General features: G+C 42.5%; 4 protein-coding genes across 8 annotated transcripts; 3 read left to right on the top strand and 1 right to left on the bottom strand.

Moving 5' to 3' along the window:
• Positions 1–23,980: 23,980 nt before the first annotated feature.
• N6AMT1 (N-6 adenine-specific DNA methyltransferase 1) lies at positions 23,981–32,801 on the top strand. Of its 3 annotated transcripts, XM_063419482.1 has the most exons (7): positions 23,986–24,494; positions 25,077–25,166; positions 25,568–25,658; positions 26,210–26,293; positions 26,400–26,541; positions 27,213–27,340; positions 27,966–32,801. In XM_063419482.1, exons 1-6 carry the CDS (start codon positions 24,349–24,351, stop codon positions 27,317–27,319), a joined length of 660 nt encoding a protein of 219 aa, XP_063275552.1. In that variant the 5' UTR covers positions 23,986–24,348; the 3' UTR covers positions 27,320–27,340; positions 27,966–32,801. The 3 variants fall into 3 exon arrangements, with proteins under 3 accessions (XP_063275553.1, XP_063275552.1, XP_063275550.1); XM_063419480.1 differs by having other exon boundaries at positions 23,987–24,494; positions 27,213–32,801; XM_063419483.1 differs by lacking the exon at positions 26,210–26,293 and having other exon boundaries at positions 23,981–24,494; positions 27,213–32,801.
• Positions 32,544–39,382, bottom strand: CGGBP1 (CGG triplet repeat binding protein 1). Of its 3 annotated transcripts, none has more exons than XM_063419484.1 (2): positions 39,257–39,382; positions 32,544–37,082 (listed from the first exon to the last, which is right to left on the bottom strand). In XM_063419484.1, exon 2 carries the CDS (start codon positions 37,058–37,060, stop codon positions 36,557–36,559), a length of 504 nt encoding a protein of 167 aa, XP_063275554.1. In that variant the 5' UTR covers positions 37,061–37,082; positions 39,257–39,382; the 3' UTR covers positions 32,544–36,556. The 3 variants fall into 3 exon arrangements, with proteins under 3 accessions (XP_063275554.1, XP_063275555.1, XP_063275557.1); XM_063419485.1 differs by lacking the exon at positions 39,257–39,382 and adding an exon at positions 38,983–39,239; XM_063419487.1 differs by lacking the exon at positions 39,257–39,382 and adding an exon at positions 38,412–38,435.
• A 406-nt stretch (positions 39,383–39,788) lies between these two features.
• On the top strand, positions 39,789–70,011 carry ZNF654 (zinc finger protein 654). Its single transcript, XM_063419331.1, has 9 exons — positions 39,789–39,958; positions 48,479–48,624; positions 51,576–51,657; positions 52,933–53,068; positions 56,783–56,985; positions 57,719–57,858; positions 61,951–62,092; positions 63,557–65,873; positions 66,202–70,011. The coding sequence occupies exons 1-9, from the start codon at positions 39,827–39,829 to the stop codon at positions 66,207–66,209; spliced, it is 3,306 nt and encodes a 1,101-aa protein (XP_063275401.1). The 5' UTR covers positions 39,789–39,826; the 3' UTR covers positions 66,210–70,011.
• A 3,553-nt stretch (positions 70,012–73,564) lies between these two features.
• On the top strand, positions 73,565–78,815 carry C25H3orf38 (chromosome 25 C3orf38 homolog). Its single transcript, XM_063419338.1, has 3 exons — positions 73,565–73,759; positions 75,014–75,213; positions 76,621–78,815. Exons 1-3 carry the CDS (start codon positions 73,627–73,629, stop codon positions 77,194–77,196), a joined length of 909 nt encoding a protein of 302 aa, XP_063275408.1. The 5' UTR covers positions 73,565–73,626; the 3' UTR covers positions 77,197–78,815.
• The last annotated feature ends 63,650 nt before the right edge of the window (positions 78,816–142,465 follow it).

Below are 142,465 nucleotides of genomic sequence, written 5' to 3'. Positions count from 1 at the left end.
GAGCTGCTCAATTGCAGGACCTGTTCTGTGGATAAACAGAGAACTTTGCCCTCACAACCTTGAAGTTTGGATCTTCTCACCTTCAGGCATTTGTTCAGCTGTGGCAGCCTGTGTCAGTATTTGAATTATTTTTACCATGTCTACCCAGCCATTCCCCATTATCTCTCATAGTGATCAGGGTGAGTTTAAAAGGACACTCACAACCCACCCACAGTACAGTCTCCAGTGCTATCCCAGTGCTGAGTGTAACTCTACCTTGGCTTCTGATTTAGATTAAAATAACCAAACAGGCACACAGTTTAACCTGTTCCCATTCTAAGGATATGGGAAACTTGGCTGCCCAGGGATTTCAACTGTGCAGAGGCTGACCAAAAACACCTTTGAGGTCTGGGGGTGAAGCCACCACTGTAACATCTGCACTGAAACTGGCCTGATGACAGCTTTTATCTCCTTCCTCTGCTCTCCTCCCAGGATCTGGTTGTTGGATCTTCACCTGGGCCCCAATCCCATGCCCCAGGGTCACAGAGCAGAAAGTGGAAGATCAAGGGACATAACCCTGACTCTCCTAAACCCCAGGCTGTTTTCCCTCTGTCAGAGGCAGCTGAGAAATCTACTGATCTGCTGCTAATCTCCAAAAAGCCTCTTCCAAACCACACGACCCTGGCTCTGACTTCACAAAAATCTCCTGGTCCAGCAGAAGTGAGGCTTCTCCAAGCACCAGTTCCAGTCACAAATTGTGGTTTCTCGTAGGTGGAGGCACCGCCAAAGGCTCGGCTGGGCCTGGTGCCTTCCTGGCCTTCCCAGCTCCCACGGGAAGCACTTTGGGAAAGGGAGAGCACCCGGCACCAGTGATGTCACTGCACTGGCTGAGGGGGACACACACAGAGCACAAAACCTTTCACAGCCTGTGTGGGGCTCTCCCTGCAGCTTTTTACCCTTTTGGGTCAAACGTGGCAGCTATGAGGCCTCTCCCTGCTTGCAGTGGCGAAACATCAGAGGTGACACACACAGATCCTCGGGCAGAAAGGGAATTTATCTCCCCTTGCCAGTCTCGTTAGAAACAAATAATCAGTACTCCAAATAATCAGTACTCCAAATAATCAGTACTCCAAATAATCAGTATTCCAGGCTGCAGGGACTCTCTCCAAGAGCCTTGCCTTCTGTTACACCTCACTGCCCTGCTCAAAGGTCACCGGAGGAAGTCTGCGAAAGAATTCAAATCCAGCTCTCTCACTCACCAAATTTATTACGATTCTATAATTAATTTATCCCATGAAACAAAAATGTTATGCATCTTATTTTATTATCTGGAAGCAGGGCCTTCTGGTTTTTGTATTCCATCATGGGCATCAGTTCCATAAATACTTTCTGCATGTGACTGATCCTACGCAGGGTCTGAAGTCAGACTGCTAAAACACATGGCTGCAAGATTGAGGCCTAGGTTTGTTTTCAGAAGTTCTTATAAGAAGATATTTATCTTGTGAACCCCTAAGCCACATCTCAAAAGGTTTTTAGGACGAAACCTAAAGGTGTGCCAAAGCTTGGGCAGATACCTGCCCTGTCCTCTTTTCAGTCTCCCAACATGCTCTGTTAAAACAACACCTTGTTACCCCCTGAGAAAATGAGTGAAAATAGTCAGAAATATGAATGTATGGATCAGTGGTAGCCACAATGAAAAATACATAAATTTCTTTTTACATCCTTTACCGAAGCCTATCACTCTTTTCAGCTGTTATCGTTTGTTATACTGTCCCACGAGGGAAAATCACCTGCAATCCCCTCAGCAGTGTGAGCAGCACCGGCAGCAGGCCTGGATCGGGGTTTCATCATAGTACCTAGGAGAAAGTTTAGCTACAAAACTGGACCAGCCCCAGCTCCCGAGGGCTGCCCTCTCTCCGTCCACGGTCCTGCACTGCCATCTGCAGGACTTCTCCACCAGCAGGCTCACATCGACATTGGCAGCAACATTCTCCCTGTAAACATTAGGAGTGTTCAGTGGCAGGCAGACTTTTTTTTTCCACAAATCTAGTCGTGCTAAAAGAACCAAAATAGTCCTCTTTTTCAAGATTGTGTTTGTTCTTTCTCCAGCTTCTTTTTTTAACTTTCTGCTTTATCTCACTACTCCACTGTCTTTGCCAATTGAAATTGAATGTCAAAGTTAAACATATTTATTAACCTAGAAGATTTGTAATACACTGAGAAATAAGACCCTTTATAAGTTGTGCAGGATGTCTTAACTACACATAGAAATTGTTTTAAATTCATTTAAATACAGTGTAACTTACAGCATTAAAACTGGGGTTTAATTGAATATATCCCCTAACATCCATCACCAAAGAAATATAAATAGGTTTGGTAGGATTTGGTCTGAAATAAAGAATGAGCCTAAAAAGATCCAAATTCCCAAGAAATCTATTCAGAGTGACTGTCATGTTCTGAAAGGTTTCTGTCTCATTAGCAGGACATGGGCCAGGTCCTGCCTTCAGCCCCGTGATGCAAAGGGGGAATGGCTTTACCCGAAGGGACAAAGGCTTCTCCCAGTGCATGGCCAAGGCAAATCTTACACAGGCACATGGCCAGGAAAGAATGTCACATGGAGGAAATCAACAAGGATTTCAAAATGAGGATCCAGCCCCATAGCTGATGAAGTTGACCACCCTGAACTGAGCATTTGCAGTTCTCCAGACATCAGTGACACAAAAACAAAAGAGGTGGGGAGGAAATCATAGAATGGTTTTAGTTGGATGGGACCTTAGAGATCATTTAGTTTCAACCCCCTGTCATCCATGGGACACCTTCCACTGTCCCAGGTTGCTTCAAGCCCCAGTGCCCAGCCTGGCCTTGGACATTTCCAGGATGCAGGGGCAACCACAGCATCTCTGGGCACCCTGTGCCAGAGCTTCACTACTCTCACAGGGAAAAATTTCTTCCTAATATTCCACTCAAACCTACTCTCTCTAAGTTTAGAGCCATTCCCCCTTGTCCTGTCCCTCCATCCCTTGACCCAAATCCCTCACCAGCTCTCCTGGAGCCCCTTCAGGCACTGGAAGGTGCTCCAATATGAGCTCCATCTCGTCTCCAGGCTGAACAATCCCAACTCAGTCTCAACTGATCTTCACTGGAGAGATGCTCCAGGCCTTGGATCATCTTTATGGCCTCCCTTGGACTTGCTGCATTTAATTGCCAGAGCAAAGGCCTGAGGGAATGCATGTGGGCATTTAAAGTGAAGCACAGGGATCAGTCAAATAGGGAAACATGGAGAGAAGGTGACCCGTGACTTGTTTAATACCTAAAGTGCTTTTTGCACAAAGTGCTTCAAGGAAATGGTTTGTAAGAGTACAACTAATCCCACCTGCCAATGTGTGTCCTTGCAAGTGTTAGCACAGCGAAACCAGAGCCAGAACATAAAGATCAAGGACACTTCAGTTTTAAAAAAGTATTTTTAACAAGAAGTAAATTACTTTCACCGACATCATTTTTTATCTTAAATATTTTGCCCTATGTGAAAGAGTCACTGCAAAGGAAAAGAAGATTTATGGCTATATGGCAGGACAAATTATAGTGGTAAATGAAGAGATTGTGTTACCAGAGATATTGGAGTTTAAAATACTGCTGGAACCTGGGCAGGACTGTGCTTGACTTTTCGTGTAGCCAGACTGCCATCTTGTGGTTTGTGCAGGACGTGCATCTGAGGTGAATTGTACTTTGTTAGAGCATTGTAAAGTTGCACACTTTTCTTTCACCGGAACAGTGAGACTCCTCACTGTATCATTGCTTGCAGCCAGGAAATTTGGAATTGTAGAATCACAGAATACCCTGAGTTGGAAGGGACCATCAAGGATCTCTGAGTCCAACTCCTGGCCCTGCACAGACACCCCAAGGGTCACATCCCGTGCCCTGAGGGCACTGCCTGTCTCCTGCACTTGCCGTGTGAATTCTTACAGAAATGGAGACAAACTGCGGCTCCTCCTATGAACAGGCCACAGTTGCCAATGCCATAAATGCTGTGCACGCTTCCAGAGAACCATTCTGAGCAAGAGCACACCTAAAGCTGGGAAGTGTCCAAAGTCATCATCTCTGCCTCTCTCCGTGGAGGATGAAGAAGGAGAGAGACCTGTCTCCTAACCCAGGACGCTTGGGCCGACCCAAGCCAAGGGGCAAATGTGCCAACAGTCCTTGAACACCTTGTAATCCTGATACCTGGGCAAATGTTGGTCCCAGGCACTGGGAGCTCAGTGTGGGCGTCGTCCCCCGAGGACAAGTGCCACAAGCAGAACACTCTGCCAATAGAAGCTGGATTTCTTCCCTCCTTATTTTTACCCCGAGAGAATAGAAAGGGAGGAATTAAGGTCACCATGCTGAGAGAGGTGTTTCTGAGGGCAGATTGGAGCCACATGCCCAAGCACATCAAATTACTCCGGCTGAAGTTACAGGGGATCAGCAGCTCGAGCTGGCCTGGAGCAATGAACTCAGCCAAGAGTCTCCCACACAGCTCCACTCCTGCACCTCCAGCACAGCCTGGATGAAATGTCCTTGCTGTCCCAGCTGGGATCTGCTCTTCATCAACACCTGGCATTCACACCAAACTGCAGTTTAATGTCTATCCCTAAACACATAAAACTTGCTGATTAAAGTGGACTGGGAGCTATTTAGTTACAGTTACTGAGGCACCCATAGGCAGGACTTGGTGTTCTCATCTCTGATCTCCAGGTTGTTCACATCCTTCCCAACTCTGCTCCCAAGCCATTTCTCAGCTTCTTTGCATTTTGAACAAACTGTGTCTACCAAACCTCCAGTCCTCGCACAGGAAGGGTGAAGGGGGGGAAAACACGTCCCTCAACATATTCCCTTCTTTTTCCCACCAGATAATTCAAAATTCTGGCTCCAAAAGGGGGCATATATTTAAAAGCAGAATATTTAAAGCAGAGTTGGAGGGCTGTGTGGGTGAGGGCGTACCTGCCTGCATGAGCTCTCCCAGCTCTGCCCTCTGTTCCCAAAGCACTCCTTTTTCCACAGCCATGAACAAGGGAGAGCACTAGCTCCATTTCTCATTTCCCATTTGTCTTTATAACAAGCCCTTAAAACACAAGCATTTTCTAAAGACTGAGAGATTCAGCTATCACTATTGTGAGGTAGTGGGCAGTGTTTGGAGATCTCGGAACTTTCTAAAACCCAGAGCAGCCACCCCAGCAGACTCACAGAACTTAATATCACATTGGGCATGGACAAGTGAAGAGGCAAAATGAGGATCTTCAGCTTCCTTCAACACCAAAACACTTTGTGTTATTGGAGAGATCCACCAGCAGTCAGCAGCTCTGTGCAGCTGAGGGAAATTCTTTCAGGGCTGAATTCTTTACAAGCAAAGCCTCAGGAGTCAGACCCAGCCTACTCTACACTCCCCAGGTAAGTGCTGCTGGTATTTATTTTACTTGGTTCCCAGCAGCTTTCACGTGGAGTTAATTATGCAGCCCACACTGCTGTTAGTTACAGTCAAACCTAATCCTCCACGTGCAGCACACCTCAAACATTACCCCATGAAACTGCAGCTTTGCAGTTATTGCACTTCATTTTGTGCAGTTTCCCTTATGCTACCCTGAATGCATTTTCACTCTCCGCCCAGGAGCTTTCCAATCCCTCCAGTAGCAAACAATAAATGAATCTTAGGAGGCTCTAGTGTACTTGGGAGGCTCTGGTGAACCTACAAAAAGAAGCAATTTATTTCTGAACTTGGCACTAGGCACAGCGTGCCTTGTAAATGTCAATTTGTGTATGTGTAACCATCTGACACTGCTCAGCAGCACATTGCTGGGGCCAAGAATTTGACTGACTCTGTCTGATTTGCAAGCCTAAAAATATTCTCTTTTATCAATATCCACCTTTTGTGCTGATTTGTATGCTAGCAAAACCCTATGCAGGCAGTGGTTTCATGGGCGTGTGGGATGGCCTGCCATAAACACTGTGATGACACAGTTTGCACCACTGCCTACTTTGATTATCCACTGTTTGTCTGTTCTAAATCTGCTGGAACCAGAGACATTTTATCTCTTATTGTTTTGTCTTCATTTAGATGCAGTGCCCAAAGGGCCACTGGCAAGCAGAGATACAGCTAAATAAGTCAAAAGTATTGTTTTTACTACTGTAGTTCTTACTGTGGGCCCAATTCTCCTCCCATTGACGTCAACAGTAAATCTTCCAATGGATTCAGTGAGAGCCAAAAATCTCTGGTCACACCCTGTTATGTTTTACACCAGCAGTACTGTGGGCTCCAGCTTCAAATTCTAGCTTTTGTTACAATATGGAAAATGCAGGGGACTTGAAAGGAGGGCTTGATGATAAATGTGTGCATTTATGTGGCAAGATGCTTCGTTTGTCATTGGAGCATGACAAAGGTTGAGTGCCAAAAGAAAATCTTCAGAAATACCAAGGAAAAATTCCAAGTGTCTAACTTTTCTCAGAACAATATGATAATATTGCACTATGGTAAACCAGTAGAACACTTAAATGACACCTTAAGTGTGCAGCTGGGACATACCACTTTTTTTTTTATTTCATCAGTCCTTTTCATCTGGTGACTCTCAAGTGCTGCCTTATCACTTTCAATTTCATCCACTGAACCTCTTAATTTCTCTCTTTAGTGTTTGTGTTGCTCCCTTTTCCTAGTTCTCTCGCCCTTTTTTCTTCATTTTTTTATCCTCTTGTGTCTGTCTGCTCACTGCTTTCCTTCTGTGCTTGCTGCCTCTCCGAGACCTCTCTGTTATGACCCCAGGCATTCAGAGCCACCCAGCTCTTCACACCTGCAAAGCTTTTTCTCTCTACTGCCAACTTTCGTACTTTTGCAAGTCCAAAATCCCATACTGCTTTCAGGACTGCTCTTTCTCCCTCCACTTTCTTGATTCAGCTTGGTTTCCCCTTCCTTAGCACTTTGCTATGCCCCCATAAATTGTTTTCACAGACACCTCTAACAGGAGAGTTCAGCCTGCCTTGTCTGAGGGACTCTGCAGGCCACAGACCTGCACTCACCAGACTCTTCCCTGTCTCCATTATTAAGTCAGGAGAAACCAGGGAAAAGGGAGACTGCATGAATTTTGAACAGTGATACCTCAGCACTTGTCACGCTTCAAACTCCTCAGCTTCAAGGGGTGACTCCAACAAGGAAACCAAGCCTACGAAAGTGTTGGTCGTATCAAGAGATTTCAGACACTGAGCAATGAGGAGCAAGATGATGTCACATTTTTTGTGGGGCTGCAAACTGCAGGGGACAGCCAGCAAGGTGACACTCAGCACATCCCATTTTCCTTACAGACTACTCTGTGACGCTGAGGAAAAAGTATGTCCCCCGACGAAAAGCTGCAGAATCCATCTCCATACATGTTAAATATTCCTGCAAATGCTGGCACAAGGTTTAAGGGCATCATTGTGGAAGTCAGCAGCCAGTGAAGGCAGACTCCTTTAGCAGAGAGGCTGGACTAGACGATTTTCAAAGGTCTTTTCCCACCTGTGATCCTGGGATTTGCAAAAGCCAGAGGAGGCAGGAAACATACACTTAAAATGCTGTGCAATGTCCCTTGCCTTCAATGGGCCAGCAAGTGGAACTTCCTGTACACAGACCAGAATAATCTCTGGGTTTTGAGGAGCAACATCCTGCAGGTCAAGAAAAACCCCAATATCTCACAGACCAACTTGCTGCCTGGAAGGGAACACTTCCAGGAAAACCACCTTTGAAACACGAGTTTTGCAATTTCTGCATGATCATCATCATGCTTTTAACAGCTCTTTTGGGAAACCCAACAGAATAAAGGTTATTTGGCATTATAGAGGTGTATAAAGAGATGAGCAAACTTAGTTATTGTGATCCCATTCTTTGGACCACCCAACCTTAGCCTCTAAATTACATGTGAGTGCAACTCTAACATGTGACAAGAGCAGCACTTGTGCTCTGGCAAGCAGATCAGAAAAAATCATATATTCCTGCTGATATTAAGGGTCATAACACTTTTTTCTTCCTGAAGTAGATATTTATTCTTATTTATGCCCCGTGTGAGTACTGCAAAGCCACATCCATTGAGGAACAATGAGTTCTGCTCTGCATCATGCTTCCATATGTTCTGCTCTTCTGCATTGTGAGTTAATGGATTTCTGTTCTGCATCACGTATCAATATGTTCTAAATCCAAGGCCATAATCCTGTCTCTCCAGACAGCCTCTGCAAGACAAGGAATGAAAAAGATTAACCAGAAACAGAATCTGAAGAATGTGTGCCTGCATAAATGCAATACAAGACACGGTTTGGCTGGTGGGAAGTTATCGTGACAAGAAGTCCAGGGGATTGCAGCTTGAATTTCGAGAAGATCTGAAACCTGCAGAGCTGGAAGATGGATAAATGTATCTTGTGGACTCAACAAAATGCCATAAAAACTGCTGTTACATAGGCATGAAACTGTATCACGCCATATTTTCTGTGCTGTTGTTCAGAGTATGAGTCAGTAATGTAGAAGGCCTTTCAGCACGTATTTTGTATTTATTTTGTTTTCCCTCCTGGTAAAAAAACTCTAGAGAAGAGAGGAAGAAAAATTCCGATTGTGCATCTAAATTTTTAATTGCTCCTTCAATGTAAGGGAAGAAATTTACACTTTCACAGTTGCAGGTCTTGGGGCAGAGATTTTTGTTCTGCATGGTTGAGCTTTTAGGACAGTAGCACATCTGAAAACCCACTGCAGATGGATACCAGCATGGAAAACTGCATTTGAATGGGTCATGTATAGCCTACAACTGGCACAACATCATCCCCATGAGAAAGTCAGAAAAATAAACCAGAGTGTTAATAAAAGATGCAAAAATAATAGAAGAGAGGTCAAGCATTATCCCAAAGACTGTATTGACTCTGAGGCCAGCTCCTCCATTAGGGACACTTCAGTTTTATTTCAGTGAGGGCAGGGGAGGGGTGAAAGAAATAAATATTTATTTGGATTATTTACATCCCTTTCTTTCTTTATGAAAACAGTAGGAAACCAGAATAGACACCCTTCAGCTTATGGCAACTGCAGGCAGACTATAAATGGCAATAAACATCGAGTTAGGGGCTTAGTCAGGAGATTTTATGGCAGATGCTCAGAGCAAGAGACATTTCAAATCCTTCTCAGTCCTGGAGATGTGGAGTTCTCAGCTCCCACCCTGAGAGTAAAGATCTGCTGTTTTTTACAAGCTAATCAAACCATGGTAATTTTTTAGAAAGATAGCACAGCAGCATGATAAATTATGTGGAGGTTTTCTTCTGCAAGTAACCACAAATTGCTACACACTACGAGTAACCACAAATTGTAAGAGCCATTTGCAAGTACTTACAGTACCAGGAGTTCCTTAGACTGAGGAACACTGAAATATTGAGTCACACACGCTCAAAAATCATCTTTTGCAAAAAAGGAAAAGTAGTTTTTGGACTCAGCCTACAGACACTTAATGTTTTATTATACTTTAATCAAAGCCCAATTAGTCATAAGATAAATTTAAACAGACTTCAGCAATAAAACGTCTGTCTCAGGCTTGTCTTACGCAACTCAAGAGCAAAAGAATAAGGGTTTTTTAAATGGAAAACAGTTTTGTTTGAGTTAAAGAACATTTATAAAATCAGCTGCCAAATCACAGTCTTTGCAAAGGAAAAATATTTTAATTGGCTTTCAAATTTTTCCTGATGAGGCGAATTTGTTATCTTTCCATCTGTGCACCCAAAAGCATCTTCTGGCTAGAAGGAGTTCTTCAGGTACTATGTTAGTGCTGTCATTCTCAGCATAATATCTGGACTATTGTGGTAGGTCCATAAAATGTTTTCCTGATGGCACACAAATCTTGTCAGCGAATGCACTCCAGTCTGCTCTCAGCTGGTGAGTAGTAAAGATAAATAACTAAAGAATTCTCCATGTGACTTCACGCAATATCCTTGGTAAACTATTTATTATGTCTGGGGCTATACAATGCCCTGTCTCCCACTCTCCACTTTGCACAATTTAGTGATTAATGGTTAAAAAAGGCAAAACCCCTGCCAGTTTGAACAAAAAGTCCTGGGGACTCGATACAGCTGGGCACAGTTCCAAATTGGAGGAGGCACCAGTAAAGCAGTGCAGAATGTTACTGATCTGCTCCAGCCACGAGAGATCAGGATTTCAGCTTGGACAAACTACACAGAGCCAAACACAGTCAGCAGCCAGCGCAGGAGTCCTCAGGATGTCCCTGGATGTTGGTGATCCAGGACTGGTCCAGTGTCACAGCTCGCTCCGAGGAAGCCCTGTGATGGTAGGGGGGATATTGTACGCACAGGGAACCCCAGCCCTGGGTGTCCCTTCTGTCCCTGGGTGTCCCTGAGTGTCCCTGGGTGTCCCTGGGTGTCCCTGGGTGTCCCTGTCTGTCCCTGGGTGTCCCTGGGTGTCCCTGGGTGTCCCTGGGTGCAGGGAGGGGCAGAGCAGGGCCAGGCTCTGTTCCAGGCCCCAGCAATGGCACCAGAGGAACAGGCAGGGGCTGATCCCAGCAATTCCCCCTCACAGGAGGCAGAGCTCCTGCCCTGGGCAGAGCCCAGAGAGGCTGTGGATCTCCTCCCTGGGAATATTCCAGAACGTCTGGACACTCTGCTGTGCCCTGGGATGGCCCTGCCTGAGCAGGGGGATGTCACCAGCTGCCCCTTCCAGCCTGAGCCATCCTGGGATTCCATAGGCAACATTTGCAAGACCCCAGCTGAGCAAAAAGACTTTTGCACGTGGTTAATATGAATTTGCTGAAGGTTTCTCTGTGCAACCCAAGGTAAAGCTGCTCAGTTTGGATGGGGAATAAGCTCTCTCTTCAGCAGGAGACAATAAACTGCAGGCAAGGTCTAGGACTCCACATCTGCAGTTTTCTTCAACCAGTGTGAGATGAACACTTCATTTGCAAAAACAAACGCTCTTCTTTTCGCACATATAAGTGAAATATGGAACTTTGCAGTGTTCCACATGCAAATGAGACATGGGCCAGAATTCTTGCAGAACAGAATCATAATTCAGAGGTACTGAGATTGGCCAGAAAAATCTTATGACTGGCACTTCCTAAACCAGGTGCTTAATTCTGCAACTTGATGCCTTAGGATTTTTATAAATGTCAGGAATTGCTTTAGGGAGCTTGTTCAGTTGATTTGGAATTTTTGCCATTTTCATAAGAAATGTGAAATATAAACTTCTTTCTTGTATCCCTGCAGAAATTCCTGCTTGTTCAGCAGCTCTTCATTCTAGACCCACCTAGATACATCCTGGTTTCAAATTTGTTTCTCTCACCAATCCTGAAACCATGTCTGGCCAAGAAAACCCTACACAACTTTGTCTTTTGTTATGAAGTATCCCACTCCAGCTCATGACAGTGCACAGATATCACAGCACTCTGAGAAAGCAGTGCAATGTATAGAAAGAAACAGGGAGAAAAGCAGTGTTGGAATGACGAGAAGAGCAGGCAGCTCTCCAAAGACAGGAAAAGGAATAACTGAAAAAACACAAATGCAAGTACAATCTTTCCCACAAGACAGAACTCAACCCCAGAACAAGTAAAAGCACTTTTTGTTGGAAAGTCCTATTCTGCAAATTCTGTTGTGATTTTATGGGCTGCTCTTCAGGGCTTGTCAATCTCTTGTCTTGCTTGACAAGAACAAAGGATGAAGCAGAGAGGGAAGAGCAGGGGTAAAAAATTAGGAGAAAGGTCACTCGGACAGGCTGGGTATGCACATGTGACTGCAGAAATCAGCAAGCAAAGCAACACAGGAGGCACAAATCACAGCCACCTATGCTGAGGCCCCCATTAGTGCCTGGATGAAAGGGAGGTGGCACCAGCACTGCCAACAGGTCCATCTCCACAAGTTCTACAAGCTGACTCCTTTGTTTCCATGGTTCCTACTAGAGGTGATCCAGGTAGGAACACTGTGCTGCAATTCTGCTGAAATTTCTACAAAAAAAACCTTCAGGGGCTTTTTCAGGTTGGAAAACAAACGACAGAACTTCATGTTCAATTCAACTCGAGCCATGCTGGCTTCTGAGTTTTCACTTTTTTACTGAACTGGACACTCCAGTACGATCCCTTTAGCCACGGAATGAACCTGGTAGAAAAAAGCCAGATCTCCTCTTTGTACAGCACTCAGGAGGCAAGTTCACACCCCACCTGAAACAAGCAGCATCAGTGCTCCCTCCTTGCCTCTGGAGACTGTGATTTGCCTCCTGGATGTCCATCTGCACACAAACATGTGTGGTTTGGCCCTGATAGATGCTGGAGAGAACCTTTTCCCTCAGCAAAAACCCAGATCAGCTCTACTTAAAAATATGTGGATGAACAACTCCAAAGGCTGAATAAACAAAAACATTCCTGCAAATTTGAGGCAGGATGACTTGGCAACATATTGTTGGAGGAATTTAAATCTTCAGTTACTCCTGGAATTCCTACAGCACTACCAATTAAATCTACAAGTCAATAAATAGCAAACTGTGCCTATTAATTAAAGACTACAGGTCACTCCCCTCACTTTAAAGCGTTGCACAAAACCATTTTGTTTTGGATATTTTTTTTAATCTTGTTTTCCAAGATATGCAATCAACTGTTAGCAAATCCAAACAGCATTTTAAAATAAAAATGAAGAAAAGCACAGATACTCTTTTGTTAAAAAGCAGAAGAAGGCCCAGTCATGGAGAAGAAAGTTCCTACTTTAAATAAATGCAGCAATTAAAATGGAATCATGGAGTGGGGTTCTGGGCTCCCAGAGCACACAGCCAGGGCATATCCAGCTTCTCATCCACCTGCAGATATTTTTAAGTTCCCCACTTTAAAACAGAGTGAACCCTTCATTTATTTTATATTAGCGTTGTTACTTTAGCTTCTCTTAAATTCTTGGGGGTTTTCTCCTGAGTTTAATGAGCTTAGCAGTGCTTTTACAGAGTAAGTGTTTAACATGTGCTGACCATACAACCAGCAGGATTATTTCCACTGGAGAAAATGATTTCAAGCTCCATAAATCAGAAGCGAATTTACAATGTTCTCCTCTAATTGCTGGGAATAGTTTGAACGCAAGAGGAGAACAAAAATATATTAAAATAAAAAGCATGTTTTAATATCTTGCACACAAAAGAATCTACTGTAATATTGTAGTGACATCAATTCACTCTCTGCTGGTACCAGGGGAGTCCTAAATTCAGATGTCACATGTGGTAATTACTGCAAGCTCACTGAGGCAATTGGGTAAAAAGGAATAGGAAAATAAGGAAGAGCCTCTTACAGCACACTTGCACAACCCAAATGTCCAGATCAGAAATAAAATTATCGGGCTTCTTACAGCCTGTCAGGAATTCTTTCCTATAAGAATGCATGTAAAAGCGCTATAAAGGTAAGGGCTGCTGGGATTTCAGGAGATTCATGATGAATGTCTCCTGTAAGGCCAAGACAAACTACAAAATAAATGTATGCATGAGAATTAAAAATCTGCTGAAGCAGCACAGCATCCCTGGAACAGATACAACCACCCATCTGAAAACAATAATTGCATCTGGAAGCTTAACTAGAAGTTAGACCTTAAACCCCAGATAAGCCTGATTGTAATACGTGCAAAATAAATCTTCAGGCCAGGAGCGTGGTGGAGAAATAAATCTCAATTTCTTACAGGTGTTAAAAATCAAAATAACATTCCGCATCCAAGGCTTTTGTTTGGAAATCCATCATGGGCCAAAGCTTTGCATTTTGTATGGATTAATTTATAACTCATTTTGCAATCACTTTCTGCATGCCACATGCAGCATTCTGTGAAATCAGCTAACTAATTACCAAGTGCTGAACTGGACATACCCAGACCCAGCACAACATAAAATCCCCACTGCTCTGCTCATTTGAAAGTCAAATTTGGAAAAAAGAAAGGGGAGACAGTAAACTTGCATTTCTGGGAGACATCAGGGGGCTTTCAAGCACAAATCTAGAGGCTCCAGAGGTGAAGATGCAAAGCCTGCCTGCTTTTTTGAGATATCTTAATGATGTAATCAATGCCTCAGAGGTCCCACTGCAAAAACACTGCCTGGTGGAGCACGGCTGGCAGCTTGTGTTGATAAGGAGGTGGAATATGAGGTCGAAGAGGGTGCTGGACATCAGGATCCATGACAGAAATGTGTGGGGTGTTTGCACAGTGCTTGCGTTCTCCTGGCTCCTGTCTGCCTCTGATCGGTGAGTTTACGTCTGCTCCTAAAAAACATCAAGTGTGGCTCAAAAAGGCCAATGAATCTTGCTGAAACTCCTCTGTCTGCTGCTAGGACAGGATGCACAACCACACTGGTTTCCCAGGCACCGGGATGATGAAAAGGAAGCACAAGGCTCAAATAGCAGCTGGCAAAGGTGACAGCGAGCAATGTGTCCCTAGGGAATGCAGCATCACGAAGTAGCTGCACCCAAATCTCTGTATCAGACAGAGCTGAGAGGAGCAAGATCAGGAAAACGCCTTGTGACTTGGCAACTGCAATGGATAACATTTGTGCTCAAAACTGTCTGCCCATTTGCCAAAAATCCATCTAAGAAAAAAACCCAGCCTGGCTCTTTTGCCTTGGTGAGGATCGGTTCTCTGACGGGATGTGGGGAGGGAGGTGGCTGGGGGAACATCAGAGCCATTTAAGGAGTGAATTGTGAGAGGAATACACACAGGGAAAAGCCAGTGGAAACTGCTGACTGTGGGGGCACACTGGTTCCTACTGGTCCTGCCTCTGAGGCAGCAGAGGCAGTGCCCTATCAGGGCAGTGCATCATTTCCACAAATTCTTGGTACTTTAAGCATCAACATAATCTACTGGAAGGCACCCCTGCCCATGGCAGAGGGGCTGGAAATAGATTATATTTAAGGTTTTTTCCAGCCCAGACCATCCTGTGATTTTATTGTATGATAACTTCAACCACCAGAAGATACAATTGCAGTGACTAGGCTTATAACAAGTGCCGTTGTGTTTTAAGAGACAGGGATGATTCTCTGGGTAATCCACCACTTTTACCTGTACCTTCTGTTCAAATGTTCTGCCAAACAAAGCATCAGGCTGTCTGGTGGTATAGTTCATAGAGGATGTGTGGGTCACTATGCCAGCTTAAAGGCCATAACTATTAAAGGGATAATCTCTATATATGGTGCAGGAGAACAGGACAGCTCCTTTAGGGAAGTACCTGTTGAATCTGGAAAACTGTGCCTTGCAACGCACCAATTTTTGCTTCAGAAACAACCAGCTAGGTCTGTGATCATGTAATTCTCCATTGCTTATTTTCTACTTTTTATTCTGAATTTCTTTATGGAAACTTGTTGGCACAGCTTTTCAGTCATCGCTAATGAGCATAACTGCAGTGGGCTGTAAATAAAGAATCACAGAATAAAAGAATACGTCTTTTATTTAAGACATAAAAGGAAACAAACTTGTTCTTGTGACCTCAAAACATCAGTTTCCTTTTTTCTTCTTAGTATTAACAAGTTCTTATGTATTAATCAATATGTGTGATGCTTGAGGCTTCTTTAGGCATGTACCCTTTTGGTTTCTCTCACTATTAATATTGTCATTAATCAGGAAACACTACTGTAAAAAATACCAAAGATAATTTCTTCCTTTAAATTTCAGGAAAAACCTCACTAGCACTTACTCTTCTTCAGACAGGGAATCACCATGAACTATAAAAATCCACAGAAGAGACTTATTTAAAGAATAATTCTAGTTGTATTGGTTTACTGATACTAAGATGTGAGTGAAAAGACACAGTCATTTCCAGGGCACAGTGAGAATTACAATATGCGTTCCTCTAGCAAGTAACAGCTGTAAGTTGTTTTATGTCTTGAAGGGACAAACTGAAATGCATCCATTAATGTCTAAAGAAAAATGTTAACATTTTTTTCAAATGTTCTAGCTGAGTTAACATGTGTTACTTATCTGTTTCCCTATGACAGACCTCATTCTGTGAGTGCTGAGATCCATGTCCCAACAGTGGGAACCAGAACCATCAGCAACTGTCCAGTCACGAGATCCTTTTTTACCATTTCATGCTCTGTTTTACCTGGGCATTTGAAAGGGCTTGGAAAGTGCTAGTTCTCTTGTAGGTGTGATGCTCAGATGAAAACAGACAGGAATGTTAGAACAACTGAAAAACTCTTGAGTTTTCTCCCATTCACCATTAACATCTGCTCTGGAAAAAGCCCAGCTCCCTTTCCTGAAGACTGCAGGAATAGGATTCCCAATATCGGACACTGTGAAGCAGTAAAATTTGTTTCACACTCACCTATGCTAATTGTTATGTAGGTAAACCATCTTTAGTAGAAATTGACTTTTCTCACCTATTTAATTAGAGGAATATTCTGCACCATCAGAGCTGTCAGAACTTCCAGGGGTGTGGGATAAGCCTGGTACTGTAGAGAGAGGGAACAAAAGCAAAGGGGTGAGTCCCTATATCATGAAGGAATTCTCTCTTTATCCACTTCAGTGTGGCTAAAGCCGGCCTTGCTTGATTAAAAACAATCAGGTTGTGCAATCCTCTGGCTCCGCGGCTTTTGGAACACAGGATGCACGAGGGGCAGGAGGATTGTGAGCTCTGGCTGGTCAATTCAAGCACCGCTGTTTGCTGTTACAAGAGCACCTTCTACTGCCTGCGCTGTGGCATTGTTAGGAGTGCTGCAGCTTAACACAGCTCCCTCTGAACTCATCGGTGCCCTCCTAGAAATGTTAAAGGATGATCTCATGTGTGGCCTGGCAAAGGAAATCATGCAGATTTCGGACTACTTGTGTTTTTAAAACTATTTTTCGGGCATCAATTCAAATCCTATATATTTCCATGCTTATACTCTGTGACCCATGCATATGTTATCCCTGCCCTTTCCCTGCACTTAAGTTGAATTTAGGTTTTATTTCAGTTAGAAATAACCACTTAGGTTTTATTTCAGTTCAGGCATAACTGTTAGGACTATTTCCAATTTGGTGGAGTGGAGGATCACATAGTTCACAAGCCACCCATTAATAAAGCAGCAATTTTAATTACAGTATGTTTCCAACACTGAGGCATTTGAATTCCATGTTCTCAAGGAACAACAGTGTCCTGCCAAATTATACACTACAGGAACTACAAGCTTTGTTTGGCAAAATGCTTCTACAACCATCAGATACAGTTTGTCATTACAGATCTATCTGCCAGGGAATACTGGAACTTCTCCTTCCTTTATTTTCCCTTCTCCTTTTTTTTTTCCTGTGGTCCTATACTCTGGATAAATCTGCCCAAATTAAGACTGAGTGTCCTCACTTAAATATCTCTTTCAGGGGAAAAATAGCCATGCATGGGTTTCTTGTTAACTATTACACGAATCAATTCAGTTGCAACATGATACCAAAAAGAAGCTCTGACCTTAGCAAACATTATGGACACTAAAAGGGATGACTCAGCAATTGAATGGAGAGAAATAGAAATCATCCATTAAATCATTTAGTGGTGACAATCTTTTTTGTCTTAGTGGCCTAGTTCTTCACTAATGGAACCAATGGAACCATTGCAACCAAAAATCCCAGTGTATTGTGGGTTCAAATCTCCTTCTCTGTCAGCTTATTTGTAAATAGCCTACTCCTTTTCTTTTCTTTTTTTTTAAAGATAAATCTAAGCAATCTTGAAAAATCTAACCCAGTACTCTGTTCCAAACAGTTCCTATTTCAGACGTGCTATGCAAAAAAACAGCCTCCAAAAAAACTCAGCTTAAAAATTAATGAGTGGCCACATGTAAACAGAGATTTCTGTTCTCTTAGAAAGACCCCCTTGGGACTGGCACTGCAATACATCTCAACAATTGTGGGTTTATTCCATCATCTCACAAGATAAGGCTTCCCTGAGCTGATCCATGAATTTCAGCTCTAACCACATGCATAAGCACTTGGAATTTTTCCTGTTGTCCAGCTAGGATGCAAGATGTGTACATACTGCTGTTATCCCCTTGCTTAGCGGTGTCCCACTCTAGAGAAGGCTAAAAAAATAATTTTCAGAGAATACTCAGCAGGAATCTTAGCACCTTGTTTTTGCATGTTTTCCCTAGCAAAAATTCAGCCCAGTTTAGCTTTTCTCCTTTTTCTAAGAGTGTCTGGATAACATCAAGTGCTTGCAGTTAGGCTAATTCTGTTCTTGTGTGAGTGGATCCATTTTGACATCATGCTAGACTTGGCCTCAGTTTTGGGTACATACCAGTGGGGACAGGTGGAATTTCAATAACTCTTGTCTCCTTGGCTGTGTTATAAAGCTAACCTTTAAGGAATCCAAGCAGATGAAGCAAAAGTGTGCTGAGGTAAACGGTATTTTATTTTGTACCATTGTATTTATACTGAACATTTTAATTGTTGAGTGTATATCTTAAATCTTGTAGACAACATTAGTTTTGACACTTTTCATGAATAGATGACAAAATAGTGATCTGCTTTTAGAACAGCTATTTTTTGTACCACTTTCTAAAATTAAGTTGTGGGAGCTCAGTCTGGTTTTGCCCCCGTGTGTTTGGGTATTGTGAGTTGATAACTGTAGCATGTTTGTACTGCAAACCGTGCTCTGAACAAGGGTTTAAATCTGTTCAAGTTTCCTCATGTGAAAGGAATGTTGGCAGGGCTAGAGAGAAAAAAAGAAACCCTTTGAAAAAAAAATGATCCTGCATGAAGAAAGGAACTTTTCCTGCACAGCAAATGTGATGTGAATAGAGAGAAGGACTGATTGTTTTCCTCTTGTTCTGGCACATATAGAGCGAATCAGGTGTGATTGTGTTTAATCTTGATCTATTCAAACAGGTCTCTGCTGCTGCTGTGCATTTCCTCACCCCATTGCTGTTTGCTTTCAGTAAATTATCTCAATCCTCAGTCTCTGCCTTTGTCCCTCTCTAACCAAAGGGAGCAAGGAGGAAGGGCAAGAGCTTATTTGGAATCCAATTTCCAGCCGGTGTTAAACACCACAGTGCCCGAAGTGGCAGTCATGACAACAATCTTTCAGTGCAGGACACACTGCAAGGAGTTATCTCTTTGGTGGAAACGAGGAGTCCCGGGCTTGAACTGAAAAGAGCTGTTAGGGATAGGACTTTTTGAAAAGCCCTTCCTAATTTTAAGAAAAGTATTGATGTGTAATAGAGACAGAGCTGGAATAGTGTAGAGTGATGAGCCATGCAAAATTTTTTACTCTTGGTTAAATCATTAATGTTTATTACCTGCACTGCTGTTTCTAAAACTATCACTCATATTCCAATGTCAGGGTGATACTAGAACAAATATTTGAAAATTAGAAAACTTCACGTTAGTGAAATGCTGTAAGATATTTGGAGAACAAAACATTTCGGTTCATGAAATGGATTGAACGAAACAATAAAGTTCTGTTGTTTTCATATTAAGTTCTTTCAGTCTCCCAGAACATCTTCCTTCTTCCTTCCCTGCACTGCAAGATACTAAATTTACACTAAAGTAGAGTTTTGAACAACTGCTGCACTTCTCATTTTATCTCAGTGAAATCTTCTCAGAACTAGAGAAACATCAAATTGTTTGTACTTTTGTGGTACGAAAATGTAGTATGGGAAACAATCCATAAAATGTTCACTTTGTAAAGACTTTACTGGATTTTTGGATGCAGCTTATGTTACATGCAAATAGTTCTGATGGAAGATTTACAAAGTCATATTTAGTGTGGGAAGAAAGATGACTCTACTTATTGTCATTAAAAAATGCCCAACAGTCTTCATGAAGTCCTTAAAAAGTATTTTGATTGTTTTTATTCTCTTGAGAAAACCATTCTTTCACTTGCTCCACATCTGCACAGAAATTGCCTTGGAAATCAAACATTTAGGAGATGTTTTATTCCTGCCCCTCAGGTATTTTGCCTCTCAGACTGGCAGACATGGGGATACTGGGAAGACATTGTGATTAATTGTTTGTGGGGGAAATAAATTCCTGACACTTTTCAGGGGTTATCTGAGCAGTTGGTTAAAATACAACACTTCCAAGGTTTTCATACAATTTCCCCTAGCCAGAACACTGATGGGAGGCAATGCAGAACCTAGGCTGGTAAAGAAATGGGACAAGAAAGTCACAAAAATGGAACAAGATGAATCTGTCAAGGCCTTTAAAGCCATTAATTTTCAAGGAAAAGTGTCTTTGCTTAAATAAATCCTACAGGCATTAACTGACATGGCTAAAGGATGTCTTTGTACTCAAACTTCTTGTTCGTTCATTTTCAGAAGGAAGAAGGAGTTTAGTTAGATCCAAATTTAACACTAAGACCTCTGATACAGTGAAGCATTTATGTCTGATTTCAGCCATGAAGTTTGTGTAATTTTTTTCCCCCCCAGAACTGCCAGTTCAAACAACTGTAGGAAGGAGGATCATATAACTTATCTTTCTTCCTATTTGTTTCTGTATCTGAGCTCTGATGAAATTCTTGGTGCTCGAAAAGGTAGCACCATCATTGGGTATATAAACATCACATCCTTAGCACAGAGAAGAAAAAAGGTCTTCAGGAATGAACACCAACATCAGTATTAACTAGAAACATCCCATTTTCGAATTATAACTCTACATATAGCTTTTTGTAAGGTCTTGTGCAAACCCTCTGCAAGCTGTAGCTAAGTGCAAGAATTAATTATGTGATGGGTGGGTGGTGAAAAAGGCTTGATGAGCCAAAGCCTTCCCATTTGTTTCATACCTTCATAAAAGCATTATTCTGATTTGCACCATTTCCAGCAAAAGGAGGATGGATGGTACTTGGAAGAATTGCATCGAGGCAAAATATTGTATTTGGCATTTAAATTCAAAGTTGATAGCAGTTTCAGAAATGACTGACTGATAGTTAATGCCAAGGGCTACATTGTTTGTATTCTGTAATACTCCTCAATAATTGCTCCAAGACTCATACAGAGAGAACAGTGCACAGCGAAGGCTGTTACTAATTCTTTGATCAAAATCAGATGATTTGCCTTTCTGATTTATTGAAGTTTCAAAGCTGTTCTTGCTTTGGTTTTTGCAGTAAGAGTTCTTGATGCAATGTAGAACTCACATGTTAGCCCCAGCTCCTGAGGCTTGTACATGTGTGAGCAATAACAAGGTGCAGTAAATTTCCTGAGGATAAATGCCTGGCTCGGAGGGGATGGAGGTCAGCAGCACAGCCAAGGATCTTTCACCCAAACTGGTCAATAATCTCAAGAAAATATTTCATGCCAAGGTCAGTATTGTTATTTTAAGCTGGCTGTAGGAATTTTTATTTGATAGGTTTTGTGGTAACATCTAGCATACTTTAAAAAAAATTGACTTGGGAGAATTACATTAACTAATTAGACCACCAGCCCATCTCCCAGTGATTGATTAGTTTTGCTTTCTTTAACATATGTCAGAAAGGATTCATAACATTTTTCTTCCATGGGCATTTGCTGTGGACCTATTAAAGACTGAACTTATTTGTGTATCTATTTACAGGTTTATATTCCTTTCCCAAATTCTAAATACCAGGGCTTACTTACATCTCTCTCTAAATATTTGTTTGACTGAATATCTGCTCAGGGTATTACATTTCAAAGAGATAGTTCAAAAGGCTTGTTACCTGCACAGTGAGGATACTTCAGATTTATTCCCTTTTACCTTAGTACTCCCTTTCCTTCAAAGCATCAGTAAGGCATTATCTGTAATGGTTTGTGCCAGTCACATTCAGGGGGAAGTCAGACTTGAATCCATATGCAGAAAGTCTAGAAGTGTGGTAAGAGAAATGAAAATAATGTGACAGGAAACTTTTAATAGTATGTTTTATTTAGAACAAGGGCTGATGAGAACTTCTCTTTGTCTACAAATACACCAAGAAAAACTGTGCAAAGAATTGCTTAAGTTTACATTCTTGCCGGAAGAGTGAGTATAAATCCTATCCCCTCAGTATTTAGACCAGGATCTACAAGGTTTCTAATTATTAGAGCACTGAAGTGTTATCTTTTAACTAGAAATACTGATGGAAAGAAAATTATCTACTTTTAGGAAGATACTTGTCCAGTTGAAGACAGAAATTATGAGGTTTTTTCCAGCCTTCTCTTAGCAGTTCTGCCTTTGCAGTTATCCTGGTGGCTCTGCTTCCTCAAATGCAGCAAAACAGGAGAACTCCCAGGTCCAGCCCAGGCCTAGGTCTCTTCCAGGAGATGCATCTGTGAAATGTTTGAGAATTTTACAGAGGAAGCCTTTGGGGGCTGACAGGAAATCATAGGTTAAGGAATCTGTGTGAGAGGCATGGCACTGAATTCCAGATGGGATGAAGCCATACAGCTTAGTGTAAACAAATGCTTATGATTCCTGTCAAGATCAATTTTTCATCTCCATAAAGCCCAGTTTAATAACATGGCACAAGCACCGCTGAAATATCAGCTTTCCAACAATTTCCCAAAATTGAAATAGAATCTGTTTTGGCAAAAACAGTACGGTTGTCTACCAAGAAAAACATTTTAGGTAGGTAGTTATATAAGCAGTAAAAATAAATGTTTTATAAAATTCACCCACAAGGACTTAGGAGTATTAAAAAAAAACCCCAATAATAATTAACCAGATTTCATGAAGTATGAAACAGCCAAAAATAATAACCAATACAGCTAAAGGAGGTGAAGTCACTTCTCCTACTGCACTCCAAAGCTTGACCACCTGGAGAGATTAAAAAAATACATCCAAAGAATTAATTTTCCTAATATGGGCACAGTGCAAAGTTCTGTCTCTTAGCATGACTTCATCTGGCCAAAGGAATGGAATTTCATGCAAACTTAATATGTTTTACAAGTGCTTGTTTCTCTGGCACAGCAGCAGATCTTTGGGAAGGCAGATGAAATGAAGGACCATCTACTACATTTCCTTTGGAGCCAAAAAAAGCTGTTATTGTCTCCTCAAGAGAAAGTAACATTTTAAATTAAAAGGTATTATTAGTACAAGATCAGGTCCATTAATAAATTTACTCTGGAAATTAAAATTTTCTGAACTTCTGAGATTCTAGAATGGCTTTGTTTAAAGGTACTGGAGCAAGAAGCCTATTTTAAGATAAAGCTTGGTGGTTTCATTTCCATGACAGGACAAAAACAATCCTTGAGTCAAAACCTCATCTTTGGATCTGTGACTATTAATCTCTGGATATCTGATTGCACTGACTTTGTTAACATCACCTTTTTCCTTCACTGACCTAGACAGTCGCCTCACTCAGAATTTGAGTGTTCAGGGTATTAATAATACAACATAGACATTTAATGGGAATTAGAATCTGTTCAGCTCTTTCTTCTGCTTTTCATTAGAATGTCTTTGGGTTTTGTTGAGTGGAGAAAATTATTAATCTGATCTGTGGCCTGAAAATTTTCCTCAATTCTTAATTTTGCAGAGCCTCATTTCTATTACAGTACAGGAAGGAGCTGGAGCTGTTGGAGAGAGTTCAGAGGAGGCACCAGCATGATGAGAAGGATGGAGCAGCTCTGCTGGGAGGAAAGGCTGAAAGAATTGGGATTGTTCAGCCAGGAAAAGGCTTCAGGATGATCTAATTGCAGCCTTCCAGTACCCGAAGGGAGCCTGCAAGGAAGATGGAGAGAGGCTATTTACAAGGGGCTGGAGTGACAGAACGGTGAGGAATGGCTTCAAATGGATAGGGAGTAAGTTTACAGTGAATATTAGGAAGAAATTCTTTTGCTGAGTGAGGGTGGGGAAGCCCTGGCACAGGGTGCCCAGAGAAGCCCCTGGATTCCTGGCAGTGCCCAAGGCCAGGCTGGATGGGCTTGGAGCAGCCTGGGACAGTGGGAGGTGTCCCTGCCATGGGGGCATGGAGTGAGATAAATTCTAAGGTCCCTTCCAACCCAACCCAATCTGTGTTTCTGTCACTCCCAAGTTCAGATGCTTGGTACATAAGGATGCTGTCTAGCGTTGCTGGTTAAGAATAACAGAAATATATCGCTTTTTTATTACTAAAAATAGAGGTTTTTTTGGATATATATATTAAAAAAAAATAAAAAAGAAAGGGTTTCGGTTTTCTCCATCCGTTTCAGAAACGTTCCTCAGCAGCCGTTTCCCTCGGGTTCGTGCTGACTCCCTGTGGTGGTTCTCGTGATGCGAACGCAGTTGGTGAAGCCGACCCGGAACGAGGAGCGGGAGGCGCAGCGCCCTCCCTGCCGGCCCTCAGGGCGGCGGCGGCGGGCGCGGCCTGCGCGCTGACACCGCGGGCGCTCCGCGTCGCAGCGGGCCCATCACACCGCGGAATACCGCTGGAATACCGCTGGAATACCGGGGCGAGGACACCCCGCCGCCACCGATCCATGCCCAGCGGGTCCCGCCCCGCTCCTCCCCTGGCCCCTCCCCTTCCCCCGGATGCGGGCCGGGATGGCGCTGCCCACGCCGCGCTACGAGCACCTGGGCCCGCGGGGCCGCTTTGGGGACGTGTACGAGCCGGCCGAGGACACCTTCCTGCTGCTCGATGCGCTGGAGCGGGACGCGGGCAGGCTGCGGGAGGCTCGGTACGGCGGGGCCGAGCCGAGGGGACATCGCGTGTTAAAGCCATCAGAGAGCGCCCAGGGGGGCTGCGGAGACGGGGAAGGACCCGCGGGGAAGCCGTGCCCGGAGGGGCTGAGCGCGCTTGGCTTCTTCAGCCTGGAGAAGAGGAAGCCTCGTCGCTGTGTGCGGCTTTCTCAGGAGAGGCAGAGCAGGGGCCAGCGCTGATCCTGCTCTCCGTGACCGGAGGGAATGGCCTGAAGCTGTGTCCGGAAGGGTTGGGGTGGATGTCAGGAAAAGGTTCTTCTCCCAGAGGCTGGCAGGGCACTGGAAAAGGCTCCCCAGGGAATGGTCACAGCCTGGCAGAGCTCAGAAAGTTTTTGGACAACGCTGCCAGGGATGCACAGGGTGGATTTGAGATTGTTGGGGTGTCTGTGCAGGGCCAGAGGTTGAACTGGATGATCCTTGTGAGTCCCTTCCAGCTCAGGATGTTCTGTGATTCTGAACTTCAATGTGTTTGGGAGGACAGCGTGTTCTATAACACTATCTTGACCAATTCTGTGTCTATAACAAGCAAAAGTCATCCAGAGTGTTTGCTCTCTCCTTAGAATCGAGATCTGCCTTGAAATAGGATCTGGATCTGGTGTGGTTTCAACATTTCTGGCTTCTTCCATCCTTGGACCCAGTGCACTGTACATGTAAGTGTAACAGCGCCTAAACTGTTGCATGCAATAATAAAGGATGCTTAGCCCAGGAGGCTTAGCCCTCTCATACTTCTCATTTTCACATTTTAAAAATTTTTTTTCCTCAATTCTACAGATATATAAGGCAAAGCAAAGAGCATTTCTGAGCTTATGGTGCAGGCTGAATTATTTACTTCAGGTTCTGTAACAAATGAGTAGTGCTGTGACCAGAAATCCATTTTCCCATTTCTCAGACAAATTGCTAAGCCTATGCTTGTGTTTGCTGGGTTTAATTCTTGTAGGGTCCTTTTTAACTCAGAATATTCTATGATTCTATAAACTAGCTTGTGGTTCATAGGGTTAAGCTTCCAGGTACAGCAGCCTATAACTTACACTTTGTAATATTTCCCTTTTAGATGCACAGATATCAACCCCATGGCAGCTTACTGTACCCAGGAGACAGCTCTGCTTAACAATGTTCACCTGCAGCCTGTCATTACTGACTTGGTAAGAGAGAGGTTTCAGTAGTATCTCCTTCATAGCTTGTGTAATTTTTTAATACTTACAGAAGATCATGGAGTCACACAACAGTTAGGGTTGGAAGGGACCTCTGGACATCACCCCCTGCCAAAAAAACCCCAACCAACTACTTAAGCTCTAAAATTCAAAATTAAGCTCTAAAAATTCATTTTATTAAAAAATAAAATCTGTAGATATAGTTTGGAAAGTGCTGGACAAGGAATTCTATAGTGGCCTGACACTGTCATAGCCCTTTTTCTAAAGTTATGCAGTTCTTGGTTTGCAGCCTTTTCTGATTTAATTAGAACTTGTGTCTGTTGTTACCATTAGTTTCTTACAAAATTTGATATGGAGAAAAGCTAATTTTTCTCATCTCTTTAACCCTTTTATATGTCTATAAAAGATGATGTTGGTAGGCCTCAATAAATGGGATTTAAAATGGCTGAACAACTGCACTGTGTAACTGTATTTTTAGAAAACATTTGCATTCTTCATGTTCCGAAAAAGAAACCCCACACAATCATCAACTTCACCTACAGGTCAAAGGATTGTCCCCAAGATTAAATGGGAAGGTTGATCTGCTGCTGTTTAACCCACCATATGTGGTAACACCTTCTGAAGAGGTAGGAAAATTTTGAAATACACAGTAAAAACAGTATTGCTACTGCCTGTTGTTGTGACCGTTCTGTCATTGTGTATTGTGACAATCTTTGCTTTCCTTCTTCCTAGGTGAAAAGCCACGGAATAGAGGCATCCTGGGCTGGGGGCAAACAGGGCAGAGAAGTAATGGATAGAGTTTTCCCATCAGTACCAGACCTGCTTTCACCAGGAGGATTATTCTACTTGGTCACAATTAAAGAAAATAATCCAGGTGATCACTGTCCTTGGACATCCAAATGTGCCAAACTGGGTTTAACGTGGTATAAATCAAAATGTTGATCACAGCTAGACCAAAAATGGAAGCAAATTTATCAAAACTAAGAACTCCCCAAGCTAATTTGGAAAGTGGAAGTATGTGGGACCTCAGGAGCTCTGCAGGAGTTCAGTTGCAAGTCTCAAAGGTGGATTAATGAAGTCTGAATTAATTAATGATGCCAGGCCAATTCTTGCTTATGGAAGAGAATAGTGGTGGTAACTTAAAAGGCTTAGTGGGAAATGTAATGTCTTTCATTTTACAGGTGTAGAGAAGAGATTTGGACTTGTTCCTTCTGATCTAATCCCTAATGGCCATAAATGATGATATAATGTCAAGATTATTCTTCACACATGATTTATTAGGCAGCTTTTGTGAGCAGGTGCTACAAATTTCACTCTCTTCTGCAGTTTAGCTTCCTACAGAATTCTATCAAAATACTGAACTTCAGTTTGTAAACTGTGAGCTTTATTTGTGCTTGGTGGGAGATTATTTTGCATAAAAATTCCTGTCTGAAAGAGTGGGAGGACAGAGTTTATAAACTTTGCTTTACAGCTGGACAGATACCTTAGAACTATCTTCTGTAACCAATTTCAACTCATTTGTAAACACTGCACTTTCCATTACAGATGAAATTGTGGAAACAATGAAGAGAAGTGGCTTGAAAGGCACACAAGTACTTTCCAGGCAAGCAGGACAAGAGATGCTGACAATCCTCAGATTTAGGAAGTCTTGATAACTTCTCTTCACCCACCAGGTAGTAGGATGAAGAAAATTGAACACAGAGTTGTCAGTTGGTAAACATTGAAGTGAATGCAATCTGCCCTCTGTTAATGGCAGGAACTTACTTACACAAGCAAAACATGAAGAAAGAAAAGAGCCCAAAAACTGAACTAATGAACAAAATATCAATGGGTTCATAATATCCTCTGGCATTACAGTGCCACACACCAGAGGGTCTCACTTCTACAAGCCATACACATGCATCACTTTCCATTTGTAGTCTTCAGTTGTCATTGGTCAGCAGCAGGATCATTTTACACCATCAGCATTCACAACAAACTGCAAGTTTACAAGCAGCAGTATTAAGATATCCTTCTGTTTGCTTAAAAAGTTCTTTCCCAGGATTAAGGACCTGAGTCTTCCCATGTCTCTTGACCTTCAGAGAAGAAGAAAGAGCCTGGTTGAAATTCACATGCTCAGAGTTCACCACAAAAGCATTTGGAGGAAGTTTGGATGAGTGCACAAGTGGAAATACAGTGGCACTTTATACAACGCAAAATGTGAAGGCAGAGTTAGGAGTTGTTTCACTTGTTCTCACACACCTGGTAAATGTTTTGCTGCTCTACTGCTCAGGGTACTGAGCTTCTCATCTCTTCCAGCATGTGAAGATGTTCCAGCAAAGATAAGGAGGATTCTCCAATTCTTCAATCCCTTGTAAAGAGCAGAACAGTTCTGCACCTCATCAAACACCTTCCCCAAGCTTCAGAGAAGGCTTCTCAGGGAATGATGGAAGATTTTATTTTAGTAATTGTACGTATTTATATTGCCATTGGGATTTTTTTTTGAGGAATGCAATTTTAAAAATACAAATTGAATTTTAGTCCTTCTCACTTTTTCCCCCCCCCCATTTTAAAGGAACACTAATGAGGTTTTTCTGGTGTACACTGGAGGGTTTGCTGGGGTTCTCATTGTTTTGTCTGTGGATAGTTTTGCAGCATACAACGCTTAAATAACTTGGCTTCGACTCCCAGCTTACTTTTGGTCAAAATAAAAACCAAGCAAGTTTAGAAGGGGTAAGATGGAAGTGCATTAAAAAAATATTTCCATCATGGTTCTATAGAGACTGACTTGCAAGACTTTTGTTTGTGTAATGCTCCAAAAGCATTATTTTGATACTTGTAGTAATTAGTGTCATTTTAGCTGTGCTTTATCACAGGAGGACACTGAGCACAGTGTAGTTCTCACATCAGTCCAAGTTAGCAGAGCCTGTTACTAAAAGCTGTGGCCATTCAAAGTGGGATGATAATTAAATGTGGTTACGTTAAATAATTACAGATAACACTGTCAAATTAAGGATAATTCGACTGCAGACTGGACCTAGAGGATTTCCAGATTTTAAGCTCAGGGTTGAATGCTACCGAAACCTTTGGCTGTGGTTCAAAAGTGCTTTGTCCTCAGGTGCTGGAGTTCTTACCTAGCCAGTTACTGAATATTTCTCAGTTATTATCATTATCATCCTTTTCAATTAACTTAGGAGGCTCTGCTGTGGTAGTAAAATAAGACTCATTATCTCCAGGGTGCACTGAGCACTGCTTTGGTTTCTGTTCTCCACCTGTAAAGTTTAACAGCTACAGACAGGTTTAATTATGAGGCCACATCTTATAGTAAACTTGATAAATGCTCTGAGCCAGCATTACCTGAAGAATGCACAGGAATATCCTTTTATCACCATGACTGGAGGAACCTTTATTGTCTGGGCATTGGAAAGAGAAGGTGATCCTGAGGGTCTAGAAACATGTCTCCTTCTCTGGCTCCTGGCTCCCCTCACAGACCAATGAACAAAGCTGCAGGTTTTTGGTTTTTTGAAAGATACTCCTGCAAGTGAGGCTTTGATTTTACAAGAAGTGATATGGCAGAGAGGAGGGATGCAAAGCAGGATTTTGGACTTGTTCAGTGCTTCTGCATGACTCTAATTCAACATCAGCCAAGAAGTTGACAAATTCACTATTCACACAACCATCTGCACTGTAAGGGATGATTGTTTCTTCTGCTTGTTCTCAGCATCTTCATAAGGACAAGTAGTTGGGATTTTGTGTGTTCCTTTCTCAGCATGTCTTTAAGATATTTTTCCCCCTAAGTGTCTTTAGGACATTGAAGCACTTAGCTGAACCTTCCCAGAAACTTCTGCCCATGCAAAGTTTCTTCATTAAGTTAGAACCAAATTGAAGGTAAACAGGAATTTTGTATATGGCAATTGTTACCTCTGCTTATGATGGAAATGCATACCAAAGTCTAAATTACCAGGATTTTCTTCCCAGAGTAATATTTTGGAGAAAATAATGGAACAACTTTGTGAACAATTATGTTTGGATTTTGTGTTTGGATGGAGTGTGTGATGATTAGGAGAATCCTGCTGATAAGTTTGTGAGGAACTGAAAAAGCCTGACAAAAACTCCAATCCAGCCTAAATGGAAAGTATTTATGGAAGAAAACTCCTTGAGTGTAAGTGCACACACAGCAGGGCTTCACTTGAGCCAAAACACTCCTACCACAAATTGTGTTTTTGTGCACTGAAGACACCTTGTGGTTCTGCAGTGGCTGCATCCATAGCCAGCTCTGAGAGAAAAATTGGTTATTCAGGGAAGTTTTTTTCTTGTTGAGACTTAATTGCCATCTTGAGCCATTCTATTTTTATGATATCATTAAGATATAAATGAGATCTTTTCGATCTCTAAATGGTAATTTAATTTTTTTAATTCCCTCCATGGATTTGAGACACTGCAAGAGTCCCGTTGTTCTTTAAAAGCATGTTTCAAGGGATAGTAAATGCTAAACAAATATAAAGTAAGTATTTGTTAAAGTAAGGAATAAGAGTCCTAATCCTAAACTGTATAATTAGGAAAGGGAGATGGCAAAAAAAGATGTCACCAGCAGTGTCTGTATTAACTTCTTTGCTGAATCATAGCAGACGTCAGGTATTTAAAGACCTTCATTCAGTGCAATTGAATTCAAAGAACTAATTCAATTTAAACACAGCTAGCACAGTTCTCTGTGCTGGATACGATTATTTTGGGGGAAGAGGCTCCAAAAATGTGGGGTGAAATTCAGACCTGAGGATTGCTGTAAATAGAAACTTTACCTTAGTCAGGGCTGTAGCTGCTTTACTGAATGCAAGTGAAAAGAAAAACCCAGCCATAATCTATGCAATGTTCTTTCTGTCCCACCTCAGTTTTAGTTCTGACAAGACCAACGTTCTATTTTGGGGCTGCATTTTTCCTGTTTGCAGGAAACCACAGAGTGGGACACAGCACTCTGAGAGTGGGCTCCAGGAAGTCTGCTGAAAATTACCTTTTACCATTGCCTGAAGGAGGTTTCAGTGCCTTAAAGGAACAGCAATGTTCCATTGTCCCATCAGCTCCTAGCCTGGCACTGGTGATCACAGAGCTCAGGGTTTGCTGCTGCCCCAGCCAGGGTGGGCCCTGCAGCTTCACTCCTGTGATTCCCTGTTAAAGGAGGGATCAGCTCCTTCATTTTGATGGAAGTCCTTCACAACATGAGACTCCTTGCATCTCTCCACTTTTCCCTGAGGAATTTCAGTTTCAGGAGATGAGGTGAGCCTTGTTAAACCAAACCACACATCTTGAGCCAGGTTCTCAATTGTAGGCTGAGCTTGGGTGCTCTAACAAGGGGCCTCAGTTCATTCAGTCCAGAGCTGGTTCAAGCTCCACTCGGGGGTTTGCTGTCTGTAAAACATTTCCCTAAGTGCAGCCGTGGGTATTGTAGCTGTTGGATTTGTCTTGAGGTAATGACAGGCTTCAGAAATAAGGGAAGGCAGGAAGCAATTTAAAGCTAATTATAGAAGAATTAAGGTGAGAAGGTGTCAATTACTGCAGCGAAATCCAATGCTGAATTTGAGCTATTTTGTACACTGGAGGATTAAAAAAACCACTTGAGGCAAACCAATATACAAACCCCTCCTGAGAACCTCTAAGGTCCCTAAATACTTTTCTTCCAGCTCTGAACACAACTACGGAACAATCTCTTCAACTGAGCTGCAGTAGCTCTCTGTATCCCAACTCTCATCCTGCACTTTCTGCTTCTGCCTGAGATGTGCTTTTGGATATGAAAGAGGTGGCTTCTACCACCACATGAGCCACAAATTCCAAACCCCTTGTAAAAAAAGTTGTGGGATGGGAAAGAAAAAAAAAAAAAGGCAGAACTGCCACTGATTGTCTCTCCTCCAGCCTATGCAAGTAACAAATGTCAAACCTAATTATCACTATCACTGTGGCCTGAAAGTTGTGTGTACTTGATCCTGCTGCATCCTGAATATGGATTGAACTGCCTCGATTCAGTTCAAAAGGTAAAATGTCACCCACCATCAGAATTCTGCATGGCCTAATTACTAAACTTTAAATATTTGCTTCACCTGGTTCTGCATCAGCTTCCACACAAATCCTGGCTGATACATTGATTTTGGAAGTGTGCAGGTGCTGTTTCACACACTAATTGTCCACACAAGAAAATTTTACAAAGAGTATGTTTATTTCTGTTTCTGCTTTTCCATTTCACAACAAAAAGCACTTGATCTTAATGTGCTGTGACCTGGAAATGACTGAAAATGAGAAAACAATGGTTCATAAATTCATCAGTCAAGAGATTGCCTGAATTTATCATTGATCCATCCTGAGATGTCAAGACAGGTCAGAATTCAGGAAAAGAAATGTGTAAACAATCAAACCCACAGTTGATAGTTTTTGATAGGTTGATGTTATTTGCTCAATTGTCATTAAGTCCCCAAGGGAGGGGGGTCAAACTGTGACCTTTTTGGATTCTTCCACATTGCAGAAGCCCTTCCTGAAAAGATCTGAGGCCTTGGACAGCTGCAAGATGCTGTAACTACAAATCATTTACTGCAGTGTCAAAATGCACAACCATCATTCCACCCCGTATTCACTTGGAGCAGAAGGCATCATGAGGGAATTTCTGTCACCATGAAGAAAATCAGGAACTGACAGGAAGCAGAGGGTTTGTATAACCACTCCTGAGACAGACTTCAGTGTCACTGCACAGATAAATCAACCAACTGCTTCCATATCTGATGTTACCTTAAGCTACAGCAGCAGCTCCTTAATTTTTCCTGGCCCCATCCATTTCTTCTGTCTTACATTACACCACCCTATGAGAACTACCACGTGTTCTTAATCCACTCCATTGGTAAAATAAGAGATCATGCATAAGTTCTATAAAAAAGGAATACCTTTATTTTTCTTTTTAAAGAGACCGTTTTTTCATTACCAAGTGAAAACTTTACAATGTAAAGTATTTCTCTTCAGTATTGTTTTAATATAAAAACTTAAATCACTTACTCTGGTCTTACTGTTCCTACAGGAAGTCTTGTGGCACTGCAGGACCCAGGTATCTTCAGCCTCACTCTAGTATTTCATCATAAGTTTATGACTTTTTTTTTTTAAATAAAACCATTTCTGTGGCCACTCACCATCAACAAAACATCCCTACCACCAAACCAAAATAAAGCATCTTCATTAGACCAAAAGAGACTAAACTGTAACAGCACTATTACAGTGAGAAGCTTTGTTAAAATAAAAATACTTTGAAAGTTAGACACGACTTTAAAATTGTACAAAGACAACGAGCACTCACACAAAGTAGCAATGAGTACAATGTGAATGCAACAACAGTGAGCCTTGCCTCTGTTTATATGTAAATAGAAATAGAGATTATCCTTGCTAAACTTCCAGCTTTTTTTTTTTTTTTTCCTGAAAACCAGCTCATCATGCTGCAAAACCTAACAGGGAGCATCTCACTCTTCAGTTCCACAGAATTGCTAAAAGGGGCTCTGGCTAAACCCAGCCTTTCTATCATGAGAACATCCCATACTTTGCAGAACAAGTTTCTCTCTCTGCTGAAAAACAAATTTCCCTTTCATTGTGCTGAATGCTTCACCTTCCCATGGGACCTGCCAAATTTCAGGCTTCAAAATGATTAACAGTTTTGAAGCTTGCTCATATTTTTTCAAGAACATGCAAGCTGAGACTGTCATTGTGTGTCCATGTAAGGAGTCACACAACAGAGAATGCTCCTGTTTGTATTTTATTCTTTGCAAGTATTGTTTTAAGACAAACACTTGGGAGTAATTTTAGCTAATTTGGCTAAATTAGTTGAAGTATTGGTCAGAGAAAAAAATATTTCTTCTTTTAATTATTTTTCTATTACATTTAGGGTTCAGATCTATTCCTAAGACCACCAAGCAGAAAGTATCCCTTAGAGCTTATCCCTCCATTTGGATGTAAAGTGAAAAGCTGACATTGCTACCATCCTCCCTTTACTTTTGAGTTTTCTTCTTTACAGGAAATACATTCTTGCATAAGAAATTAAACTTCCATGGTGCTGTTCAAACAATTTCATCACAGCCTCAAAACTAGGATTTACTTACTCCTTAGGTTTAGATAGATTAGAAAACTTCTGCTGTAAATCTTCCCTGAGATCAACAGCAATTAAAAGAAAGTTATGTTTTATCCAACTGCAGCCATACTGGCAAAATTATGTTCTGAACTTGAGTGTTTGCAGGACTCTGTTCCATGACAGACTGCAACCATTTATTCATGTATTCTCTAAAAATGTCTTGATGATTTGGGTTATGTTCATGATTCTAAACTTATTCATTCTTTCTAGATTACCTGGAAGTGCTTTATTTCTCATAGTTTTATTCCATTGTTAATGCTTCTAGCAATGGATCGATGTCTTGATTTTCAAAAAGCTTGGAAAGTATTGTGGCTTTATTTTTAAACAAAAATATCTTATTATTAAGACAGCAGTGTCCTGCAAATTAAATTCATTACACTTGCCAAGTTTTTAATTTTTATGTAAAACAGTAACTTTGAAAGCAACTTGTTTTTTTCTTTTTTTTTTCCAGTTATGCAAGAGCCTATTTAATGTTCCCATGAAGCATTTCAAAGTGTCTGTCAGTCTGTCAGTCAAGGGAAGCACATACAGCACCTAATCCTATGTAAAACTGTTATGGGGTGCAGCCTGGGAAATCCCATTTTAGCAAAAACTGAGTGAACTAGCCCAAATTCCTACCTTTTGACTATCCCATTTCTCTAGCTGCTTTTGTTTTCTCTATATCCCATTAGTCTCCATTTGCTTCAATCCTAATGCAGCATTGCTGAGGTTTCAGAAAAAATTAAAAATTAAAGCAAGGATGTTGTTTCACTGTAAGGAAACAGCAGCTATGAGAAAATACTTTCAATTCTTGTCAGGACAGAAAAGGCTATTGGTGGTTTACCTTTCACTTGGCTTCAGAAGATTTATTTAACAGTTCTAGCCCAAGGCAGTTAAGGATTTTAAGCTAAACCCAAGCTTGTGCAATAAAAAATGGTATTTAGGAAGGCATCTCTTGATCTCTAGGATTAGATTAAAAAGTTGCTACTGTTATTTCTGTCTGAAGCCCTAGACCAGCAGTGGGCTGAGCACCCCTGGACTGATGCACACGGGTAAGAAACCTTCTGCTTTTTAGCTTTGTCCATTGATTCCAGCAGGTTTCATGGCATGACACGGAACACAACTGCATTTCTGCAGGCTAACTGCACAAAACCCCAGCTGTTAGTAAGTATGTAAGTGAGTCTCAGCCCAGCAAAGGAGACTGCTCTAGATACAGCTGGGGAAATAGCTCCAAACCCAAAATAATCTGGTTATTTTATCTTTTTTCAGCAATTCCTTGATATTGCTGTAAATAAACTGCTGTGAAACTCTGCTGGGGAAAGGAAGCTGGACAACTGGCTCCACCCTTGGGAGTTAAAGCATCCTTATGCCCCTGTACCCACGGAGAGGGAGGATTCCTGTGCTTCCAGGAGATGCTTGGCACCTCTGAACCCAGAGCATCTCGAGGAGATCTAGAGCAGGCAGAGGTCAGTTGTATTTCAGCACTTTGCAAGTACTCCCTCATTTCCTTTAAAACCTTTATAGAATACTTGTGAACTATTTGGCATTATCATTTGGAACAGCTTAGTAACAGATTAGATTTTGAAGAGAGTAACATTATTGAAATTTTTCCATTTCCCATTTTGCTTTTTGCCAGTCCAACAGATGCGGCCATGGCACAGAGTAAGAAACACAGCCCAGGTCTGTAATTCCAGTATAAGTTCAGAGTGTTTGTGCCTTCCTACTTGGGTTTACAAGTACTGAAGAGCCTTTGCAGTAACTGCTCTAACAACTATTTGAATCACTTCACCTCCCTTGACTGAAAGGCTGATGACAAGGCCAGAGGTGTAAAGGACCTTCAGGGAAAGACTGAGCAGCCTCTTCTGTGCACAATGAAAAAACCTTCCCCACTGCCCAGTTTCGTGCCTCTGCCATCCCCAATCTAGATTTAACTTAGTCCTGCTAGTAGCAAAAAGGCATTAATCTTCTCTGCTAAAAACTTGGTCCAGCACAAGTTCCACTTGACAGTAGCTGCACTGCAAACCACACTCGGTTACTGGTTTGTCTACTCAGCTTTCAAATATTGGCACTCAAATGGAAGGGGGCATGTGAAACCAAGGCAAAGGAACTGATTTTAGAAAAGCAGATATGGCAAACCTGCAGAACTCCCAGCCTTGTGAGAGTAGTGGAGTTCAGAGGTCAGTACAAGAGACTGGCAGGTTAAGCTGGATAATGAATACATCCACAGTTGCACCAAACAGCATAAGAGAGAGTTCTAGAAGAAAAATGTTTCCTGTTTCAAAACGTAAACCAAGCTTGAATAGAAAGTTGCAGTAGTCCTCCCCCAACAGAGCAGTGATATTTTAACTAACCATCCTAGAGCTTCTTGCATTTCAAAGGTGCAGCACCTCTTCTTGGTCACTCAGGGACAGGACACTGGACAAAGCAATCCACTGCCATGAGTAGCAGTCCCTACCACACCATCTTCTTAGATGGTGTGGAGCGCAGTCCTCCAATCAAGTGCCTTTTTCTCAGCCTCAGTGGCAGCTGGACTGAACAGAGATCAGGTGTACGCCAGGGATGCTCCCTACATTCCTCATGAGCTCTCCATCAGCGTAGCTCTGAAATCCACAGCAGGGTTAGCAACAATCTGTGGCACACCACTAAGGTCGGGAGTAGATTGTCATTTCTACCAGAATACAAAATAGCTTGTAAAATCAATATGTAACACTGTATATATGCATGAATATAAAAATAAACCACACCATCAATATGTAGAACTTCACAACGAGGACGCAAACAGTTCTCAGCGGTCTTCAGTGTTGATGAGCTGGTTCTCATTGTCATAGCCATCGGGCAGATAGGCTTTCCTCAGCTGCTCCGACTTGGGTATGGAGCTGCCGTTCTTAACGTAGCGGGACAGGAAGGCTCGCACAGAGGGGTGGTCAGCCTTCTCCAGGGGGATGTTGGCCTCCAGGCACATTTTCACAAAGTCCTGGATCACGCTGCTTTTCTCTGTCTGGGCAGCGCTGTTGCACTGCAGGGAGGCAGTCAGAGTCCTCTGCTTCTTCCTGACGTTCTGCTCCTCGAACTCCGCCTTCCTCTTGGTGTGCGTTTTGGACTTGAGGTGGTCGTTGATGGCGGACTTGCGCACGTGGTTGAGCACCACGTTGCAGGAGGTGCAGAAGAGCTTCCCGCCGTCCTCGTGCAGCTCGCTGCCGAACTCGGTCACGCGGTCCTGGGGCGTCACGTACAGCGCCGTCTTGGAGCGGTTCCGCGACGGCGCCGACTTCACCCCGAAGCGCTCCATCGCTGCCCGCGGCCCGGCACAGCTGGGGAACCAAACAAGAGGGCAGTCAGTACCCGGCCTGGCAGCAGAATAAACCCCCCTGCAGCCCCTCCAGTGTTCCAGGCTAGCTCAGACCTTAGAGGGCTTCGGAGGAATATTTCAGGGACAGGACAAAGGACCCAAAAGAGGCTCTGACCCCCAGCTGCAGTTCAAGACGTTTATTCCGGGTGGTTACCAGAGGGGAAAGAGGGCGAGTGCGGAAGAAGAGGGTCTTATCTAGCTTCTGCCAAGGAGGGGTAATTGGGACACGGCCAGTAGGGTCAGAAAGGGGAGGAAGGGTCAAACTACACGGTTACAGGCTCTAGGGGTCTCTGAGGGGGGACAAACCATTCCCCAGGGGAATGCAACAACTAGCTACACACAGGACACGTTTGTGACACTACTATTGAAAGACTCTTCATCTGCAAGTCCAAAGATTTCAGGAGAATGAAGGTCCTTGTGGAGCAGAGTAAAACACTTCTTAGTTTCACAACACAACCCTCAAAACCCAATCTGTTAATCACCTAAAGTCAATCAAAAACACTTGTTGCGTTTCTTGAAGACTCTTTTCTATCCTTTACACTTTAGGACAAAGGGTACTTTCCTCTCAGCAATACGTTTTCAATGTATTTGACAGTTTCTTAATTATGCAGAGCAAGTAATTTTTCTGTGTACTTTGTCCATCGCAAGCAAGAAAACCATTAGTGTCACTTTTAAAAGCCAGTAACCCCCAACAAAAAACAACCCCAAACCAGAACCAAACCAAAGGTTTGGCAGCAGTTTGGAAACAGCCCTGGTTTTTAAACCACAGCTGTTAGATTGAACCTGAACTTGGAGCTTAGAGCAAGTAATTTTGTCACTGCAACGGCTGCTGGAACAGCCTAATGGGAACATAGAATTGCATATATTGCAATGCAGAATAAGAAGCTGTATTTTCAAAGAGGTTTAACACCAGTCTAAACTGGACCATGTCACCAAAGCAGGCAGTAACCCAGTTAAGTGCTCTGAAATCAAACAGGACCTGTGTCCTTTTTGTTGTTGAGGTACGGAATAGCTACTGCAAATCTCAACTAAAGATGGTTTAACTCCTTTTTAAAGTAAAGTTGAAGTCAAGTAATAGCTCTGCTCAGGGTGGAGGTTTTCTGAGCAAAATTAATGGTCTACCCATTAACTACCCATTTCCTCAAACCACCCAAACAAAAAACCCCAAAAGGCAACAATGTTTCTTCTAAGCATCCAGACGCCTCCAGATGCACTTCTCTGTACTTGTTTTCATTTGTTACTCAGTTTGCTGTTGTGACATTAAAAAAAAAAAAAAAAAAAGGTTGAATACCGTTTCTGCTCTCCAGAATGGTTTTTGCCTGCCCTGGAACAAAAGGAATAGACAATTCTGTCTTCAACATTGTCTTTTTATCTTAAGCCATTGCTACCTGAAGAGATTACAGATGAAGGAAACAAAGATATTGGTATTAGCTACTTTCCTAGTGACTTTATTTTGCTCTCACTGCGGCTTTGCAGAACTGTCAGTCTTAAACTGATACAAAGATAAACAATCTTTATCTTTCATCAATGTAAACTTTTTCATTGTTTTTGCTGCTTTATAGACGAGTTTCCTAAGAAACTATTTCCTGAAATCAAGCAGAAAGCAAGTCCTAACTCAACACAAACTTGTTGCTTTGGCTTCTGGAAGACCAAAAAAAAAAAAAAAAAAAAAAAAAAAAAAAAAAAAAAAAAAAAAAAAAAAAAAAAAAAAAAAAAAAATCCCCACCAAACGAATTGTTTAAAATCTCTCGGGATTGTGAGAGCAGCAGAACACGGGAATTTCGGTAAGCCTGTTTTTTTGGGCGGGGTGCGAATGTCGAGTTTTGGTGTGATTTCCTCGCCGAGAGCTGCTGCCTCCCCACCTCGGGGTGCCCGGCGCACACGGATCCGCTCTCCGGCGAGGCGGCGGCCGCGGCTGCGACCGCTGTCACCGCACCCGGACCCGCTGCCAGCCCCGGAGCCGCTGGGGCGAGGAGTACAGCGAGTCTGGGTCCCCAAGCACCGGGCGGGTTCGCAGGCCGCACCCCAGGCCCCGCGGCTGCGGCCCTTCCCCGCAGCGCGGCTGTTTCCCCGCCCGGACCCGCGGCCTCCTCCCCACGCGCCGATCCGCGCCGGCCCCGAGCCGGGCACCGTTACCCGCAGCGGCCGCGCCGCCCGCCCGCGCCCGGGGCCGCCCCGGGGCTCCGCCGCCGCCGCTCCGCGCTGGGCCCCGCCGGGCCGGGCCGGACGCGCCGCTCCGCCGCAGCCGCTCGGCCACGCCCACGCCGCCGGCCCGCCCCGCCGCCGGAAGTCGCTCGTTGATTGGTTCGCCGGTGAGATGGGCGTGACTTGCGCCCAATTAAGAACGGGGGGCAGGGGTGGGCGCGTTGATAGAGGCGTGCGCCGGCCAGTCAGAGCGCGGGTGGCGGCGCGCGGCGGACGGGGGCTCGGGCAGGCGGCGGCGGAGAGGGGCGTGACAGGCGGGGCGGGCGGCCAATGGAAAGGCGGGGCTGAAGTAAGGCCGAGACTTTCCATCAATCGCAGCGCGCTCCGGGGAAGGGGCGGAGCTAGAGGTGAGCGGCGCGCTGATGGGCAGGGCGGGCGGACCAATGGGAGCGCGGCGCGGCGGGGGCGTGGCCGGACGCTCGGCGGCGCGGCGGGGGCGGCTCTTCCGGCGCGGCGGGGCGGGGCGGGGGCGCTCGGTACGCGCGGGGCGGCGGGGCCGCCATGGCGGAAGACGAGAGCGACCAGGAGTCGGAGCGGCTCAGCGAGGAGCTGGAGGCGCTGGCGGCGCCGGGGCTCCCGGCCGGGCTGCCCGCGCTCCTCCGCAGCCAGTACTACTGCCGCCGCTTCTGCCAGGTGAGCGACGCGGGGGTCAGCGGCGGAGGGAGCCGCGCCGGGCCCGCCGCGCTGCCGGGCCGTGAGGAGCGGGGTGCGGGGCGCGGCCCGGGGAGCGGGGGCCGGGCCGGGCGTGAGAGAGGCTCCTGCGGGGAGGAAGGGAAGGGAAGGGAAGGGAAGGCGGCTCCCGGTGCGGGGCCGGAGCGGGAGCGGGCAGGGAGAGCCGGGGGCGGCTGCGGGGACACGCGTGGTGCTGCCGGTGCTGCGGACAGAGCGATCCCGGGTGGCCTCGCCTGCGTGGCGGAGGGAGGCAGAGAGGCAAGAAGGGCCTCCGGAACATCTCTCGTCTCGCTGACCGAATTAGACCAGGGGGTTTTATGATTTTTAGGGTTTTGTCCTTTGAAAAGCAGCGTTTTCTTGATGAGGGCCCGGAATTCTCGCAAGCCCTTTAGGTGTGCCTTGCAAAGTAACAAGCGCCAACAGGTTGCTTCTCCTGGTCGCTTTCATCAGCAGGTGTGGACGGAACATGAGTTACTTTGGTGTATTCCAGCCACACCGTTTCTTGCTTCCCCAAACTCAGCCCAGAGGTCATTTTATATAGGATTGCTTCATTTTATCAACTTTTTGGCCTGCCTCACCATTACAATCGTCTTCTGCCATCTGAAGAAATGTGCTGCCATGTTGTCACTTTGTTCTTGTTTCATCGTTCAGTGAAACATCCTGTCTGAAATATTATTTACTGTTCTACGTGCTTACGATGATTTTGGGGGACATTCTGCTCACAAAGCCCATCGGGTGCTCTTTGGGGCTCTTGATCCTTTCATTTTCTCTTCTGTTTCATGACCTCTCATAAATTGTGGAGCCAGTAAAAGGAGAAGCATGTTTTTGAAAGTGGCATTTTCTGCAACTGTAAGGAATGACAACCATATTTGATTATGTTAGGTGGATAGAAGGACATTGCCTTTTTCTCAACCCCTGAGAGTTTTATCTTAAATTTTTCTCTCTCTGCTTACTGTTGATTTTATTGTGTTGAGGAAGTGCAGACAGTGGCATCACAAGTATTTTATGTATTATGTATCTAGTGTTGACTTCTGCTGCAAGTTTTTTTTTGTGTAGGGAGGTTGTCAAACCCTCTCCCCTGCTTTGAGTTGATGAACTCTTCAGAAAGAAAAGCAGCCAGTGCTTTCTGAGTATGTAAAGGGCTCTTCTCCTTTTCTCTTAAACTTTCTTTTTAACAATGCACAGTTTAAATAATCCTTAAATCCTTTAAATAATCCTGATGAGAGTAAGTTAATATATTAACAGTTTGTCCTCAGGGTTTCTTTTTTTTTTTTCCTTGTTTTGTGTAAATTTGGCCTGGTGTGAACAGCAGTCATGTGCTCTCTCAAGGTAATCAGTGTTTTGTTTAAGCATGTTTTTTAGTAATGGGTTTTTCTACTGATTTAACTACTCAAACACAAGATCCTAGGGGTGTGCTGGTGTGAAAAGCCTGTAGCTGTGTGACATTCATGGATTGACAACAGATCAAGTTGTATGTGCTCCACATGAGCTCGTTTTCCCTCACGGGATTGAGAGTGTGTATTATACATGTAATACATATTTGTACTTTTCTGTCCAGGTCTTCTGAAGGACCTATTTGGCTGCAGTGCAGACTGAGCCTTTCCACCTCACTCCCCTTTGCACTGATAACACAGTTTTGCTGTCTTAATACTCATTTGGCCCTTCTGAAGGTCCTGCTTTGCCTCCTGTGCTCCTGGGTTTGTGTCAGAGGTGGAAGAGGAGTTGTAGAAATAAGTGCTTAGTGATGGTGCAGTGAGTTTGGACTCCCCAAAAGAATCATTGTTATTTTCAGGATAATGACCTATCAAAACATGAGGCTGTGCTTCAGACACGGTGCTGAAGCTTGCTGTCACCTGAATAATGTTGCTTAGATTGCTTGTAGTTAAGCTGATGAAGTCTGTGAGCATCTTTCAGTAAGAACTACAGGAGAAATGAAGCAAGCTGTAAATAAAGCCTTCTTTGGTGTGTAGATCTGTTTTCTGTGCACAGAAAATCCCACTGATCTTTAAGAGAGTGGCTTAGAGTTTGAAATGCATTGGTGTGCACATTTTTCATCCTTGAATGATGTTAGAAAGGTAAAAACCCTGCTGTAGACAGCCAGACTCAGTTCTCTTGAGGCCTGGAGTATTGTAGCTAAACTTCACTTTTGGATCGATTAAATACCAGTAAAAAAGATGAGCTGTCAGGATTATTAGAGCATTTTCCATAAATTGGTGGGTAAACACAGTTTAGTGATACAACATGCAGTTGGAACGGGGCATCTTGAAGCCCATTTGTAGTTTTGGAATCTGTGTCTTGTAGGTGTTTGTGGCCATAGAGACTCGTTACAGCCTCAATCTTTCAAGGCAAAATGGAATAAAATGCTTTCTTGGAATGTTATTTGAGATTGATGACATGGGCAAAGTGAAAATCAAGCTTTCTGTGACTGGAAGGGAAAAAAGACAGTTGGAAGATGAGTCAAGTGCCCAGCTTATGCATCTCGCCAGCTGTTGCTGTGTTACTTTCTACAGTTTGCTGATGTGGCTTTTCTTCTTATTTGTGGAGTTCCAAACCCACTTGGATGGTGGGAAAAGCAAATCTGCTGTTCCCAGCTTTGGCAGGCAAAAGAGCATCTGTAACTACTTTGTGAGTTCAAGACATTTGAAAGGTGGTACCTAGAAGAAACTCCCTCAGCCTAAACATTTGGAAGAGTTTCAGCCTGTGTTTGTATGCAGAATTTAAAATTCTTTCATGAGGTTTCTGAGGAACCATGGCCATTGGGAGGTTCCTGTGAGACTAAGATGCAAATGGTGAAGGGCAGTGAAAACAGCATAGACGGTGACTTTTTTGGTATGAGGGTTAGGGGAAATACTTTTCTAACTGGAAGGATGAATTTCCAATTTTACTTGGCTTAAAAACAAACTTTGATGGCGAGCTGGAAAACGGACAGAGCTTCCTTCATTGCACTGGAAGTGGGTACAGTTTCATTAACTAGAAAAAGAAATTAATTTCTTTTCTGGGATATTTTCTCATAACATTAAATACTATCAAAATATTACAAGTTGCTTGCAGCATTTCCGTAGTTGTCCTCAGGGCTCCATGACTGTACCAGATGTTATTTTGTGTTGTTGATACTGACTGGAATAAACACCAGGTGAGCTCATCTCAAGTAACAAGGTGATGCTGCCAGGGGTAAACACTCCCTGATCTGTCCTTCCTGTGGCATCAGCTTACAGCCTTCCAGGATGATCCCACTCCTGAAAGGAAGATTGCCTCCTTTGCTTACATTAACTGGTGGAAAAACAATTCTTGGGCTTATAAAAAAGTCAAGTAGTAAAATATAGTAACACACTAGAGAAGATAGTGTTTCCTGGATTTATTTTAGCAGGCAAAAAAAAAGGCAGGGAGGGGTGTGTGACTCAACTGTTGTTTGTCTTGCTTTGTGGTGATGGAAGTAAAAAAATATACAACTTTAGACATTTGTTCTTCTGACTTTGGGGTTAATATCATTTCACATCTTTTGTGCCTAAATTTGAAAGTATTTGCTTTTGTCTCTTACTCTAGACTTCAAATCAATAATGTTTAAGTTGTTTGTATATTAAAAAAAAAACAAAACTAAACAAAACCAGAACAACTGCAAAGACAAGCTCCCTAAACCTGTAGGTTATGCCAGATTTTGTTTTATCCAATTTTGGACCTTTGGGATACATATTTGATTTATATACAGCATTTTAAGGCTCAGCTACCCCACTCTTGCTCACATGAATATTGGTAATGAAAAGTGATTTCTTCAACATCCTTGAAGCTTATTTCTCTGAAAAGGCAGAATCTGTGGTTTGTCACCACCTATTTGCTCATGTAATAATTGGTAGTATTGATGTTTTGAGGGTTTTGTACCATCCTGGACAAATATGCTTTATCCTTGTAGATGGCTCAACTTTTAAGAGCACTGTTGTAAGTTGTATTTGACTTTTTCATGGTTTTGAATATTGATACTGCTTGTTACTTGAAAGCTTGCAAAGGGTCAATCATACATTCCAGTAACTGAATTTCAGAGTACCATAGCTACTTGAAACAATTTAAAAATTAACCAGTCGTAGTGTTTTTTACTTGTGGTCCTGGTGGAAACCCGAGTGTTCAGTTTACTTATTGGTAGTTTAATATTGTGCTGCTTGAGATTCAGGTGAATTCACGTTTAAAAGGAAATTCTTATGAAATAGATGTGGCAAAACCACGTGGTGTTTACTGCCAAGCTGGATGCCAAGGCAAGCTTCCAGTTGAGGTGAGGATTTGCCTGTGTGTGCAGAAGGGTGTCCTTGGCCTGGCTGAGGTGGTGCCACTCCTTGCTCTGACACTTGGTGGAAAATGATAAGGGTCTGTCATGCAAAGCGGGGCTGTCATGGGTGAAGTGCACTCGGCTCCTCAGGCAGCTCAGAGAATTCACAACAGCAGTTGATTTGCAACCTCTTTATCTGAAGATTGACCTCCTCCAGGCTTCCAGTCCTCGGTGCTCTTGTCATTAACATCATAAAATCTTGTCTTATTCACATACTCAGGGTGGTTCTAGTCAGCTTTTGTGCCTGCTGTCCTTTTAGCTTTACCCTAGGAAATGATCTCCCTGTTTTACAAGTGAGATTAAGGAGTTGCTATTTTCCAGAAGAAACATTTGTGCAACACGTTGTAGACTTTTCTTGATCTTTTTTACTTCTCTGAAACTTTCCTCTTTGACACTTGCAAACTTCTGGGTATTGCTGCTTCTCCAGGTTTTAATGCCTTTTTATTAAGTGTAGCTTTTGTATGAAAATGAGCTGGTGATTTCTCCTTGGAAAAATGTGTCAGGATTATAACTTGAAAAGGAGTTGCAGATTTTTGTACCTAAAGGAACTCCATTGAGTGATACTTGTCTGTTTGATAGTTTTGCTGCATGGGCTTGTTCAATTTAGAGAAGGCACACTTTGTGCAGGAGGTAATGCAAAAATCCAAAAGTCACGTCCTTTCGTTTAGAAGAGGAAAAGAAGTAACTGTACTTTTTCACTGATACACCTAATAAATTGTGTTTTACTGGTTACCAATGATGTGGATGTGAGCGTTTGTGTGTTCACAAGATGGGCAGTTCTCACTTTCATGTGTGAGCAAAACAATTCCTTTCATGAGCTGACTTTCGTTTTGGGGGTGAAGTGCTAATCAAACGATGAGGAATATTTCTACTTTTCAGTATATATGTTTATCTCTCAGCCATAAATAATACATAGGAACACTTAGTACAGCGCTCCAATCTGCCCCAAGTACTTTCCTGGAATTAATGCATAGTTTTCGCTGTTGTGCGAGTGACAGACTACAAACATACACGACTTTTTGGCTTGCTAAATGCAATGGGCATATGGCACCCAGTCTTGGGAATTGTTCTTGCCTCAAGCAAGCTGAGGAGATGGATCAGATTTTGGTGATTAAGAGTAGGAAGCTTTTAGCTTTAAGGGTAGAAACCTATCTTGAAGGATGCATCATGCTGTTGCTGGGTGATGTGTTTGCTTTTGCCAGAAATGTGATTATGTTTGGTTACTCCTTATGCAATATTCACATGTGAATTGCAGTAAAGCCATTGCTGACATATTTTATTATAAAGCCATTTTAAACTTTTGCATATTAAGTAATATTTCATATTACCTTAAAATCATAAGGCTTTTCCTACTCTCTATTTGGATAGTAAAATCCTTATTTGTAAGGACGTGGTTGGCTTTTTTCTGTTTAGAAACAAAATAAATGCTCTTCATCTACTGAAAAAGTTCAAAAGACAGTTAGAAAGCTGTGACTATTTCTTGTGATGTTTCTAGGAAGAGTAAATGTAGTATTACTCAAGTTCTAGAGCTGAACTTTGGTATCGAAGCTGCTCTGGTATTTCTGCTGATCAGGCAACTGTGGTAGGTGTTGCTTTGAATTATGGATTTTAATTTTCAGGAAACTTTGATTTTCCTAAGCTTGCCCTTTTGGGTTTGTCCTCTCATGTGATAACCCCTAAATATGTTTATTATAGTGAATGACCACTATATTTGCCAAGAAGCTTTCTGTGTCTGAAAACTAGAAAAACTCACAGAATTCTTGTGGTTTTAATCCTGTGATGACTTTACTGTTAAATCTCACAAGAAGCTAAGGGAGTAACTTTTCAAATCGGTGGGATTTGTAGCTCCTTTTTTGTTGTGTGGAAGAATAGGAGAAGCTGTAGCAACTTCTGGCCTAGCACTGCATAAAACATTTGGGGTTTGTGTCCTGTGTATTTGCAAATCTAATTACTTGTAATGCTGTTTCTCTTAAGTCTTTGAAATACAGCCAAATAACTGTATATATATGCATATTTAATCACCTAAAATATACGTGTGTAATTAATCTGTTAAAATGTAGTATTCCGAGGAAAGCTATTGTTTCACTAGTCCAGGTTTTTAATTCCTACCTTGTTGTTTTGGGGGTTAGCTGCCTTAGCTGTGTGCTCAGAAATTTTTGCTAAGTCTGGTCTTGATTTTGTTTTAATGGGACACGTCTGAGTCTTGGATTTTCCTCTGAGTTGTTAAAACCTATTGAAGGAGGGGAGAATTGTATTGGTGTAGGAGAAAGGGGGAGCTCAATGCAGGGTTTGGTGTCAGGAAGGTGCTTCAGCCTCCTTTCAGTACCTTTATCTGCTCTGCATGAGAGAGGGAAAACAGAAAGGCCCAGTCCCTTCATGGTTATGAGCACTGGCAGGTACAGACTGGGGGGTGATGCTTTAAGGATATTAAAAATTGCACCCTAACAGAGACTTAGAAAGCAACTGGTGCAGAAAGTCACATAAGAGAGGTTGCTCCCCTTCTGGTTTTCTCTCCTGTGAATTGGACAAGGAACAGGCCCCTGTGCTTTGGCAATGTTATGTTCTTTTTTGGGGGGGTTGACTTCGTTATATTGAAATTAGTGTGCCTGTTCAAAATGTGCTGATAAACTTTTACTTATGTTCTGCTTTGCAGTCCTGTTTCAAATCATCGTGTCATAAGAATTTTGTACGAAAAAGGAGCTTGGTTTCTATTACAGGAAAAGTTGTTCCATGAGAGTACTTAAAAACAGACATAGAAGCACATACATTATTCTCTGCTCCTCCTTATGTATGGAATGTGTGTGAAGTGTAGTTTGGAATTTATTTTATATTTAGTTTAGCTTTTTGCCTGCACGCTCCCCACAGCCCCATCTTTTCCTGATGGTTGCAAGTCTTTTGGGAATTGACCAGTTAGACTTCTCTTTCCCTGTGACGGATGAATTCATGGTTTCAGGTTACCTACATTCAGGAAAATGTTTGCTGTTCCTGTTTTTCCTGAGCAGTTTGGGATGGGGGGACTGTTGTTGTCCGTCTGTGTCGGTACATTTGAGTTACAGACCAGCTGCCAGGCCAAGGTGATGTTGCTGTTGTGTCCCTTTCTCTGCTGGCTCTGGTGTTTGGGTGGCAGAGGAGCTGATGCAGACTGGGACTGACGGGTTTTTTTGGGGGAGAGGATGTTCCCTGCCCCTTAATTCCTAGTTGAGCTCATATTGGGTTCACATGAGTGCTGGGGTTGCAGTGGGGGTTGTACAGTAGGACACAGAATGTTGTTTTATTGCTTGAAATCATTTATGAACGTGTCTGTGTCCATCAGGTGCAAGCATTGTGAAACATCTGGTGGGAGGTGATGCTTTATTTCCACCTTTGACTTTTCGCGGGCTCACACCTCTAAAGGGTGTTTTCTCTTTCTGTCTACTTGTTTTTTCTAAGGCTTTTGTGGTTTTCTATAAAAAGGACTTGGCGGAAACTATTTCAGGGAACTCTTAATAGATCTGTGAGGCAGGACTATCTTATAAAATGTTTAGTCTTCTTAAGAGGAAGAGTATTTATCTACAAGTCTGCTAATTCATCTTCAGTTGACCTAGATATTTGCTGCATTAAGCTAACAGTTTTTCAAACAAATTATGACAATAAGTTTGGAAAACTTAGAGTCCACATACAAAGTATGAATCCATCTCAGCTGCTGTTGCCTTAGATCCATCCTGTGTCTAAATAAAGCCAGATTTACTCATTAGATCTGATAAGGAAAAGTGGAATGTTTGTGACTGCTGACATAAAGGCTGGAAGAGTGCAGGTTACTCTTTCCCTTCTTGGAAAGGTTTTAGACTAGAACGTCTGGATGTTGTTACAGACTCTCTAACTTGCATCCCGTTGCAAAATAAAAACTTGTGTTTAAATGAAGAGTGCAATATCTACTGTGGTACAGCATAAGAAGAAAGTATTTCCTGTCTTATCCTCTGACAAGAATAGCTGAAGGTCCCTTGTGGTACTCCTTTCATGATGTAGATCCAGATATGAACCAGCAAACAGTCCAAGTTTTTAGGTCACAAACTCTGCTCCTGAGACAGAAGGAGGGGAGCTAAAGCAGGTGTAGTGTTAACTGCTTCCTCTTTCTGACCGAGGAGAATGTCCTGGATAATAATCTGTATTTCCCTGTTTCTGCCCAGGTCGTTGAGGACTATGCTGGGAGGTGGCAGGTCCCTCTGCCTCAGCTGCAGGTGCTGCAGACGGCGCTGTGCTGCTTCACCTCTGCCTGCGTGTCCTTCCCAGCCGAGTGTGAGCACGTGCAGTATGTGCTGAGCAGCCTTGCTTTGTGAGTACTTCTTCATTTCTGTTCTTCCTTCCTTTGCAATAGCACAGCAAAAGGCTTTCAGATCCTCACAGCTCCCAAGAGGGGCTTTACAGCTGGTGTAGCTACACAGGACCAAGAATCGCTAACTAGAATTTAGTTTTGTCTTTTTTGTATCTTTGTTAAATATTTGAGTTGGCTATGGCAATGTTTTGTCATAAGGGATGTCTAGCAAAATAATTTAAGAAATGAGTTATCATCATAACCTTATTTTGGAGTATTTGAAGACCAGCCTTTGCCAGTGGATAACTGTAAATCATTTATCTCTAATTTTTACTTCTGTACTTCCAGTGATGTAATAAGCTAAGTACTTCTTAAGATAAATTTCTTAAGAAAGAAGTCAATTACTTCAAAATTGTATGGATTTTTTTATATTTGAGTTATCAAAAGGCTTATGGGAATTACTTGTCATATAGTTAACTGACCCAAAGTCACATTCAGCTTCAAGAATTGCAGGATGTTGTGCCATAAATTTTGCTCTAATTTTAATTTTCTTGATGCATTGATCATTTTCCCACATGAAGTCTGAAGTGTCAGGATAATAGGTACATAAAGAAAAATAAATGCTGTCTTTAAATGTTTGTGAAGCTTCACTGGGGACATTTCCTTTTTTGTGTGTGTGAAACTGTTTGACAGAGGACTATTAATAGTATCATAAGACCACAATTTTCGAAGTTATATCAAAACATGGTGACATCTGTTGCTGTGGGTTTTTAAACTAGTTTTAAGGGAAAAACTTCGAAGTTCAAACTATGTTTATATGTACTTTTAAATAGCAAAGCTGGGGAGGTAAAAAGGTGGAAATTTGGGTATTTTTTGGATGGATACATTCTGATAAGTAAGAAGTAAATTGGTCACTGAGTTCCTGTCACTCCTGTTTGTTTTGATTTTTGAGGCTTGGTTTACTCCATGAGATTTGCTTCCATTCTGGGCTGTCAGATCCTTCATTCCTCTGCCTGGCTGGCACAGTTTTGCATGTGATGTGATATAAAGGGATCCCAGGGCTCAGTAGCTGCAGTTACCTGGGCAACCTGGCTCGAATCTCCTTTGAAAATTCAGTGCATATTAGGTCTTAGTTCTTGGAGAGCAAAACTCTGCCTGACTGTATTGTCATCCTTGAGTAAGATTTCCTTGGTAACCAGACAATAAACTGCTAACAGGAGCAACTGCTTTATTCCCTGTACTTCATAACCTTGCTATTCCTATCAAATGAAGCAGCATCTGCATTAATATCAGGGGGGGTTATAATGGTGCCACACTGGTGATTTTAGGCCGTCTTCTGGTGCCAGAGCAGTGATGTGATCAATCTAGATGGGTATAAATGTGGATATGCAGTGCTGCAGACAGTTTTGAGATAAAGGTAGAACTGACTGTAGTAATTTTAACTGGAGACTGGTGATGAGGAAATAAAAATATTTTGATAACTTCCTTTATTAGACCATGAGCAGGTGCATTGATAAAGCAGAAAAATCATAGTTTACTCTGGTTCACTACTGATTTCCATTTTTTTTTTCAGGATCCTCCTCTTTTTAAATCAGTCAAAGCAAATTTAAATGCAAGCATGCATCACTTGCTCTAACTAGTTTTGTCTTATTATTTAAGTTCCAGTTTGGTTGCTTGCCAGATCATGACATGACTCATGGCTGACCTTTCCTGAGAGTCAAGTATGCTGCAAAATTTTTTTTAACATGAAATAATGTTTTTTTCAGAACCAAGTACTTACTTGGGTAGGGATTGTTTTTCCATTGTATATTTGAATTGAGATTCAAAGACCTAGCCTTGAGAGAAATTCTGTCACTGAATGTAATAAGTTTCTATTTCTCTAAGCCTGTTTTTGGCATAGTTAATCATTGATTAGAAAAAAAAATTACTTCAGCATAATCTATTGGAAATCTAATTTTATGGTACTTTTCCATTATTCCTATAAAAAATTTAATTTTGTCTGTGAGTATTAAGACTTTTTAAATGCACATTATTCCTGAAAGTGTTCCTGAGGAGAAAAAAAGCGCCTTTAATTAGCACAAGAGTTTTTTGAAGTCCTGCCTGTCCCTCTGAGAGTTCCTCAGTTCTTGCCTGCTGCTCTTGACTTTCTCAATCAGCAATTGCAGCTCATTAGTGCAGTGCTGCCTGGTACTTTTTCCAAGTAGAAATGAAATTTCTGAGAATCTTCAGGCAGAACAGTCACAGTTGCAGATCCCTGAGCTCCAACTGCCAAGTTTTTGATTGAATTGACTCAACTGCATTATCTGGAAGGAGACTTTAATAAACGAAAACCTAAATTGAAAGGAGATCTGGAAAGCTGCTTTTTCCCAGCCTCTGATTCTGTAACAAGACTGAAGAGAAATAAAATGCTAGATCAGTGTTTTAAGATAATAAAAACCATGGAGGCCACAGATCAGTTTGAATCTAAGCAGCTATTGAGAGTGTTAGTCCTTTCTTCACCCCTTTCTGCTACCTCTTTTTGGGATAACACTTACTAATTCATCTTGCTGGACAGAGACCTGATCTGCCTAAAAACTTGGTGGTGGTAGAATTCAAGTTGTATGAATTTGAACGCCACACAGAAAGGTGAACGTAGTTTTGTTTGCATATTTGCACAGAAGCTGTCCCTTTCTAAATAATCTTCAAAGCTTTTTTTTAAAGGCAAAATAATTACTACCTTCAGACCAACATCTTCACAGAGAGACTTCAGTTATGGCAAGACAGCTGAAATGAAATAAAGTGTTTGTAGAGAGCACCTGAAAACATGAATTGTTGGCCACCAAAAACCTTTGAGTGACTCCATATGGGCACAAGTCTAGAATTCACAGAATTCCTAATTTTGGTTTGAGTGTGCTAAAAGTAAGAGACTTAAAGTAGTTTCATTTTTTGAATCAATGTTTTTAGTTTGACTTGTCACTGCTTCTGTTTTTTAGGAGCTTCTTTGAATTGCTGCTGTTCTTTGGAAAGGATGAGTTCTATGAAGACCCTTTGAAAGATATTTTAGGTTCAATCCAGGTAATGTTGCCTACTTTCATAAAAACTTTTAATATTATTTTGATAGATGTAAAGAGAGTTTTTGTGAATATATAAGCTGGAGGAAATGTGCCATTATAGTGAAAGAAAATCTGCTTGTCTACTTAAAGCTTAATGTCATTCAGTTCATGACATGAAGTCTCATGTTTGCCCTCTGGTTTTCAACAGTAAATTTCAAATTGAAGCTTCATCTCAATGAAGTCTTCAAGTCAGCATAAACATGGAGAGTTTAAATTGTTCTGTTCTTGGGTAGATTAAGACAGAGTTTTCTGTGTCTTATGTACAACTACATAAGATTAATGACCCTGGATGAAAAATTTGTTTTGCCAGGTAAGCGTGGGGTTTGGTTTGTTTGAGTTTTTTTAATACCTGAACGGATTTTTAGGGTTGTGCCACCATGAGAGGAAACTTTGTAGGGAAAGAAAGGATGAAAAGGGTGAAACCAGGGTTGTGTCTCTATTAATACTGCTCATGGAACTGCAGTTTGGGAAAAAGCTCTTCCTTTGCTATTTTTATGTTGATACCTGTCCATTACCACTTCTACAAATTCATGTTCCAGCACTGTTTCTGCATCAGTTGTGTAATCAAACTGGCAGTGAAAAGCAGGTAATTGTGTGTGGATGGAAGCCATTCTTCTGCTGCATTTTTTGTTTCAATGTTAGATAACTTTTTCATTACTAAAATTTTTCTGTTGATTTATGGTGTTGTTGACACTTTTACAGCAAATAAGGTGCAGGGATGAGAGGGAAGTTGATATGTGAAAATCATGGTGAGCTGAAGCATTCCATGATATTACAGGCAAACATAATTCCTGTTACGTAGAAATTTGGAGAAAAATGGTTGCTCGAGGGCTGCTGACTCATGGCTTAATTCAGTTTTTCCCTCAGAAATCCCAAATCCAGCTCAACATGTCGAAATCTGTGCAGGCTGCCATGAGGTGAAGGCCTGTCTCAGTGTGTGCCAGTGGTATCTCCACTCCAAGTTTGTTTTGCCTTGTTCTACAAGTGGAAGGCTCTTTCTGAGGGCTGTGAAGCCATGGATTTGACCTTCAGCAGTTCTGTATTGCTGCTTTTAGATAACATCAGTTGTTGCTTTAGGGCTTTCCGTATGGTCAGTGAAAGACTTTGTAGCTCAAATTACTGACTGAGGAAATACTCAGCCATGCATGGGTTTCTTGGTTTGTATCTTTGGGATAGCCTAACTATTTTTAGAGAACATCTTTTTATTCTTTCTAATTGTTTCTCTTTTTTCACTTAGGAATGTCAGAATCTTCTAAATAAATACAGGAATCTGAACCTGGAACTAGTGACTCGAATCATTCGAGATGGTGGACCATGGGAGGATCCAGTACTACAAGCAATTCTTAAAGCAAAGCCTGTGTCACAGGAATTAGGTACTTCATTTATCACAATAATTTTCTAGAGTACTGAAAAATGTGTTTTTTAAAATAGGTGAGCTCAGGTGTTTTCTGCTGGCATTTCACAGTGTTTTAACTATTTTTCTGTAGTAAAATGTGCTGGTCCCTTTTTTGTTTGAAAGAAAGCTGAATTCCTTTCCTAATTTAAGTCTGCTTTTATAGAGATAAGATTGGTCAGACATAGGCAGCTGTAGTTCATAAAATTCACAGGGTGGATTCCCCAAATCCAAGTGTACACTTAAAGCATGGAGACCAACTTGACTTCAGTTAGACTCCTGAAATAACATGATTGGAGAGGATCTGATGTGTATTTGTCTCTTGGCACTCTCTGACTCATTTAGTTTTTGTCTTCAGTTGTAAATACTTGGTCTTGTGGCTTTTCTTGGTTCTGTTTCCAATGATGCCCATGGCTACATGTGACAGCTGCTTTCTGTTTATGGATATGTAATTCCTGGAGCTGGGAAAGGTGCAGTGCATGGGAACAAGATCACTGGAATGTTAATGAAAGTTCCTAAGAGGAAAAATACGCAAGCTATAGTAAAGGTTTTACTGACATGTTAAGCAACAGTATTCACAGGGGAGCTCTTAAAAGTTGCTTTTTATTTGATTGTGATGGAAAATGCCAGTTCCTCTCTAGTTACTACGGTATAGTGCCTGATACAAACTCATTGCTGTATTTGTGGCAGTGTGTTTATTGAGAGAGCACTAAAGTCAGGATAGCTCAGTGAGCTGTCCCTTTAATCCAGAACAAGGGGTTTGATTGCAAATTAATGTGATTATGCCTTTGTTGTTCTGTCTCTTTAGTGAAGCAACTGCTTGAGCAACAGATTTACCCATGATTTTTATTAGATATCTCACAAAGTTGTGCTCAAATACATACAGGAACAGAATGAAAACCAAGATGAACCTTATTTTGTTTTGCATCACATCATCTTGGTGATCATGATGTGGAATTAGATCTCGATCTCAATCTCTCCAGCAAAGAATTAGTTTAGTCTTTTGCTATAATGATTCTCTTGATCGTCATGAATCCTCTCTCTGATGGGTAACAGTCTGAGGATGTTTGTTTTTAACCTGGCAGAGCAGGAATGAGACCTGTCACTAGATGAGCACTTTGTTCCCTTTTGTTTCAGGCTGCATCTCCTTTCCCTCTGCTGAGAGATTTTCTCTCTTTTTATCTTCTCATATCCCCTTGACAGACCCTTGACACATCTCGTCTGTGCTGACAAACATTTTATTTTAGACACATTTTGAAAGCTTGTTCTTTCTTCCTCTCACTTCCTCTAAAATGTGATTCTTGTGAAGTCTTACACAAAGCAAACATCCTATAGGCTCCTTTATAGGCTAGCAGTGTTTAGTGTGTATTTTGAAACTTGGCCATGTTAGCTCCCTCAGGGGTTATTTTAAATAGGAAAAACTGCCTATTATTGCTGAATCACCGACCATTCCTTGCAAAACTCAGTTTGTGTGAACTACATAATCCTGTCCAGGATTCATTAACTCCATGGAGAAGCTTAGGCCAAGACAAACCTCTCTGTGTCTGTCTTTACACGGGCTGTAGTAACCTTTGAGATGTCACAGTCTGTTTGGAGATGGCTGAAGACAAAGCAGTCATTGAGTTGAAAGAAAAGTAGTAGGGTTGAAACGTAGGAACAATCAACTTCAAATGGACTAGGGAGAATAAGGTGAGCATCTAGAAGAGAACATTACAGAGCTGCAGTCAGACGGAGCAGTTAATGAGTTGCTGAGGTGGTGGTTGATGTCTGCTGCTCTAAAGCAAAGCACTGGGTAAGAAGAAATGTTGTTTCTTAGTGGATCACAGGCTTGGCCAAATGCTGCTGAAGCTGGCAGTGTCTTTGGCTTGGGAGGTTGGGAGAGCTCTGTGTGCTGCCCTGGGAAAATAGGACATTCCAGGACAGGGAGGGAGCACTGCCCTGCCAGCAGCATCAGTGAAACTGTTTGAAAACACAAGAGGGCTGTAGGACCCCCACTCTTGGGAGCTCCTGCTGGCAGTGGTGTGGGGTATGGAGATGTCCTTCCCTGGGAGAGGAGGCTGTCAGAGCCTCACTTCTGGAGCAGAAGGGACCTGAGAGTTCCCCACACCGAGTGGGAATGGTAGAACAGGGTAAGCTGCGCTGTGGAGTGCAGTTCTCCCTGCTTTAAGGGAAAAGGATGTTACTGACACTTGTTAGATGGGCAGCATTTCCTTAGCCCTTACCAAAGCTGAGTATTTCCAGCATTATTTTTCAGTCATCTGTTGGGTAATGCTTGCATACAAAACAGAGGGTGTAGTTTATTATCCTAAGGGTGGTAATTCAGAAAAGGAGAGGCCTTTACTTGATTCTAAAAACTTTACCATATAATGCATTATATGGTAAATATAAATATGAAACTAATAATTGCAGTTCATCACCACCATCAGACACTGGCTTTCCTTTTAGTCCTCTTGTTTTCTGAGTTTGTTCTCAGAAGTGCTAGTAGCAGGAATAGTGGGATAGTGGGAATAATGAGATGTTTCTTTCTTGCAGTGCATCTATTAACAAATCAAATTGAAACCTGACACCCTGAATAATACTGCTTAAATGTTCATTAGCATGGAACACTCCTAGCTTGTATAAAAATCAAGATGCTAGAGAAATCTTGGGTTTGAGTGTAACGAATTATTTCAATCCTCAAAAAAAAAACCTTTAACTGAAAGGTTACTGTACAAGTAATCTCTTCATTGTTTTGGGGAAAAGAATCTTTGTTCAGATTGTGGTTTTTGTTACCATTTCTTAATTATCACATTAACTTGCTTGTAATTAATATAGATTCCTTCTAAGGGATGATCTTTCAGCCTTCGCTGACTTTAAATTGACAATCTCATTCTTCCTTTCTTTAAAACATGAAGCACTAAAATGCTACAGTTGTAGCCCTGAGTGATATTTGAACTCTTAATCCAAGGAGATACTACAATCTGCATGATCTTTTTTAGTAAAGCTGTAAAGCATGTCTTCTAGCTATTTCTGAATTTCCAGTTACTTCAATGTTGAGTATTTTCAGTATCTCAGTTGAAGATTAAGATTATCTTTTAGAGCTGAAAAACAGCTTTCCAGAAATTAGGAACAAGAATTTAAAGGTATTTAGACAGGAATTGTGTGCAGTAGCACTTTCAGAGGAAAATGTTTTCCAACTAAGCAAAATCAAGGCATTCAAAGCTTCTGAAGGCTATAGCATGTGAATTGCCATTAACTTTTTTCACCACTTTGAGGTCTTACATTTTAATGGGTAATGAGTATCTTGAGGTTTTTTTAAATACATGTAATTACAGCTTTGGAAGCGATGTCCATCCTATACTTCTGACAGTCACATGGATTCCACTGCTGAGAAAGTTGAGAATTTTTTCTCTTTAAAATGCTCACATCTGCTTCTATATAATATAAATTTTACTAATCCTTTTGCAGCACCTTTTGTTAACTTGATAGAAACAAAATACTGAATTAGATTACTGGTTTAAGAAAAATAACAATTTGTTTCCAAGCAGAAGGACAGATTCCTTATGGTATTTAATTTAATATTTGATAGACTTTTTTAGCAGAGGCTTTATTTTTCCTTAATATTATTTGTTATTTTAAACAACATTACTTTTAGATATATTTGTTGTTTGGACTTCATATTCTAATTGCCTTTAAATCTTTCTTTTCTGTGCAGTTAACAAATATTTAAGCTCTGAAAATCCACTGTTCTTTGAACTCCGTGCCAGATACCTTATTGCCTGTGAACGCATCCCTGAGGCAATGGCTCTTATCAAATCTTGCATAAATCATCCAGATATCAGTAAAGATCTGTATTTCCATCAAGCTCTTTTCACCTGTCTTTATATGTCACCATTAGAAGATCAGCTATTCCAGGAGGTATTGTTTGTCAGTATACATTTCTTTTTTTAAAATGAAGTGCTGCTTTTTACTTGCTGTGTACAAGTTGTCAAGGGGACCGTGTGGAACTCTGATTTTGTGGGACCAACTCTCATAAAAATCAGACAGCCACACTGGTGTTGCTAAACTTAGTACTGGCTTAAACTTGGAAAAGTTGAATGTGAAGTGCCTACAAATCTTGTTGACCTAAATGCAGTTTTTTGGTCAAGTATTCTTGTAGATTTATTCCCTAAATATTTTGTAATTTCAGTGTATTGACTATTTTACTATTGTCTATTTTAGCACTTCAGCCTGATTGATGTTAATCATACATTATATCGTTTTGTTAAATTTTTAATAATGCCCCAATATGTAAAATGACACTTGAGCTGAATGTGGCCCTAATTTATCACTGATAGCACTTAGTATGTGACAGTTCTTTTTTTAACCTTGTTCTAAGAGCAAGCCACCTAAAGGTGGCAAGAACAAGCAAAAAAGTGCTTTTGTGTAGCATTTTAATTTCTCAGACAATTATTCTGATGGTCATTACTCCAAGAAATATGAAAGAGCTCAAAATACCTCCAAAATCTTTACTTACAGATGTACACAAAAGCCATTCTAAAGACATCCTGTGTTAATAGCAATTCCTGAAGTCTTTAGTAGTGCAAGGTCTGATTGGTTTTGATTTCATGTCAGCAAACTCATCTAAACCGATTTTATTTTAATTGTATAGCACTTGTTGAGGACTGATTGCAAGAGTGGAATTGAGATCATCTGCAACACTGAAAAAGAAGGGAAGACTACCTTAGCCTTACAGCTTTGTGAATCCTTCCTAGTCCCACAGCTCCAAAATGGGGACATGTATTGTATATGGTAAATACTTTATTTCTGGGGAAGCAGCTGAGCAGAAAGTACATGCTTATTGCCAAAAGGAAACTCACCTAACTTAAAAATACCAGATAAAAAAGATTTTTAAATGTTCTTGGTGCTTCTGTTGTGCCTTTTTGCCCTTTTACACACAGTCATATACAGGGTAGTCTAATAGTTCATAACTTTTATTTACTGTTTGAAAGTAACAGAAAAATGAACCTGTACATGCCTTACCTAGAAATGTAGCATTTATTACTGGCAAAATGCAGTCTGTAGGCTTTGGCCATATAAATATTTTTCTCTATAAGAGTAGTGTGTCACAAATGTTCCTAAAAGGAGAATGTATGGTGCTGGAAATGTGCTGTTAATTATGGAAATTATCATCTAGATGGGGTTCTCTAGAAAGCACTGAAGATGTCTTCACACACGTTCAATCATCTTGATACCTGGACTTGTTTCAAGGGCTAAGAAGAGTTTTCTAGAGAGTTGTCAACAAATTTGATCATTCTGAGGACTGAAAGATGGCTAAGGAATATAATCCTGTTGAGCCTGTATAATTTCTGTACCTAAAGGCAATGAACTTATGCATTCCTTGATAAAAAATTGTTTGTTTGTTTATGCATGTATTATTTATGTAGTTAAAACAAAACATCCTAGCAAGGATTTGATAGACATGGAATTATCAATCTAACTAATTTTAATATTGAGTTCAGAAGCTACCTTGTATTTCTGTGTTCCCAGATTCCAGGAAATCAAAGAGCTTTGTTGTCTCAAGGAACTAATGAAAGCTAGATATGATAATGGTTGGTTTGATATGAATATTTTTCCTTGTCTACTGGACTGCTGGATGAGTAATTGCTCAGTCAAACCTATTGAGATTCTGATAATGACATCCATTTATGTGTTGGCAATAGCTACTGGCATTTCTCATCCAGTCTGTCCAGGAAAAGATGGACAGGACTGTCCCCATAGGAAAGATGAAGTTCAACCAAAAAGGTTGAGTTTGTGTGAGCTCAGTGGGAATTGAATCCATCTTTGCTTTCTCCTGCCCAAAAGCTGCGTCTCCCTATTTTTACTGGGAAATGACAGGCATAATCTCCATGGATTAATGCTTTCTGTTTGGGGCATTCAGATTTGGAAGAAATGCATTTTTAATACTGTAATTAAAACTCCTTTTGCTGTAGTAACATGTTGACCTTGCTCTTATCCAGCTGATCGTTGAGTTTTGCATCATCCATTTTTGAAATTGCTGTTCAAAGCAAGATGTATCTCTTTTTATCTTCTATATGTTCTGGCAAAGCAGATGTCAAAGATGAAAATCCTGTAGAGGCTTGAGTACTGTTTGATACCTAGTTTTCAGGGAAACAGTCTTGGCATCTCTCAGTATTTTAATTTATCCAAAATACAGAACTTGAGGATCTTTGGTAGAGAGTTCAGAGCAGTTATGTCTGCAGCTCAAACAGATGTTTCATTCCTCACAGATGCTGAGCCTTAACAATTGTGTTCCCAGCAAGAACTCTGTGTAATACTTAATAGATCATGGAAGCTGCAGCAAAGCTTGTGAAGGCATGACTGTACTGTAATCCAACTTTTTGAAGAAGTAGGAGCCAGGTGAAATTAATCTACAGAGTGTGTTTTTCCCCAGGGAAGATTTTAATGTCTCCAGCACAGTATAAATCATCTCACCTTGTCTGGAACTGAGGGCCTTGCAGATCTAACAGAGATCTAGCTGCTAACACTACAAGCCAAGATAAAACAGCAAAACAGATTAGAAAGCTGTAAGTAGCAGGCATTTGCTACAGCCTGTATGAAATCTTCAAGCTAAAACCATTAGCTGTCATCTTGGAGGAAGATGAGCTTTAGGCAGCTTGGTCACAAAACTCAAATTTTCTCTGATGTGAAGAATAAATTCTAGATTCAGATGAACAAATTCTTTTTCTGGAATGAAATCATCAAGCAAGATGTGCTTGACCATTCTAAAAATATTTTTGTGCGAAGTACTGGTAAGAAATCAATTCCTAATACTTTCTGTCGAAGTGTTGTCGCCTAAGGAAGACACACAATATTTTGATGGAGCAGGCATAGATGGCCTTCCTTCTCTGAGAGATGATTTTTAAACGCCCTTTTGGCTGTTTTCAGGTGATTCCTAGGCAGTAAATTCAGTAAGTCAAAGAATTTTTACCACAGGTTTGATCAGTCTTTTGGCAGAGCGTGTTCCCCACTTAAGAGTAGCAAAGGGTGTAGATCCACCTAAGTTAGGGAGGGTTTAACCATCATTTCATCTTGCTGGTGGAGGTGTAGTGTGGTTTTGGTGTTTTTTGGAGGTAGTTACGAGGCTGGAATGCCTCTGGTAAAGAGGTGCTGAGTTCTGTGATCTCCCAATAACAATTTAAATTGTCCCAACCAAGTCAGAAATGGACTTGAAAAGGAGAAGCCATTGTATTGACACAGAAAAAGAAAACTCAAACACTAAAATACTGTTTCATGTCAGGGTCTAGGTAAATGGAGGGTAACCCCTTGTTCTTCACCCATGCAGCTCTTCCTTATTCCAGTTTTCTGCTCTCCTTTTTCAGCTCTTTCCTTGTGCCAGCCTAGCACGTGTCTGAACACACAGCAAGCCCCTTTAATCTCTCAGAAGAATAATTTGATTTTTCTCACGTTCTCTGGGATTAGTATTGAAATGGCTCACTCTGAAATGGTGTGAGGCCAAGCAGAGAATGAGATGGATTATTGAAATGTAACATACAACAGCAAAAATACTCAGTTCTTACTTCTGTACTTCAGGCTGAGCCTTCTGCAGAGTTGCTAATAATGGTTTAGTGCATGAAGACACTGATTTCAAACTTGCATAAGAAGTTTGCAAATATGTAGAATTCAGGTTTCCAGCCTGGTAAAGGCAGAGGTGAGCAGCTTGTATCTTTAGAGAACCAGAAAGACTAATTTTTTGTGTATAGAGCTGCTTATAGGTCTCCCTTTCCAGTTTTCCCCATAAGCTGGATCTTTCTTTCAACTTTAGTTCTCTTGGGTTCTGAATGAAAGAAAACAATCAAGTTCTCAATGTCAAGCAGGATTCTAGAGCTATCCTGAACTTAAAAGTGGAGTTGGTTTTGTCATAGGCACTTCTGTCACTTCCCTTCATTCAGTCTCTGAGCGCACTGGGAGAAGCTTAATCTCAAAAGTGTCTGATTATGGAAATCAGCCAAATATTTTATCAGTAACCAGGTTTGTTTTCTGAGGGAGGAGACTGCTGGAGTAGAAAAGTGTCTTCCCTCAGAAAATGAAAGCCAATGGGTCCTGCTTTCATTGTCATGTGGTGGGATTTCTCCTGAGTCCTAACTAGAGCTAACCCTGTGGGAGACCTTTAGGCTGGCAGATCTTCTTGTGACTAGAAGTTAGCTCAGTTGCCTTCCTAAGTCTCTGAATTAAAGTGCACAGAACTTTTACACTGTAAACTTCAATTAGCTCTGTTTTATAGGTTAACATTTGTGCAGGGTTTAGCACTGATCTGTACTTAGATTTGCTTTTCTCAGGCAGGAATGTTATTTGGCTGCAGATCATGGAGATGTAGGATAGCTGTAGAGCCTGAAACTTTGGCATAACTGCTCTCGGCAGAAAATTGTGGTGTAATAACTAGAGAACATCACTATTTCCTGCCACATCAGGAGCTTCCTGTGCTGCTTCCATTTTTCACATTCAAAAGCTTCTTTTCCTGAAGGACTCTTCATCCTTGTACTGGAAGTGACTTAATTCCAAGAGCACACAGATGTTTATTGCCTGTGGTGTTGAGGGCTAGGTGCTGTTCCATCTGATTTTATTGAGCACTTCTCTGAAACTGAGCTGAATACATGAAGGTTTTGTTGAATATTTAATTGGCTGGTGATAGGAGATAGCCTGAATGCTTTAACAAAGTAATTAAGTTGCATTTTCCATTGTGCACATTGTGTGCAGTCATGGTGTTAATTAGATCAGTATTACACCCGCAAATATGATTTTAGTCACAGAATATGCAAATAATTGTCTTTATTAATGCATTGTGCTTAGTGAGAGAGTTCTAAAGCTCAATGTAACTGGCATATTTTATTCTCTACCTAATAGGGACCTGATCTTCATTTGGAGTAAACTGCAGCTCAAATCTAACCCATCAAAACAAGTATTTGTGGACCAGTGCTACCAGCTTCTAAGAATTGCTACAAATGTCAGAGTAATTTTCCCTTTCATGAAAGTCATTAAGGATGAAGTAAGTTCTGTTTGTTTTTACCTCATCCACCACTCTTTTGCTAACCAGTTAAAGTAAAGAGAAATGATGTTTATATTGTGTAATGACCACTTTTAGTGGAAAGTTTAAAAAGAGAGGTTAGGGAAGGACACAATATTATCTTGAAAATTTTGTCAGGTTCCAGAATGGGCTTCAATATTATAATCGCTTCTGTGGTTTTAAGATTTTATTTTTTTTACTGAATTCTGAGTTTTTCTGTTTGTGCAGCAAGTTTGAGGAATAAGTCCATGGAATAAATGTGAATGATTTATTGGTTGGGTTGGGTTTTTCTTTATCAGGCTGACCTCTTAAAGAAATAGGGTCTGTGTAATTGTATGTACCCTTCATCCTTGTTAAATTCTGAATCCTTTTACCTAAATTTGGAAAAAAATTCTTAATATAACATAAAGAAAAAGGCAGAATTATACAGAAGACATTATTTTGCTGCAGAAAATTGTGCTATATTTCAGGCTTCAGATCTCAGTTTTGTTCTGCCTCATCTGCAAAAGATGTCACATGCAATGCTTTGCACACAGGCCCGTGAGTTGTTACCCCACAAATGTTATTTATCATTGACCTGACTTAACAGAGCTCCTTCATATTTTATGCCCTAAATGACTTCTAGGTTATTTTGTCAGATCTAAATGCAATAATTTGCTGCTGTTCAAGGGTAAGTATTCTAAAATGCTTGTGGTGATATTAATAATTCTATTTGCATCTGAATAGTCTTGTTTTTTTAATAACCCCCTGCTTACGGAGCGTTGTCTGTATTTGTTAAAACCCAAATATAGGAGGTATTAATTATTTCTAAATTTTCTGTACCTCGTTTGACTTAATTCTGCTGCCTGTTGTGCAGTGTATTTCTGATCATTCCTCTGAGTTCCACGTTCATGACAGGGCCCCCAGCTTGAGGGTGGAGTAGGAAGAAGATTGGCTCATTGGAAGGATGGGTCATCAGTGTTGGAAAATGAAGCCTTTTAGAATTCTTGGCCATGGATTGTTCTGGTTCTTCTGCTGGTTGTTCAAAACTATGAGCAGTAATACCATGGGTTTTATGTAATTCAAGCTGAAGACATCAGAACAGCCAAAATATAGGGGAACTGTCCAATTATAGTGTGAAACAGCCTGGGCAATGAAGAGGCAGGCAGAAGATACTGATAGGTCAGCTATGATCTCTTGCAGTTTTGGTTGATGTCCCCAAATAATTGTCTTGAACTACAGAAGTGCATGGGGCAGCGCTGAAGGTTTGTAGCTGTACAGCTTTCAGTGCAAACCATTTTTGTGTCTGTATTTATAGCCTTGTGTGAGCAACATTTTAAAATGTTCATGCCCTTGGGTGAGGTTCAGTAGGGGGATGCTTTCCGAACTCCCTTTTTCCAATAGATGACTATAAATACATGGCATGTTTGGGAATGGTTTATGCACACTATGATTTCCTTCCTGCAGGTTGGTGAAGACGGCCTTCAGATCTGTGTTGAGATCTGTGGATGTGCCCTACAGCTGGACCTCCGTGAAGATCCCAACATGAAAAGTCTTATTTATAAAGCAATCGCTCATTTTCTGCCAAACGACTTGGAGATCCTCAGAATTTGTGCTCTCTCCATCTTTTTCCTGGAGCGCACCTTGGAATCTTACTACACTGTTGAACACTTGTACAAATGTGCAGATGAGGAGTACAATGAGTGCACTAGTTCTGTTCAGAACCGCGTGCGGTTTGAGCTGCTGCCCATCCTGAAGAAAGGATTGTTTTTCGACCCCGAGTTCTGGAATTTCTTGATGATCAAGCAGAATTGTTTAGCGTTATTGGGGGATAAAGCCTTGGATGGCTTGAGTGAAAGTACACTGGAAAACTCTCCTGCAAGCACAGAGAAAACAGCAGAGTACAGGGCTCTGGGTGAGGAACGAGGCTGCTTAACAAATGTCAGTAATGGGGAGCTTGACCCTGGGAACTGCTCTGGAGCCCGCTCCAAAGGGAGTGCCAGAAAGAACCACCAGACTCTTGAGGCACCCAAAACGTTGGATCAGACTGAACCACGGCACCGCTGTGTGATCTGCGACAAGGAGTTCCTTGGGGATCACATAGTGAAACACGCACAAGCTCACCAAAAAAAGGGCAGCTTCTCCTGTGTGCTCTGCACCAGGAAGTTCAGGCAGAAGGGACTCATGCTGAAGCACTTAAGGAATCATGTCAGGAAGATAGAAAGGCAACATCTCGCTGCAGCTCTTGAGGCTGGGCAGGAGGCTCCTGCTCTTCATGAAGTGCAATGTTCTGGTGTTTCTGTGTCTCTTGAGAACGGGAATTCTGAGAGTTCCAAAGACACTGAACCAGAGGCTACAGTAGCTCCCAGTTCTGATCAGGTCCAAGAGGAGGTTGAGAATGCAAAACAAGTTACAGATGCAGTGGAAAACCACCTAAGTGACCAGGATGATGCTACTGAAAACAGCAGTGACAGCTGTTTTAATAATGTTCCTGATGCTTTAAGTACAGAGAGTTTGCCTGAGGATGATGAGAGCTCCAGTAAAGAGTCACCCATTCTGCATAAAGTGAATGGAGTGTTTTGCCCTCAAAAAGACATTGATGCTTTGGATGAGGAAGGAACCTTCAAGTGCCCTGCTAATGGTTGTGCTAGAGTGTTCAAAAAAATAAGATTCCTCAACAAACATGCCAGAAAAACTCATCCAACTGATCTGAAGGTGCAGCAGCATATAATGAAATGGAATAAAGGAAAATGCCGGTTCTGCCAGAGGAAATTTGCTGATTCCCAACATTTTGTAGACCACCTGAAGAGACACGTGTATCCAAATGTTTACTTTTGTTTACACTTTAATTGTAATCAGAGGTTTAAACTGTCGACTGAGCTTGCAGAACACACAAAAAGTCACAGTGTGTTTAAAGCTCAGTGCAATTTCTCAAACTGCTGTGAGCTATTTGAGGAGCTCCCTTTGCTGTATGAACACGAGGCTCAGCATTATTTAAATAAAACCCCAGAATGTTCAGAAGATGCAAGTGAAAAAGATTCCTCAGATGATCCGTCAGAACTCTGTAGTTACCAAGATGATGATGAATCCGTTAATGAAAAAGAAACTGTGGATTTACCAATTCCAACCTGGAAGTCAAGGAAGGATTCTGCAGAACCAAAGACATATATTCAAAGTGTGGAGAAGAAAGCAAATAATGTAATTCACAATGGAAATGAAAGCTCATCTGAGGGTAGTGCTCCAGTTTTAAGTTCAGTAGACCAAAAGACACCTGTGTTACAGCCAAATCCTGAAAACTGTAATGTTGTTAGTGACCAACTGGTGAATGGGCACAGTGACCCAGATCAGGCATCATCCAAGGCAGCCCAGATACCTTTGGACAGAGTAGCAGATGAAACAAGGACAGAAAATGGGTCAGTGTTACCAGTTTTACAGAATTGTCACGATGCACCACAAAATAATGCTCCTGTGGCCTCACAAGTACCTTCTAAACCAAATCAGACAACAGAGACTACTTCATACGGTGTCATCTTAACAAAACCCTACGTGAGACCATTGCCTCCGAGTTACCTTGATGAACGTTACATTAGCATGCCAAAACGGAGAAAACTTTTGGCTGATGAAGTAGATGCTTATTCTGAACAAGACAAAATTTGTAGCAAATCAACGGAAAGATTCAGATGTGGCAACTGCTTGACCATCTACTGTAATTCAGAAGCACTTGAGGCTCACCTTGCACAAAAGAAGTGTCAGACGCTCTTTGGATTCGATTCAGATGATGAAAGTAAGTCCTGCAGTCCTTCTGTGTTGGTTTCTTTGGCGGTCAGTAGCAATCAGAAAATGGTCTTTGAAAACAGGAATATGCAAGACAGACACTAACTAAATCACAGTACTCTGCTAAATTGGGAGTTGAAATTGGGCATGCTGTTCAGAACAAGAAAGAGGTGGTGAGAATTTGTAGCAAACGAATGGAAAAGACTTCTGATAAAACAGAATGGGGTAATTCAATCAATCTGTCTTTCCTTGCATGTTTGAAACTAAACATGGTGAAAAACATGAGCAGTGTTCTAGATTAAGGAATGATTTACATTCTGATCTTTTGTGTTTTACAGGTGCCTGATTCAGTGTTGTAGAGGAAAGTATCAGATGAGGAGTGGTGTAAGGAAACACTACGTGAAGCAGCATCCGTTTGTTTCCCTGTTGGCCTTAATCATGAAGCAGTCTCAAATTCCTCTAGAAAAACATGACCTTGAAAAGACAAAGCACATTTTCTAGACAAAACTCACAGAGGAGTAATAGGAGCTCTGCAGGTCTTGAGTCCAGAAAAGTTGCTACAAAACCCCCAAAGTACCAGTTATCCAAAAAAGCCATGTTCATTCCAAATGTATGATTGAAGCTTAATGGCACAGCTTTTCTAGCATGAAAGTTGAAGGACAATGAGGCATAGAGGTGAGCAGGCAGAGGAAGCAGAGGTGTTCATTGCCTTGTGGAAATCCAACCAGCCAGTTCTGAAAGCTGCTTTCGTTGATGTGGTTAATGGGTATCTGTCCACACAGCTGAGAAGGAATCATTCAAGGAGGTGTTACAGTCACCTTGTGGATGCATAAAGAATCCATGCATTCTTTTTTTTTTTCCAAGTTTGAATGTGTGAGTCCATTATGTGCTCAAAAGCATGGAGCTTGTTTCATAAACTTCTACTCAGAATCCAAAGAGGAATGTGGAAGGAAATCTTGAGCTAGATGGGAAGCTGGAATAGCCAAAAACTTGAAATACAGAACAAGCAGGAAAAAGTGAGTTGATGTGGTATTGTGTGAGATTTGCACAAGGTGGAAATCAGAGGCATGCAAGAGAAGCCCTTTCCAAGGCTGAGGTAAAAGTGTCCTGTAAAACATCTGCTGTAGGTGTGGGAAGACCAACACAAGTGGTAGATTGTGTGGAAATTTACAGCAGCTGATGGAAGCAAATCCAGAATGCTGGGAGGGTTAAGCTTGCATTGCAAAGCAGAGTTAAACCAATATTCTGCAAATACAGAGGTCCCTCAGCTGTTGGTAGGACTGGCAAGAACTTGAGAAGGCAAACAAAAGCACAGCACATCAGGCTGGGGTGAACCAAAAGGTCAGGAAGAACCTGTTTCACATCTGTGGTGTTGCTTAATGGTGGTGGGCCACAACTCAGTGTTGTCACTATTTACTGTCTAGGAAGGAGAAAAGAGGGATCCTCAGTCCTGAAGGCACATTGCAGTTCTATTTAGTAGCACCCCTTAAAAGGAGAGCCTTTCCCAGAGGCTGATGAAGGAGTTACTTAAATGTTAAGCACTTTATTCACAATTCATTGTTCACAGAAACAACCACAGTGTGAAGACAGGAAATAGGAGTCCTTCAATTCTATATGGTAAACTGAAATATAGAGGATTTTGAAACCAAAAAGATGCCCTTGTAATTGTTGGTCTTCCTACCCTAAGGCAGAGGTGTGGCAAACATGCACGTTGTCCAATTACTGTGCTAATTTGTCCTCTAATTTATCTCACACTGTCTTGCCACATATATTTTTTTATTTGGGATCCTGTTCTATGAAAATTGTAGTGGGATTGCAGGCAGGGGAGGCACAGGGGTGAAAACTGATGTTGAGTCATTCCAGAAATGTAGGACAGCACAGAGCAACTGCTCTGCTCAGCTGTCACTGAAGAGTTTGTCACAGTGTGCGCAGGGCTTAAATCAACAGGTGGGTGAAAATTCACGTCTGAAAAATCAGGGGGTGCATAAAACCCCCTGTTCATTGTAGCAGTGGCTCACACTTGCAGACCCAAGGGTTTCTCTGTAAGATTGGCAGTGAAGTAGGTCTGGAACACAAACTCAAACTAATGCCTCTGTTAATAATCCTCTGTGGAAGTAAACAGAAATTTGCGTTAATTCTGCTTTTTTTCCCCTTCCTGCAAGGTAAAAAGAATGCAATTTCAAAATCATGCTGTTGAGTTCTAGAAGAGTTTTGCCTTAACTTTGAGTTGGATTAACATAGAAGGTTATAAAATTATGATCACAGGTATGTGTGCATTACATGAATCCCAGTTATGGCCCACTTCCGGAGATTTGTATTATCTTTGAGGCACCAAAGAATTTTTTTGCAGTTGCAAAAAGCCTGATTTAACTGCATCATTCATTATATATACGTATATACACACTATACATAGGTTTACATGTATAAATACATTAAAAGTTTTAAACATAAAGTTAATAGGGTCCTTATCAGACAAATGCACTTTCACATTTTTTACTTTCAAGATACCAACTAATTTTTAAGGACCTGGGTACTGTGTTGAATGTGCCCAGGCTCCCCCTTCTTTGCTTGACATTGCTTAAATATATTTGGGGGGAAAAAAAAAGGTTCATTTTAAGTATTACAGTTCTGAAAATCTAAAACCCGAGTCAACAAAGATACAAGAAAGATGTTTGTGTAAAATGTTTTTAATGTACCTTTTAATCTTTGGTGCTTTTTTGCCTTTTCCCTGGAGCTCCATATGTTTGAAGATGCTTTAAAAACATGATTGAGATTTGTATTATCTTTGGTTTAAGTGTATAGATAAATGCATCTGTGTACATGCATAAACTGTGACCATAATTTTTTGTACCTGCATTAAAGTAATTTTTTGTTCAAAAAATGCTTTTCTGGGACACCACCATTTGTTTCTCTCATGTATTCAGTGTGTACACTCTGGAGAACAGGAAATATAAATTCTTACCTAGGTGAAGATGAGGATCACCTAACAATTATCAGGAATCTGTTAAATTGACTTAAAGTAGCAAGTGGGTGGTAACATTCTAAAATAATTATTTTCACTTCAAAAGTCATTGCATTTTCTCTGAGCTACTCTCTGATACCTGTTGTTATTCTCAGATAGTTGCAGTATTAAGCAACTTGAATCAGAGGCAAAAAGACACTTGGATCATGTGTGGAATAATTCTCCATGCTTTTTAAGGAGTCTTTATTATCTTGAGTAATACTCAAGATAATAGCCCATACTAAGCCTGCAACTTCTAAGGCTGAGAACAGGTTACAAGTCTCAAAAGTTGGAGGTTTTTTGGTTGATTTTTTTTCCCCAGGCATTAAGCATTGTGTGATATAATTGGAAACCCTTGAGGATGTATCACTTTGATTGAAGAAATCCTGAAGTACGTGTGTAATGTAAGCCTCCAGCTGCCCTAAAGCTGCCTGAAGTTATACATGAGCTTAGGAGCCTTGTGGATCCAAGTTGGTGCAATTCAGTGCTCATAATTGTATTTAATAACATTCCTCCGGTTGGATTTGAACTTTGCTTTTAAGAGTGTTCTCCTCTAACCCCATCGTATTTCTCTGTAAAGGTCATGTAATTTCTAATTTCAAAAAGCTGCCGCTTGGTGTAGGCACCTTTCACAAAAAAAGGAATACTGAAAGTAGGTGGCAAGTGGTCATGTCTGTGGGGCAAGGTCACTGGTACTTTGGTTATTTAGCCATATTCATTAAAATTATATGAATTGTATAGTTTGGATAATTTATAACATTAAACTTTGTGATTTTAATATCACACGGAAGGTTCAGCTGTACTCATTTCTTTTATTGTTTAACACCAGTGCTATGGACAAAAGACCCAAAGGGGGTGGTAGTGTTACTATTTTCTTAATTTATTTGGTACTGTATAACACCTTTCTGATTAAATGCAGTGTATGCATTTTGGGACTCTTAATTTGTAAAAGCTGTTACAGGTTCAGCAAGAAAGGAAATTTGTGCTTCCTTGTTGAATGTTAAATTATTTTACTTTGCATTTTATATAAGAGTACAAATTAAAACTGAGCCATCAAACTGCAATAAATCTACAGTAGTGTTTCATTTTAAAAACCTTTTGTACTGTACATAGATTTGTTCAATAAAACATTGTCTTTGTTGTTGATAGAAACTGAGCTTGTCTTTTGGAGAGTCACTCTGGAAATGGTGCTGTGATGTTCAGAGCCACTGTGTTATGTTTGGTACGTGATGGTTGTGTGGCACCTGTGTGAAGGTGCCAGGTCTCGATGTTCCAGGTGTGTGGATATTTGGATTTGAACAGACCAAGCTTCAACATGGGCCAGCAGTTAATTCCTAGGGCTCAAAATCCAAATTTGGGACCACAGACAAGTCTGGGTGCAGCTGTTTTACAATATCTCTGCTTCTGGTTGGTTCAGACAGAAAGACATTGTAGCTGCTTTTTTCTTTGGCTTCTGAAAGTTCAATAATGCCATCTGAAATTACTGGATAATTCAGATTTATTATTCACAGCCCTGTAATTTCCTAGGGTTGTTTGACTGCAGATTTCTGATTGTCTTCTAGAAAATTTTGGATGGTAATTTTTTGTGTGTGTATAACTTGAAACTTATCTTTATTTTCTACTTTGGACAATTTTGACAAGGTCCTTGCCTGGGGAAGTTAAGCATGGATATAAGGGTAAGGGGCCTCAGGTACCTTTTGCCACCAAAAATATTTATCGAAATGGCCATTTTATAAATTCATTGTTAAATATATTAACACCAAATGTCAACTTTTTTGCCCCTCCTCAGATGGACAGGAGAGAAATACAACAAAAGCCCTTCTAGTAATGCCTTGAATTATGACAGCAATTTATTGTTACAAGAATACTGTCCACCTTTTGGTTTATATAGTCTAATAATTTTCCTGTTTCTTCCCGTTTGGGAATGCCAGTTCCTGCTCAATGCTCAAGTCAATTAAAAGTTTGAGTAAAAACTGTAAAGGGAATTCCGAGTTATGAGAAAGAGAGAAAAATAAAACCTACTTCTGAAATTATCCCCTTTCCACCCCCATCACCTCCAAAGGGGAAGCACTTACAAAGTAAAATTATATATAAATATATTATAAATAATTATAAATCCTGCTGAAAGGGCTGGTCTTGGTTTAGAACAAGAAAAGAGCTGTGGGGAGACATCAGTCCTGGATATTGAAAAGTCTCTCCATTCTCCCTGATGCCAGTGTACTTTTCCTCTCTAAGGATTAATGGAAGGGTAACCATTCTGAGGCAACCTGCCCCTCCCTTGCCCTCTCACCCCCTCATTTCTTACTGAAAACACAGCAAACATCTCAATCTAATTTTCAAAATGGCATCTTGATGGCTGATTGTTTTTTTCCCCTGAATTCCAGAAGATTTGGATAGGTATTCCCTGAAGGCTGGAAATCCAAAAGGTTTATTGAAACAAGCAAAATGAAGCAAAGGTAATTTAAATTTCTCAGATGCATTGTCTAAATTGTAGTTTGCAGGATTGATACTAATGAAGAATATTAAATCAATGTAGAAGTGAGGGGAAGTTTGGCATAGCAGACAATAAGCATTATTATGTTAAAATTTTCCAGATACTTCCTGACTGAATTTTTATCTGAATGTTAAACTTAAAATTCATGGGCAAATTTTGTTTCTGGCTTATATGGAATTCATTGCTGCAGCTCAAGAGAACAGCTCTTACTCAGCTGAATGTGTGTTGGTTTTCCTTCTGATCAACCTGGGAGCTCTGCATGGACTTTTTTTAGATCTCAAAGAGGAAACAATCATCTAAAATACAGAGGTAAGGGGTGTGTTCTCTGTTCCCATCAGTGTTCTGTTGTGGGTTTACCAGATCTCGAGGGCAGGCATTCCTTGTTACAGCTCTGAACACAGCCCACCATAATGATGAGTTCAGCTATTTGTGCAAAAGCATCATCAGTAATTTGAACCTGACTCTTCTGTGTGTCTTTACAGGATCTGGGTCTTCCTGGGTTTGATATCACAGGCAGCTTTAACACAAAAAGATGGTCTCCTTAAGCATGGGGTGGTGGAGACTGTTGGTTTTTTCAAGCACTTGTTGCAGCTTTTTCTTGGCCCCTAGCTTCTGATGCATAGCTCAGCTGAAGCTTCTGCTGCCTTCTATTCCCTTTTTCTGTTCATCTTTCCTCTTTTCTCTCTTTCATGAACTGTCCATCACTGGCTGCTCTTCCCCTGACAGAGAAAATAGTGCCAAAGTGGAAGAGCAACACGAGGTTGACAGTTTGCATTTAGTACAAAAAAGCATCTTTAGCTCATAGGACTTTGTTTCCTTGAACAGGTGCTGTGCTGTTGGATTCCCCAGTCCTGGGGCTGTGCGTCGCTTGGGAACGTGCAGTTCTTGCCTCAGTCACAAGTGGATGACTTGCTGCTGCCCACAGGGGCTGCAGCTCAGGCCTTCAGAGAGGGCTTGGTCCAGATGAGGTGAGCAGTGGTAGAAATCATAGAATTATATCAGAGACTATCATAGAAATTAGAGACTACCCTTATGTGGATGGGACCCACAAAGGGTCATAGAGTCCAATTCCTGGCCCTGCACAGGACCCCCTGAGAGTCACACCCTGTGCTAAGAGCATTGCCAAGATGCTGCTTTAACTTAGCCAGCCTGGTGCTGGGCAGAAGAACCTTTTTCTAATAGCCACCCTAAACCTTCCCTGACACTTCAGGTCATTCCCTGGGGCCCTGTCACTGTCACCGCAGAGAGATCAGTGCCTGTCCCCCTCCTCTCCTCAGGAGGATGTTGTAACAGCAGCAAGGCCTCCTCTTGTCCCTCTGAAGAGACCAAGGCCCTCTCATAGGGCTTCTCCTCAAGGCCCTTCCCCATCTTTGTTGCCCTCCCTTGGACACTCTCAGGGGCTTGATAACCTTCTGACAGGGTGGTGCCCAAAGCTGCCCCAGCCCAGAGCACAGCGGGACAACCCCCTCACTGTCCTGGCTGGCCATGCTCTCCCTGATGTCCCCAGGACAGGGATGTCACCCCTGGCTGGCCATGCTCTCCCTGATGTCCCCAGGACAGGGATGTCACCCCTGGCTGGCCATGCTCTCCCTGATGTCCCCAGGACAGGGATGTCACCCCTGGCTGGCCATGCTCTCCCTGATGTCCCCAGGACAGGGATGTCACCCCTGGCTGGCCTTGCTGTCCCTGATGTCCCCAGGACAGGGATGTCATCCCTGGCTGGCCATGTTGTCCCTGATGTCCCCAGGACAGGGATGTCACCCCTGGCTGGCCATGTTGTCCCTGATGTCCCCAGGACAGGGATGTCACCCCTGGCTGGCCATGCTGTCCCTGATGTCCCCAGGACAGGGATGTCACCCCTGGCTGGCCATGTTGTCCCTGATGTCCCCAGGACAGGGATGTCACCCCTGGCTGGCCATGTTGTCCCTGATGTCCCCAGGACAGGGATGTCACCCCTGGCTGGCCATGTTGTCCCTGATGTCCCCAGGACAGGGATGTCGCCCCCGCGTCCCGGGCACTGCTGGCTCCTATCCATGGCCACGCATCCCTTTCCGTGGCGCCGCTCCCCAGCATCTCCCCAGAGCTCAGCACAGCTCCAGGAAGGGCAGGCTCCCCTCAGTCCAAGCTCTCGCCGTGTCTAACACCCTGCACACCGCAGCCTGCCTCCTTGCGGCCGCGGCTGCGCTCCCCGGGCCGTCTGTGCTGCGGAACCTCGCTGCCCGCCGCTCTTTCCAGCCGGCGCCCGGCGCTGCACGGCGCGGGGCGGTCATGGCGGGCCCGGGGCTGAGCGAGCGGGAGCGGGCGGGCTGCCGGGACCTGCTGGAGCTCCTGCACACCGACGAGCTGCTGGCGCTCACCGACACCGTCACCAACCGCCTGGTGCACCCGGAGAGCCGCCAAGGTGCGCGGGCAGCGCCGGCCGGGGCCTGCGAGCGGGGCCGGGCCCGCCCCGAGCCCCGCGTTCGCTTCCCCGGGCGCGGCGGCCGCGGCGGGCCGGGGCTCGCAGGGCTCGGCCGGGCGGGCATCGCTGCCGGGAGCCTTCTCCTGACTGCCCGGCAGCTCCGGGGCTTGGCTGCCCGGAGCTGGGGGTTGTTGAGGCCGAGGAAGTCGCGGTGGCGACGGGCTGGTAGCAAGCAGATCTTCAGCTCTGCGGCATCTTTTTCCTCTCAGACCCCTGCAGTGAGCTGCCTGCACGGCTGTGCCCTTAGTGGTTAAAAGTATTGAAAGCTCAAGAGTCTCTCGCTGTGGGCGTCAGTCACGTTTGCTTTCAGGTTTTGAAAGGGTAAAATACGAATCTGCCTTGAACTTGCTTTTTTTGCAGGACGCTTCCAGTTGTGACCGTGCCCCATCACTTTGTTGAGTTTTGTTTCATAAGATTTAACTATTTTATGTGAGTTTCATGCGGCTACTGGGTTTGTTGCCGTGATGTATGCTCATTCTAAAGCCTTGAGTATGTTTCATGTGATGTAACTAAATCCTGTAATACTTGCCCAACGCATTTCTTTAAAAAGTCTTTTGCCTGTAGTTTTCTTTTTTCCCTTACCTTTTTCCCCTACTTTTTGCAGTGTTTGCAGGTTGTATTAAAAGGTTTTTTGTCTTTTATTTTAGCAGTTAGTTTCTGGTTAGATTTGGGGTTTTTATAGGTCCAGTGTTAGGTACTAGTCTCAGTTCAGGAGGGAACTGTCTGCTGTGAGTGCTTTAAAAGTGAATTTAAGTTTGTCATGTTTCCTCATTCTGCCACAGAGCCTCGTAGCTGAATTTTGTTCATTGTTGCCATTCAATGCACTGTTGTTGTGCCAGGATGCATTTTCTTATGAACACGGGAGTTGTAATCGCATTAGTGTGGAAATAAAACAGATTTAATTCCATTTCTAGCAGGCTTCAGGAAGGAGGTGGAACCTCACTTTCACAAACTACTGTGCATTGCTGAAACACTTCACCAGAGTTCTTGTCCAAGAAGCATAATTGCAAGCCTGTGGGTGTATTGTGTGCTATGATGAGGCCAGATTTCAGTTTACAGACAAACTTTCAGTCTCTTCATGTCCTGTCACCTTGTCTTGTGCTGTGTTTGGAGGTCAGGAGTTTAAGAAGTGGCTTAGGTTTGGGGTTTTACCATGAAAGACGGTACCTGTAACTTCAGTTTCTGTCTCTGCAGAGGCCATCCATGCCATCCTGGTGTACAGCACGAACGTGGAAGAGCTCCTGAGGCGCAGGAAGGTCTACAGAGAAATCATCTTTAAGTACTTGGCGGCGCAGGGGGTTGCAGTGCCCCCGTCCTCGGAGAAGCACCTCCTCATCGAGCGTGTGAGGCAGCTCTGGGCCGGGCAGCCGGGGCACGGGAGACCTCCTGCACAGGTGAGCGCTGCTGCTGGGCATCCTCAGGGGGGTGACCGCTGCAAATGTGGCTCTGCACCCGTAGGAAGGTCCCAAATATTTTTAACTCTTCCTTGATTTCACTTGGATTTGTTTGGTTGGTTTTTAAATTGCAGCGTCTGAAGGTCTCTGCTCTGTTTGCCGCAGTATTTGAACCTCTGATGTGTGGGGTCTTCTCCATGCTTGGAATTTTTAAATTGTCCTATAAACTAAAATAGAAGACATTCACAAATAGTTTTGTGGCTTTAGGGACAACTGAAAACAGAACGAATGGCACAGAAGTCCTGCCAGATTTTAGTGAGTTTATATGTTGATAAAATGTGCAGTTTCCAGCAGTGCCAGGTTGGTGCCATTTGTTTTCCCTTGGTATTTATAATGCTTAATGCAGCATAAGAAATGCGTTTTGGCAATAACAGGTTATTTTGAAGTCAAAATCTTTGCCATTTAGCAAATCCTCGTGGTGTAATGAACTTTAAGGGGTTTATTTGTGGTTCTAATTGGCCACCGTGCTGTAGTTGAGAGCCCTCATGGGCAGCAGCCCCACCTCCTGGGCTGTGAGAGCTCTGTCCCTGTTGAGCACCTATTGCACTGAGCTTTCACTCAGGGATTAACTGATGTCAGTCAGGATTTAGCTGAGGATTGTTTTCAAAACATAATTGTGCGTAATTCGAGAAAAGAAAAGGTTTCTCTTTGCAAAGTTCTGTGGTTGACAGCACATAAATTAAGTAGTTAAAACACATTCATAAATTTAAAAGAAAGTCAGTTGATTTATTTGACATGCACCTTTCTTTGAATTTGTTTTCTCTTAATTCTTGTCTATTCTTTCTTCACTTTGAAGAAATGGGAAACCTGAAATTATGTAACAGAATTGGAAATTTATTTCAGCTTGTGGTGAAGCAAATACAGCATTTCTATACAGAATTCTCCAAACTTTTCACACTTAATTACTTAATGCTTATAACACAATTTAATACTTACTAGACTTTAGTGTTAGCAAACTTGACATTTGATTTACTTCTAAAAAAAGTCTCACTGTCAAGTCGTAAATACTGAGAAGTCCTACAAAGTAACGGTATGTTTAGCTCCAAAAAATGTCACTTTACATCCTTCCCCTGCCTTTTTCCAGTAGAACTAGGATTTTCCTCTTTGTGTGTAAAGAGCCCAAGACACTGGAGCACTTTCTAGGTATAATTCAAGGATCCTGTCCTGATTCTCTGCATTAGATAATCATGTTTGTAAAAATAAGTGAGATTTTACTTTGGCGTTTCTCTTCAGGCACTCTGGGTCAGAACACTTAAAAGGTTTAATATAAGTATGTGCATGATTTGATGCTTTTCTAAGTGATAATCTTGCTAAACGGTTCTAAGAAAAAAATTTGGTTGACTGCAGAGTCATGGAAACGGACAGAAGTCACCACAGGATGATGTTGGTGGTCTAGGAGGAGAATTCTGCCAGTGGTACTTTGAACTCCTGAACTCTCAACACCCTTTGGGAGTAAAATCTGAAGAGACGTGGGGACCACAGCATTTCTGGGAGGATGCCAAACTGAAGTTCTGTTACAGCACTCTGGAGAAAAACGTGGAACAGTATGTGGGTGCAGACATGGTGAGCCTGCGCCTGCTGTCCTTGGTGAAAGAGGAGTGTCTCCTCTTCAACCCAAATTTGCATTCCAGTGGCCTGAAGTGTGCCATGTCCCCTCATGGACTGGTGCTGGTGGCGGTGGCTGGCACAGTGCACAGGGACAACGCCTGCCTGGGTGTCTTTGAGCAAATCTTCGGGCTCATCAGCTGCCCCGTGAGGAACAACACCTGGAAAATAAAACTGGTGAACCTTAAAATAGTGGGACAAAACGCTCTGGAGCCCGGGATGCAAATTGAGGAACCTTCCATAAAATATGAGTCAAACCAACTGAGAGAGTTCTACGATGGGAATGAGCTAAGAGTGTTTGAGCCTCCGAAGTTTTGAGCATTTTGTCACAGCTGGGTGAGGGGCTGGGTTGTTGCTGCCATACCCTTTCTCTTCTTAGAGTAAGATTTGCTGAGTGGCAAGCTGAGATACAGGATGTTAACACAGCTTGTGGGCACTTTCCAAGACCTAACATATATCTCATGGGTATTCCTTCAGGTTTTGTACTGTCATTAGAGTGGAGTTTGGTTATTCGTGGTTACATCTAAATATGGATTGGCAGCAGTGTGTAGAGAGGGGTTCACAAACTGCAAATTCTCTTCAGGACACCAGTTGAAACTCTTACCTGAGCTGTAGCAGGAAGTCATTGCATTTGGCTTGTGATATTTGAGAGGAGTAAGTGTTTAAATTGGACATCTGAGTCCCAGGCAAACCAATAGAAAACCCAAAACAAAACACTGTGAATGGAGGCAAGCTGCTGTGGGTGTTCTAAACGTGGTTTAATGGGACAGTGCAGGGAACTTGGCATGGCTGATGTATTTTTTTAACTTCCTTGCATTAATTCCTTCCTGTCTTTTTACCTTATGGTTCCAGCTTTGTCGTGAATACACACAAATGGTTCTGTCTGTGTCTCCAAGCAGCCAAGCTTGAGATGATCTGCCCATTTCTAGCACTGACTATCTTGGATCAAGAACTTGATTGCAAAACTTGCAGCAGCACTGTATGAACCAAATGCTCTCATAGTTATTTTGTATATAGTTACAACAGAGTTCTTAATATAATAGTTATGATTTTTGTATGTTTTCTCAAAATAAGTATTTTGTTTACTCTGAGCTGCTTTATTACACGTACTGAAAGTCCATTTGTTACCACTGGGTGGTACAATGATAGGTCATGCTAAGAAAGCTGCTGCTTAATAACTGAAATTATTGCCAGTGTAAAACTTGATTTTTTTACTCTATTTATTTATAGGACATCAGAGGTGAAATGAGGTGAAAACTTCTTTTCCCTGCATCTTGTTTGGATTGTGTGGGAGTTTTGTTTTAATTTTCTGGCTTCACTGTTTAAAGTTCTGAAAACATAAACATTCCCCTTAGCCTAACAGAACCAAAAGAACTGTTTCCAGGTTTGTCATGGTGAAGTGTGTCTGGGTGAGAGGAAACAAGAAGGTTCAGGTATGCACAGAACTGATTTTTATGAACAGTCTGAATGTTGCTTTCCCCTTAAAGTAATTTTTAAGCAAAAGTTCAGATACTGTATTGGGGTGTTCTTTCTCAATAAACAGCTGGTTTCTTATTTTTCTGTTGTTTAGAATAAATATCCTTACTGAGAGTTCCAAATTTAATTTTCAAATCATTGTCACAGGCAGAGTTTTTCAAGAGTAGAAAAACATTAACTGTGGGCACTTTTGAGAAGGTACTTTTAGCTTAACCTTGACTTTAAGGGAAAAGTTAGGATTTGTTCAAAATGGAGCTGAAATTGTTTCTGGACTTGTTTAAATGGGGCTGGGCAAGTTACAAAAAGCTGAAATATTTACAGGAGTAGTTTCGTTCCTCTTTTTAGATGCTGCTGTTCAGAGCTGGAAGTGATTAATTGTTGATTTACCCTTGGAAGCACCAGACATTTTAGTTGTATTTAGGAGATTGAAAAAATTAAGTAAAATCTCTTCAAAACTGTTATCATCCATTTCCCCCTGTTTCCTATCACAACAAGTATTTTCAATAACAGTTTCTGATGTCTGTCACTACCACTGGAGCTGCAATGCTGAATTTGTGCTTTCTAGGTCTGTCCCTGGTAAGTCGATAAAAAGCAAAATTCTGATGTGTAGCAAAGCATGTGGAACTTTCTGAGCGTTAAACAGTGGAAATGATGTCCTTCTGTCCTTTCTTTGGATGCTCCCCATGAAACGAAGGTTTTAAGTCTATTCAGGAACTTGTAAAAGGTGTCTAATAGTCTTCATCTGTTTAGACTTTATCATTTTTTGTTCTGCTGTTTTTTTTCCTGTTCTAATTGTCTTTATTATGACAGGAAATCATTCATGTTCCCTTGTCACAAGGTGCTTCTGCTCTTTCTGCCTTGCTTGCTGTTTTCTTGCAATCCATTATCTGTCTCAGTAGCTTGTTCTTTTTCCCCTAAGAGTTAGATAAGGGTAAACTCTGCAAGGTGATAAAATTCTGTAAAAGGAGAAACACAGGCCTCCAGTAAAGATATCAACAACCATGGCGTTTTGCTTTTAGCTCATGCAGTGGACTTCAGTTTTCAAAGCATTCTGAAGACTCCCTGTGGCTTGAAAGTTTCCTTTTTTTCCAGGGTACGGAGTAGGAATGTGAAGTTAAATGTGGGTGTAACTGGAGGAGTGATGACAGTGCTGTGACCATCCCTGCTGCCTGCAGGAAGTGCAGGGCCTTGCTGGAGCCTCAGCAGGTGACAGGAGTGGCCTCTGGGTGACATCTGGTGGCAGATTGATCGCTTGCCTGGAGCTGCACAGCTGAGGAGACCGTGCAGAGCAGGCTGCTTTATCCCACTCCTTGCTGGCAACAAAATGCCCTGCAAATGCCAGGGTCCCCCTTGCCTTGATCTAAAGGAAAGCTTGAAGGGGATCCCTCAGAAGAAGGGAAACTAAGAAACCTCCTATCTTTCCAGCATAAACTTAAAGAAATGACAAAAATACAACATTTATTTGCCTTGTTGCCAGTAGTAATCGCCCTTACAGGAAGTCTTTAGAGATATGGGTTAGAACAAAGCAGAGATTTTTGTGAAAGTGGTGTTTGTGCAGAGAGACATCTGCTGGAAGGAGCAGGGGATGTGTAATTCCTCTTCTCTGCCCTCTGAGAGCATAAATTGCAAGGGAAATAACATCATGTTGTACATGCTGCCATAAATCACTTATTTTATAACCACTAAAAGCCTGAGTTGCTCATCTAGATGAGGTTTGGGTACCTTGCCAACATTTTCCACATAAGACTATTGAAAGGAAATGGTGATTTTAATAACCTGACTGCGATTTAACAAAACAGGCTCATCTTGGATATCTGAGCTTGCTTCCTCCTCAGCTGCTGAGGTCTCTTGTCCCAAATAATGGACAGGAGCAGCTTTCAGGTAAGGAATGAGTGAATAAACTGGGGATCTTCCACCAGCAGAGGTGGCAGCACCTCCTTTGCCGTAAGAACTGTGGGGTTGAGTAAAACTTGCAGGTGCCACATCCACACTTTGTTGGACACTTCCAGGGCTGGCAATTCCATCAGTTCCCTGAGCAGCCTGTTCCAATGCCTGACCAGCCTTGCAGTGAGGAAATTCTTCACAATATCCAATCTAAGCCTCCCCTGGCACAGCTTGAGGCCATTTCCTCTCTTCCTGTCCTTTTCCCCTGGAAAAGAGCGTGTTCCCTGACCTCACTACGCCCTCCTTTAGGGTGGCTGTAGAGTGATAATGCCCCCCTGAGCTGCCTTCTGCCTAAACAACCCCAGATCCCCCAGCTGGTCCACATCAGACCTCTCCCCCAGTCCCTTCCTCTGGACACACCTCAGCCCCTCAATGTCTTCCCTCTGTTTCAGGAGCCTGTAGAAAATCACTGCAAGTGTCTTCTGAAGCAGCCTGGGTAACTCCCAAGTGTGCTGTTTAAATACCACGTTATAATTCCAAAATACCAAAGCAAATGTTTTGATTTTTCCTCTTGGCAAGTTGCAAACCTCCCAAGCACAAGGAAAAACGTGTTCTTGGGCTCTGTCTTGACAAGCTCTCGCAGCCCTTCCTGAACAGGCTGTTTTAGATTCCCCTGGGTGTCTGTGGGTCATTTGGGTTGTGTGGGTGAGCGTTGCACTGAGGCCTCTGCTGTGTCTGGCTCTTTTGTCCTGGAGGGAGCTCTTTAAAGTGCCGGGAGTGCCTCTGCTGCAGGAGACGCTTTAGTGCCAGTCAGGAGGCTGCTTTTGGGGAAAGTGCTGTGTTTGCTGCCACACCCATAGTCAGAGCGTTCACCCTGCAGTTCCCTTGGGACAGAAGGGAGATCCTGCAGCCCTGTGGCCAGGGTGCCCTGCTCTCTGTGAGCACTCAGGCTGCAGGACCACCCTGGAGCTGGCTGGCAGCAAACCCCCAACACGTTCAGAGATGCTGCGCTGGCAGCATCTCAGCAACAGCTGTTTCGTGCTCCTGTTGCACAGCACTGTTTGCTAATGTAAACACAGCTTAAGGGTGATGAAAATGGTAATACAGCCTCCTTAGGATGAAATTAAATTACTTTTCATCCTAATGCCTTCTTAAAATGTGTGTATATATATGTACATACATATTTTTGACAAGTCTTTCACTCACTTTCTAGCATTTCCCTTGCAGGATTTATATTTCAAATGGAGTAATTGTCAGCTCCTCTTTAACAGCAATAAGTGTAAGACATCATGTCAGTACTTGTTCATCTATTCCTTTCTCTCAGTTCATTAGTGTTATTTATTGCCTGGCTGGATTTTGAGTATTAATGAATTCTCCTCAAAGTTTGCATTTTTTATTGAAATAAATTGATCCGTTTAATATCTCTCCAGTAATTATGTGTTTAGATATATTTGTACAGTGCCCCAGCTCTAACAAGATTAGTGGCAGGAAAATCCCATTCTGCAGATTAGCGTGATGTATTGAGTTGAACTTTAGGATTTTCCTCTGGTGCTTCATTATGAAGGTTTATTACAGAAAACCACTTTGTCTTCAATTACTTGCTGGCTGATGTGCATCTGAAAGGCTCAGATGAGCAGTCATTTTTGTTCTCTGAAATTAGAAACATCATCTTATGAGACACAAACTCTTTAAATGCCACCATTAGAAATCCATCTCATGACACTAAAAGGATCTCAATGTTTTCAGTTTACGATTCAATTTTCCATTTTGTCACATCTGTGGCATCCTGACAGTGACCAAACCATGAGCTCCCAGCAGTGTCTCCTGCATCTTCCAGGGGGTTGCCAGCCCCTTGCAGCTGCCTCTCTCTTGGAATGTGGCTGGGCTGGGGTGCTGTGGGTTCCCCTGGCTGCCTGCAGACCCATTTCCACATTAAAACTTGTGTTGGTGACAGAAAACTGGTAAATATCCGAGTGCTACCACGACAGAGATGACTTTGCAGCTCCTGTAATAATCACAAAAGTCTCCTTGCAGCTGTCTCCAGCAGCTGCTTTCCCCACATGTAGCAGGCAAGGACTCTGCTGGAGGCAGGAGAACATCACACCGTTTGTTTGGAGCTCAGGGAGGGGTTAACAGCAAGGACAAAGGCTTCCAGAGCAACAGAAGGGCAAATCCCTCCCCGGGTGAGCTGAGCTTCAGTGCTGGTTGGTCTCCCATGCGATTGACCCAGACTGGGGGTGTGTTATGGATCTGCCAGGTTTTGTAGGAGCCCAGGAGGGCTGGTTTGTCACTGGCAAGGCAGCTCCTGCTTCAGCCCAGGATGCCACCCCTTACAGCTGGCTGGGAAACATCAGCAGTGTCAGTGGTGACAACAAAACCACTAGGTCATGAAATTAACATCTTGAAAACATTCCAATTCAAACACTGTTAAGAGTTTTTGTATCGGGGAGAAAACCACCCACACGAAATTTTGCACTTCGAGTGCAAAACACTGTGTTTGCCCTAAAGCTCTTACATATGGAACAGAGGGCTTGGATTCCAACCTAAAAAAGTTGGATGCTTCCAGGCTATAGCTGACAAACTTTGGCAGCAGGCTGACACTGCTAAGCATGATGGATAGGGTTTTTTTAAACCCTGCCGTGGAAAATATCTGGCTTTGGGCTCCGTGGGGAGAAGCTGGTGTGTGGATGAGCCCTTGCAGTGCTCCTGTGGCACAAGGAGACAGCTCTGCAGCCCTGTGGAAAAGACCACCCAGCCTGTCCTCCACGGGACCTGGGAAGAGAGAAAAACGTCTGATTATCCTAAAATGTGTTTCTGGGACTTGTGACTCCACATGTGGGAAGTTGCTGAGCAAAAGTGTCCTGCCTCTTGCTTGCATGATGTCAGCTGTGATTTCTCATGTCCTGGAAGCCGTAAGCATTCTATAAATGTGTAAGTTTAGTTAGCAGCTATGCCATGTTTCAGTTGCATGGAGGTGGTGGGGTTACCTGGGACAGTTCCTTGTGTCTGATTCACTTGGAGTGCCCTAAATGTGCACTTTTCATCAGAAGGCACATGTTCTACCTCCCTGTGTGCTTCCCCTGGCCTCCTGCATCCTGGGCAGGGCTGGAGAGAATCAAAGACTTTGTGTTTCCATATCTGCTCACAGCAACTAGAGCATTGCAAATTAGGAAATGGGCTTAAAATTAGTTTCACTTCTTTTATCTTTTAGTTTTCACCCTTTTCACTTTGAAATTTTGAGCTCCTCACTTCACTTACAGATTCCTTCTGCTTTCAGTGTCCCCACAAGATAGTAACACAGTCCTTATTGGAAAACCCCTAACATTTTCAGTGTGCAAAAGGGAAATGGTGCTGCTGGAAGGTCATTCCCCTTCTCCCAGTCCCAGTGATTGTTTAAACAAAAGTTTAACCAAAAAAAGTTTAACCAAAACACCTTCAATGTCTATTTTTAACCTGGGAAGTCCTGGATCTACTGTCTGTAGATACGCTTTTTGTAGTACTCTAGATTTTAAACAGAAGTAAAATTAAACCAGAAAAGTATGGCTACAGATCCCAGGTCAAAAGTGAAGGGCTGCTGGACTGGATTTCTGTTTGTAACTACTTTTTTTGTGATGTAGCTTGATCTCTACAGGTAAAAGTTATCTGAAGAATTGTGTGCTCCAGAATGGTATTCAGGATGTTTTAATTTCAAATTTTGCATTCTGTGAATGTCTATGTGGCCTATGTGCTTTTCTATGTCTTTTCTGTCTTCGTGTCTCTCTCTTTCTTCCTCTTAAAATTCCCCCTTCTTGGAGCATTTTGGGTAACTTAGCATCAAATGGGCTTAAAGTTTGCTTAGTTGAATGGGCCAAGTTAATGCTCTGAGAAGTGTTTTATGGAGACTGGATGTTGTGGTAGACCTTTGCCAAACTTCCTTGATTTTTCTAAGGTGCCAGTAAAGATGTTTTGAGCTCTTGAGAGAATATCTTGTTGGTGTTTTCTCAACTACTGAGTGCACACTAGGAAATATCCTCAAGGAACAATGCCAGGTTGAATATTCCAGGCTTTTTAGGGTCCTTCTTTCCTCCTTTTTTTTCTCTTTTTTTTCCCATTTTAAGTCCTGTTGTGTATCCCAAAACCCGAGGTGAGTAGAAGGGGAGGGAAGTTGTCTCTTGGATCAGTGCTGGGCATTGCTGCCTCGCTTGTGGCAAATGTTGACCTGTGTGCATTTGTTCTCCTATTTAATGTACAGAGATAAGTGTCCCTTCTCCTTCTCAGCTGAAACAACATTTCACATTGATCAGGTCTCTTTCTAATTCTGTGCCATCCCCAAAAAGTTATTCACAAACCTTTGTCTGGGGGCTGGTGATTCATCTCTGACAGCACTGTTAGCTCTGTATTTCCTTGAGGGAAGGATTTGGGATGGAACAAGAAGCTCTGTTCCTATTCCTGAGCAGAAGAAGGGATGTTTTCTATTTGCACCCGGGACAGGTTGCTTGTTGAGTGTGTTGGTCACTCTGAATGTCCTGAAGGAAACAAAGTGGCAGAATAATTGTGAGGGGACAGTGACTCCCCGAGGGCGAGGGGATGGCCCCTCTGCTCTGAGCCCTGGAGAACTGCAGGCGCCAGGGAGTTTGGTCTGCTGGTGACAGACAGACAGACACATGAGGAGAACATGCAATCATATAAAATCTCCAGCAAGCACTTGAGACCTTGATTTTGAGAAATCAGAGAAAAGAATATTTTCCAGCTCTTCCTTCCCTGTGGCTTTTTTCATACTTTTGAATTGACACGTGAGCCAAGGTTTGGAGTCCATAACATGTGGGAGGAGCATGGTAGGGGTTTTTTTTTCATGGATTGTTTTGTTTTTATTTTTTTTTTTTCACTTTTTTGAGGCTTTGTTTTGTGCCAGGACATTGTACAGTCTGCAGAGACACAACTCGGACCTGGCAACGTCGTGGTGATGCCTTTGGCTGGTGTTAGCTCCAGCTGGAGCATGGGAAGGGGATGAACTCTTTGCTGAAGAAACAGATTTTTCAGGCTAAGTCCTGTAGGAAGAGCTGTGAGTTAGGAATGCTGAGCTAAAATGTTTTATTCTATTTTTATTGGCAAAGTCCAGCCAGAGAGAGGTGATAGCTTCCAGCAGTGTTGATGTGTAGGAGCAGAGGAGAAATAGTCAGTATTCTTCTCCACCTCCAAGGAAAAACGGGATCAGAGGGAGCACACTGGGCTGTTCTGCTGTGCTCCAGCCTCTCCTCACGGGTGTGTAGATGAAAATAAAAAGGTTTTAATTTGTTGTTGAACTGTAGATACAAACTGCTCTGTTAAGATGATAAGTGTGTGGCTTTTGTTGTGAGGAAAGCTTTTATAAAAACCTCACGTCTGAGAAATGGCACTTGGAAAATCAAACTGCAATCCAATGCAGGCAACTCTATAATGTAGCTATAACTCATTATGAAAAATACAAAATAAATCAATAGGGTCATCAGCTGATACTAAACCATGTCTCAGAACTGGGCAGGTTTCTGTGTTGTATTTACCTGGTAATACAGATGACTGAATTCCAGTGTGATCAAAGACCTTGCTCAAAGTTTACGCTGCAAATTGCTGCACAGCACAGACCCTTCTCAAGTCTGCTTCCTTTGTCAGGAGGTGGTGATGGCAACAAAGGATTAAAAAAATAAAAATAAATCAGTCATTTACTGGGCTTCTTTCTGCTCCTTGACATTGTTTTCAATGACATCAGTGGCACTGAATGTGGCTCTTGGGGACGCAGTAATGGCAATACAGAAGCAAAAGCAGCTGCACAGGGAGTTGGTGCTGGGGAATTGAGGCAATTAGGAAAAGGTGGTGCTAGAGCTGGCTTGAGTCAGATGTGCAAAAATGGCACCTTCACATCACCTTGAAATGTGATGGTATCAGTGATCATAGGCAGGAGAGATGGTTTCTCAAACTGGGCAGCTTCCAAGAGACGGGAAAATATTCAGAGGTAAAAATCAGAATTCCAGCCAGCATTCAGCTGCATAGCTATTCAGAGCTAAACTTCATAGCAGCTGCACTTATAATGCTGTTTTGCAGATCTAACACTTGCAAGATGTGGAAAATAAAGTTCAGGATGAATTTTAAGAACGCAACAGGAATAACCAGCGTGGCAGATGTAGATTTAGGGTATTCTGCACTTTCTGAAGGATTTGTTTTTAATGTGAAGCATGTACCTTCACACTCTGTAACATGTGCTCTGATTCCCTGACAGATTCGTTCTGCACAGTCCCGCTGGAATATTGGCACTCACACCATCTATAAACACAGTCAAGGTTTGTGTCTGTCAGGACTGGACCTCACTTTATTTACTGCATGGTCTTTGGGGGTGGGAAGAAAGGGAATTAATCAAAAGAAGCATGCAGTTCTCCCTTCCTCCTTCTCTTTATTTATTTATTTTTGGGACTTGAAAGCTCTCAGAACTCCTCATTATTCCCAGGGTTCATTTTTTATTCTTTTTTCCCAGTAGGAAAGCAGCTGATCTCAGCAGTTGAGGGGCAGGGCGATGAGCTGTTGGAGACAAAAGGCATTTCCAGAGATCACCACAGAGATAAGGGGACCTCTGTGATCACCGGGGCTGCCGGGGTCAAGAGGAGCTGAGGGGCTGGGGGTTGAGGGTGGAGGTACAGGGTGCAGAGCAGGAATAGGTCACGGTGGGGAAATCTGCCTTTCTCCATGGAATGTGTAGTCCCTGAGTGGTGTGCAGAGCATTTGTGACAATGCTTCCCACCTGGCAGATTTAATGCCGGCGCAAACCCCCGTGTGTGTGATGTACTAGCAGTGTTTCACGTGGGATACTCTGTGCTCCAGCCTGTCAGTAAGGAAAAATCTTACAAGCAAGAGGCCCTTAGTGTTAAGTGGTAGTGTTGGAAATGATACCGAGTTGAAAATATTTTATATGACTTTCGTCAGGGGTTTTATTCGCCTTTGCCTCGGGGGAAGGGAATTTTAAGTTTCTTTTTAAAGGACTGTTTCAGCACTCAAGGCCTGATGAGCTGAACGTCTCAACAGACTGGGAGTAGCACAGAAGATAACACAAAGGGTGAGAACCATCAATGACCATCAGCTCCAAACAACACTCCTGGAATGGTCGGAGACACCTGGTCCAGAAAAACCTGATAAGAGAACTAAGGAATGAGAACCTAATTAACATCAAAGACATTGATAACCAAAAAGAAGCCAAATACTAAGAACTGTGTGACTTGGGGCCAATGAACATTGACTCAGTGAATTTTTATGAGTTTTGACTCTATAAGTATGCAAAAAATCTAATAAAATTGATGTGTGATGGAATGATTTCCTCTGCATAGCCCAGGCCCAGGAATGATTTCTGTTGCACATCCTGTTCAGAGCAGCATCCTGGCCAGCATAAAGTAATGCCTTGACTCTCCAGCACTAAACATGATGTTGGAAAGTTTTTGTTTTTCCCACAGTTATGGAGACAGTATGGAGACAGCTCGAAATGACACACATAACAGAAAACTGAGAAACTCCTTCAGGGCCAGTGCTCTGCCACCCACAGCTCCTGAGCGCCAGCACAGAGCACTGACAGACATTCACTTGGAGGACAGGAAAAGTAACAGTCCGCAGAACGCTTGTGACAATCATTTCTTTTACAGTCAGGAGTCTCTAGAGGAGAGTCTTCTAGTTCAATTGAAGTAAAGCAAGCAGGACTACAAAACTTGGGTGGTAGCGTTGAAGCTGGGCTAAGGAACTTCAGTGGGAATGAAAAAGCGAGGGCTGGCTCAGACAGAGCGGGATGGAGAAGGGAGCCGTCCCCTCCGCTCGGGGTGATGCTTACCCGGGGTTTAGTGACCCGAGCCATAAAACCTGAGCCGTTCACGCGGTCAGAGCCGCGAGTTTCCCCTCGGGAGGGATCGGGAGGAGCGGGCAGAGCCCCGGCCCCGCTCCGGCCGCAGTGCGCGCAGCCGCCGCGCTGCGGAGCTCTTGCCCCGCGGTGGCGGCGCGGCCGCCGCGCATCCACGGGAAAAAGACGGGGAAAAGACAGGAAAGAGAGCCCGCCCAGTGCCACGGCCAGAGGGGATGAGCTCCACAGGCAAGCGCCACGGGATGAGTCGTGGATACGGCGCTCTCCTCCGCCCGCACGGGAGCGATCCCGGCGCATCTTCCGTGCGGGCTCCAGCCCCTGGGCCGGCGCGGCGGCGCCTGGCGCTGTGTCCCTGTCCCCTAAAGCCGTGCCGGGCTGGTTGAGCATCGCGGAGCCTGCGGGAGCACTGCCCCCCTCTCCTGCCTCGCTTCACGTAAAGCAGGGAGGCACTGCGGTCCTGCAAGGAGCGGGTGGCTGCACCAGGCAGATTTACCGAGTGAAACCCCACCGATGTGGCCTAGAGTCGGGGGGAAACTCCTGGATGGGGATTCCCTGGGGTACAGCCTCGTGTGGGGCACACCGGGGAGGCGGCAGGAAAGCTGAGGGTGACGCTCGTGGCCCGCTGTGATGAAAGCCAAGAGAGGAGCTGGGATGCTGAGGTGGCTGCGAAGGGCTGGGGATCGCGGTAAAGTTGCAGCGTGAAGACATTCCCGACACCAGTGCCCGCCTCTCCTCCTGGGGGACGCTGTGGGCAGGACCAAATCCAGCTCACGGCTCGAGTTGAAGGAGCAGCAGTACCAGTATGGGTCATTTCATTCTCGCTGAAACCTCGGCCCTACAAAGCTTCCTTCTTTTGCAGTGCTCGCTCCGTGCAAGGGTGTTTGCAGCTCAGGAAATCTTGCTGAGGTCTGCAATAGCCTCTGATGCAGGGAGGGCACCCTAATCTTGAGCTGAAAAATTTAAACAAAACCTAAACTGCCCAGCTTCACCCCCTGGCAGTTCATTTCAGGGGGTAGCTGTTAAAAATGTGTGCTTTGCTTCTCATTTTCAGTGACCTGGATTTAGCTGTCAGCCCCTGCCTGGGGTTATTCCTCTCCCTGCTAGGCCCAGTCACCCTCCCAGAGCAATAGAGCCAGGGCTGTTTGCATTAGGGATGTGTTGCCGGCCAAAACCTCGGGCTCAAGTTTGTTTCCTTTGTGAAGAAACAATGTCTGTGCTGTTGGCGATCCCCATCCCACTGAAAAACCCTCTTCCTACTCCTGCTGTGACGATGACAGGCTCCAACCTGGGACAAATCCATGGGAACAGTGGTGTGGAGGGCAGTGGCTCAATACTTTCACACTGGAAAAGCAGCCGGAGAGAGTGAGGAGCTTTCACCTTGGCTCCGGCCCACAGGCTTTCTTCAAAATATCCCTTTCACATGGAAATTCCTGCCAAGTGAAGATTGCTGGCTCTGCCTGGCATGTCAGGCAAGAGGCACAAAGGTTCTGTATCAGTGGAAATACGTGACACAAAGGGAGGGGAAGGGGATTGCTTTGTGCTGGATACTGTAATCGGCCAGCAGCGTGCAGGGAGTCTGGGGCAGGGCTGGGAGAAGGGGGAGCGGGTATAGGAAAAGAGAGCTAGATTTATTAACATTAATTCCAAATAATCAGTTTTCTGCTGAAGGCAGCACCACTGGTCTCAAATTTCCCTGCCTCGGAGTCACTTCTTGAGTCCTTTGCCTGCTCCATGGCCAAGAAAGCACACCTGCATTAACTCTGCTGCACGTAATTTATGGAGCCACTTTTACCACAATGCTTTTTTTTGTTCCCCATCACTAGCAAAACAAGAGTAACTCCTAGCATGACCATCCTACACGGTGGTTTTTAATCAGCGTTGCACTGTGCAAACAAGGCAGGTGTCTGCAAGTCCCTGTCTACATTGTGGCTGTCTTTGAAGGTTGGCCTATGGCAAATTCCCAGATTTTTCTAGGAAATCAAGTCATACTTTTGTGAAAGAAAGTTAAAGACTGAAAGGCACCACTTGGTCTCACCTTTCTCACCCCAAACCAGACAGTCAGGAACTGAGTACCAAAAGCATATTGCAAATTCCCACCTGAGGTGTCTGGTGTCTGCAACATCTCACAGGAACCATGAAATTTCCTTGGAAAAGGCAAGTTATGTCTCAAGGGAAGAAATCCAGTCTGTGGTGGACTCTCACAGTGCACCTGACAGAGCAGAACAATTGCAGCATGAGCAAGGGTAAAACTAAGAGTGATTCACCCCTTCTGAACCCGCTCAGAGATTCTGGGGATCCAGTATCACCAGCTGAACTTCCTTTTCTCTGTGGATCTCTGTACTTTGTTGTACAGCCATTTCCATCAGGTTATCAGGCTGGAGCTATTGCAGCACAGTTTCCTCATCATCTTGCTTGAAAGGCCTTTTGAGAACCCCTGTTTTCTTAGAAACTTTTAAATGGTTGCTTTAAAATTTATTCATTAAGTAGTGAAGGTGATAAAGAAGTGCAAAGTGCTGTCCCTGAGCTTTGGAAAATGCAGACATGAGGAACTCAGGGCCCCTTGCAGTGCCTAAAGAGGGCTTGTATAAAAAAGGGAGATTGGCTTTTGCATGGGCAGACAGTGGTAGGTCAAGGGGAAATGGTTTTAAACTAAAATAGGAGATATTTAAGTGGGATATTAGAAAAAAATTCTTGGCTGTGAGGGTGGGCAGGCCCTGGCACAGGGTGCCCACAGCAGCTGTGGCTGCCCCTGGATCCCTGGCACTGTCCAAGGCCAGGCTGGACACCGGGGCTGGGAGCAGCCTGAGACAGTGGAAGGTGTCCCTGAACATGGTGTGGGGGAGGACTGGGTGAACCTTAAGGTTTACCCAAACCATTCCATGATTTCATGAAGTTATTACAAAGAGATTTTGTGCATACATTGACTTCAATTGAAATTATTTATTCTCTCCTTGAAATTTCTATTGTAATTTTATATTTTTCCTAAGTCCTCCTGAACAAAAATAGGAAGACTTATTTTGAAACCTTGGTATTTATTGTATCATTTTTCTGTCTTCTTTCTGGAATACAAAGTGGATTTTATTCACATCTCACTTCAGTTCTGTGGATATCTGGAAATTTATGGGGAATGAAACCAAAGCTATTGAATTTCAGTGCATTTTAAATATCTGTCAGCATCAGCTTCTGCTCTTTCCTACAGGCTTACATGGTGCCGTGTCTCCACGGGCAGCTTGCAACAAGAGAACTCACCACACCTGAAACCTTCTTGATAAGGAAAGACAAATGTTAATGGGCTTGGTTCTTTTCCTCCTTTCTGCTTATTCTCTGCTTTCTGGAGCTCTCTGCTATCCTCATTTTTAGGCAAACATGCCTTACCCTATTTCTGTCACTCACATTTTCTTCCCTCTGTGCTGCTCACCTCCTTGTGAAGTCTTAAATATCTCTTTTGCTGCATCTCACTGTTCATTAGGATATTTAGGCATCTTCCAGCTGCTCTATCTGGGGTTTTTAATTGGAACAACGATGCCTGAGGGTGGAAAGAGGAAAAGAGAAGACGAGGGAGCGAGTAAGGTGTGGGTAGGGCAGAATACAGATTTTTCACAGCTGGGAGAGGAAGGAGCTTCCCTGCAAGCAAGCAAGAAGAGGGGGAAGAGGAGGGAGCCAGGTGAGAGACATTAAAGGCAGATTAAGAAACCCTGATTAGTTGATGTTTGTAAAGTGCTGCTGAGGTGGCAAAGCCACCTCTATATGCTAAACTACTAATGGGTGTTCTGTGGAGTGTCCTGGTCCATAGATCATGGGTAACTGATCACAGCTGACCTGTCTACAGCAAGGGCTGACGGAAGCGTAATATAAAAACTACGCAGTAAGGTCGCTTTGGCTTTGTTTCTCTCTTCTGGAGCAGAAAGGGATTTTACTTTGAGGAACTTCTAGAAAATTCCCAGTTTGAGTGGAGTGAGCCCTTCCCGCAGCAGCAGGACCCCGTGGCTGACCCTGGTGTGCCCCCTGCCCTGGTGCAGAGAAAGTTCCTCTAATTTCTGTAACATTTTATAGCAATTATCAGACGGAATAACAAAGAAAAATGGCATTGCATGCACCCTCAAACAACCCTGGCTCGTGGCACATGTCTCACTTCAGATGGTGTAAAAATCTCTTCCCACATGGTTTGTGTGAATTGAATGCGGAGCCTGGGGAAAGCAGCAGGTGATGAGAACATTTTTGTGTCACCCCATGGCCACCCCCCGAGTTTGTGGGTGCTGGTCTTTCATATGTCCAGCTGGGTTTGGTATTCAGAACTGACAGGATAATGGCAGTAATGGGCAGGGAGAGGAGAGAGATTATTACTAGAAGAAGCCTGTTTGGTCATTTTTAGAACTAGTTTGTAAGTTTGTGGTGGGCTATTGGAGCAGAAATTAAAAGCTGGTGCTGCTGTTGGATGGAGTTACTCCTTGCTGGCTTGGTCTTCATGGTCATGGTGAAAGTTCTCTCAGAAGAGACCTGGCAATCACAGTATCTGTAGCAGTTTTTGTTCTCCCTGTGTCTATGGGAGGCTTGTGGGAATAAGCTAAGGTATTCTGAAATTGTTTAGTGTTGGTCAGTATGAGGCCTTTTTTGGTTATCTGCCTTTTCTTGGAAATGAGTATAGCCTCTGTTTGTGTTAGTGCTTTAACACAGGTGATGGCCCTTCTGGAAAACCTCCGTGCCTTCTGTCTGGTCTCTGATAAGTGTCTTCAAAAAGTCCCGGTGCTTTCTTCTCTCTCCTGCTCCCATACCTTGGTTTATCTACTCTCTGTGTAACTGTAATTACAAGTGGTATTGCTCAAGAGCAAATCAATCTCCTTTTTAAACACGGGCAGGACAGAGAATCACTTCTAGTTTTAAAAGAGACATCAGGGTTGAGATTTGCATGCTGAGGGGGCAGTTAGGAACCATGCTGACCTTTACCTGCCACTTTAGTGTTTAAAGCACAAGGGACGATGTGCAACTTGATCAGCACTTGAGTGGCAATGAGGGGAGAGAAAAACCCAGCCTTTGCTCCTGTCTGTGACTTTCTGTTCAGGCTTTTTTCATGCCTGTGATGCCAGCAGTATTGCTTCTGGTCTGATCCCAAGGAGCTGTGAAAGGAAAGGTGTGTGTTTGGGATATCCTGGCGATTGAGATTCTCCCTCTGCCCCCGAAGAAAACTTTCTTCTCAGGGGGAAAATCCTAAATATGTCAAAGCAAAGCAGTGAACTGTGGATAACATCGTTTTCAGAAGGGATGTGGCAGAGCTGTTTATCTTTTGGGGTGTGTAAAGGTGAAGGATTGATGTAATTTTCAGGGAGTGAAGGAATAAATATTTTTTTTTTTTTGGAAATAACAGATGCAGGACTCTTGAGTGATAACCGGAACAAGGATATTTGGAACCTCCTAAGCCTCCTTGCTAGGGAACAGCCCTCAGGTCTATGTCCACTGGCAAAGAAGGGCATGTGAGGGGTCCCAAAAGCCTGGGATATCCTGCCATGGCAGAAAGGCCTTCCCCTGCTGCAGCTGCTGCTTGGCAAACAAACCTGCAGAGAAACACTCACTGGTGTCCTGCTGATCTGTTCAGCTGGGCACTGCAGAGGGAACCCTCAGCTGTGAGTCTGGCAAACAAACATCAGCTGAACCGTCTTAATTTCGTTTGGCTGCGAGATAAAGCTGGGAAGTGTCCAGTGCTTTGCTCTGTCTGTGGTGCAGTGGAAGTGCTCATGGATGGTTTGTCCCCTTGAAGTGCTCATGTTGTAAAATGCAACATAAAATACTCATCTGTTATACAGTGACACAGGGCTCTGTGGGTTTAGCAGCAGTGTTTTGAGCTTTAACTTTTCAAGGAACAAAATAATAATACAAGACCCCTGTTCTAGCTGCTGTTGATGGGAAGGTTACTGGGTTAGCTCTTGTTTCTGTGGCTGATATCCAAGGCTGAGAGAGTAATTTTCAAATACTGTGCCTTCTCCTGTTAGTGTCTTTGAAGGCTGCTATTTCCTGTTCCCTCCATACCGAAGACAATATAGGGCAAGGACAAAACCAAGGCTGCTGGGCTGGTGGGGAACAGGGAGCATTTGGCCACTGATGCCCATGCATGAACATCAAGGTGAGTTGGGGTGCAGGAGCTGAGCCTCAGCAATCTATCAGAGAAGCCTTTGGGATGGGCTGGCTGCTGAAAAATGAGTTGCTGCAGGTAGACTGTGTAGTGGCACCTCTGGTGTCCCGCAAGTTGCCTGCCCTACATACTCTGACCTACATAGGAGGAGCTGAACCAGGTTTTACACAGAACACACTTTTCTCCATCATGTGGAAAACAGACTCTTCACCAAGTTCTGTTTGTCTGGAAAACCTGAGTTGTTTGTGTTCTGTTTGTGCCAGTTGCTTCTGTGGCTTCCTGGAGCTGAAAATCTACCTGGCTCCTGAGCTTCAGCAGATCCTTTAGGGCTTTCCTAGCAGGGACTTAACAGAGATATTTTGAAATCATGTGTTTACAAACAGGTGCTGAAAAATGTGCAGCTTATTTTCACTGAACATCCCCCTGTCCTTTCTCCCACTCTTTTATGTGAAAATAAATTGCTGTTAATAGTAAAATCTGTAGGATTTGACTTGGAAGGTGGTTTTGGATGCTGTGCTTGCAAATAACACCTTTAGACTTGTATTTTTTCCTTCCATCTTATAGAAAATTATTCTTACCTCAAAATATATATTAATAGAAATAATCATCATGATTAATTTCTAAAATGGAAATAAATGTCACCAGAGTTTCTCCACATTGAAGTACTCACACAGATATTTTCAACTGTTGCTTTACACATTCATATTATGTCGGAGGAAATACTATTGTAATTGAGTATGGGTTTGAGGTTTTTTACTTTTGGGGAGGGCTGTTTTACAGGAATGCTTCAGGATTTTTTTCTTTTAACCTTCATGATGTTTAGTTACATAAAAATGGAGGAAGGAATATATTAAAGCAGAAGAGGCAAATCTATAGACTTCTTGCAGATTTCCTCACTGTCTTAATAGAGACCAGGATTTAATCTCAAATAAGTGTTGTGATTTTTGTCCTATCCTCACAGATTCTTCTGTTTAAAACTGTTTGAAAACAGTTATTAAATCTTCTCTTGGAGCTGTAGATTCTTCTTTTCTTCTCATCATACATCACTGAAGGAGGAAGGGAAGCAGAATTATTTTGGATCAGAATTTTAGGACTTAAAAAAATTTGCATGGATACCAGTAATCTATTGGGGTTTTTTATTTTTTTTTTTCTCTTCGGTATTTCAATATCCCTGGAATGCATTTTTCTCTGAAAAAAAAAATTTAACCAAAGTTAAACTTCTCTTGTAGCATCTGTAAGGGATCCAAGGAGCTGATCATTGTCTGTCTGCACTGCCAACAACCTTGGTCAGCCCAGACCTGTAGTTTCACTTATTTCAGGTTATTTGCCTGGTCTGCCTTATAACTCATCCTATTTCAATTACGCAGGACAGCAAAAAATTCATTTCTTTCAGCACAATCGGGCTGGTGCAGAATAAATAAAATAATATCAGCAATTACTACCTCTTAAACTTGGATTACTTGGGTGAATTTTTTCAGCTTTTTTTTTTTTTTTTAATTTCATGTACTTATTCTGGATTCAGCCTTAGCAGGGTCTAAAGTTGGCCTCTACTTGGGTTTTAAAGGATGATGCAACCTCAGGCCTCTTTGAAAAATTTGTTGCAGGGTGAGGGCTGTTTGATTTTGCTGGAGGAAATCTTTGGGTTTTTTTATTTTGATATACATAGATGGATTTCTGGGACCCACAAACCAAGCTAAGAGAAAAATGTCCAGGCAAACTTCAGGAACTTGGAACATATTTTAACAGCTCCTGTATATGAATGTTCAGCTGCTCATCAGTAATTTTCCAGGACTTAGGACCCATAAAATTGCTTTAACTCTTTGCCTCTCTATTTAAGTATTTCCTGAACCACTCCTGGTGTGCCATCTTGTATGTTTGGCTATTTTTTAATTCTGTCTGTATTGCATGAGCAGCTCCTGTGTAATTTGCTGTCTGTCCTAATCTTCAGACACAATCAGTGTAGTAGGGCACAAAAAGAAATTGCTGCCTCATCTTCACTTTCACAATGATAAAGCTTTTTGACCTTCCTAGTATTTAATTTCTGTCTTTTCCCTCAAATTTCTTTAGTGTGAAAGCAATGTTTTTCTGGGGGAGAATAAGGAGGGAGGGGAATTTGGGGATTAAGACCAAGCCCCTATCTAAATCTGTGTACTAAATGCTAAAACAAAAATGAATTAATTTCTTTAAGATTAAATTGGTCTTTGACTGAAAACACGTTTATCATACAGTGCTTAAGTCACAGAGCATCATTTATTGATGGGAAGTGATGAAAGACAAGGTTAGTCAGTTCAGACTTGATCATGAAATTGCAATTTTATTAATGGATGCAGAACCTTATTGTTGTTTTCCAGAATATGAAAAAGAGGCAGGGTGTCTGTGGCTGTGAGTGATGGATAGCTTGCTAAGCTTTCATATAATTTGCTTAATTTCAGTAGGATTTGTACAGTAAAATTCAGTGTTTACAGGTATGTGTGCCTCTTAGCTTTGTTTTTGGAGAACATTGGTAGATTTATTTGCAATTCCTCTCCAGGAAAGAAAAAAAAATGTATCAACAATTGCATAAAAATGCCAGTACATTGAAAAAGCATAGGCATTTTGTGACTTTTGAGCTACAAAATAACATCATCTCTAAAGCCTTAAGTTCCCAAGCATAATATTTAAAAGGGGGATTTTCCCAATGGGAATTTAAAAAAAAAAATCTTGCTCTGCCACAGATTGGACCAGAAGCAAATGCTGAAGAGGGAGCTCATCATTATTCTCTCTTCTAAAATAAGAGCAAATTGAAGGACAGCAGCCTTGATCTTACTGAGAAGAAGATTGAAACGAAAGACAAGGTTGCTTGTTCTCGCTTCAGAAGGGTCTGAAAGCTAAATTGCAAAATCAATTTACTGTGGTTACTGTAACAATTAAACTGACATGATGAAAAGATGGAGGAGGAGGATGGATCAGGGAATCCACCCCCACAGAATATCTGTGTGCGCAGGTGGCAAGTGTTGGAGCTGCCAAGGGTAGAGCTGCCACGACTGCCTTTCCTCTGCTGTGACAGGCGGCCATCTCCTCCCCTTTTCCATCTCCTCCCAAGGTCTGTGCTGCTTTCCCTGCTCAGATTTCCCTCCTGTGGTGTTTTTGGGGGGTTTTAGCCCCCTTATTCTGGTTTTAGGGTGTCACTCCCTTAGGCAGCCATCTCCTCTCCTTTCTCCATCTCCTCCGATGACCCATGCTGGTTTATCTGCTCAGCTTCCTCTCCTCTGGCAATTTTTGGGGTTTTAACCCCCAGTCCTGGTTTTTGGGTGTCCCTCAAACAGGTGTCTGTCTCCTCCCCTTTTCCATCTCCTCCCAAGGTCTGTGCTGCTTTCCCTGCTCAGATTTCCCTCCTGTGGTGTATTTTGGGGGTTTTACCCCCCTTGTTCTTGTTTTAAGGTGTCACTCCCTTAGGCAGCCATCTCCTCTCCTTTCTCCATCTCCTCCGATGACCCATGCTGGTTTATCTGCTCAGCTTCCCCTCCTCTGGCAATTTTTGGGGTTTTAACCTCCAGTCCTGGTTTTTGGGTGTCCCTGTCTGTCTCCTCCCCTTTTCCATCTCATCCTAAGGTCTGTGCTGCTTTCCCTGCTCAGATATCCCTCTTGTGGTAATTTGTGGGGGTTTTCAACCCTGGTTCTGTGTTTTCGGGCGTCCCCACAAACAGGCAGCTATCTCCTCCCCGGGTCTGCTTTCCCTGCTCAGTTGTCCCCCTCGTGGGGGTTTTCTCCCCCTCATCCTGTTGTTTTGGGGTCCCTGGGAGCCGGGCATCCTCCCAGTCCCAGGCTGCCCTCCCGCTGGTGTTTTGCTGCCCACCAGCTCCCGCCGCAGCTGGCTGCTCCCCCGTTTGTATTAATTGAACATGCTGTACTCTGCACACACCGCTGATTACCCTCATTTATTTCGGCTCCTAAAGACCCGAGGATTTCTGTTGCTTCGCCCTCCCTGCATTGTTTTACTCATTTGGCTCCAATTAGCCTCGGCTAATGAAAATACATTATACCGAACCTCTCGTTACCCCGTTGCAGTTTCTAATGACATAATTTGTGAGTTTTGAGCCTTCTCAAGTAGAGACATTAGGAGTTGCATTACAGTTTCTTCGGTGGAGTGGAGAAATATTAATTGCAGGCATCTGGGCTCTTTCCTTTTAAGAAGGCTGGTGAATTTTACTTAACTAATAAATGTTGACATAATCAGGGAGCTATCAGCACCATATGTTGGCCTTTTGTGAGATGCAGATCTTATCCCTGCCCGGCTGCGTAAGGAAATGCTTCAGTGTTAGCACCATGTCTTGGTATATTTTTAAAGCATCACTCAGCACAGGCAGATTGCTGTGAGAGAAGAGATGAAACCTATCTTTAAAGAGCAGGTGGGCCATTTCCCCAGCCGTCCAGGTGAGGTTATCTTTAATGATAAACAGATGCCAGGAGCTGCGTGCGCTACCGCGCTTATCTCGCGTGGTATTTGCAAAGCCCCTCTTTGTTAGCAGAGCTGTGCCCTGGGGACTCCGAGGCAGAGGGTGGAGGGGAGCCAGAGCGAGCAGACAGCCGTCTGCTCTGTGGAGTGTGCTCGGCTCCTCTCCCTCCCTCCTCCTTTCGGGAATGTCGTGTGCAAACATCGGGCCCTGAGGAGGCTGCTGCAATTAATGAGATTTGGGGGTCGAACCTGAAGGAGAGGAGTGCTCCTGCCCCTCAAGGAGGGATTGATGCTGCTCTCCTGCCTCACCATGTCACAGAAGTAATTCAGGGGGAAAAAAATGTATCAAGATTAGAAAAAAAAATTTAGGGATGTGGTGCATACTGGGAAAAGGCAGCGATGATTCTTCCTTGTGTCTAGTCCAAACTGGGTTTTGACAGAGCACACTTCAGCCCTGAAAGCTCTGCACATCCTCCCTCCTGTTCCTTCCTTACCTATTGGCTGTCTCGACAAGGAATTTTCACAAAATGTCCCCTCATCTGTCTCTATTCTTTGGAAGAGTTTCTTTGGCCTGGCCTCCTCTGAATTTTTCTGAAAACTTTTGTGGCCTTGTTTCTGAAAGTGGGACATGATCTAGGGGCAGCTGGGTGAATAAGACTGCCGCACCTCAGGGATGTTATTCCGCTGTCAGTCTTCAGAACGTATAGAAAAAGAGGTTGTTTAGCACCATAAGTAGCTGCTAAAAAGGAAGGGGGAAGGTATGGGGAGGCATTATAAGCTGTGGCATGATTTGAGTGGCTGCCTGGTAGCATTCCACATAGACCTCTTTGTCTGGGGCAGCAGTTGGCTGCCTGACAAGGACTGGGAGGATCAATTCTTGTGCATTAATCACTCTCTGCTCCAGCGAGGAGGATCGGGTTCCCCAGCACGAGGTGTTCCATTTCCCCATTAATGGGATCCGAGGAAGCTGTGTGGGGTGGCCGTGGCTGCCTGGGTCCCCTCCAGCTGAGCACGGGCTCCGTGGCAGGGCCTCGTCCTCACCCCGAGGAGCTGCAGCTGGCACAGCTTCCAGGGGGACGAGGACTCCTGGGAAGAAGTGCTCCTGCTGGAGCAACAGCCAGGTTCATGAAGTGTCACCTTGTTGTCACCACGCTCGGTTTCAGGTGTTTCAGTTGTCCTGTTGAATCGTTCACCCTGGGTTTTGTGGAACAGAGCAGTCCACTACTTTGCTCCTGACTCCCTTTCAATCCCTGTGTGTGCTCAGAAGAGGTGAGATGGGCTGCTGCTGTGTTTATCCTTCTTTGGGTTTGGCACTGGCAAAAGTGAGAATTATTTAGGAAACCCGTTATCAGGTTGCACTCTGAAAACAGCACACAAAATGTGTTTGCTTGATTTGTTGGTTAATATTCTTTATTGCTTGCCAGAAGGCAACACAGGAGTTGATACGTCAAGAGGACAAGTTGAGAAGAACTTATTTTATTTATTTATTTGTTTATCAAATAAAATGGTGCTCTTTCCAGTAGCTTGTCCCATTGTAGCATTAACTGCAGGTGCTTCCTCCACACAAATCAGCAATCCAGACAAATGCAAGCCTACAGGTCCCTGGAGGTAACAAAATAATGTTTTTCAGCAAGTGAGAAATAAAGGTTAGAGTTAAGGCTGTTCCCTAACCAGCCATGTGGCATGTGTCATCTTCCCAAAAGGAACTGCCAGAGGGAATTGTGTGGCATAAAAGTACATTTTTACCTCAAGAAGCTTTTAGGATGAAGAACCTTGCTGTAATGGGCAAACTTGTGTTTTCCAGAGGGTGACAGGATGGAGGGGCATTGCTCATCCTTTGTGGGCTGATGGTTTGGAGAATAACAATGATTTCTATTGTTTTTTGTGACTGGGGTTGTCCTGGCCGGGGTGGATCAGTGTCTCGTAGCAGGGGTCTCGGTGGCCTGTGTGGAGGTGGGGATGTGCTGGGGTGGGTCTCAGTGCCAGCTCTGGCTCTGGAGCCGGGGGTACCTTTTGCTTTGCTGGCTCTTCTGACGGGTTTTTGCAGAGCAGGGAGAGGCTGGAGCCGTGTGAGGCAGAAAAGGAGAAGGTGGCTGAGGTGCCACCGGAGGAGATTTGGCACGTGGAGGAGGCAGGGAGCCAGAAGGACTTGTTCTCCTCTGCTGGCAGGGTGACTCTGAGCATGCAAAGCGAGGAAAATCTACTTGAAAAATGAATTTTCAGATGAGAAGTGTCATTTAAGTGAGAAGGCTGAATGTGACTGCTCTTCTCTATTAAGATGTGACATGGAGACATACAAACACACTTAGGGGTGTCCAGAGAACAATGACCCAGTTTCATCTTGATTCCCTTCCCTACTCAGTTTTTTTCTTCTTTTTTTTTTTTTTTTTTTTTTTTTTGAATTTTGGAGACGCTGTGCTAGAATACAAGATGAGAACAGAAATCATTGGGCAGTGTTCAGTTAAGAAGACTTTCATCCTTTAAATAAATCCACCCTGCTGCAGAGTGGAAAGCTAAGTGGGGCAAGAGGAAAAGAGCCCCTGAGAGGACAGGCTTATTGATCCCATAATGAATAGTCTTGTGTTAATCTTGCTGAGGCGCAATGTCTCAAGACTTATGGAGTTTGGCTGGAGGAAAAGATGTGTATGTGTGTGTGTAAATTCTTGTTTTCATGAAGTGTTCCAGCCATGTTTTGATGTGCTGCCTGAAACATTATGGCCAGGCTAAATCCAAGCTGGCTGCTTTGGTTTGCTGCTCCAGTCCTGCCTCCACGTGTTTTTGAGGACAACAGGAGATGGTTGTGAGGGACCTGCAATTCCCCATAACAACAGGAGGGTGTGAACCATGCTGTTTAAGGTGGCTGAAGAGACATTTTTAAATGTTTAACCTGAATCAAAGGCTTAGCCAGCTGTAGAAGCCATCACCCGTGTACCCTGGTACATTTTGGTGACAGCCTGTGTGCACATGTGGGCCAGGACCTGATCTCTGTGGCCTGTCCCCTGTGCCAGCTGCTGATCCCAGCTGCAGAGCTAAGGTTGTGTCCTCTCTGCTGTTTAGTAGCAATGCTGGCAGAGTCTTGCCTTTATTAATTAACCAAACCCACGCCCACGGTAACTGGAGGTAAATCCAGTCAGTTTGTAAAGCTGATTTGTTTATTCAAGGTTAAAATCTGCCCTAGGGGTCTTTATTTGAATGGGGATTGAGTAATGTCACCAGCAAGTTTAAGGGCAAATGCCCTGGGGTTGTCTCCTTGTTTAGATGTTGCATTACCCCTCCCTGTTTTTAACTGAGGTTCGCTCTGTCTGGGCCCACTTTACATTCTTAAATGTAGGAATAAAAAAGTTTTGAAGAGTTTATTTTTCAGAGGTTTAGTGTCACTGTTCTTGCTGGATTGATAATCTTAATGGGTTATGTTTGGAATGGTTCCAAATTCTAATTTTGGAAATTGAATTGTTTTAGTGATTAAACAGAGTAACTGAGGGCATCACCCTATTAAATAAGATATTTCATGCATATGATTAATTGTAATCTCAATGTAAATCGTTTTGATTTAGAGATTAATGTTGATTCTTTGCTTCAAATTTACTGTCCATTTGTTTTCTTAATTAAAATTAAAGGTAGAAGACAGATAGCAGAAGAACCTCTTCAGGATGTTGATGTTCACTTTGTTAAATAGAACATTTTTCATTAGGAGGCTCAGAAGTAATAGGCTTGGTATAACTATATTAACCCTCAGACAATAGTGGATAGATTGTATGGGTTTTCTATTGCTGGCTAAGCTTGTCATGCTTTAGATCACTTAAAAAATATTGGTAGCTGATCTTCTGGCTTGAATACAGTCCCTTTCAAAATTAAAAGGTAGCCTTTGAAAAATAGCTTCCTGCTTTTTAGAGAGGAAATTTCTCCACCACGCTGCTTGAAGAGAGTGTATTTAAAAGTATATCATGTTCCCAAGTCAAAATGAGAGTGTGTGGGGGTAAAGTCTCCTGTTCCCCATCACACAAAGCATCTATAACTGGTCCTGGTCCAAATGGATCCAGCGTCATATCTACTTTTATAAATGGTTATCTTTTCATTGCTCAGCTGTAAAACTAAATCCACTGGAGTGTGTTATCTCTGGATATGAAAGCCAGGAACAGCACAAGGGCAATATTGACACAACACTTGTGCTTCCAATATATGCTGAGCAGAATGTACATGAAATGCTTTTATAATACATAGGGAAGCCATAGAAAGGATTTGTTGTGTTCATGCAGCAGAAAGGTAACAACATTAAAAGCTTTTTAGTGCAAGGATGTTGGGCTTTTGGGGAAAATGAATATCACTGATAAAGCTCCAAAGCTGCTTTGTATTGATGGGCTATGTTGTGATACAACATGATGATCTTAATTCATCTTAATAAGAATGCAAATTATTGCCACAGCAAAGCAGTATTGAAGATCATTTGAGATCAAATAATGACAGCAAATTCCCCCACGTCGCCACTCTGGTGCCTGATTGTGGCTTACAGCAGCAGCATCTCCTGCTTGATTTCTAGGAGATCTTGAGATAAGATCGATCAAACTACAAAGGCAGAGGAAACTTGAAAAAGCAGTAGTGCATCAGAGAGCCACTGAGTACACTGAAGTAATTTGTGATGGATGTCTGACTGACCTGATCCTTGGCAGCTGCTTCGTTTTCTGTGCTGTTCCTTCCCAAGATGTGTTTTTATGGCTTTGGATGCAAATGAAAGCTTCTCTGCCCTTTAATGTGTGCACCAATTGCCCTGTAGCAAGGTAGAAATCACCTGGCTCCTGTCTACATCCTCTTGCATTGAGCCAAAGTCCTCTCCTTCCACAACTACTTCTGATCAGAGGGTATTAAGCCTTTTTCAGTTGTAAGCTTTTGGAGTTGGGGTTTGTGAGATACAGCTCTAATGAAGTAGCTTATCCCCCCCCCCCGCCGCCACAAAATAGAAGATTCATTTCATGTGAAGACTACAGCTACCATTTCAATAACAACCATTTAAAATGTAACATTTATTGCACTGTGAATGGTTCAAAACTTGGTTCTGGCACATTCATGGCATTGCTCATGCGGTGAGCACTGTTAAGCATTCTGAAAACAAAATCAGTTTAGTATTTCCTAGTGTACTTCTCCTGTGAAAACTGATTTAAGCCAGTGCTAATAATAGGGAATTCCCCCATCGGTTTAGTTTTCCAAAGAGTTTGTTTGTTTAAAATTTAAGGAGCATTTTCAGAAATCCTCCTGTAATGTTTATAGTATCAACACAACAGTGTATCCACACAACACATCAGTGAGATACAAGATGAAAAGCAGCTTCTACTGTCTCAAAATGTGCTTTCTCACAAGTCCTGTAGGACCAGCTTGTTTTCAAGATCTGTTACTGGTTGTACTGTAGCTCCCAGCCCTGTTCAAAATTTCCTTCTTTTCCAGATGTGCCCATTCTGTGAGTTTCTGAGGCTCTGTGTCCTTGTCAGTTGTGCGAACACAGCTGGATTGGAGAGGACAGCTCCATGTTCCCTCTCTGTTATTTGGTTTCCCAGAGAAGTCAGAGATAATGACAGGGGAATGCTGCCCTAATTTAGGCTTCATTGGAGCCAACCCACCACTTTGTAACCACTACACACAGTGCTGTGCACTCCCACTGGCCCTGGCAGTGTGCAATTCCCTAATTATCCCCTATCAATGGAGAACTTCCCATGGAGATCAAGGAGGCACTGAAGGACTGCAGAGAAGTACCTGTCTATTGATCCTTTCAAAGACCTTCTGGGGGAGGAAAAGGAAGCCCTTGGGCTCTCCCATTAGCTACCCCAGGAGGATGGGGACTCTTCCCCTTTTGGTGAACTCCTTGGCACAAGGGAGTAAATGCATCATCTTCTCTTGAGGAACAAAGTCTTGTTTTCCTTTGTTTCTTCTTGTTATATGTGAACCAATTTGTTCCTGATGCATTTTGTCCCTTTCTAGTTAGCTTTGTGTCTTGTCTTTAATGCACTGTGATTAATGTTGGTTCTTTTGTATTCCTCAGCCATGTAAACTTGTTTTTGACATATGATTTATGTTTCTTTCTCTTTTCAAGTGCCTCTTTCTGGCACAGCAGTGATGGTCTTGCTATGCATTCTGTTCCTCTCTATCAGAAGAAAAGCTGTTTTGCTTAAAATAATTATGTATGTATATACACATGCTTTTTTTTTTTTTGACTGCTTTAATCCACAGTGTTATTTATTACTCCCATATGTCAAATTCTCAATTGCTTCTCTTCTGTTCTCCTGTTAGTCAGGACTGGCTCAGAAATGACTCCCCTCTAGTACTTTCACTAATTTTTTTTTTTTTGGTAGTTTGGGTTGGTTAGGGGAGTTTATCTAGAGGTTGTCCCATTGAATTCCAAGTGGTCAGTGTGGCTCTGTGCTGCTTTATTAACATCCCTAGGTGAAGTTCTCTGCAATATGCATCAGTGGCTTCTTTTCTGGGCTGCTTTAGATCTGGTGATATTAAATAGTGACATCACCCTTGGGGTGGGGTTTTTTTTGTCATTTTTTCTAATTTCATATTGAATCACACTTGGAATTTAATATGATAAATTTGTGTGCTCTTCCTACAGAGTGACTGATGCTCAGCTGTAGAGTTTGCCCAGGAAAATCTCTTCTAGTGCTGGTTCAAGTATTCGAGCTCCCGTTTGTTCCTCCCTCTCTCCCCTGCTCCTGGGGTTGCTGTATAGATATCTAAGTGAGTTTTCCTGAGTGTCAGGCTGCTGCTCCTTCTGATAGACTCTTACAGCTCCTTATCACTTCCCCAGATTTCAGCCCCCTGGGCCAGATCGTTGCCTTTGGAACGCTCGAATTTTGTTATCCTCTGCTGCTCAATCTGCCTCCGGATCTCTCCCACTCGATAGGCAAGCTGATGCTTCCCCCCTGCTCCTCTTATCTCTGCTCAGAGACACTTCTTCGTGGGATAACATCCCTTGGTTGGAGGAGCCAGAGCTGCCTTGCTGGTGCCATCTGCACAGCTACAGAGAGGCATCTGTCCCTGTCCCTGCCAGCCCACGGGCTCTGTGCCCGGCTCCAGCCTGGCCCCCGCCCAGCCCCATCACTCACAGGTGAGGGGGGCCTGGTGCCCTCCTGCTCCTCTGCAAAATCAGGGACCTGCTCCCAGGGAAAGGGGCAAGGGGACAGGAAAAACACCAAACAAAAGCTTGCTTCAAATGTGCCTTCTGTTCTGTATCAAAATTTGGAAATGGAGGCGGTTTTGTGTTAACATGGTGGAATTAGAAAAGGCTTATCAATCAGAACGTTACATCATAAAGGAAATTAAACTCTTTTGAACTGCCTTGCTGTGGAGGGCGTAATCACTGCAGGGAATAGTGCTTAATCTGAAACCCTTCCTGGTGCTGCTTTCCTTTCAGGGGTGGGAGATCACCTAGAGTAGGAAAGCAGGTTATTTCAATCAATTAAGCACAGTATATTTACTTTATATATATGCATATATATTCTATTTTTTATGTCACTGCTTATTAAACTAAAATCCATCATCATAGTTTTTCAATGACTTATTATTTAACCTTTTGCTCTACATAAATATTCAGTTCTCCTTATAGCAATAAAAGGAAAGCCTGGTGAACCTCATAATGCAGGATTTAATATAAAATATGTGCAGGAGATAATTGGTGAAATGACCTTTCATTTGTGGCAGTAACTTCATACTCCTGATTCAGAATTATTCCCCTGCCTTCTACCTCTTTAGGCTTGTTGTTTTGAATAATGACATCTCTCAATTGGCAGATAGCAGATCTGAAGGAAGGAATTTTTAGGAGGTGAGTTATGCCCCATGGACACTTCTGCCTGGGGTGGAAAGGAGTGAGAGCCTGTCAGTAAATGAACTCGGGCTGCTGTGAGCACTCTTGGAATTGCCCAGGTTGCCATTTCACTCTGAGCATGCCCCAGGACACTGTCTAAACATTTTTTAGCTTTTAAATATTTGTAATGAGAGGACCTGAAGGTACTTATGGTGTTTCAAGGGTTGCCAAGTGCTGCTTGAAATCCAGGTTTTTCAGGGCTGTCAGTGAAGTAACCATGACAAGAGTTAAATCCCAAATGTGGAGCCTCTTGCACAGGCACAATCTGTGCATCAGGGGACAGGCATCGACTGTGTGAGCTGGGAGATGTGAAGCATGTCTGGAGGTGGCTTCCAGCAACCAAAACTCGGGGCTTTAGCCTGTCATGAGTCTCTCTTCACATGAGCCATCTCTTGCCAGCTGCTTTGTCACGTAATTGTGCTTGTGTGACAGGAAGTAAACATTTCTCTCTATTTCTGGCAGTGTGGAGGGGGCACAGCTGTCGAGGAGCCCACATCAGAGGGCGAGGGTTTGTTTCTTGTTTCTTAAGAGGAAAAGGAGCCCCTCACCTCCTTGGTGTGCTTGGCACCATCAGCTGGAGTCACTGTGGTGAGCAATGGCAGCTCACGAGGCAGTTCAGTGTTTCACTGCTGGATGAGAATTGTGTGTGCCTAGGGAAAGGCTGCTCTCCATGGCCCTGGGTTTGCAGGGAGAGAACTCCTGTCATTATTTCCCAAGAGCCAATTGTGACCATGGACAGCACTCCCTGCAGCCCATCCTGCTGTTGGAGGGCATGGATGCTGTTTAAAACCAGAATATTTTCAGTTTAGAAGGGATCTACAAGGTTTGTCTCATCCAACTGCACCATATTCCAGTTCGCCAGCATTTGGACACTGCAGCTCAAGGAGTTTGAGCTTAGTTGGTCATTGTTACCTGGATATATCTCAAAACAAATTTGTGAATGGCTGTAGGAAAGCTGGACTTTGTAAACATTCCAGAAACATAGGTCTGATTATCAAATGCTATCAGAACCCAGATAACAATTAGCTGTAAAACAAGAAATGTGGTTGATCTAATAGAAGATAGCCCAGATTGTCCAGTTGGTTTGTATGCTAATACTATTTCTTGTTAAGATGAAAGGTGAAAATGTGTGTGTTTTCAGGACATTAATTTTAGTTTCAGCATTAGCCTATTTTTTCCTTACCTTTCTATTCCCATGTATGTAAAAATAATTTGTTTACTAAAGGGGCAATTTAAAAATCATTTCATGGTGGACAGAAGAGACCAGAAAGCTTCCTTATAATACTTCTCTTTATTCTACATCTTGATTGCTCCTGAACACTATGAATGCCCATTTTTCCCATCACAAGTAGCCAAGAATTGAGGCCAAGTGCCAGCAAGAGTGGATGGTGCTACAGAAAGTTCCATCCTCTGCCCGCTCAGCCCCAGAGGAGCATTATGTGAAGAAAGGCATCTTAACTTAGAGTATTTCAAGTACTTTGGAGCTCAGAATTGTTTGCTTTTCCTTGTGAGGCATTCCTCATTGAAGGAAACCATCCATTCCCATGCAAATCTTTGGTGAAAGGGTTTCTCCTTGATGTGGTCTAACATATATGAAATTATGGGAACTGGCAGAGACAATATCTCAATTTTCAGTTCCTTGGCAGCTCTGAGCCCCCCTTGTTGCAGGAGCACTGACCATGCTACAAAGGCAATGTGCCCTAGGAAAAGGTTTGAAGCTGTGCATCACTTTGGTAAAAACCTGACCTTCAGAGCATAGTTTTTAAACCATGCAGTGTCCTGTGTAGAAAAATGTGTCTTTTGTCTCCATGGAAAAGAAGTGGGGGAGGTCCTGTGGCACAACAGTTGAATGATTTCTACGTCACTTACTTTATTTTAATAAATTTATCTGTCTAGCCTGAGATCTGTTTTACTTCCCACTGTGTTTGGGATCTTTAAAGCTGTATTTCACATAACTTTTCCAGTAAGAAAGTGTTGTCCTTAGGAGCCCAAACAAATTTGGAAGTGTGTGATGAACATGAAACTGGTGGTGTGATCTTGGAATATGAATTCTGCTTGCCATTTACCCTTGACTTCTGAACAGAGAGGCTAGAGATATTTCCTTGTGTGTGATTAATTTCCAGGAGAGTGTTAGCAGATTCTTCCTATGCTTCAAAACACATGAAGTTTCCATAATATGTATAATTCCTATAAAAATATGTATTAACTACCAATAGATTAAGAACGGGGCAGAAATAAATGGGGAAAAATCATCACCACAAAGATTTTTGTGGCAAGTTGCCCAGAGGGAAAGGAGCTGGGGGTGCTGGTGGCCAAGAAGGCCAAGAGTATTGGGCTTGGATCAGGAATAGTGTGGCCAGCAAGACCAGGGCAGTGGTTGTCACCTGTGTTGAGCACTGATGAGGGCACACCTTGAATCCTGTGTCCAGTTCTGGGCCTCTCACAGCAGAACTGACATTGAAGGGCTGGAGTGTGTGCAGGGAAGAGTCTTGGAGGTCTTTCCCAACCTAAATTAGTCTGTGATACATTTTTTGAGGCCAACTCTTTGATAAGAGACAGATATTTGCCCAGGCAGGGAAGGGTGAAAGCCCACTGCTGGGAATGGTTTAGGAGGGACTTTATTCAAACAGCATTTGTTGTGTATTTCAGAGAGTTGTTGGTACCCATAATGAACACGTGGGGGGAGGACTCTGGGTTTTTTCATTAAAAAAATGGAGAACTAAATGGCTGAGGTGAGCAGGCAGGATTTTTACCTCATCACTGGTGGCTGTCTCACAATCTGAATTTGCAAGTTGCTTTTCCTCTCTTGTGTTCTCCCCTGTACTGTGTCCCCTCAGGAAAACACTTGGCAGGAATGTGAAAACTTTGACCACTTTTGCCCAGGATTGAATGAGATGGGTGAATGGGGAGTGATGGCAAATAGCAACTGGTTTGTAGCTTTGCACCAGGGACCTCAGCAGCACCTCCCCTGCTGACAGAACAGAGATCTAATCTGGCTGGCTGGGGGCAGGAGGAAGGTGTTTTTGAAGTTGCTTCTGTACACATTTGTTCTGTTGAAATGATATTGTACCCGTTGTTTCTCTCTCCCCACAACCCCCAAGTGCCATTTACTAAAGGGAAGAATATTTTGCTGTAATGTTTGTAGTTGTTCTTGGCATTTCTTTGCTAGTAAGATGTGTGGCTGGAAAGTTTAAGGTTACTGCTATAAAAATGTCATCCTTTATTAAAAAAAAATATAAAAGTGATACATGGCTATATGATAATGAAGCACTTTGATTAAAAGCATCCAACAGCCCGTGATGTATGGGAGCTAGCTGGAAGACCATTGGAGTGTAATTAATTATTAGCTGTTCTTTATGAGGTCTGGTTGCTCTTCGCAGGATTGATTTTGAACGGTGGCAGAGAAGCAGGCTCTTGTTTGGAATGCTGCACAGTGAATGTCTGGATGCTGGCAGGAGCAGGTGGTGTGTGATGGGTGATGGAGTGCAGAGCCTTTCACCTGCAGCCACTTGCTCAGGCTGAAGTCAGGTGGGTTTGTTATCATTTTTTTTTCCTGTTGTTAGAGTTGGGATTAAATGCTTAGGAGATGCAGTTTGTGTTTGGACTCAGATATTTATTAATTCTTATCTGTGTTACAGCCTCACAAGTTCAGTGAGTTGGAGCTAACAAAGTAGAAAATGGCTCTAACTCTTCCCAAGGCCTTTTAAGCACAAACCGTCCAGTTATGAAATGACAGATTTTTACTCTTAACCCAATAACCAACCACCCATGGCCCACAATGGTTTTTCTGTCCAATTACAAAACACCACTCAGACCCATGAAGAAGAAGGTGAAAAAGAAGGACTGGCCTATGCTCTAAATCCTCTATCTTACTTCATATATATTGCTATATACTAAAGCCTTAAACTCTTAAGTTTTCCACCCTGTGATATCACACACTTGTATTCAAACTACACAGCCCCAGTCCCAGTGCCATCACTCAATTTCGGAAGCCTGTTCCACACCCTCAGGTCAATGTAGTGTTTGCTTGAGGGTCAGTGCCTGTGAGCACAGAAAGCCTGAAATCCTCACTGCCCAGGGTTCCCCCAAAGTCAGACCAGTTGCTGAGCCCGTGGAGCTGCTGCTGCTGGACGGGTTGGGAGCCAGCACAGCTCCTGTGTGGTGCGTGTGGAGCTGTGTCTGAAAATTTGTGGTGGAGCACAGAGTAGGACTCTGCTTGGGCTCTCAGCTTTGCCTCAAGGGCTGGACACACAGTGTGCCACAAGGTTTTTGTGCTGGTCTGTATGCCACCTCCTCTGCTCTGGGGTTAAATCAAGGAGTTAACATAATTTACTCCCTTTTATGACAGCTATATGTGCTTTAAATTGAGCTTGTCAGAAGGGAATAGTGCTAATTCACTGGAAGAGACTTGTTAGAAGCTGATCACCTTAGAAGTTGTTAGTACTGCAAAGGTTTTTTTTAAATTATTCATTTGATAATTTGAATTAAGGAAACTAAAATGAAATAACAGAAAATGTTTCCCATTATTCTCCTCTCTACAATGCAAAAATGTTTGTTTCCTGTTAATGTTGCTCTCTGTGAAGAGTAAAATATTTTAGGCTATCACTACATCTGAAAGCATCACAAACAATTTAATACAATTTTTTGCATGGATGACACACTCACAAGAAGTTAAAAGGTTTGTCTTACTGTGGCTGTTGGGCTGATCTGGCTGCCTGAACTCTTGGGAGAAAGAGCCTGAGATATTTCCAAGATCTTGTTTCAAGTGCAGATGAGAAACTTAACTTGCTGTTTTTATTATTACAATATGAATTCACTGAGAGTTGTCAAAGTATTTCTCAGGTGTGCTTTTCTGAATGGAACTTAAAGAAAAAATATCTGATGCTAGAAATGTACATACCCTGCTGCTGAATTTCATGAAAGGCAAAAAAATCGAAAACCCCCAAAGTGACAAAACAACCCCAACTCTAAAAGCTATTAGTGATAATTTGGAAAGCAAACAGAAAATCTTGATGAGTTGGTGTGGATTCTGGGAAGCACGAGACAATCTATGCTGAGTGAAGGGTTATCCCATGAAGAAGGAGGTTAAATTTGCAAATGTTGAAACTCTGTCCCAGCATTTTGTACTCTAGTACAAAAACATTAGTAAAAGTTTTACTTCTTATTGAGAAATGCTCTTGTATTATGCTCTGGTCTACATCAAAATAAAAGAATAGAGCAATTAGGCTTAAACATTGTGCTGTTACTTCTGGATATTAGAAAATTTGTATTGGAAGTTTTCTTGAAGGGTCATGTTTGCTGGAGCAATCAAGAGAATCGTGGGTGGTATTTACTCAACCAATCCTTTGCACAATAAATACAGAGGGCAGCGGATGGCAGTCAGGATTGGGATTTTTTTTTTTTTTTTTTTTTTTTCCTTTTTCTGGAAACATCTATTTGGGGCAGCTGCAAGGAAAAGAGTCCAGAGAGGAACAAGGCAGGCATGGCTGGGAATATTTTTTATTAAATACGTGAAGGAATGAGAGGCTGAACACCAACTGCCTGCAAGGCTGCAGTCTGCACTGACGATGTGAGAGTCAGGGGAAGTTTTCAGGGCTCTGTTAAACAGTCCAGGGCTGCAGCTCTGCGTGTGGCTTTCCTGGATGTGGCCAGGAGTTCCCAGTCCTCGAGCTGAAACCTGGAAGCACTTGGGCTCCAGATCTCCAGCAGTGGTTCCTGTAGGTCCAGCCTTGGGGAGGGGTGATGCTGGGAGGTGAGGATTTCTTCTCCTCCCTCTGGATGGGAAGGGGATCTGTGCTTGCAGGGGGGTCTCTTCCTTACTATTCAGCTGGGAGATAAACAGGATCCAGCTATGGTTGTACTCAATGTCTTTTCTTCCTGAGTTGTCTTTTTTTTTTAGTGCAGTCCCACTGCCACTTACTCTGTAGCTTATTTCATATATGAAATTAATAGTTTATAAATTACATTTGTGGTTAACTTTTGCTTATACGTCATAAAGAGAAATTTCCTATAATTATTATGGTCCCCTAGTAAATGCACTGTTATTACTTAGTTATTTTGGCCATATGGATTACACCATATTTAAGGTCCCAGTTCAATAAAAGTACATCTGGTTCCTGTGCTGCAAAAACCTATTAAAGATTGAGGAAACCATGCAAATAGATTTATATGGTCTTTTGTTGCATTTTACAACATTTAATTGGCCTTTCTATTGAGAGTAACCATGACAAACTTGAAATTCTGGGAGTAGCTACTCTAAGCAAGATTCCTGCAGTTACTACAGAGTTAATATCTGCCATCCTCCTGCTAGGACATGTTTTAAGGGTCTCACTTGTTAGAGTCTCCTCCACTTCCTTTGGGAGAAAACCCCACAGCCTCATAGATCTCCATGTCAGGAAGTCTTTGACCACAGTTTATGTAACTGCATATGTTTCATATGGAGTTCTCCTCGGCCTGTGCAAAGTATGACACAGGGCTTCGGCAGGGATTAAAAAAAATTAATAATGGAACATGAATGGCATTAGGAACACTTGCTATATGCTGTCTATAAGGCTGGTTTGTTAAACAAAACTTGAAACGGGCTGAGGGGATGTTTTTGAGGGAGGGATTCCACAGCTGGAATTAACAACATTTCAGCTCTTGGAAACAAGTTTACCAAGAGCAAAATAATAGCTGAAATATTTCTGCTTCCTCTCCACTGACAGGCTCCTAATCAAGCAGACTCTGTCATGCTATCAGAGTTTTCTGACCTTCTTGTGCTTCGAACAACCATCACTTGCAGATTTCAGACGTTCCCCCTTCTATTTTAATTTACATTCCCTCACCTAAAGAACTTTCTAAGTACTTAGCATGTATAAATTTGTCGTGTGTATTTACAGCAAATTTAAGACTTGCTCTTGGTTTAGGTCAGGGCAATGAGTGCTTGTCCCCTACCAGAAGTGTTTAGGCTCAGGTGAATCCCTGATAAAGCCTGTGGAATTGTGTGTGGTCCTTTGTCACCTGTGAAATGCAAGCCCAGAACCAGCACTTCTGTGTTACAGATGGGAGAGAAGGCTGATGTTCCTTAGGCTTTGATCTGCTGCTGGAAGTTTCCTTGAAAAATTACTGCAAGTTTTTGCCTTGGTTCTTTTCTTCCCCTCCTTCCAACCAAGTAAATCTTTAATGAGGATCTGAGTAATTTAGTGTATCTCTGTTTCTGAAGTGAGAGGGAAAAAGTTTTGCTTTCCTTATTAAGATATTTGTCTAAGATGGTTCTGGATCATTTTCTTGTTGGCATGATGACAGCTTCTTTAGCTTTAGGCTTGTGCTCTCAGCTGTTATTAAAGTGTGAAGTGATAAACCCCTTTTATCTGAAAAGATGTTGGAGACTTCATCACAAAACATATCCAGATAACATTATTTTCTGCTAACTTGTTTTAAGGAGTGAAAGCTGAAACTTTTTATGACATTCTTTGTCTTTCTGTAAGGAAAAATAACTTAGGAGCAAACTTTATCTGGTAATCCATGCAGGAATTAAAAATACAGTGCATGAAGGATACCAGAGCCAAGTTCCTGTGCAGTCAGCTTACTTAAAATGGGGCAAAATAGGATTAATGTCCATAGGATTCACTGGATCTCTCTTTGGGACCATGCATTTCCTTGGGGCTGCCTCCCAGGGGCATGAGCTATGTTGTACACTCAGAGGGATAAAAACCCTTCTCTTTTTTCCCCTCCAAAAACAAAACTTCAGACCACATATATCCAACCTTTGGTTGTGCTAGAGCCCAAAGCATAGCCTCTGTGTGCGGAGGGCTGTGACACATTTTTAGCCCGAAAAAGCATTTATTTTATCGTTAATTATCTGGACTTTTTTTTGAGGGCGAGGTAGTGAACAGAGGGTGGTTTTGCTGTGTTGAGGGCACGTTCCACTTACAGCTACAGAGTGCTGTGAGTGGGAAAGGGGCAAGAGAGGAGCCACAGTTAGAGACTCAAAGGAAGTGTGAGGGAAAGTTTTGTGGGAAATCTGTCTTTGTAGGAACAGAGACAGAGGGGAGGGCTCCAGCAGCAGGTTGCCCAACACCCAGGTTGGAGTGAAGGGCTGTGAGGAGGAAAGGAGCAGGAGAAGGAGCTCCCACCTGGGAATGCCACCAGGAGCAGCTGCTCGCCCCATTTGTGCTCTAACATATCTAAGGGCAGATCCCTGCTGGGGGTGGGGAAGGGGGAGCATCCAGAATCTGCCACATTCCTGGTTTCAGTGCCTGCCACAAGCTGCCTTTCATGGGAACACACCAATGCTCCCTCCCCTCTGTGTGGTGTCGTGGCAGGGATGATACAAAATGATGATACTGGACCAAAAGACCCCATCCAAACCTGTTATTTGGCTAAAATGTAAATAAAGGCCTTGCAAAACCAATGACCTGCCCTCTGGCTCCCCAGATATGTCTGGAACTAAATGTTTGAATTTGAATGGTTTTGCATATCAAACCTTTTATTTGGGTGAAAGAAGTAGGTAATAAAAATAAGTGGAATAAAATTCCCTATGAAAATGAGCAGGTGGAATTTGTTGTTGTGGCAGTGTTCTCATTGTCTTCACATTCAAAACAACAACTTTGAATCATCCAACTTCAGCTGAAGTCTGTTGAGCTCCTTAGAGTCACCTTTTCTTTCATGCAGAAGAAATAAAATGTAACCCAGATTTTTAAAAATTTCTTTATTTACTTTGTGAAATGCACAGGTAGCCTTGACACACTAAAACAAAAAAGATCCTTAGGTAGACAATATGCGCTGGGTCAGAACATCTGTCTTTAATGTGAATTGGATCCTCTTCAGGCGTTTTCTCATGTGCTGTGTTTGCATGTTTTTATTATTGTTAAATGGGCTGCCTTTAAGAAAAGCTATAATGGTAGATAATGACCTCTTAACTATTTACACCCACACATCTTTCTTGCAGGAGATCCACTGGCCCAGGGAAATGTGTCGTGGCTTGTAAGGGTGCAGGTTCAGCAGGCTGCTGTCAGCATCTCCTCAGCAGCTCTTGTGAGCAGTGTTGGCTCAGCTTTGCCGCTGCCTTAGCCTCACACAGGCATCCTCCTGGGCTGCCACTGCAGTTCTCATTCTGTTCAGGAACAGGTTTAATTTAAGATAAGAAATTAAGTAAAATAATAATTTAAAAATGAAATCACTGCTGGGCAGACGTAAGCAAACAGAAGTCTGGTCCAGCAGTTCTGGGTTTGGCGTCCAGGAGACTCTTGAATTTCTGTTTATCCTCTGAGTGGGTTTCTAGCACTGTTCCAGATCATGTTTTTCAGGTTTTTCCCTGGAACAACACAACCAAGAGAAATAAAAAAGAAAAGAAATTGCATTTTCAGTTGAGTGCAGAATTTCAGGTAGATCTGCCTGGTGCTTCTTTGACATTGGGGTTTGACAACAGTGTGGAGGATGAACTGCAGAATATGAAAATCAACATTAGGTGATTTTTTTAAGGTAATCTGCTTGTTGCTGTGTGCTAGACATCATCAGTGCATGGAGATACATTTTATGAATGCAAGAAACATTCTGTTTGTGGTGGAATAGCAATGAGGAGAGCAGGGTGGAAGGGTCTCCCTGCCATTCAGGGTGAAAGCAGCAGGAACACCAGCAGCCTGTCCATGTGGTGAGCTGAGTAGAAACAGGACCAAGATCAAGGCAAGAGGTCTCCAGGCTGAGTCTCCTCACTCAGCACCACGAATCCAGAGCTGCCTCCAAGTGTGCTGAGATCCAAATTCCTCCACCCTTCATATTTGAACACTACAGAGAAAGGTTTGCTGAGATGCTGCTTTGTCACACTTGGTTCTTACTCATCTCTGCACAAAGGAATGTAGCTGTGACTTCTCAAAATCATGAATATGAAACTTGTCTGTTTTTTTCCCTGTGATTTTTTCTTTCTTGCAAATTGTATTTTATATTCACGCCTCCCCTTTCTTGTGATGGTGTTCTAGCAAGCTACTTGGATTTTCCTTATTTCTCTGCAACTTTTACTTAAGAGACAAACCAAAATTATATTTGGGCAGCTATTTTTTGTGGGTTCCCTCCCAGTCTTTCTTTATATTGGTTCTGGTAGGAATATTTTGCTTTTTCTTGTGTATTAGCTAAAAGTAAAAAGTACAGAGGGCTGATATTATTTGAACACAATTTTCTGTGAAGACAATTCAGCTTGGCTTTCAAATTCAGAACTCACATGCAAGTCTCACAGGGAGAAATCTGCATTCCAGCATCTTCAGTCTCTGCTCTGGACTTGTGTGGTGTCTGGTTATGAGACAGCATTAAATCTTTGTGTGACCATCTTGTGTCTTTATTTTTGTTTTCCCGTGTGTGAGGTGGGGGGTTTTGTGTGTGGCTAGTTTTTTAGGTTTAGTTGGTTGGAGTTTTTTTGCTGTGTGTGCTTTAAATTCAAGTTTGGTTTTTTCTAACAGTGTGTGGGGTGGTTTTTTTTCCCTTCCGCTCTTCCTACCTAGATGATATCTCAGCTTTGGAAGCTTTTCCTGAATTGAAATTTGGCGCAGATATCTTCATCCAAAGCAAATTTGAAACAAATATGGTTGTAAAACCTGCTTATGGTTTCAAGCAGGTGTTCCAATACAGTGTGATCTACTTACCTGGTCAGTACATGACCAAAAATGTCACGTTTTAGATGAGTGGATTTTTCCTGGAGTTGTTCATGTCTGGTGATGTTTTCATTCTGGGTGATGGTGTGGAATCTTTGAAATGAGAGCTCATGTTGGTGAAGATGTGCTGGTTGTGCCGGGTGAGGGTTGTGGCTCTCTACAGCTGGTGTCAGGAGTGTTGGTGGGGTGGGATTTGAATCCCTGGGATTAACCAGTGTGGGTGAGTCCAGTTGTGACTGCACTCACACCTAGGCTGATGAGCTGGAATATTCTGGCTGGTGTATGTAGCAAAAAGTCAGGTGTGATATTTACAACAGATTGGCTCAAACCCCCTTTTTTGTTTTTGAATTGAAAAGTTACAGGACTGTACAATCATGTTTTTTAACTGGGGAGAACAAGGGTGAAAAAAGATCTGTTTTCATCAGGTTTTCCACCATCCCACTCCATTTCTTTTTATTAGTTATTTATTTTACAATGGTTTGGATTGGAAGGGAGCTTAGAGAACATTTAATTCCATTGGTTTCTGGTAGAATCAAATGTTGTGATGGATGTAGGATGCTTCCATAGGTTTGGAGCAGCCTGCCCAGCCCTAGCTAACCCCATTGCTGGAATTGTCAGCCCTAATTTCTTGTCCTTGCCTCTACCAGTAAATAAAACACTGTCACCAAGAAATTCTGCCTTCCTAATCTCCAGTCTTCCCTTGTGTGTTGGTAGCTTGAAAGCAAAATTCAGATAACAATATATTGATTTCTGTGTCAGGCTATCTATCAATTCACTGTGTTTCCTTTTAAAAAACCAAATATACAATATCTAATTATGTGGTACATTTTGGAAGGAAGATTAAAAATACTTTAAAAAATCAATTGGATTTAGGTCTGTGTATTTTTGAAATATGGATTGAATGCAGCTGTCTGTGGCTGTGCTTTTTTGGCTGGGTATCGCTCTTTAGAATGTCACTGTTTTAAAGCTGAATAAATATCTAGCAACCAAGAGATAATAAAAATGTTATTTAGTATTCTGCTCCCAGCGGCTTAGGAAAGGTTACAAACCCTGATATCTGGTTAGTGGTCCTAAGGGTTTCCCAGCAAGTTATTTAACTATTCATTTATTAATTTAATTTATAGCAGTTAATGTGAGATAAAATGCAGGCACAGGATTCAGGATCCCGGAAAAACAGACATAAATGATGAATAAGCTTAAAGAGCATGATGTATCCAGTGATCATCCTGGTGAGCCACCAGGAGTTTGGTGTCTGTACCACAGATATTTGTGGTAATCCAGTTCTGCCTTCTAGGACAGAGGTTTCTTTTAGTCTTCATTGCTGTTCTGCCAGTTGCCCCTCATCTCCAAGACAGGGAAAGATTTCAGTGCTGGCGTTGAGAGGAACATGTGAAGTGCACTTCAAAATGCAGTGTATGTTTGCAAATGGGAGGGATAATTCTGTATGGCATTCTTGCTGTCTGGTATAGAACTGCAGACACCTCTATGTGGTGTGTGGAAAATCAAAAAAAAAAAAAAAAAAAAAGGCAAACCAAACAAACAGCTTTGTTATGTTCTATTCGCCTAGATCAAAGCTAGTTCACAAATTCCTAGTGTTATGGAACATCTTTCTTAAATCTAAATATAATTCTGTCCACTCTTTGCCAGGTTTTTAGGTCCAGATGGCTCAGGCTTGTCTTTATGCTGGATGCTAATCTGTCTTAATATTCTTGTAGTAATCACCAAAAATGTTGTAGGGTCTTGGGGCTGGTTCCTTTGAAAACTTAGATGTGCTAATAGGTGTTTGTCAAAGCGAGGTCCTTGTGGGCTCAGACCCTCAAAAAGATGTTTGAGTGAATGTTTATTTTTCAAGGCATACAGGGATGCAGAGGTTTATATAAGATTATATATATAGAAGTTAGTGGTGTAGAATTATGAGCTATTTGATTAAATGGGTGCTGAATGTTCAACCCCTTAAAGACCGGTTTAGCCTGGGTATTTGAAAACAGGAACCCTTAATCTGAGTCATTATCGTTTTGATATTGTAACCAAACACAACTGTGCTCGTAGCAGTCGTGGAATAAAATGGAAAGTGAAAATTAAACAGGGGAAAATTTACTGCTGTTTCAATCATGCTGAGTTATTGTAGCCATGTAAGAACACTTAGAAAAGCATGAAGCATTTAGAGTGCCAAGTTTCTTTAATATTATCTGGCAAGCAAAATGGTGCAGTATTATGTAAGTTAATATTTCTTGACACATGCTGACATTTTAGTTAAAGCTTCTAAATTATTTTAGACTTTAAGGAGAATGTGCATATTTTTTCTGCGTTCCTGGCAAACTTTTCAAGTTGTTTGGTGTGGAGCTTGCTTGATTTTTCTGATCTGCCCTGTACACTTGTAACTTAGAAATTTGAAATTTAACTTGGGCAGTGGTTGATTCTGTGCAGAGGTTGAGTGGGAAGTTCTCTGCTCTAGAGCATGTGCCCCCCAGTTTTAATATTCTGTTGTGTGAAGGTGTTTGGAGGTAACACCATCTCGTGACATGATCACAGTTCCTTTAAACTGTGGGAATAGCCATGTAGGGAGTGATTATGCTGAGCTCTGGAGAAAATACAGAAGCTGTTTCAGGAAGTTCAATGAGGTTTTCTTCAATTAGATGCAAGGTGTCAATGATGTGCTTGGGCCTGAGAGGAACTTCAAGCTGGTAATCTTGGTGCTGTTGTGCTTAAACCTGATCTTAGGAGGGTGTTGGAAAGGTACCTGGAGTACCCCAATGGAATACCAATAATATGAGCACTAAATGCAGGCTGTATGCTACAGAGGCTGCATGGACTGCAGAGGAAGTGGTCAGTAAAGTCTGTGTGGCTACAGCCAGGCTGATTCCTCCTTGGTGCACCTCAGACATTTCTGGGCACACATTTTTGGTATCCAGAGTGCCACCAGGGAGGGGACAACCTGATGTCATCCCTCCCAGCCTTCAGAGGGTAGAGAAAGGAGAGAGAGGCTCCCCAGCTAGCTCTGGACGGGCTATTTCACATGAAGTGGGACACAATAATCCCCTTCTTTACCTTGTCTGTTAAGGAGAAAAATAATGAAGCTATCCAGATGGGATCCAAAGCAGCAGAACATCCCAGAGAGCATCCACAGGGTGCTTTCTCCCTTTTTGCTTTCTGAGGAGCCTCCACCTCGAGGCAGCGAGGGTGAGGAAGGAACCCTGGGCAGATGAAGGTGATGCTGCTGTGTGTGGGGACGGCTCTGTTGGGTGATGTGCAGAGTGTGAGCACTGACCATGGAGAACGCACTTCCAGCTGCTGTGTCTGTGCCTGAAACGTGCCCATGGAAGCTCCCTGGAACCCTGATCCTGCTACCCAAAGAGGCAATCTGTGCAGATTAATTATAGAGGATATGCCACTTTCTGGGATTTGAGGCAGGAATGGAGGGCTGAATTAAGTGTGAAGGAAATAAGCTGAGTCAAGTTCTGTAATTGTTTCATTATGGTCACCACTTGCTGTCTGGTGGATAAACTCAGCCACCTTAATAAATTTTGGGGCTGCAGTACACTGAACTTCTTGTGGGGAAAAATTGGAGAGATAGTAACTACACCTCACTGAAACATTCAAATCATATACCAGGGGCTGTATTTCACAGTTCCAGCTGCTGCCCTCTGGGTCACTGCAGCTTTACTGTGCTGGTTCTGAATTCTAAATACAGTCTTGGAAGCTCTTGGCTTTGTTCTATTGCTTCGTGCTTCGTGAGAAGCTCTACTAAAATGTTTCAATATATAAGATAGGATAAACCTTGGAAGATGATAACAGAACTTCAGATCTTTGTAGTGTCATGTACATGATTTAGCTGCTTTGGTTGTGGGAGATAGTAAGTACTGAAACTGATTATTTACGTGCATATGAGCTCCTCCAGTAGCACTGCAGGAAGGGAGCAAAGAGAGAGGGATTTTTTGGAAGAGTTCCTGTGTCAGGCTGCATTGTTTCCTAAGCCATAAAACAAGCTGAGCCACACGCAGTTGCTGCTGTGAGGTCTCTGCTCTGGCACTGCTGCTTTGCTGAACACCCACATCTGACCACCTGTTCTCTCTCAGCCCAAACCATCCAAAAATGAAATTCAAACCACAAAAAATGCCTCAGAAACAACTGCCCTGTCCCATGCAAGCACACAGTCATCCTCGAGCTGTTCTCTAAAATAATATGGAAGGGCAGGTGAGTGGGGAGCCAAACAACCTGGAGATCTTTCTTCCTTATAAATCAGTGCTGGAAAAATTAGCTTTTATTTAGAGTAGGGATTCAAAAGTCACTCTGCATTCTCACCTATTTCTAGTTATATTGCAGATGCTTTCTGCTAGAAATCTTCCTGGTTTCAGATGTGACTGCATCTGAAGTTATTCTCTACTTATTTGACCTCACTTCACTTGAAAAAAATTCTTTATTCTCTCATTAGAACACCTGGTTCCAATATTGGGAAGCGAAGCTTCGCTTTTTTGTGCTTACTTTTTTTAGTAAAGTTAATTAACTATTTTCTGAAACACGTGTAAAATACAATTAGTAATATATTTTGCTGCATTATTTTTGACAACAGGCAGATAATTACCTTCAAAAAATAACAGATTTTAATCTAAATAAGTATCTAAATTATAGTCGTTGAGCTGTGAAGAAAAACAAATGCAGCTAATCCTTATTTGCATGTGCCAATTGGCTAAGTGTTAATCAATCTCCTATATAAATGAAAATGAGAAGACTCAGCTCTCTGGTAAGATAATGCTTCCCATTAACAACAAGTAAAACCTCCTATTGCTATTACAGGAGAAAAAGTCCACTTCTCTTCCTGTTTAAAATGCCAATAAAACACAGCAATAAACCACATTTTCTTCAAAAAAATAAATCTTTGCATACCTCTTTGTTGAGAAACTTTTGCTCAAAATGTCATGATGGCTTTTATGACTTGTGAACACCAAAAAGAATGCAGGAATGGTTCAATAGACAAACAGTTTTGTTCTCTGCCTTCTTTTCCCAGTGTTGCCTCCTAGTTTTGAAGAATATACCTTAGTACAGGCACCATTGCCTTGGAAGTAGGAGCCCAGCAAAAAAATCCCATATGGGGAATTGTGATGTTGAGAGTACAGTGTTTTCTTTTATGGGAAAGGAAGGAACAAGGGTGTTGATTTTTTTTTTAATTTTTTTTTTTAGATACCATGTATATGACTGTGAAAATAACTATGTATGTACACTTCAAATAAGTTGTGTGTGCCTGTATTAGTCCAAGATTTGTCTTTCAGAAGCTATGGGATGGAATTCCCTTGAAAGTAAAAATGCCCTGGGTATCCCACTCTGTGCAAGGGCAAGAGATGCAAACTAGGCCTCAATACAGTTCCATGCAGAGGAGGACAGTGGAGCCCATAATGTTTGTAGGCAAAGGGTAACATTTGTGTGATACCTCTGTGATAAGTGCAAATGTATTTTTGCTAAAACTGAGTTTTATTGAAAAAGCAAACAAAAACTTTCTAGCCTGTTTGAAGTTTCAGGTTCTTCGAGGGCTGGTTTTAACATGCACAAGTATTCTCTGGAAATGTCAGCCTGGAAATTTGTTAGCAGGTGTCAGGATTCTGAGGAGTAAATGTATGCTCATGTGGGGTTTTAAAATTCAGGTGTCTATTGTAACAAGCTAGTCACTTAAACTAAAAACCAAAACAAAAAAGACACCCTCCCCAAAAAAGAGAAACAACACACTCTGTCCCTCCCCTCTCAAACTGGACAAGGGAAAGAAAATATAACAAAATATAACCTCATGGGTTAAGGACAAAGAGACATCACTCACCAAACACCATTACAGGCAAAGCAGACTCAACCTGGGGATGTTAATTGAATTTATCACTAAAAAAATCAGAGTGGGATAATAAGAAGTGAAGTAAATCTTGAAGACAATGCTATACAATAAAAGCTTTGTGAATAACTGTATTTAAATCTTCAGGCTGGGACAACATTTTCTTAAAATGTCTTTTTTTTTAATTCTAAAATGTGAAATTCTGGAGTTTCTACTAAAAATAACTGCACAACCATTTCCCCCTAACAAAAAATAACAAAATTTCAGCAAGGACCCTGTAACAACACTGGCAAACTGGTGGTACTTGGAGACTTCAGTTGTCCTACTGGTATTTTATGGGGAAAGAAGGACTGAACCTGAGCCAAGCTTTAAATGCTGACAATAAACCACTTCTCCCCTTATGACCTTCTTCCTTGAAAATGAAGGACTCTAAAAAAACTCTCTCCTAGGTTTCATTAGTTCCTGAACTCGATATTGATCTCAGACCAACCTCTACTCAGTCCATTTGACTAACTTGAACAGAATTGCTCTTGATTGAGGGCAGTGGAGAGCTGGAGACCAGAGTTATCACCACTGAGTTAAGCATAATTACTCATTCTCTTCTCAAAGGGCTGCAGTTAATGCCCAAGTTAATCTGCTACGTGGCATGCCTATTATTATTCTTTTTTGCTTTCTGTGTTTTGAGATGAGTTAAAGCAGTAAAATAATTTCCTCGTGCATCTCATAGTAAGGATAGATGTGGCCATTTTAGCCAATTTGTTATGAAGGGTTCTTAGGACACTGAAATCAGACATTCTTCAAGTGTATGTTTATTTTCTGGTGTAGGGATGGAGTCCCAGTTAATGCTGAATGAAGCCATTTTTTGAGATGCTTGTTGTGCTCACAGGAGTCTTTGTTTACCAACCCTAATTTGTTTTATTGCTGTACAATGTGGTGTGTGAGTAGGTGATAATTCAACACTCCTGATTTCCTTCTGGCCAGTCAAGTATTCTTTGTTTGCTGTTGTTAGAGAGGTGAAAATAGGGAGCAGCCTTGGGAAGATTTTCCAGTGCTGAATTCTGTGAACATCTTTCCACACTTCTTGGGGACTTGGATTTCCATTAATTATTTTTCCAAACAGCAAGTTGCTTTCAGAAGTATTCACGAGGGAAAACTTCAATTTTTAGACTAATATAGAGGAAAATGTGTGGAATTTCAGCAAGTCCCCGCATAAAAAATGCTTGGTTACAGAAAAATGTGATCTATTTTTCAAGTTCATGTGAAATACCGATGACTGAATTGCAAATACAACTCCTGCAATGAACAGACCCCACATATTTTGTGTGGGTCACTTCAAACTTTGCTTTGGTACCTGAGGTAAGCACAAAGAAAAGCAGTGAGATAGCTCTCTACCCATCCTGCTTAAATTAGAAGGGAATCACCAAGTTCTTCAGTCCCCAAAACACCCTCTGGACCTGACAAGGCCATTTGTTTTCTCTCTTCTTTCTTCTTGCAGTTGTCATGAGCCTTGTTGATGTTTGTGTCTCAGATATTATTTGATATATGGAGGTGATGTGTTCTGGAGCCCACGACACACAGTGCTTTCTTTTCAAAGGATAGAGATTTACAAGACTTAATTTTCCCAAATACCATTCCCTACTATCTGGATTTCTTGGTTTAAGGGTGTGCTGAAAAGGATGCCTCTGTTTCCCACCACGTGCTGCAGTTTGGTATTTTCTGTGACTGGGAGTTAATGAGAAGGGAGCTGTGCCTCGAGAGTCACTCTTGTCCTGTGATTGGCTGACTTGGAGCTGCTGGCTAATGGAGAGGTCCTGATTTGTTTTAATTGGCACAGCTAGGAAGAGGGAGCACGATAAATATCATAAGTTCATCTAATATTGGGAATAGAAAGTGATCTGACAGTATTTAAAATGGCTTGCACACTCATATACAAAACAGCATGAATAAATTATTGTCAGATCCATGTGCTGTGAGGAAGAGAGATTAACTTTTAATCGTTGTATCACAGGAATAAATTAGAAAAAAATGGTTTATTTTTCATGGATGGGGAACAGCCATGGTGGGCATGTATTTGATTTCTTCTCAGTGCTGAATCTCTGTTATATTTTCTTTTGTGGTGCAGGGCTCCCTTCAGCTGACCTGTGAGAATGCAGATTTAAACTGTGATAGTAACCAGAGCCTCAGAAGTCCTTTTGTGCCCTGGCAACAGGTCGCTCTGTTTTGTGAATAACCTTAACTCTTTAGATATTTCTCAACTTGTAGAAAGCTCAGGTATTATTTATATGAAGCATGATTTTTTTCCTCACAGGAATATTTCTCTTTTCTGAAATTTCCTGGTGGCCCTGTTTCACTGGCAGCAGCAGAACTGCCCACACAGACAGGGCATTTCTTGTCGTTGCACGTCCTGTGAGCACAAGACAGTGGATGACACTGCTGCTAAAGCTTTGCACCTTTATTTTGACTATTATTACAATCAGAAATGGACTTGTAGGGACCAGATTCTGTCTGGATTTGCAGATAAATGAGAGGTTATGACAGACAGCACTGCTTGTGCCAGGGCATGGAAATGACTAAGGCTGAGGGGAGTAATGGACTACCAGGAGTGTTCAGCCTCACAGAGAGGAAGTGCAGAAAGTACAACAGTTCCCATTTCAGCTAATGCAGATTTTTCCATCAGTACCTCACAGACAGTGCAAGCTGTTTTTTGAAGTTTTCATATAGCCACAGCGGTGCTAAATTATTGTTGTCACGTCATCCTTCCACATGGATAAATGGGCTCCATAGCTGCACTTCATACATCTCATTTAAATAAAAATAATATCCACAGATGTATTTAATATATCTCACAATGCCCAAACAACCTGCTGCTTTTGTGTTGCTCTTTGAGGCAAAGTAGGCTTAGAAGAACCTTATGACTGACTACCTGGAAGCAAATTGTGGTGAGGTGTATGTTGGTGTCTTCTCCAGATTAACAAACAACAAGTGAAATCGCTTCAAGGTTGTTCTAGGGGATGTTTAGATTGGTGATTAGGGAAAACTCCATCACTGAGAAGCTTGTCAAGCCCTGGGGGGCTGCCCAGGGCAGTGGCTGAGTGCCCATGCTGGGGGGATTGCAGGGTTGTGGATGTGGTGCTCAGGGAAGGGTTTAGTGCTGGCCTGGGCAGCGGGAGGTTCCCGGCTGCACCCGATCATATCAGAAGTCTGTTCAAACCTAAACGAGTCCATGACTCTGTGAAATTAAGTCAATTAAGATTTCATATCAAAAATTTATAGAGGGCTGGAAAAAATGAAAGCTCAGCAAGACCCAAGCTTTTAACCAAGATCAAGCCTTGTGTCTCCACTAAAGGATGGCCATTCAAAAATGGTAATATAAAATAAAATCTAGGATGTCGTTTTATTAACCTTTAGTATCTTAATATTGAGTGTGTACCTGAGCTAGATTTTACATATTTGCTTTTAAAAAAAGGTAGCTAGAAATGCAATAAATAAACAAGCCAGTCTTCTGATTATTTTATTTATTTTTAACTCCCAAGACAAGGGAATTAAAATAAACCTCTGTTCTGATGTTGTGTCTCAGCAGCAATGGGTGTAAAACCTAAAAGTGAAGGCATGTTTTTCTTTTGCTTATGCGCAGTGAGTTTGGGCTATATTTAAAGGTTGTTTGTTAGGAGAGCTGGATCTTTGCTTTAAATATTTCTATTCAAATCAAGTTCTGCTATACTCCGGTTGGAGACCTGATCCTAGCTGGAAATAGCAATTTAGAAGTTTGCTATTGAATATCAACCTTATTTGAGGTCACGATATCACATGTGAAGTTTATATCTATTAAATAAAGCTGCTGATTTCTGCCCAAACTCCATTTTTTTGCATCTGGATGTATAGCCAGGAAAGAACTATTTCTGTCATTTGGGCAAAAAGGTGATACAAATTTGCCTTAGGTAAGAAGTGGTAAAGATCATGAAGTCTTATACTTACCATTACTGTCTACTTTTGCAGCTAAATAATGAAGTAAAACTCATTGGGCTACCCTCAAAGCATATTAAGAGGACCAATAAAAAAAAAAAAGAAAGAAATGCAATATTTTGTCCAAGGAATTGAATCTAGCAGCATTTCTGTATTGTGCCATCCTTGTTCTTGCATTCAGCAAAGCTTTTTCTAAAGGCTGAACAGCATGAGACAGCTTTTACCCCAGAGGAACACTAATTGGTGATTTGAGAGAAATGTTAAGTATTTCCTCCATTCCTTAGTTCTATTTTTCTGCTTCTGCAGTAAAAGCATAAGGAGAGGATACCTGACAAAGGAGGAACCCACAGTTACTAAATGCCTCACTGCTGGTATGTCTGTCAGGAAATTAGATCAATGAAAATTAATTCACTCCTATAAGAGTAATTTCCTCACTTATTGTCTTCATCTAACATGAGGGTGCCTTCTCCCCTGCCTGCTTTGAGAGCAGTAAATCAGTTGAGCTCTCTGTTCCAGACAGTGCTACAGAGGTCCTTAAATTCTCACAATGATATGGTAACATTTTCCTTTCCTTTTTGGTTTGTTTTTTTCTGAGGCTGAAAGCACCCCATGAGCTCAGGAAGGAGCTGGGAGTCTGTGGCCATCTTGGTGCAGAGAGCATGTTGAAGATTTTCAGGTTGACTGCTGCTGTTTCAGCCAAAAGAGTCTGTTTCTTCATTTTCATTCTGCCATAAGCTGTGCTTTAAGTCACTCCACGCTTCTCCCCTTTTGCCCTGTGTGGGACAGCAGGGTTATCTAGCAAGAGTTGTCCTTTTGTGAACAGAAAAGTAATGAGAGGGGAGAGTGAATATTTCATGCTGTGATTCACTCACTGAGCAATGTTAGGACAAATGTCTAAGTTACTGTGGCTGCCTTTCTTCTCCAGCCACTGCTTCCTCTTGGATGGGATGGCAGCAATATCCTGGGGCTGGAACTGTGGTTTTGTCGCCTGCTCAGTGGGACAGCCCTTCTTTCTGAAATCTTGTGTGGGTGTGTGGCCTTTTCCTTTGGTGTAAAGCAAGGAGACAATGATATGACATTGGTTTGATCTGGAGTAATAAATAGTATTCCTGTGGTCTCCAGCCATATTTTTTTAAACTCTCCACCATTTTCTTAAGGACTTCCAAGAACTGCTTTTAGTTGTTATTAGGGCCCAAAAAATGTGGAGGATTCAGGGAAATAACTCTTTGCTGCACAAGTTTTCCATGCTCAATAATTTGTGCTGTGGCTGCTGCAGTCAGAAGCAGACTCCCCAGGAAAATGGAGCATCCAGATCACTTCCAAACAGTTGGTACCGTTTTGCAAGGGCTACGTGGGAGCTGGGCATCAGATGTTTTCTCCAGCCCAGTAAAAATGGTAAGGACTATGATGAGGTGCTGACATTTCTGCTCCTCAATTACTGTTTCCTCCTAAGCTATCTCAGCGCAGGCACCTCGGTGTTATTTGGCCATGCTGACCTATAGGGCTTTCATAACCTTTCTGTAAACTCAGCTGCCACTCACAGGCTGGATATAATTACTCTTTGGTGCTGAAACAGACCTTTTCTCCAACTTTGAAGGCTGAAAGATTGCCTCAGGTATTTAGTTAACTGGCTGAACTTTTTTAATTGGTACAAACTGTCTATAACAACTTCTGTTTGCCTGCCACGCCACAGCTTTGCTATTCTAAGTTTATACACTCATTCTGATTATATTCACTGATATCAGTAAGTGATCAATGAAGCATGGCAAGATTCTGAAACATCCCTGGAGGCCATCAAGCCAAAATTAAACACTAATATGTAAATTGGTATCAATTAATCTGAAAGTTATATGATAGATTGGCCGAGTTAATGCTTAAAATTGGATTATCTTTTAAATGCTGTTGTAAAGTTTTTCCCCTTACTAGTTCACATGAGAACCACATTAGGGAATTGTCTACCAATTTTGGAGTTAGGTGATAAAACTGAAGAAAGGAAATGTAACAAAGGTTTCTGTGAGATACAAAATAATAACAATGTTTTCCTTAAATGTGTGCTTATACAACAATAAACTTAATTCTATGGCATTCTGTCCCCCCCAAAGAATTTCAGCTAATGTTTGTTGATTGATTCAAATGCACAAAATCCTGTCAGTTTAGAGGTTAGGAACTTTGTCCAGCTTGATAAAGACTCCACAAATGCTTATGAAAAATAAAAGGAAGGCGAAGCCTCACCAGTGCCCATCACAAGGGGAGCTTTAGATGTCTAAAACATTTTTTGTTGTATCTGCTTTGAATTGAATACCACTGTACTTTTTAAGAAAACTTATTTTACTTTTCTGAACATTTAAATTCTCATTAGGAAGGATCTAATCATACCGCCCTGGTGTTCAGAACTAACCTAATACATTGAAATGTCTGAGTTAAGCTTCTGTTCAGAAAATCTATCATTCTCCTTAAGAGGAATTTTGGCTGTCTCAATAAGAGAATGGCCTTTCATAGACAAGTTCTGCTGATGGGGCAGGTCCCTTAAGTGCTCCTTACTCTCAGTTAATTTCCTCTCTGTAAGGCGGATTTGTGCATTCTGCTCTCCTCCTCCATCTTTGTTTTAGGTTTCCATTTAGACAGACTGGTTGAAGAATTATTCTGGAAAGGGCTGAAATGTGGGTGGGAGGAGTCAAGGGACTGCACACCACTTTGTCAGTCTCTCATTGCAGTCCTCATGCAGCAACTTGAGCAGCTCTGGGTTTCTGCCCTGTGAGGGCACTCATCCCATGGCTGAGGTGATGCCTCCAGATGTCCAAAATCTCCAGGTTTTTGGGTTTTTTTTTTGTGTGGTTAAAACTATCATGATGGGCTGGCAAGGCAGTGTATTCCTGGCTTCACACCTTAGTGTTCCTGCATATTAAATCCTCTCTGCATGTCCTTACAGTGAGTGGCAGCTCTGGAGCACTTTTTCCTCACATAAGCAGTAATTCTTGTTATTCAAATTGTCTGAAAGCTCAGTTTTTTGCCACCAGGAAGCACAGACCCTTTAGGACTGTGTGATATACTCGATCTGAGTGCAGATTATCTTAAACCTCAGCTACCAAGACTCTTAGGGTGACCTTTAGTTTTGACTTTGAATTTATTCACGAGATATTTTTAATTTTTGTATATATTTGCATATATTTATATCCATAGTGTGTGTACACACACGAACACACAGATGTTTACTTTGAAGTCTTTTTGCTGCAAGTAAATATTACATGTTTTGTGAAAGGTGTCATGGAGTGACTGGCTCCTGTTTTCCCCTGAGAAGCAGTGGAGCAGTCTCAGGTGCTGAATTACCTTCAGAAGCAGTACATGAATTTCAAGAGGATTAAAACCTCAATCAGAAGAGACAGCTAGGCAGGCACTTCTTGACAAGACTTGTAGGAAAAAAGACCCCAACCTATAATCCCAACTGAAACTAATATTTATCAGAAAAAGCTTTCTTTCACTGGATATTTTGGCTAGCCTTACATATTCAAGTTCATGTAAGTGTTTTAATACTTTGATCCATTTACAACTCTAAAGCAGCTAGACATGACCAGGGCTGGTTTTTTATTACTCACATTATAAAGTGCATTTGCATGGAAAATTTATGGGTTGCTGGTTATACACCTGCATAAGGTTTTTCCTTCAGTAGATGCAGCAAAAGAAAAAAAAATAGTATGAAAAAGATATGGTCAAGAGAATGAAAGCAAGACTTAAATGAAAGCTTGCATATAGAAAATAGAAGGACCAAATATGATTACAAAAATGGTTTATGTGTTGATGATAGCCTAGAGGAATTAAACTACTGCAGGACAGAATGGTTACAGGAACTGTGAGTGCTTTTAATCTGCTAAACTCTAGATCACTGGCTCTGGCTCACCTTGGGCTGTAACAGTAGAAAGTATTTAATGGATGACTAATGAAGTGTCAGCTGTACCAGCCCATTCCTCACGGGGAGTGCAGGGAAGGGGTTTATGGCTGCAGCCACTGCATTTGGCTTCCTAGACAATACAGAAAACAGTGGTCTGTGGCTTGACTTCTTAATTTTTATTATTATTTTATTTGTTTGTGCTGTGAGTATTCCCAGGGCATTAACATGGTTTTGTTCCTCATCCAATGCATGCTGTCCATCCATGGGACCCAAGCTCTGGATTTTGTTGTGCCATCAGAGGTGACACGCAGGTGGACCTGGCCAGGGTGCAGGCAGGGCAGTGCTGTCACTGGGACCTGCAGGGCTGCAGTGACACGGAGCTGCTTTGGGCCGTGGGTGTGCTCCTCCCAGATGATCCCAGAAAATGCAGTGGATGCAGTGAGTCAGGGTCAGAAAGGCACAAGTCCTGCCTAGGCACTTGCCTGTGGTGTAGCTCAGGCAAAGATCAGGGTTCACTCACTGGGAATGCAAGGCAAGGGGAAGGAGGAAGGCTGGGAATGTCTCCAAATGCAGTTGGAGGAAGGATTTGGAATGTGGGAGAACAAAGCCTCTGGGCCTTTTTGTAAAGGCAACTTTAGCAGCCCACAAATATGAGGCACCTGTGCAGGCTGAATTTCTCCCCTCAATCCAGAATTTTTCCTTTGATACTAAGGGCTACAAGAAGTGTTAAAATCCAGTGGTTTTCACTGGGAGCACCATATGGGCACTCCCAGTGACCTAAACAAGTCCCATAGCCCCATGCCCCATGCACAGGTTCCTCTGCTGTCAGCAGCCCCTCACTTCAGCTACTTGGTATCTCCTTGGAAATTCAGGATGAGATCTCCTTGGTACGAGGAGAAGGGATTTATTTCCATCACCTGCTTCTTATATTTTTGCCTTCGTGCTTTATCCCCTGCCGAGTCCCTCACGCTTGGGTGGAGCTGTTCCAGCGATTCACAGAGCTCCCTCAATGCTGTCCTTTGGAAACGTCTGTGTAACTCCTGCGGTGCGGTGCAGTTGTGGGAGCAGCTCTGACGGGGTGCTGGAGGCCAGCTCTGTCACTCTGGCCAGCTCTGCCTGTCCCCAGCCGTGTCCCCAGGCCCGTGGCAGACGGATGAGGCCGTTCCTGTGTGTATCCATCGCCGCGCTCCTGCGCTGCCACCCGCGGCCGGTTCTGCCAGCCCGTAACTGAGCCCTCAGCGTGTCCCTTGCTGTGCTGAGGCTTTCTGGCCCAGTGCCACCTCTTCCTTGGCAGTGCCGCTGCCCAGACAAAGCGCGCCCTGCGTGCCCATACGGATTTTTTCCTTCTGTGGCCGCTGTGAGGTTGTTTTTCCTCCCGGATGAGCAGCGGGGATGCAGTGTGGCTGTCCGCTGGGTGCTGTCAGTGCAGCAGAAGGATGGATGCCCCGATCCAAGCTGTGCCTGGTGAGCCCATGTGCTGGGTCTGGCCTCGCCGGGAGCCCTCCCGGCTCGTCTGCTGTGAGCTGCCGGGTGGCTGCGCTGGTGCTGAGCCGTGCCTGCAGCAGTGAGGGGATGAGGGGAACGTGGCTGGTCTGAGATGCACCAGGAGAACCTCTCCGGTGGTCTGGGGCTCTGTCCCTGCCAGCCCCAGCTGTCTGACTGTGTTCTCACCTGATCTTTGCAAAAGAGGAACCTGCCTCTTATTTTAAAGGGATGCATGGCTGAAGTAAACAGTGACTTGTGAGACTAATCCTTCCCCAGCTGTTGGGAAGCTGAGCAAGGGCGTTGGCCATTGCTGTGCACAAAAAGATACAGTGAATTTGACCTCCTGCAAAGCTGTGGGCAGCATGAATTACCTGGGGCATTGCTTACCAGGACCCTTGGCTGATCTCTTCCTCTCTGGTTAGCAGGAGGCAGCTTATGGGGACTTCTCGTTCCCCTGATACAATAGGGGTCTGGGGGATCTGCAACAGCACCAGATGGACCCAATGAAAATAGCAAGGCAAGCCTGCTTATCTGGGCCTTGCAAAGGGGAGTTAGAAACCATGCCCAGGACAAAGACATTTCCATTCAGAAGTGTCAGATAACAGGCTGCATTCCCAGCAGTTGTTCCAGAGCACTCGGATGAGTTCCAAAAACTTTTCCCAGCTTTCTGTGGATGAATTGCTGGTGCAAAATCTCCCTCCACCTAAAATTAGATGTTAAAGCTGGGTAAGGATTTGCTGTTGTTCTCTGAGGCTGTCCTGGTGCTACAGGGGTTGGCAATGCTGTTCCCAGCCTCCTGGGGAAGGAGGAGGGTCATCCTTGTGAGCTGGCAGGGAGGCACCTGGAAAAGGGATCCAACTGCTGGGGGCAGGGACACTCAGGATCCCTGCTGCTGCATCCCTGCATTTCAGATCGCAGAGGAAAATGGCAGATTGCACCCCAAAGCCCAGCCCTATAGTGTTTTGTAGCAGAACTGCCTGATTCAGAGTGAGGTGTCTCAGCTCTGTGAGCAAAAGTACACCTGATACCTTAGAGCTGGAGGGAACAGGCTGTGTCTGCTGCAAATCAGAGTGGGGAGAGAGGCTGGGGAAGGTGTGAGGTTAAACAGTACCTGGGACTTGGCTGGCCTGGGAAAACCAGCTGCAGCTCAGGGTTTCTGGGCTGTTCAATCCTGGGTGCCAGAAGGTTAATTAACACCGCAGCCCCAGGCGCTCTGGGTAGGCTCTTCTCAGAGGAAGGCATGGTCCTGACACAGAAATTGCCATTTCCAGAGCCCGGCCAGTTTCTGCATAGGCCACCAGAGGCCAGTGTTAGTTGTCCCATCTCTGAGTATCTGTGTGTCTCCTTTATTTTGTGTTTGTCATGCCGAGGATGAAAAGGTCCTGCCTTGCAAAGGCATCTCTGTATAAAATAAGATGTAGAGTAATCCAGTTATAGTCCTTTGTGCTCTGGGAGACCTCAAGGCTATAAGGAGACGAGCAGGGCACCAATTTCCAAAAAAAACCCCTTTTGACAGTGTATATAAATTCAGAGCTCAGCAATATGAGGTGGCAGTAGCAGTGGGTTTCTCTGAGGTGTATTGTGTATCTGCCTAATGAATGCTTTTCTTTGTGAGCAGTGATCTTTCTCTCCCTTTATCCTGACTATTCCCTGTTGTATGTGATAAGAGGTATTAAAAATAAGTGAACGTGATGTAGTCTTTTTCCATTTTAAGAAGGCTAATTGCTTCCTGATAATTTGATTCCAAGTGAACGAAGTAAAAGCTTCTAGGTTTTGGAGATATAGATATGAAAGCAGGAAAGGAACACTTTCAGCTGGTTTACTTCATCTTGATCTAAAAGGCAGTTGGATTTGATAACTTTTTTTACCATGCCCAGTGAATGGTGACTGCAGCACAGCACCTCTTTTAGGGAGAAAGTTAAATCTTGCATCTTGATTAAGTCTTCTGTTGAAAGATAAGTTTTATCTCTCCTGAATGTCTGTATAATTACTGGTTTTGAAATACAGGAAAGCTTTTGAGCCTCTTCCAAAACTGTTTAGAAGCATATTATTTGTCTATTTCTTTTTCAACCACCAAAAAACTCTGCTCTTTCTTTGATCTTTCTGATGCTCTTTATTTAGATGGGGCTAGTTTGCAAGGCTAGTTAAAAAGCAATGCATGATCGTGTCCAGATATAAAAGATGAATCAAGATATCTCAGTATTAGAGCTCTATCTAGGACATATAATGGAGCAGTACTCGAGATCCTATAAAATTCAATGGTGTAGCAAAGGGACTTCTGTCACAGCTGTGGTTTCGAGGCTGTTTTGGGGTGGTGGGATCTGCAGCTTGATTCTTGCTCTGCCCTTTGTGCTCCAGTCCCTTCCCAGAGGTGAATGTGGGTCTTTGGATGCTGCCAGAGCTGGAAACAGGGAGAGATCTCCCCAGACTGAATGCAGCTGTGGGATTTCCCCTCAGATCTGTGTGTGTGTGCTTGGTCCTTCCTGGGTCAGGTCCTTTGTGCCAGTCCTGTAACCCTGCCCCTGTCCCAGCTGAGCCTTGCATGAATCAGAAAAGAAAGAAATAACTGCTGGCCCCCAAACTTTATGCATACAAAAAGAGAGAAGAAAGTTTGGGGGGAAAAAAAAAGCACAGACAGTCCCAGAAAACTGACATTAATTTTAGAGTAGTTCATTGTCATATTCATTATATTGAAAGTATTGATGCCCTCACTGAGATCACCTTCAGTCTGTGCATCACATTGTCTTGGGGTATTGACAGGGAAACCTAATTGAGCAGGCATTAGAGGTAGGCATTGAGAGTGGAAGAAAGAGGAGCTCACTTGTACGTGGCATGATTCACAAGGACTCCTCCCCAGTCATTAATCTGTGGTGTGTCTGCAATAGAGTATCCGTAATTAAATAGGGAAGGGATGCTTTAGTGCCAAAGGGATGTTACACACAGGCAGGGAAGGAAACCCAAAATAATCACTGCTGCAGTACTGCTTATTTTCTTTTAATATTTAGATGCTACCTAAAAAGAAGTAAATCTTGAAGTGATCTTGATAAAGCTCATCTTACATAGTGTTACTGCACTCACCTGGGATGGAACTGTTTGAATTCTCAGCTTCAGGCATAACCCCACACTTTTTCTCACACTTGATCTGTAGCAGGTTAAAAGGTTTTGTGCCAAGTGTTTCTGCAAAACTTGCTTAAACTGGTGGGTTGAAAATGAGTGTACAGGGACTCAAAATGAATTTTAATCAGTGTTTTTATCTTTGTTCTAAAGCATCTGAAAGTCTTCTCATACTGTCTCCTCAAGGTTCAGTTGCACAGATTTTTTATTTTCGTGGTGAAATTTGAGCAGATGGTGATGGATTGTCAAAGGTTTCCTGTCCTACACCTTCCACTTCTCTTGTCATTGTCATCTCTGATTTTGATTGCAAACAGCACATCTTTACTTAGCCAAATGAATGCCTATTCGGGCAGACAAACGTTTCAATGTTAGATTGGGCTGTGGTTTTCTTTTCTTCCACTCCTAAATTTATTGGAGAAAAATTAACAAGACATAATGTTTAGCTTAATTAAAAAAAAAAAACCAAAACCAAATCCAAACTACAGTTCTTAGAAGAATGCCAACAAAGATGAGCCTTCAAAATCCTTAATACAGAAAACCCCCAACCCCTTAAAAAACCAGAATCCAAAAGCAAAGCCTTCAAAGCAACTTGTGCTTGTTAACTACACATAGTACTCTATCTGAAGGCAGCTATAAATGAAGTAGAACTAAACCTGTTTCAACATGTTTGTCAAGAAACAGTCGCCTCATTTGTGAAAACGCAATTTCTCACCTGTTAGTTTCTTCAGGAATAGGACCCTTTTTATTAACTGCTTTCCATTCTTTTGTCTTCCTCTAGGTAAATTCTTTTATTATGATGTGTATTTTAATGAGTGTCTCCTGTGAGGTTTTTCTGTGTGATCATCACTTGGAAATACTGATTTCCTTTCTAGCACAGCAAAGCTTCAGGTGGCAATGCCCGAATTTTCTGGGGTCAGGGGCACAGAAAACATAAATTGAGGTTTTGTGGTTGCTCTGGTGCCTTTTTTGGGGAAAGTGGGGGCGCAGTTCCAATATTCCCCATGCTGGAGAGCAAATTTGGACCTTCTTTGGGCAGCAAGGAGAGGCAGGAAGCTCCCAGTGAACCCCTTTCCTCAGCACTGAGCCCCAGCCCGGGGGCTTCCCCTGACTGACAGGTTCCTCCCTTCCAGCTGCTGTCACAAGTCTGTGGCACTCAAGATGCCTCAGCTCATTTTCTGCAGCCTGCCTGCTCGGGAGGCCCTCCTTGCATTAGTGTGAGCTGTCCAGGAGCCTGACAAGCCTCTTTCCCTGCAGCTTAGTGGAGGAAAGGGGGGACATTAGCATACAGTTGTCCTTTGTGCGTGGAAAAACATAATAATCCTTTTCTTCAGAGCCGGCGCTGTGCAAACACTCGGAGTGAGGGGTTTATTCTGTCATTTCTTTGCCTGAATAATTGCTACTGCTAATAATGGAAATAACATACATGGGGACTGGGTTACCACGCTGATCATATGGGGTTTGTGCAAACTGTTCCTATGGCTCATTTAGTTTGCAAGATTTCACACTCTGTGAATCTTCTCACACTCAGTAGGAACTGGCACGGCTCTGCAGAACCATATTAGAGGGAAAACAGGAGTGATGCAGACACATGAATTGGGGATGTCTGCTTGAGGCGGGGCCCAGACTTTCAGGGAACAGAGCTGGTGTCAGTGTGGACATGTGAAATGATATCAGTACAATTTCACCTGATTTTTCAGCTTTTTTGGTTCAATATAGATTCTTTTTAGGGCTGTGTTATGTAAGTATTTATCAATGCAGGCTATATTATCTCTTTAGACAAACTGACACCTTCAAGTCTACTCTGACAAGAATATTCTTTCCACAAAGATATTTTCCCTAATAATTTTTATTTTGGCAACAAGCTCAGACTGCAGAAGGATTTTGGAGCTGTCCAGTGGATGAAAGCATTTTCTTTGTCTCTTTATTTTTTAAGGTTGGGACAAAAATGTTTTCTTTTAAAGGCAAGTGTACACACATCCTCTGGTTTATTTGACTGTGCATCTGCTCTTTTCAGTTTCTGCAAATATTTATACAAATCTTCATGCTTAAAATTTTATTGGGTTGCTAATCCTGGTAGTATCTCTACCACCCCCTTAAATCTTCCAATTCAGGACACAAAAGCAAAAATGAGGAAGGTAAACACTGCACATTTCAGATAGAATTTTAATTTTGTTTTATCTTCAGTGAAAGAAAACAATTGCCTAATATTTACTAGTTTTAACTAGAAACTGATTAGAGGTATTTGAGTCAAAATGTCTAGTTAAGTCTATTTTTTTTCTGTGTCATATTAAACCTGGGCTATGACAGAGGTGCGCTGGTGGCAGTTCAAGCAGGTTTTTCTAGCTAAGAATTGTTCATTGTAGTGTTCAAGCTCCTCCACAATGAACACTCTTCAGAGTGTTTGGATATTTGGAAGGCAGGGTGCAAGCCAGGTTGCAGAAATGCACACTCTGCTCTGGCCCTTGCAGTTAAGGGCCCTTGTTCTCATAATTTTAAAATGCATGAAGTAGCCGAGTGCTTTGAGCAGGCTTTTACAGTTGTGATTAAAGCAAATACACTGCTTCTTAATGATCTCTTCCCCAAAGAATCCCCTCAAAGCACCTTCATATCTGTTCCAGTTCCCTGAACTCATTTAGCCATATGGATACTGTTCTTAAATTCTGAGACGTTATCTTTTTCCCAGGATGTAGAGGTCCAAACACCACAACATTATGAAATTGTCTGTAAGAGTAAACTTTTTTTTTTTAAAACAAGAGGAAAGCTTCAGGATTTAAATGCAAGTGAGTTTTATGAAATTCTGTTCAAAAGAGTTTGGAATGAGTCAGTCCTGTATTATGATGCCACTATTCACATGTGAATTAAATCCTGTCAGTGCCTCAGGTGCCTCAAATCAGACAGAATACAGAGGTCTTGCTCTGTTCTGCTCAGGCAGTGCATAGCTGGGTAAAGCCTGTGTCAGGAATGAGTATTAACTTCAGCAAAACTGGGTGATGGAGTGGGTGAGAAACTGCAGCCCAAGACAAGCTGTTTGGTGGCCTGCCAGATACGGGCTGTAGCTCAGGCAGGGACACAGGAGCAGTGACTGAATTGTCCAGTGTTTCTCTTGCTGCCTTCAAATGAGTGCCAGTGCCAGTGGAGCTGTTACACAATGATCTGTGATATGGTGAGCAATGAGTGGAGCTGAGTATGTGCCCTGAATTGATAATGGAAACTTATTTCCTAAGAATCTTCTTAAGGGTAAATACAGGAAAAAAGGTGTAGAAAGGGCAAAGAAAAACACAGTAGCAGGAATCAGAGAGGATCAGGATCCTAGCTGGTTCAAAGTCATATTTTCTTGTGGCTGGGTGGGATTTTGAGCTGGTTTTGGATGAATAGTCAGCACTTGCACCAGAACCGAAGAGCTGCCGTGCCTCAAGTTCTTGTTGCTGGTCCAGAATGTGTTGAGCAGACAGGAGCTGCCTCCTCAGACCTGCAGGGGAACCTCCCTGTTGTGTGGCCCACCCCTGTTTCTCCACCATCATGTGCAGGGTCACACGAGGCCTCGAGAGAGAGGAGGGCTTTGGCTTGTGCCAGCAGTCCTGGTGGGATGGTATTTCTGTATTTCTCACTCTTCTCCTTCTCTCAGGGCAGCAATCTGTGCTGTCTCTACCAGCCATGTCCGATCTGTGCCTGCTGAACACCTCAATGGTTTGACTTTTAGAAACACCCAGATGCCTCCTGCAGCTTCTGTTTTCCTTGGAGGACAAGCCCCTCGTCCTGATACGCGCAGAAATGCTGTGAGCCACAAACTGTGGTGCATTGGGCGAGCCAGGTGAACTCAGTGCACGTTCTGACCTCACAAGAGATGCCTTTAAAGGAAGGTTAGTCTGCAATCCAAAGCAGGATATAACAAATTTGAACAATCTCACCTTGCTGCTGAGGCTCAGTCAGTGCTCTGGACCTTTGCTTGTGTGCTTAGAGCTAATGTACAATGTGTTACTGAAGCTTCATTGCCTAGCACTTTTCTTTCTTGGAATTCAAAGAGAATTCCAGGTTTGGTTAGGTTTTGTGTTGTTTTATTCTTGGCACAGCTGATGCAGTGTGTGGGAAATGGGAAAGTGAATCTCTGCTGCTGCTGGTTTTAACTGAGGACTCCAGAGTGTTTGCAGCTTAGAAAATAGGAGACAATGTTGAATTGAATTATTAATCAAGAGTAAACACATTTTTATATGTGCTTTGATAAATATAATATGATTATATTTATTCATATAATTATCCACTAAACCAAGACTTCTATCTAAATTCCTTTGGCTGAGTTGAAAAAAGAGCAGTGAGAAAATTTCTTAGTTCTCAAATCTGCTTATTGCCTAAAATCCTCTACTTCACAATTCATATTTACACAAGGGTTGTTTGCTTTGTTGTACTTTCTAGAAATAATTCAAGTCGCAGAATCTATATTTTCAGAAATATTTGTTATTTTTATTTTTGAATCATTTTATATTAGCAGACATATGCATGCTGCATGTGGCCAGCAGGACTATGTGGCTTATCCACCGTTCATATTAACAGAATATTTGGAAAACAAACACATTTGAGATGATTCTGACTTGGCCAAGTTTTATTTTGGACTAATATTTAAAACAGGAGCAAAAAGGAAAAAAAAAAAAAGAAAAAGTGGAGTAGCCACCTGGGTGAGGACTCCTATTTGTATTATTACACTTTTATGATCTGTTATTTGCATGACTCTTATGGAAAGAGGGAGCCAGTTGTGACACAAGATGACAAAGTGCCACTGAATTCAGAAGCATGTGACAACATAAACAAGCAGAGGACTGATCTGTTGTTTTTCAGTTGTGCTACAGCTGACAAGCAATCCCAGAGGTTTCCCTAGGGAAGCCTGTCCTTTTGGTGAGATGCAATTGATTTAATCCTTGAGTGCACCCCTGTCTTGTGACAAACACCGTAGGTCACGTACGTTTCCAGTGTGCGGATCCAGCTTTGCTGTTTGTTCCTGGAAAAAGGGTGGTGGCAAAGGACATCATACACTGCCCCAAGACTCATCTCCTCCTGATAAACATGCTAGGATCTAGCACTGGAGGCTGGAAAATCCCAGACCTTTACTGCGATTCCATCTCAATTCTTACAGTCATTCCTCTCCTTCCTTAAAATTAATATTTGGCACAAAAGCTTTACTGTCGCTCTAAAAAAAAATTCCAACTCTCTTCTTTCAGGCAGGAGTCTCAAACACCTGAATGCACACACAGATACGTAGGCACATATCAAGTTCTGAAAATAAAGGAATGTGGATGATTTTAAGGCAGTCTCATGATCCCACATTGCTCTTTCGAAATGCACTGCTTTAAAGAGGCAGCTTTCCTCTTCTGCATGGTTTCTCACTGAAGCAATGTTTGGTTGTACCAATTACGTGGCAGAATTCTTTCAAGCTGCTGTTAATATGAAAGTTTTATTAGTAGGTCAGTCATTTTGCTTTCCAGGCTCAGTTAGGAAAGGTGTGTAAATATCATTTTTTCTGCAATGCCTTCTATTGGTCTTCTGCAAAATTCAAGGGTAGCAGAAGAAAACTTTGTGTGACTCAAGCTAATGAGAAGTGAATCCACCCTAATCTCCCTGAGGAGATCACATGGATGTAACAGGGAAAGGCACAAAAAGGTTTCGTTCCATTTAAAGGAAAAAAAAATCAAAGAGCAAATAAACTATCACAACAAATATGTTTGACAATATTCTGTAAAATAGCCTTAAATGTTCCTGAAGTTCAGGTCCTTTCATTTCACCAGGGCTTTTGCATTTTGCATGGTGCTGTAGCTGAGAAACATTCCTTTGTTAATGTACCCTCGGTGCTGAAGTGAACCGTGCCACAAAGCCCTCGGTTTTCCTGTAGCTCAGGCAACAAACCCGGAACACGCTAGCACTGATTTACCATGGTTCTAATCAGCATTTCGCACATGGAAAACTCACCATGTGTTTCAGAACCCTTTGACACTCATCTCTTTCTAATACAAGTGCCTGTTTCTCCCTCTGCTGGTTTCGGAATAAACGCCTTGTCAAAAAAAAGAATTAGATTTTGACAGCTTTTTTCCTATGGTTAATTGAGGTGATAGATACACTTGACATTTATCTCGGCGCAGAAAAGAAGATTAAGACATATTTTTCTCTGTGCATTCTCTGTATTAGAGGAGGTCACTTTCCAGGGTCTTTTTAATATGCCTGTGCAATTAATAGTGGTGATAATTCCACTCCATATCACAACCTCTTTAAAGTTCTCTTTCAAACTGACAGATAAAACTCTCTCTTCTGTACACAGGACTTGAATTAGACTAATCTTTTTCAAGTTTGCCCTGCAGGCCTTCCCCCCTCGCAGTCCTGAAAATTAATACTGTCTGAAAAACACAAAGGATATCGTGCTAACTCACTTAGTTCAAAGAAAATGAAAAAGAGTCATATTTCAGTTTGCTTTAATTACTCCCACTAAATTTTTGAGGGCGTCCCCCTGAATTGTTACTTTGGCGGTAATGCGATTTGGGCGTTCCACTTGTTACGTGTCCAACCGTATTGTGCAGGGCTTTCTGCTCCTTGTCATGCAGAGCAGCTCGCAGGATTTCCACGGGAGTCACCAGATGAATGCAAAGTTTGGATGCCCTGGCTTATGTAATGTGGTTATATAATATTAATAATATCCAGAGTGGAATTAATTAATGCTTTTCAGAAGCCTCGACGATTAATTCATACAGTTAAACCCTCTTAAGCAGAGTTATTAAAAGATCAAAGCCCACATATCACCCTTTCATAGCCACAAAAAGAGTGCAAGTGCTCCGAGTCTGCAGTTCACACATGCAGAGCTTTGGATTAAAGGCTGCTTCTCGTGTAACATTATTATTATTTTAAAGGCTGGCATGTAGCAGAAATAGTCTGTAAGATGATAAAATAATTATTTTCAAATATTTTCCCAAGTCTGCTGACTTTTTTTTATCTGTATTAATTGGATTTAACATCAATATTTTTAACATCCGTTTTCCTGTTTGAAACATGATGTTTTGTGTGCTAATAGGTTCAGGGAACGTGTTAGGTGGGCTCTTTCTTCCAAACATGTT

This window comes from Prinia subflava, chromosome 25, assembly GCF_021018805.1.
Source record: "Prinia subflava isolate CZ2003 ecotype Zambia chromosome 25, Cam_Psub_1.2, whole genome shotgun sequence".
NCBI lineage: Eukaryota > Metazoa > Chordata > Aves > Passeriformes > Cisticolidae > Prinia > Prinia subflava.
The sequence above is the reverse complement of the archived record's forward strand: the minus strand, read 5'-3'. Positions and strand labels throughout refer to the sequence as shown.

Excerpts from the sequence above, each read along its gene's own strand:
- N6AMT1 (XM_063419482.1), top strand. The coding sequence starts at position 24,349 with ATGCGGGCCGGGATGGCGCTGCCCACGCCGCGCTACGAGCACCTGGGC. Across the intron at positions 24,495-25,076 it reads GGCAGGCTGCGGGAGGCTCG|AATCGAGATCTGCCTTGAAA; the intron begins GTACGGCGGGGC and ends CTCTCTCCTTAG. Across the intron at positions 26,294-26,399 it reads TGGTAACACCTTCTGAAGAG|GTGAAAAGCCACGGAATAGA; the intron begins GTAGGAAAATTT and ends CCTTCTTCCTAG.
- CGGBP1 (XM_063419484.1), bottom strand. The coding sequence starts at position 37,060 with ATGGAGCGCTTCGGGGTGAAGTCGGCGCCGTCGCGGAACCGCTCCAAG.
- ZNF654 (XM_063419331.1), top strand. The coding sequence starts at position 39,827 with ATGGCGGAAGACGAGAGCGACCAGGAGTCGGAGCGGCTCAGCGAGGAG. Across the intron at positions 53,069-56,782 it reads GCCTGTGTCACAGGAATTAG|TTAACAAATATTTAAGCTCT; the intron begins GTACTTCATTTA and ends TTTTCTGTGCAG. Across the intron at positions 62,093-63,556 it reads TGAAAGTCATTAAGGATGAA|GTTGGTGAAGACGGCCTTCA; the intron begins GTAAGTTCTGTT and ends TCCTTCCTGCAG.
- C25H3orf38 (XM_063419338.1), top strand. The coding sequence starts at position 73,627 with ATGGCGGGCCCGGGGCTGAGCGAGCGGGAGCGGGCGGGCTGCCGGGAC. Across the intron at positions 73,760-75,013 it reads GCACCCGGAGAGCCGCCAAG|AGGCCATCCATGCCATCCTG; the intron begins GTGCGCGGGCAG and ends CTGTCTCTGCAG. Across the intron at positions 75,214-76,620 it reads ACGGGAGACCTCCTGCACAG|AGTCATGGAAACGGACAGAA; the intron begins GTGAGCGCTGCT and ends GGTTGACTGCAG.